The 144179-nt window shown below is 41.8% G+C and overlaps 1 protein-coding gene across 1 annotated transcript; it reads left to right on the top strand.

Annotated features, from left to right (window-relative positions):
• Positions 1–372: 372 nt before the first annotated feature.
• On the top strand, positions 373–103305 carry LOC124798510 (tRNA (adenine(37)-N6)-methyltransferase). Its single transcript, XM_047261949.1, has 6 exons — positions 373–529; positions 12385–12681; positions 47569–47726; positions 52472–52603; positions 99376–99571; positions 102539–103305. Exons 1-6 carry the CDS (start codon positions 444–446, stop codon positions 102909–102911), a joined length of 1242 nt encoding a protein of 413 aa, XP_047117905.1. The 5' UTR covers positions 373–443; the 3' UTR covers positions 102912–103305.
• The last annotated feature ends 40874 nt before the right edge of the window (positions 103306–144179 follow it).

Here is a 144179-nt window from a genome sequence, read left to right on the forward strand (position 1 = left end):
ACTGACATACTGAATTGTAACAAATCATTGGTTAAAAGGTTCCGGCATATATAGTTTTCACATAATATATAGTAATGCGTTCCTAATGTAAATATCCTGAAATTTTATGTTCCTCGTGTCTCTTAGTGTTATATGTACATATTTACAAAATAAACATGTTCAAAGGTGAATAAACTCTAGTGTTTTCTATAAGGACTTTTTCTCGGCAAAATTTAACAGATTTCTAAATATCGACCTCGTTGGAATATTCTGTCAAACAGTGAGTCTAACGAACAGACTTTATAGGCATCAACACATTTTCACATGCGTGCTGATTGTCGCCGGTGGGCTGACGCCACTAGGAAGCATAAGTTAAAACCTGATTACTTCCGATCGAACAGATGTAACAGAAGGCTGCGCTATGAGGAAGGCTGTGCATAAATGTACAATAAATATTGTGAAACATGGCATCATGTGTTGAACGGGAGGATGATATTTCGTGTCTCCGTCAGCAGCTTACAGTTGCCAGAAATGAAATTAATAATTTAAGGTAACAAGTTTACTGTGCTGTATGCTATTATAGGTCCTTTTTATTTTGTTTATGCACGTAACAGGTCGTCATTTCAGCGAAAGAATGAATTGCGCCGGTAATCACTGTCAGTTCTTGTATTTGCAGCGCTATTATTTGTTGTCATGCTATTAATTTGCTGATTCCACGAAGCAGAGGCACTTTAGGTAAATGCAAGAAGCTCTTGACGTATTTCAATAATTAGATAACTCAACGCATTGTTGTATAGCGTAAGTTATATTTACGAAAGCGCAGTGTTTTTAGGACGGACAGCTTACGGCAGGCAAGGAAACTAACGTCATTGGCAACACACCGCTTTAATGAAATGTCAGCGGAAATTGCCCTCTCCACAGTTTAATATTATTTTCATCAATAGTAATAGTAATTTTGTGAACTGTTGTTAACATTGACATTGCATTCAATAATTGATATGAGACTCAATTATTGTTATGAGACTTTTGTTTCATGGTAGCATACGGTCCTGTTTTATTGTTTTGTTTGGGACGTTGATTGTAACTTGTCACGATGTTTTCATGTTACATTGTTCATATGATATTTTTGAATGAAGTGTAGAAATGTATAGGCTAAAAAAAGTGAGGTGGCAGAAGAAACGTTTTGCCACAAAATACCCATTGGCTACAAGATATGTCTTATGGTTTGCCGTTATTAATGCTGATTGATGTGAAATAATTATACATTGCGAGAAATCGTCTCTCTTATCATCATATAATGCACTTGCCATACTGACACCAGTAAAGATCCATGGTTATGCGCAGTCTGGCACTGCAGAAGCAAGTTGATACGGAATGGAAGAATTGTTCGACTCAAGACTAAGCATTAAATTACAGGTTTCCTGTTGAAACAAAAATTGTAACTTCAATGGACTTGTGTAGGCCTGTATGATTTGAAAAAGTAGTTCCTTAATTGTAAACTTAATATAGTCATTGACACGAGTAATAAAAGAACAAATTAGGATTGAAGATTGCTTGTTACTTATTGATTATAATTGCTTGTTACTTATTGATTATAGATGGGTAAACTGAAACACATAACTGTTTCGAAACAAATGAATCAGTACAATGTAATGTTTTGAAACACTGTTTCTAAACAGTGAAACAGTTCATGTTTCGTAATAGTATAGATATTCTTGAGTGTCTACTGTATAAATATTGTCATAAAAATACAAATGAGGTATGAGAGCACTAATCACATCTCAGAAAGTATGAAACTTCCACTTAGGCGTCTTTGAAGTTCTGTATTTCCTGTAGCAAATGCGCTGCTTTCGTGTTGTGTGACTTTCATACTGTCCAATTGGCCGAGGACATATTTCATATGTTTGACATAAGAGATTTTTCCAAGCTGCTTCCCTGTATTCTAGTGCCTAATTTTGATAGGTTTTATGAGTGATAATCTGTATGTGCTCTTGAAAAGGCATATCATGAGAGATAATTTATTGAGTTAACATTCTGGAAAGCGAGGCACTGAATTAACATTTATGAGTGTGCCTCTCACACTTTTCTTACTCACAATTAAATTTTCCATTGTTTGTCACACAGAGCAGGATGCAAAGTGACTGATGCACACAGATCAAAACATTACCATAACAGACTGGAGCATATAGTGCAATGGTCAAGTATGGCAGTTTTTCATCAAATATTCACAAGTTAGCTGGATACATCTCAGATATGTACATCATGTTAAAACATTTCAAGGTAACTGAAATGCAGAGATCAGTATGTTTCCTTGAAGTATAAAATCCGGACTCAAATTTGAAACAATTTATACAGTGTAATGCCTTTGTGATACCTATATCATGGCAGACATGGCTATGTGCCACTTGCAGTTCTTGCTAGAGAAGTTAGTTTGAGGTTAAGGTTTATGGAATTCCCTAAAGTACACACAGCAAGCAGTTTTGTTATCGTTTCATTATAAAATTCCCCAGGAAATCAGAGATGAAGTTAAGTTGCTGTTGAAATGCTATTTGTATCACAGTATCTGAACACCAACAACAAAAGTATCAAAGTACCAATTTTGATTTGCCTGAGAATTATTTATGATGTATCAAGATGCCTATCGTGTAATAACCAACATAGTACATTTACAAAAATAAACACACAAACATATACATACGTAAATAAGATACTTATTCTCAAACACATAAATAAATAACGTACTCAAAAAAGTTAAACTCACTGAATGGTGAGCAAAAATGTGTCCTCAGTGTGCAACAAATTTGGAAAAAAATGTTCGTGAAAGGTAGCTACATGTAGGATTTTGTGGGCTAAACAAAATACAGTCAAATACAAATTCAGTGCACATTGTCCAGAGAAGAACAAACAGAGAACTTTTATTATTTTGAGTGCAAATAGTTTATTTTTTTTTATTTTTTTTTTTAGTTTATTGTTTTTCTTTTTTATAAAACACTGATCATGCGAAAAAAGTGGGAGTAGGATTTCGCATGATCAGTGTTTTTGAAATCTATGCTGGTTGACATTGAGTAGGTCATTCTGTTAAAGATAACTGATTATGTTTGAGCTCAGAATATGGTCTAATATTCAACAACAAATCGATGTCAAGGATATTGGTCATTAGTTTTGTTGATCACTCCTGCTACCCTTGTTTTAGACAGGAGTGATGTGAGCCTGTTTTCAAGAACGGGGCACATTTTTTCTGTTTGAGGGATCTATGATAGATAAGAGGGGGAATATAATCTGACAGGGATTCTATTGGGTGCAGGACCTTTGTTTAATTTAAATGATTTCAGCTGTTTCTCAACGCCACTGACACGAATACTCATTTCATTCATTTTTTAGTGATATGAGCATCAATTGGGGCAATTCTCATGTGTTTTCCTTTGTAAAGGAGCATTTGAAAATGGTGCTAAGCATTTCAGCTTTTGCTGCCTATCTTGTGTTTCAGTCCCTATCTCATTCGCTAGGGGCTGGACACTAACTTTGATGCCACTAACAGCCTTTACATAAGACCAGAATTTCTTTGGGTTCTGTGAAAGATCACTTGACAGTATTCTGCTACAGTAGTCACTGAAGACGTCACACATTGCTTTCTTGGCAACCAAGCGTGTTTCATTCGGCACCTATCTATCTCTAGTCCTATGCTTTATACACCAGTCTCTGTTTCTTTAGAAATTTCTTTACAGTGGTCATTATGAACTCTTCCACTGGTATCTTTCTGCTTGTTTTAGTTGTCTTTGGTACTTTGGTAATCAATGTTGCCACAACTGTGTCAGGGTCACCGAAACCAGTTTCGATGTGGAGATCCTCAAAGAGGTCAGGCCTGTTTGTTACCATTAGATCCTCCAATATATTTCCATCATGAGTAAAGTTCCTAACTATCAGTTTTGGCAGTTTCCAGAGAAGACATCTAGTAAAGTTTCACAGGATGTCTTATCATGCCCACCGCTAGCAAAACTGTAATTTTATCAATTAATTGTTGGATGGTTAAAATCTCCACCGATGATTACAGTATGATTGGGGAACTGAGGTTTTCTCTGAAGTTTTTGGTTACATTAGGAGAGGAGTCTGGTGGGCAGTAGAAGGATCCAATTATCATTTTATGCCCCCCACCGATACTGACTCTTGCCCAAGGAATGTCACATGCAATCTTTACCTGAGTGGATTTGAGTTTCTTGTTACTGTGACAAATATGCCTCCTCCATTTTCCATTTGCCTGTCCTTTCGATATACCTGTAAATTTTCCCCAAAAATCTCACTGCTATGCATTTCCAGTTTCAACCAGTTTTCTGTACCTAGTATTTCATGAGCTTCACTGCTTTTTATGAGTGCTTCAAATTCTGACACTTCGTTGCGAATGCTTCAGCAATTTACTAATAGGATTTTGATGCTCTCACCTGCGGGAGGCATTTCTTTCCATCTTAACGCTGATACTTCTGGGTTTCCTACAGTATCGTTATCTGAATTGGACAGAGAGCTGCTTAATCTAATGAAACCTTGTGTGCACCCCCACGCAATCTACTTGAGTAGCAGCTCGTGATGTATGGTGCACACATGACTCATTTAAGGGGACCCTACAGTTCTCAACAGTATGTCACAAGTCCAGGAAGTCACTGCCAAGTTTTATCACTGAACCTTCAAAGGCTCTGGTTCAGTCCTTCCACTTGACTCAGAACAATCAGTTCTGGGAACAATGCCACAAATTGTGAGCTTCGTCGCAACTCCATGCACAGCACTAGTCTTCTCAACCTTCTCTGCCCACCTCTGAATGACCCAAGTATGAGCCCAGACAACAGGCATCATTCACTTCAATGTGTGCCACAATCTGCAGTTGGTTGCACGCTGTTCCCTCAATGGCTCTGGACTAGCCATTTCAACATGTTGAATGAAGCCCACAGGTATACACACTGAGTGTTTGCAGATATGATTTCATTGTACGTTGATGCTGAACAGAGAGATTAGGATAAAACATTGCCCATTGTGACATTAACATACAACATAATGAAACAAGCACTACAGGGTTCACACTGTTCTTTCTGCTGTTGTGAGGCTGTAAGGACAATGGATACACTGCACATTTCAGCCAGATGATACTCAGCCTGACTATGTGAAACACCTCACCACCAGGACTGAAGAAGTAAGGCAGCTGGCTCACGTATGGACTCTGGATGTCCACAAAAAAAGACTGAGAGCATTATAGCCCCAAGCTCTGGCCAGTGAGATACGGTCCAGGACACTGCATATGGATTTGTACACGTTTGTGAAAGGTGAGAGTATTGGAGAAGTTACTAAGGCGCTACATTGGTCTGTATCATAACCATTGTTGCTTGTCGGGTTGTCACCTATGATGTCGAGGATTCTGATCCACAAAGTTTTGATGAAAAGATCTGCCTTCAATGTTCCTCACAGTATTGAGGATATAACATGACCGTAATGCTAGGATCTGTCATGCCGCCATACAAACGACCATTGACAAGATCTAGAACCAGGGTTCTACAGTTGCCTCCAATGAGAATATCTGAAACAGTGGACCGCTGTTTCTCTGTGAACTGTGGTACATCCAGTGTGGCATAGTGGTTAGTGTTGCTAGTTGACGTGTTAGTTCAAACCTGACCACCAGAAATTATTTGTTATTTAGTATCTGCCATTTCTGGAAGGTTCTTGAAATATTTCATGTTTGTATATTCTGGATCGTTTGGTGTTTGTATAAATTGCTGACCTCTCCCTCCAGAAATCCAGTTCTTTTCTGGGTGACATTAGTATTCATAATAAATATGCTTCCACTGCTAAGTATGGTATTTCATTTATGACCCTGCTTTTAGTTTTGTGCTTGAGTGTGGTTACGATGTGACATTATGCTATAAGATGAGTCTGCGGTGAGTGGTTTCAGTCAAGTAGTTGAACATGTCAATGTGACTAAATTTCTTGAGCTGTGGAGAGAGTACACATTGCAGTGGAATTTTCACAGAGATAAACTGCTAAACAAATTAAGCAGCCTGTGGTTAATGTCTTTAGGGTGCTCAATGAAAGGTGTGACATGACTACCATGAAATGACTTAGCTTTGTTCAACTTTGTCAACTCCCATGATTTTTTCTGCATTCATAAAAGATTGATCATAGAGAAAACAATACAAGACCTCACGGATGTAATCCTGGCAGAGCTAGACAAGTACTATTATCCTGTTGGTATATTGTATGATCTTGTCACAAAGCCTTTGATTGTGTAGGTCACAAAATTATAGTTAGCAAATTAAAGTGTTGTGGCATTAATGGTACTCCTCTTGTACAGATGGCGGATGACAGAAACTAACCTCAGAAAGAGAAACATAATGTGTGGAGTACCTAAAGTATTGGTACACGGCCTGCTCTTGTCTCCTAACCTACATAAATCCATTTATTTTAATAAAGGTTGGTTCAAACCTATAATAGTTGAGAATTATTCAAGTGTAGTAATCAAGTGTCCAAACACAACCTTAGTAAACGCAGATCTGATTATAGCTGTAGCTGCCTACGGGTGGTTCACAGTTAAGTTTGTCGTAATCTCATAAAGACTCATATTACACTGAAGTGACAAATCATGTAATACCTCTGAATGTGTGTCAAGCCTCCATTTGCTCTGCATATTACAACAGCTCGATGTGGCATGGGCTCAACAAGTCATTGGAAGCCCCCTGCATAAATATCGGGCCATACTGCCTGTATAGCCGTCCATAATTGCAAAAGTGTTGTTGGTGCAGTATTTTCCCTCTTTCCTGATGAGGCAACAGTTTGTTGCGAAAGCTTGAATTTTGTGTGTGTGTTTGTGTTTGTTTGTGTGTCTATCGACCTGCCAGCGCTTTCGTTCGGCAAGTCGCATCACCTTTGTTTTTAGATATATTTTTCCCACGTGGAATGTTTCCCTATATATATGGGAAACATTCCACGTGGGAAAAATATATCTAAAAACAAAGGTGATGCGACAGAGAAAATATGACTGGATATCGACCACCCAACTTGTGCTTCAGAAGACCGGATGGAACCCTAGAAACCAATACCAAAAACAATTGTGACATTCTGGCAAAGTACTTTGAAAAACTGCTCAACACGGACACCCCCCCCCCCCCCCCCTCCCAGGGAAGAAATGATGACAGAAACGAGCACATACAATCCAGATAGTGAACCTCCAACTCTAGAAGAAGTTAAAGAAATAATAAAGTCACTCAAGAATCGTAGAGCACCAGGAGAAGATGGCATCATCGCGGAAATCTGGAAGTTACAAGACCCAGAACTCACCAAAGACATCCACAGGATCTTGGAAGACATCTGGAAGACCATGAAAATTCCTGACGACTGGAAAACTGCCCTGATACACCCACTACACAAAAAAGGTGACAAGACTAACCCGAACAACTACAGAGGAATATCCCTACTACCGGTCACATACAAGATCCTCTCTAAAGCTTTACTGAACAGACTAGAATGCCAAACCGACCACTTGATTGGGGAATACCAAGCAGGCTTCCGTAAAGGGCGGTCTTGTGCGGAACAAATTTGGAACCTGAAAATGATTTTACAACACAAACAGAACCTGATCCTTACCTTTGTTGACTTCAAAAAGGCGTACGACTCTATCGACCGGAAAACTCTCTTCAAAATTCTAGCAGAATACAAAGTAGACAACAAAACGCGGGCTATCGTAGAGCAAACTTTAACCAACACGACCTCCAAAGTAAAGTTCTGTGGGGGAACTATCAGAGCCCTTTGAAATTCGCACAGGTGTCCGACAAGGCGATGGCCTCTCACCTCTCCTTTTCAATCTGGTGTTAGATAAGGTCATAAAAGAATGGGAAACATCACAACAGGGGATAACCTTAGGAAACCTACAGATTAAATGCCTGGCATTTGCAGACGATTTGGCGATTGTCACGAAAGGTATAAAGGAAACAAAAGACGCTATTGAAAAACTGCACGAAATCGCTTCCGAAAGTGGACTACAGATCTCTTACGAAAAGACACAGTTTATGAGCACAAAGAAACTCTCATCTCTGAACACAAAGTATGGCACGATTTACAAAACAGCAAACTTCAAATACCTCGGTGAAACACTACAAATGAGTGGACATAACAGAGACTCAAACGAAGAAAGAAAGACTAAACTGGACAAGGCATACAAAGTAGTGTGGAATCGTTACAACAAGAAGTCTATCTCACAAAAAGCCAAATTACGCCATTACGACACGGTGGTGCTCCCCGAGGCACTATATGCAGCAGAGACCACACTAATCCTAGGGCATACACGTATCAGACAATTAGAAAAAGTAGAACGGAAAATACTTAGGAAAATATTTAGCGCAACTAACAACAATGGAATATGGATCAAGAAACCTACAGAGGAACTGTACAAACATACGGAGGCAATCACAGAAAAGATTAGAAAACGCAGACTACAATTCTATGGACACCTATACAGAATGCCATCACACAGGCTGACCAAACAGATCTTTGACTGGGTAACCACTAGAAACAACAAATGGGTGGCAGAGGTAGAAAACGACCTGAATCAGCTCAACATAACAGCAGACACAATAAATGACAGAATAAAGTTCAGAAACATCATTAAGAAAAGTAAACTACATGAGATACAATGCGACAAACGAACAGGCATAAAATGGACCGAAGAACGCAAGCAAGATCACAGCCAGAAGATGAAAGAAATATGGGCAACCAAAAAGGCAATCAAGATGGAGCCGAAGACACAAAGCTGACAAGAAGCATGGACAGAGGACCGGAAACAGAAACACAGCGAGCGAATGAGGGAAGTTTGGGCAGCAAGGAAGACAGCAAAAGGAACTGGCCATGTAGTTTAGTCCAAATGCGCTCTTTAAGGTCAAAACACCATTCCATGTGGGAAAAATATATCAAAAAACAAAGATGATGTTACTTACTAAACGAAAGCGTTGGCATGTTGATAGACGCACGAACACACACACACAAAATTCAAGCTTTCGCAACCAACGGTTGCTTCGTCAGGAAAGAGGGAAGGAGAGGGAAAGACGAAAGGATGTGGGTTTTAAGGGAGAGGGTAAGGAGTCATTCCAATCCCGGGAGTGGAAAGACTTACCTTAGGGGGGAAAAAAGGACAGGTGTGTGTGTGTGTGTGTGTGTGTGTGTGTGTGTGTGTGTGTGTGTGTGTGTGTGTCTATATATATATATAGAGAGAGAGAGAGAGACACACACACACACACACACACACACACACACACACACACACACACACACACACACACACACACACACACACCTGCGCATATACAGACACAAGCAGACATTTGTAAAGGCCACCTTTACAAATGTCTGTTTTTTTCCCCCTAAGGTAAGTCCTTCCGCTCCCGGGATTGGAATGACTCCTTACCCTCTCCCTTAAAACCCACATCCTTTCGTTTTTCCCTCTCCTTCCCTCTTTCCTGACGAAGCAACCGTTGGTTGCGAAAGCTATTAACATGCCAACGCTTTTGTTTGGTAAGTTACATCATCTTTGTTTTTAGATATATTTTTCCCCCAACACATTTTTTTACTGGCTACCACTTTGTAATTGCAATTCATCAATGGATTAGGAGGAGTTGTCCAGGAGAAATTATTTTAAATCAGATTTAAAACTTGGTTTGCTACCTGTCAGACATTTTATGTTATTGGGCAAATGATCGAAAATTTTTGTTGCTGTATATCGAATTCCTTTCTGAGCCACGGGCAGCTATAACAACAGGTAATAAAGGTCATTTGCTCCTCTAGTGTTTTAGGTATGTGCATCACCGGTCTTCTCAAATTGTGATGGATTATTTATAATGAATTTTATTAGCAAATATATGTGACAACACAATTAAAGTGCATAACGCCTTGAAGAGGTACCTGACTATTTGTTGTACAGAACTGAATGTAGCGTGTTTTTTAAAAATGTAGGGAGAGACCATTTTCAGAGAACTGCATAATAATTCTTTGGAAAATATCATTTACCAACTCTTCTGTTGCTTTCTCTCAAAGGGAATTTCTTATAAGACTTGTACTGTCAATGAAAAACACCAATGTTACTTGTTGAATGTTAAGTAGAAGTTCATTCACATATATAAAGATAGAAGTGGGCCCAAAATCGAACCCTGTGGGACACCATTTGTGATCCCCCCACTCCCAGGTCACTATAATTGTCTAATTATCCAAATTATTCAGCACAGCTCTTTGCATTCTGTTTGTTAAGTATGATTCAAACAAGGTGTGTGTGAAGCCATCAGTTTCATTAAACTTGAGTTTTTTAAAGAGAGTATTGTGATCAACACAATCAAACACCTTGGGAAAATCACAAAAAATACAAAATCGTGATATATTGTTAATTAAGACTTGTACTATTTGGTGATGAATGTATAAATAGCAGTCTCAGTCAAGCAACCCTTCTGGGAATCCAAACTGTGATGTGCTAAGTAAATTGTTTCCACTTAAGTGTGTGACTACTCTTGAGTACAATACTTTTTTGATTTTTTTGGAAAAAGATGTCAGTAAGGAAACTGAACAGTAATTGTTTAAGTCGGTCTTGTTATATTTCTTATGGATGTGGTTTAATAATTGCATATATTAACTTGTCTCAGAATTTTGTTTGAAATACCAGTCTTCCCATCATGCTTCTCGCAGGGAATCTACTTTTCTCTTCAGCTTTGCACTGGCCACACTTGGCTGACCCATGGCCGGATCCTACAGTGTGGGGATCCACCTCACTGTCAGTGTGATGCCTGTCTGACAGTGGTCCACATCTACTAGACTGCACTAAGTTGACCACCTTATGCTGAAACCTTAAACCTGCAGGCATGCTGCCTCTGGTGCTGTTGGATGACGACAAGAGTGGCTGATCTAGTTTTACATTTACCCATGAATGTGTTTTTTACTTCTTTTTGTGAGGTAGGGCAACTGGCCTTGTCAGCCACTTGAGGGATTGGAGAGGTGCCCCGTCACCTGCTCCGACCCAGGGAGCCCATGGCTACCCTCGCTCGATGGTCCAGTCTGGCCCCTATCATTCTCACCTTTATAATTCTTCTTATTGTTTTACGCCTGTCATTGGTTACTGTCTCATCAGTGATGTTCTCTTTCCTGAGATTTTATCAACTTTTCTGTGTTGCTAGATTTTCTTGTGGTAATGGAGGGTGAGGGAACACCAGTTGGATGCAGAAGTGCAGAAGGTGTGTCTCCTACCGCATAACATGTCCTGGGGGCCTCCCCCTGCTTTCTGTATGCAGCAACTCACCAACCTTCACCCTCTTACCCCCCTCTCACTTTTACTTGCTTCTGTCTCTTGTTACAGCGGGGCGCTTCAGGATTAGTGTTCTGTATTCTTGTTTGTGAGGACTCTTCCCAACGTAACGCAAATAGGATGGAAGGTCTTAATGACCTCATAGTTTGGTCCCTTTAACCCCGCCAATCCAGGCCAACCCAGTGTATCCCATATCATGAATGTGACTTAGTGGTAAATAAATAAAATACAAATAAACAAAAATCAATTATTATTGGCTTCTCTGTCTGCAAATCAGTGTCTTTTCCTTATTTGTTAGCAGAGGTTGTACATATACCCTTGACAGTTTTCTGCCGTTTTGCACTTTGCACTTTCCCTTTCACTGCATTGGCATTATTTGCACTTCACCTCATTAAGCACAGTATTACAGTGTGAGCACATGCCAAAAAAAAAAAAAAAAAAAAAAAAAAAAAAAAAAAAAAAAAAAGTTTGTTTTGACCATAACATCCACTAACAAATAAGGAAAAAATGTTAGTCGGCAGAATATGTGAACAAGAGGCAGAAACACTGTAAGTAAATTGCACAACAAGAAACACTGTTTTAATCTATAACAACCAAAATGTACAAACATACATATCCATATTTACAGAATGGCCACAGAAGATGTGTTGTAATAAAGGCAAAATATGTGTGGTATAAAATCATTTTTTAATTAATTGTTTTTAACAGCTGCTTTGGAAGATGGCCATACAAACATGTAAACAAAAATAATTGCGGGAGAGATAGTTATGCAGGTATCTATTTCTTCTTGTTATCTAGGGACAGAGGAAAAAGTTTATAAAGAACGGAGAGAGATGTTGAGACAAAAGGAGAGGTAATATAAAATGTCATCTCTATCTGTATTTTTAGTCCTGTTGTATAATTCTTGACTCGTATGTACCAACCCCCCCCCCCCCCCCCCCTTCCCCCACATGATGACACAAAACCTCGGCATCCAAATTAACGACTTGACTGATACTATTTGAGTGCAAAATTTGAACATTTTGAAGATTTGTAATTGTATGTTTCCATTTAATTTTATAACTTTACTTATTTTTATGTTTAATTTTCGTTTTCAGGCAGCAGATACGCTCACTGAGTATTTTACAAAGGAAGGAAGTTGACAATATTCATAATGTATTGGAAACATGGCAGTGCAGTGGTTGTAGGGAGGCGACATCACAAAGCAATGTGCCAGATGATAGCTTAACATTACACCCAATTGGTACCATCTCTACTTGGTTTCCAGCCAAAAGAGGAACACCCCGACAGCCTGGTATTTGTGCAAGCAGCCGAGGGAAACTAACACTTTCTAATACAGTCTTCACAAATCCTGAACATGCCCTAGAAGGATTGGAAGAATTCTCACATATGTGGTATGTATGTCATCGAAATGCTAGAACCACTTGTGTGTGTGTGTGTGTGTGTGTGTGTGTGTGTGAGTGTGAGACATTCTGCAACATTACATTATGCATATAATTTGCATTAAGGGGCAGCAAATCTGGAATTTTTATGTTAAGTCATTTATTTTAGTGCACATAGACTTAATCTTTTATCAAGGAAACTAATAATATACTTACCTACAAGAGCATGTGATCCAATTTCTCCAGAAATTTTGCTCTTCACTGCCATCAACAAATCTCTTTTGTACACCATTTGGCTGATGCTGTGCATTTCCTCCCCAGTGCTCACTGCCTCAGAAGTCCAAGGCCATTCTTAAGGACTGACACAAATGATTTTCATGTGACATTTATTTCACCTTTGAGTGCCATACTTATAAAGGTACAGCAATGGGAACCAGGACGATGCTTTGCTTGCAAATTGTTTAATGAGTCATCTAGAGGTGGCCTTCTTGGAGTACTAGATTTACCAGCCTTGGTTCTGGACTAGGTGTATGTATTATTTAGTTACTGCTTGGTCTTGTATTTTGCTTGTACATTTTAAATTTCTGTAGCATCTTAACTTTTCGTTCATAATTTTATAGGTCTCCCAAAAAGTGCCAGAAATTGTGGTTGGAGGAAAACAGCTCATATAGGCAATTGCTCTATTTCTATCTGTTCCCTGGATGAGTGTTTGTAAATGTTTGTCGTCACTGTGCAGTAATTTTCTCTTTATTGCTGTGATGTTATTAAGGACAGGAAAAAATACTTTTAATTCCATAGTCAGTTTTGGTGTAATTTTTTGCATATTTCAGTGTCATTTTCTGCCAGTTTTGATGAAACTTTCTGCTGATTTGGTATTAGTTTCTTATAACTTGTTTGTGAAGAACCACGTGTTCTTATTTTGACGTTTCAGATCACATTTCTTTACATTATCCAATTCTTCCATAATACAAGTGGTAATAATTCAATAATACACACATAACCAAATAAACTGACTATGAAAACCCTCCTTAACAACGGAAAGTTGACAAGGAACTTTAAGGTACTAAAAAACAAATATAAAATATGACATCAGCAAATGAAGGTTGGTAGACCAAAGAACATTATCCAAGGTCAACACTTTCCACACAGCTGCCCTGCGGTAGTGTGTAGCCCCCAGAATGTGTGAGTGTTTTTAACACTCTTGTGTAAACTGGTGATGTATCTGGTGCCTTCTGGGGGGTTGTTTGCTGAGGTGAGGGCAACGCTGGGGTCGAGTGACTTGTCCGACTATAGGGTTGGTTTGAGTTCGTCAATGTGGAATCTCAGGTTTCTTGTCGTTGCGTGGGGGCAACTGATGTAAGCAAATATGACGGTTTGACCCGATCCAGTGATACCATCAGTGGCTTGCTATTGCACATTATTTGCAGTGTATATTCCCCACATTTGAGTATTTGGCAAGCTCCAGAGTATGGTTGTTGTAATGGTGGGTGCATTGTTAGCTGCAACAGGCAGAAGATGTGCTTTGTTAGTGCTGCACATTTTAGCAATTTTGATGGAGATAAACTCGCGCTGCAGTGTTCACCTTCAGCATACCAGCATGCCAGTCTAGAAGTGTGCAAAGAATAAGCAAAGTGAAAAATTTGTGCAATATGCACATTTGTTGATATGTAAAACCTGAACCTGGGAATTTTCCTTTGTGTGAGACCGCACCCCACGTTCAAGATCGTGTGCCGATTTGAAGTTGGAGATTCGCATATTTTACTTTTTGCATTGTTTCTGTGAAATCTTTCATTGATTGTATCAATACCTGTTTGTATTGTGGTATATTTTGAATTTTCGAACATTCACGAGTGCTGCGATAAACGTGTACTATTATCGTCAGTTGCAGGCTTAAACTTATTGTGCTATTTTAAAATTTTTGAGAACAGGTGGCCTATCCTTGTTCAAATAATTATTCTCTAATTTAATTGCACAATTCAGCTATATTTTCGTAAATTATCAGTACATGTGTTTTGGATACGTAATTTATTTTGTTGCAAATCAGTTTTTTGTGGCTCACAGTTTTGACAGAGAATATATCACCCATGAACTTCATTGTATATTTTCAGAAGCTACCATTGTCCTTTACATAATCTAAGAGCAATTTGTACCAAGTCGGCGTCCGAGATTTAGTTACTGCAACAGATTTTCTAACTGAATTTGCTAACAACTATAATTAACCTCAAAATGTTTTAGGAAACTAGTAATCTCGTTGCGATGTAGCTGCTTAAGTTCTTGTAGAGGATTAGCAGCTTTTTAGCTCAGCATATAAGAAGCTGGCTTAATTTAAAGTTATTTGTTCACTGCCTTAAAATAAATTGCACCAGCCAAAATGCAGCACCACTGTCAATGCTTTTCTCAAACACAGGACGAGTTGGTTGACTGTGGGCGTGTCAGTGGGAGATCTATGCGTCCTGTACAGGGTGATTGGAGACAAGGGTGGACTCTGGGTGTTGTGATGATCCCCTTAACCAACAAGTTTAAGGTGCTGTCTTGCACCGAAAACAAAACTGAGCCAGTGGGACTCATGTCACCTATCTGGGGAAACCTGTTTTGTCCGGTGGCAGAAGGAGGCAAAGGCTAAAGGGTAGCGGTCTATTAATTGTCGGCAGTTTGAATGTACGACAAATGATGATACTCCTTAGGAAAATGGCAGCAAGGGGTAGAAAAGGCACTCTGTGTGTATGCCTAGGGGCCTAATTCAACATTTTGAAGAAGCTATTCCAGCAGCCATTGAGGTAACAAGGTGCAACCAGCTGCAGACTGTGGCGCATGTTGGAACAAATGATGGCTGTCGTATGGGCTCTGATGTTATTCTTGGGTCATTCCAGTGTCTGGCAGAGAAGGTTGAGAAGAATAGCCTTACACATGGAGTTTCAACTTAGCTCACAATTTGTGGCATTGTCCCTAGAACTTATCATTCAGAGACTTTGAAGGTTCAGTGACGAGCTGGGCAGTGACTTCCTGTACTTTGCCAAAGGGTAGAGAACTGTGGGATTCCCTAAATGAGTCAGGTGTGCACTACACATCAGAGGCTGCTACTCGGGTAGCTGACTGTGTGTGGGGTACACACAATGGGTTTTTAGATTAGGCAACTCTCCATCCAATCCAGATAACGGTAGCTGTAGGAAACCCAGAAATATCAGTGTAAGGTGGAAAGAAATTCCTCCCACACGTGAGAGTTTTAAAATCCTAATGGTAAACTGCTGAAGTATTCACAACAAAGTGCCCAAGTTTGAAGCACTCATGAAAAGCAGTGAAGCCTAACAATGTAAAGTGCTCTGGTCTCTATTCTCCCCACTCACCGGAGTGCCCAGTGTACATGAAAGAAAAAAGAATTCAGGAAATAGTGAGCCTTGACTGTCTCAGCTACTCTGAGGCTCAGAAGGAATTTCATAGACTTTATGCAGTAGCCACCAGAAAGACCGCGGGAGGCGCACATCAGCACGGCACGTCACGGACAGTAGTAGGCGCAAGTAGAGTCCCGTCCACCAGAGGGCACGCGAGAATTCGGCCGCGACCTCTGCCAGCGGAACAACAACAACTCAGGCAGCACGGGCCGTGCCCAGCCAGTTTACATCGGGCATGCCTATGAGAGAGTTCTCGGTCTACTCTGAAGGCGACAGAAAACGTGAACCGTGTTACTACACAATTGGCGACGAGTAGGGTCGTTCTTTCGCGTGTTGCGTTGTTGTTCCGGTTTCGCGGCTTATCCGCGGCATGGAGGATTTAGTGCGGATTTTGGTTGAGCAGCAGACGGAGCTCATGGCCACCATGAAGCAAGTGCTTCCGGCGTTGCTCTCCACGCCGTCTGCTCCGGCGCCGTTTCCTCCTCCCTTTCCCCCGTATGACGAGACGGCGGAGGATTGGGACGCGTATGAACATCGCCTTCGGCAGCATTTCCAGGCGTTTCATGTTGCCGATGCGAAGGTATGTCGTTCTCTTTTCTTGTCTTGGATATCTCCCTTGCTGTATCAAGTTTTGCGGCAGCTAGCGCCGTTGCAGGAACCCTCGTCCCTGTCTTTTGACGCATTGTGTTCCTTACTCTTCTTCCTATTATCGCCGCCACACGCATGTTGTGGCGGCTAGGGTCGAGTTCTATCAATGCAAGAAACAGCCCCATCAGTCTTACTGGGCGTGGGCCGCTACCCTGCACGGTCTTAGTCGCAAATGTCGTTTTGTCACGGAGCAGTCGCGAGAGTCGTATGCCCACGTTATGGTGCGCGACGTCATTGTTCGTTTGGCCCCTGATAGGGAGGTCCGGCAACGGGCCCTGCAGTTAGAAAACCCTTCCCTCGAGGAAGTCCTGTCCATTGCTTAATCGTATGAAGTCTCTCCCGGCGCCGGTCAACAGCTGGAAGCTTGGTGCGACGTCGCGGCGGTTCAGGGCGGCGTGGCCGCGTCCACTGCGTCCGGGGTGGACGACGTGCGAGCGGTACAATCTGGCCGTTACGGCCACTCCCGCACGGCGCGTAAACAGAGTTCCGGCCGCCAGCTCCTGTTACCGTCCTGTGTGTCGTGCTATATACATCACGATCGGTCGGAGTGCCCCCAGCGTTGGGCCGTTTGTCGCAAATGTAATAAAAAAGGACACATTGCTAAAATTTGCCGCTCAGCCTCGAAAGACTTGAAGGAAGCAGTTACAGAGGACATGGACGTTGACATTCAGGAAGTTTCATCGGTCCACGCTCCCGACGCATCGGCCCACAATCTCTTTATCGAGGTGTTGGTCCGGTCGCGCCGATTACAACTGCAAGTAGATACGGGCGCGGCGGTTTCTTTGTTGAATGCACAAACTTACTCCGACCTTGGGTCGCCCCCGTTGGCGCCAGTTTACCGGCGTCTATGCGGTTATGGTAAACAGTTCATTCCCCTACTGGGTCAATTCACTACAACTGCAAGTAGATACGGGTGCGGCGGTTTCTTTGTTGAATGCACAAACTTAACTCCGACCTTGGGTCGCCCCCGTTGGCGCCAGTTTACCGGCGTCTATGCGGTTATGGTAAACAGTTCATTCCCCTACTGGGTCAATTCACTACCGACGTGACTTACAAATCAGTCACTCGGCCTATTACTTTTATTGTTGTCAGTGATGCGAGCTCCGCTAACCTTTTTGGCTTGGATGTCTTTCAAGCTTTCGGGTTTTCTATCACTGACACCGTACAGTTGGTCTCCGAAGACGTCCCCTATCAATCATTAGAATCTTTGATCTCTGACTTTCCGGATATCTTTGAGGAGGGCCTGGGGCGTGTTTCCGATTTTGAAGCTCACTTAACGTTGAAGGCATCGGCTCGCCCTCGTTTTCTACGCGCGAGGCAGATCCCCCTTGGCTCTCCGCCCTCAGGTTAAAGAAGAGCTAGACCGGCTGACAGCCCTCGGGGTCGTTCTTCCCATTTCTTCTAGTGAGTGGGCTTCGCCCCTCGTTATTGTCCGGAAACCCTCGGGAAAATTGTGTCTTTGTGGTGATTTCAAGGCTACCATTAATTCCCAATTGGTGATGGACACCTATCCTTTGCCTCGTGCTGATGAATTGTTCTCCGCCGTAGCGGGAGGCCAATATTTTTCAAAAATCGATCTTTCGGAGGCTTATCATCAGATACCTCTTGATGAGGACTCCAAATGGCTGGCGGTTGTCAACACCCCGTTTGGCCTTTATCAATACCAGCGGTTGGCCTTCGGAATATCCAGTGCCCCGGCGATATTCCAGCGTTATCTTGAGCACGTCACGTCCACAATCCCTCATTGTATTAATTACCTGGACAACATAATTGTCACGGGCCGCAGCACGAAGGAACACTTGCACAACCTTCGCACCCTCTTTCTCAAATTCAGGTCCGTGGGCTTGCGTTGCAACCTGCGTAAGTCAAACTTCTTCCAACCGTCCATTGAGTATGTGGGCTACACAATCTCTCGGCACGGCGTCCAGCCGCTAGGAAGCTTGGTCCAAGGTATCATCGACCTTCCGCGGCCCGCTTCGCTGAAGGAGTTACAAGCTTTTTTAGGCAAGATTGCCTATTACCACCGGTTCATTCCCCGGGCTTCCACTGTCGCCCGCCCCCTGTACTGCCTTCTGCGCAAGGGTGTTCCTTTTGATTGGTCGCCTGCATGCGAGCGTGCGTTCACCTCGTTGAAAGGCCTCCTCACGTCAGCGCTGTGTTTGGCTACTTTTGACCCACATAAGCCGTTGGTCCTGGCTACAGATGCTTCGCAGTATGGGGTAGGGGCGGTCCTGGCCCATCGCAACTCCGATGGTTCCGAGCAGCCACTGGCATTTGCGTCTAAAACTCTTAGTCCCGCACAGGCCCATTACTCCCAGGTGGAAAAAGAGGCTTTGGCCATCGTCTACGCTGTTACCAAGTTTCACCCTTTCTTGTATGGCACGAAGTTTCAGTTAATCACTGACCATAAGCCATTAATATCGTTATTTGGCCCCGCCTCTCAGATTCCGGATAGGGCGGCCCACAGACTACAGCGCTGGGCCTTGTTCCTCTCTAAGTACCATTATGACATTCATTTTCGCCCTACCGGACAGCATGCCAACGCAGACGCTCTTTCCCGTCTTCCGGTGGGCCCAGATCCTAAGTTCGATCGAGAGGAGATTGTGTGTTTTCATTTGGATGTGGCGTCCCGCGAAGCGGTTGATGGCTTCCTGATCACTAGTTCTAGAGTCGCCAGGGAAACGGCAGCTGACCCGGTTCTCCGGCAAGTGGTTCGCCTCATTAAGCAGGGGTGGTCATCCCGACCTCCAGGCCGGGCCTCAGACCCTCTTCGTAATTATTTTGTTCTACGAGACCGCCTCTCCATCTTGGAAGGAGTTCTCCTTCTGGCTACCGATGATACAGCTCCTCGCGTGGTTGTTCCTGCATGTTTGCGGAGGCAAGTCCTCACACTATTACATGAGGGGCACTGGGGTGTTTCTCGTACTAAAACCTTGGCTCACAGACATGTGTACTGGTCCGGTATTGACAGAGAAATTGAGCACTTGGTGGCCGCCTGTTCCCAGTGTGCGAGCCGACAGGCATCTCCCAGGGCAGCGTTCTCTTCATGGCCGCCTGCAACCCAGGCATGGGAACGGGTTCACATCGATTTTGCGGGCCCGTTTCTCAATGGCTTTTGGCTCAATGTCATTGATGCATATTCCCGATTTCCATATGTGGTTCGCTGTTCCTCAACCATTTCAGAGGTTGTAATCCAGGCACTAGCCAAAATCTTTTCTGTGGAAGGTCTGCCAGTCACCCTGGTCTCGGACAATGGACCTCAGTTTGTCGCAGACCTTCCAGGATTTTTGTAGGCGCTTTGGTATTCGGCATATTTCCTCTCCCCCCTTTCATCCACAATCGAATGGGGAAGCCGAGTGCATGGTGCGCACATTTAAGACACAGATGAAAAAGTATGTGCACGAATTTCCTGCGGAGGAGGCGTTGACGTTTTTCCTGACGGCATACCGGACCACACCTATGGGAGGACGCAGCCACGCAGAGCTCCTCCACGGGTGCCAACCTAGGACTCTGCTGCACCTCCTTCGGCCCGGTCCTCGCCAGTCTTCGCAAACCGGAGTACCCGGCTTTCCACCGGGTATGTCGGTCTGGGCACGTGGGTTTGGTCGCAATCCACGTTGGATACCGGCGGTGGTTCTGCGCCGAAATGGCCGCCGGCTCTATACCTTGCAGACGGGGGACCGGGAGGTACGTCGTCACCAAAATCAGCTTCGTCCACGTTTGGGCCCCCACCCTCCGACCCCTCGGGCACCGGCTTCCCCATTGCCGGCATCTGTGTTGGTTTCTCAGGGGATGCTACCACCCCTCCTCCCTGTGATTCCGCCGCCCTGCAATGGCTCTCAGCCTTGGCAGCCTCCAGTCGCTCCAGCACTGGCATTGCTATCATTAGCACTGCCCCAGCACGAGCCAGCCCCCCTCGCAGGCCCGGTTTCTCAGCAGGCTGGTTCACCTGTGGTCGTCCCTTCCCCATCGTCCCCGCCCCTGGGTCTTGCCCTTCCCGGGGTGGACCAGGATACAGAGTGCGACGGCCTGTCTCCCGTTCTGTCCCGGGCTCCGGTGGTGGGACGACGGGGGCCTCTTCATGTGGGTCACTTCCAGCCGTATTCGAAGGTTCCAGCTCGAGGGTTGGCGGATCCCCTCGACTCCAGCCTTCCGATGGACGTGGAGGTCGTCACTTCTGCACGACACTCCACCTTCCGACGCAGTGGATCACAGTGGCTTCACCCCCCGAAGGAGGAGGAGTGCAGTAGCCACCAGAAAGATCGCGGGAGGCGCACATCAGCACGGCGCGTCACGGACGGTAGTAGGCGCAAGTAGAGTCCCGTCCACCAGAGGGCACGCGAGAATTCGGCCGCGACCTCTGCCAGTGGAACAACAACAACAACTCAGGCAGCATGGGCCGTGCCCAGCCTGTTTACATCGGGCATGCCTTTGAGAGAGTTCTCGGTCTACTCTGAAGGCGACGGAAAACGTGAACCGTGTTACTACACTTTACCCTGTAAATCTTCTCTCTACCTTTGCTTTAGTTATGTCTTCCCCTCGTCACCCCTATCCTGCCCCACATCCCTTTCCTCATCCTTGGTGGCTCCTGTTCCTTTCTCTCCAGGAACCACTCCTCGTCCTCCTCCTCCTCCTCAGCCAGGGGAGAAGTCCTCTTCTCGCACTCCAAGGACCCCAAAGCACTCGCTCTCTGTCTGATCCCAAGTTCACTGCAACCTGTTCCCTTACTGATAATGCCTCCTCTCTCTCCAAGGGAGAAGAAGAAGCAGTGCAAGTCAAAGGATGAGGCTTCCCCAGCTTCCCAGGGAGCTTCGCCCCCTCTACCCCATCCTGAATCAGACCCAGCTTTTATGGAGGTCACCCCACCCTCTTTGGCGACGACCACCGACCAAGTGATGTGGCCTCCCCTCAGCTTCTTTATGTCTCATCTGGACTCTCACCACACGATAATCCAGTGGAATTGAAATGGATATTATTGTCACCTCCTGGAAATACGATACCTTGTTTCCTCCTACTCTTCATTGTGTCTTGCTCTTCAAGAAACACACTTTTGTGATGACCTCTCTCCAATGTTTTATAGTATCGGGCATTGTGTCGGAACTGTGCCGGCCCCGGGATAGTGTTTGGAGGGGTCTGCACTTTATTTTGCACTGATGTCATTTGTGACTGGATCCGCCTTCATACCAATCTGGAAACAATAGCGGGTAGAGTGCAGAGGACTCTGGCAATCACCGTTTGTAATGTCTACCGCCCTCCAGGTAGGTCTCTTCCTTATGTTGAACTGTCTACCTTAATACAGCAACTCCTGCCCCCTTGTTCTTGTCCTTGGGGACTTCAGTGGACACCACCCACTGTGGAAGAGTGTCACTTCATTGGGTAGGGGTCTTCCAGTTGACCAACTTACTACAGACATTGGTCACCCCATGATGGTCTTTGAGACAGTGATCACTTTCCTGTGATTCTGTCATTCCCCTGCAGCCGCCAGGCAGACAGGCCTCCATGTTGAGCATTCCGCAGTGCCAGTTGGCCTTTATATATGCGCTTCAACACCTCTCTCTCGAATTGCATTGATGCAGTCGTGCAGGGAATCTCTGCCACTATTCTTCACGCTGCTGGACTGTTGTCCACTTATCCACAGGTTGACCAAAACCGTGGTGGACCAAGAATGTAGCAGTCGCTATCCAGGACTCCCAATGGGCGCTGCAGCAATTTAAACAACACCCTTCACAGACCAACCTCCTCGCTTTTAAGTGTCTTTGTGCTAAGGCTTGTTACCTTATTATGCAGAGTAAAAAGGAATGCTGGGTGTGCTATGTTCCTCCCTGGGGACATATGGCTCTTTGTCGCAGGTTTGATCCATGCTCTGTAGCCTTCTGGGCCACCAGCGACAGTCAACCGTCCAGGGGCTTATCCTCCAAGGTATTCTGTCTATTGATTTATTGTTTCTTGCAGAACACTTCACGGCACACTTTGCAACAGCACCTGTGTCCTCTTCCTATCCTGCTACCTTTCTCTGGCAGAAACACAGAGTTGAACCAACCACCCTCTGTTTCAACCCTCACCAAGTTGAACCCTATAATGAACCCTTCACTGAATGGGAATTCTTGCAGGCCCTTACCTCTTCAGGTGACAGCCTTAGGCCTGGATTCCATCCACAACCAGATGATGCAACAGTTCCAACACTTGGACATTACGGAGAGGCAATACCTACACAGGGTCTTCAACTGCATTTGGCTCATGGGTGCCTTCCCCTCACAGTGATGAGATAGTACAGTTATCCCCATCCTTAAGCCTGGGAAGAACCCAATGTCTCTCGACAGCTACCACCCAGTTAGTCTGACGAATGTACTTCGTAAACTGCTTGAGAGGATGGTTAGCTTCTGATTATGTTGGGTACTCGAACTTCAGGACCTTTTGCCCTGATCAGTGTGTCTTCCGGAAGGATGATCTCCAACTGAGCATTTACTCAGATTGGAAACTGCAATCCAACAGGGTTTCACTTTAGTCAGCACCTTGTCGTGTTCTTCTTTGATCTACCTAAGGCACACAACATGGCATGGTGCCATCACATTTTACTTATCCTCCACGACTGGGGCTTTCGTGGCCCCCTCTTTATTTGTGGTTTTTTATCCCACCAGCTCTTCTGGGTTTTTGAGTTGGCACTTCACTGAGCACCCCTCAGTTTCAGGAGAATGGTATCCCACAGGGGTGTGTATTGAGTGTCACATTCTTCCTTGTAGTCATCAATAGGCTTGTTACCTCTGTCGGCCCTCAGGTTACCCCGGCATTGTATTCGACGATTTTTGCATCTGATGCAGCTCCCACTCTGTAGCGTCTGTTGAACGCCAGCTCTAAGGTGCCATCTGACGGACCTCTACATGGGCTGTCTCCTATGGCTTCCAGTTTTCTCCCTCCAAAATGCGGCTTATGCATTTTTGTCGTCAACCCGTAGTACACCCCGATCCAGAACTTTATTTAGGTGACCAGCTCCTAGATGTTGCAGCACAGTCCCGTTTCTTGGGCATTATTTTTGATAAGAAGCTGATGTGGCTGCCCCATATTTGCCTCCTGAAGACTACTTGCATGCGAAGCTTAATGCTTTCTGACGCCTGGCCCGCACATCTTGGGGTGCAGACCTTGCTACTCGAAAACCTTTTCTGTGCTCTCTGGTCTTGTTCAGACTAGATTATGGAAGCCAGGTTTATGACTCAGCAGGTCATTCCACTCTGAAAATACTTGATCCTGTTCACCATTGTGGGGTGCATCTGGCTATTGGTGCATTTCGCACTAGTTCTGTTGACAGTCTCCTCACAGAAGGTGGGATTCTCCCTCTACAAATACGAGAAGCCAACTCCTGGTTTCTTAAGCTATCACCATTCGCAGATTCTCTGACCATCCTGTTTACCCTGTCCTCTTAGCAAGCGAGGGACTTCTCCCTCATGATCACCGTCTACATGTGGGAGTGCCGGTTGGAATGCGTCTGACTTCCCCCTGTCTAGATCTCCATCACCACTCACTGAAATGCTCCCTGTGTATTTCCTCTCACAGCCCCTGTTGGATGGTGCCTAGACCACAGATTAGGACCGACCTATTCAGGGTGGTCTGCTTTGCCCCTATGGTCTTCTGGTGTTTTATACATTTCATCCTTGCAGAGTTCCAGGGTGCTACCATCTCGTATACTGATGGTTCTAAGACAATAGATATAGCGGGATACACTTTCACGTCTTGTACTGCCTTAGAACACCATTTATTGCCGGAATCATGTAGTGTGTTTACAACAGAGCTGTTAGCCTTTACGAGGGCCCTCCATTTTGTTACTCAGACCTCCCTCCACAGTGTTTTAATATGTACTGACTCAGTTAGCAGCCTGCTAGTCTTGTCTTCCTTTGATATCTGCTATCCATGACCACCTCTCCTCCCTTGGCCATGCTGCCTGCTCAGTTGTGTTTCTCTGGGTACCAAACCATGTGGGTATCCCAGGGAATGAACTGGCTGACCATGTAGCTAGAGAAGCTGATACTCACCCTCCATTCCCGTTCATGACTCCAGACGCTGATCTGTAGATCTATGTTAAATCTCTCTTTGCCCAAAAGTGGAATGACATCTGGTGTGCTACTGCTCTCAGTAATAAAATCCACATAGTCAAGGAGCTTTGGTGCTCTTCCTTCCACTCCTCTCAGGAGTAGTCCACTGCTTTATGCCCTCTATGTATTGGTCATACCAGGCTCACCCATTGTTTCCTCCTGCGTAATGAACCACCCCCACAATATGGTTGCAGAGCCAAACAGACATTATCCCACATATTGTTGGGATGTCCCCTTCTTTTGGCCCTTTGTGCTAAGTATAGTCTTTTTTAATTTTAATATTAGCAGACAATTCACTGATGGTTGAACTGGTCCTCAGTTTCCTCTGTGGTTATTTCTTGATATAGGGTTTTGCTTTACTCTTGGAGCAGGGGTAAGGTGGTTGTGGTTGAGGTCTCTCTTCATGTTTACTCAGTCTGGGACCCCATGACTGCTCCCCTGTGGAAAGACCACTCTTTTATTCCAGTTTTTAGATTTGGTTTAACCTTTTATACCTTTTACTGTCTGTGGTTTAACTTCCTTGTTTTATAGTTTGACTCCCCTGACTGGATCTTTCCACTTTCAGCAGACCCTCTTTCGACTGTGAGTAGCTTTTTAATCGCAGGACTGATGACCACACTATTTGGTCCCATAAACCCTTTCATTTAATGTCAATCAGTCAGTCTCAAAATTTTTCAAGGAATAATACAAAAACTTATCCGGTAAACAGGAAGATATCAGGAAATTTCTCTTGGGGAAACTTATGCCGCTGGTTAAATTTTTGTAAATGGATTCTGTGGTAAATTGACCCTTTCAGCAGAATGTGTTGCTTTTTGTAATTTACCAACTGTCGAACTGATAGGTGACTACGAGTGCCTGTAATTGTAAATATATTTGAAAATTGATGGGACTGGTGGTGGCCCTTGTATCGACTTGAAAGTTAACTGTCTTGCCAGCCACTGGCAGCAAAATGAGCAGTTTATCAGAGAAACTTTCCCATATGGATGGGAAACACACAACATTAACGGCCATTTGATCTTGCAGTCACATTACCCCATCCTGTGCATTTAGTGCAATCCACCCTCTGGATTGGACATTTGTCCGTAGCATGCTTCTGAAAACACTCCAGGCAGGACGGGTAAGTCTGTTGCAACCTGGGCTGTTGTGAGACCCACTGTTTCCAAAGAGAGGGACACTCTCGCTGTTGTTTGTGCACTGCCATGACATCACCACTGGATGCTGAATCCTCCACATGTCTGAATTCCCCCCCCCCTCCAGGGGGTCCACAACTCTTTTGTGGATACGTGCGTAGCGAGCACGGGACCCCAAGCTAATGTGGCCTTCCTTCCTTTCCGGGCTGCATACCTTCCCTTTCCGCATCCTTCCCCATCCCCCATCTTCGCCCCCCCCCCCCCCCACCCCCCCACCTCTGCCTCTTTCCTTCCCTTTCTCCCCCTCTGGGAGTATGTTTTGTGCCTACGTCCGGAGACGGACACTCGAAACTGTAACAAATTCCTTGCTTTCTCTGCTTGCAAGTCTTCGTCCTTCCTTTGTCCTTTTCTTTCCTTACCTCTTCTCTTTGCCCTTTTCTCCGCTGCGGCGTTTGAGACCTCTCTTCTTTCCTTTCCCTTTCTCTTTTTTCCTCCCTGTGCATGTCTGAAGGCCGACCCATGCATTTCCATGTGTAGCCGTTGACGGGGTAACGCGTAATTCCCCGCCCCGAGTAGACAGGTAGGACACGTACGTACCCCCTGGTAACGGCCAGGCCCAGGGAGGGGTGATTACCCGAGCTGATACTTTCCGAAAGTGCCGATTGGTCCCTCCGTCCGTTTGTCGGGAGGTGTGACCTGAGGTGTGAACAATCACCTAAGGCGGGAGTGCCCTCAGAGAGGGCCCCCACAAGGAAGGAGCGCGCCATCGGAGACGCCGGTAATCATGGGGGATACTTTCGCAATGGTTTCCTCATCTTCTACTATGTCAGCTCACAAGCGTAAGTTCAATGAGTCTCAGCCACAGACAGTCCTTCCATCGTTGCCACAGTTCCTTGTTGTTTCTCAGTCTGACGAAGGTCACAACTTCTCCACGGTCAACCCTTTCATTATTCAGAAAGGTGTCGACGCAATTGCAGGTCCTGTAAAGTCGTGTTCCAGATTACGAAATGGCACCTTGTTGTTAGAAACAGTCAGTGCTCTCCAGGCACAAAAATTGCTGCGTTCTTCACTGCTACACATCTTCCCTGTCCGGGTGGAACCACACCGTACTTTAAATTCATCACGTGGGGTCGTTCATACACGCTCCCTCGACGGATTGTCCAACGAGGAAATTCAACACTACCTGTCTGACCAGGGCGTAACGGCTGTTCATAGAGTCATGAAAAGGGTTGACACGAACGTCATTCCAACCCGTACTATCTTCTTGACATTTGACAAAGTTCAACTCCCATCGAAAATCAAAGCAGGCTATGAGATAATTTCCGTTCGCCCTTACATCCCAAACCCTACACGTTGCTATCGGTGTCAGCGGTTCAATCACACCAGCCAGCCCTGTTCCAATCCGGCCAAATGTGTTACGTGTGGCAAGGATGCCCATGAGGGTGCTTGTCCACCTCCATCCCCTCGTTGCATCAACTGTATGGGTGACCACGCTGCTTCCTCTCGAGATTGCCCCATTTTTAAAGACGAAAAGCTCATTCAGGAAATCAGAGTGAAGGAAAAGGTGTCGACCTTTGCTGCTCGAAAATTATTCGCCAGTCGACAGCCCACCGTGCCTCAGACAGGAAAATACAGCACTGTCCGTGACTCTCCTTGGCCCACAAAGGAGGCAGCCATGCAGACTTGTGACCTCACCTTTAGTGCCACGGTCGTCAGATCGGCCAGCGCAAAGATCGCCCGTTCAGCCTCCCCACTTTCGCCTGCCCACTCTATGGCTCACCCTTCATCGGGTTCTGCTAAATCTCGAGCCCAAAAGTCAGACACCAAGACTTCGAAAAAAGAGCATACTCGTGAAGATTTTTTACGTACCCCAACTTCACAACCATCGGTTCCTCCTTCACCTAAACATCATGTTTCCAAGAAGGCTAATAAGAAACCCAGTTCCTCTCCTTCTCCGCCAAGGCGTGTCTCATCTACAGCACCACCTGGCGGTAATCGCCCTCGGCCGTCTTCTGTGTCGCCGAGGCACACTGTTGGCAGCCGATCAACCGGCCGATCACTGGTGGCAGGAGCTGCTCCTGAACAACCTATGGATCAGGATCTTCTGCCTTCGGCTGAATGCCATTCCATGCTGTCGGTCACAAGCTCTGAGCAGTCGCTGAGTTGACAGCAACCTTGGTCACATTCCTCCATTTTCTGTTCACCCTATGTCCATTATCCACTGGAATATCCGCGGCCTTCGATCCAATCGGGATGAATTGTCGATCCTCTTATGATCCTACTCGCCGGTCATCTTCTGTCTTCAGGAAACAAAGCTGCGTCCCCATGACCGCTTTGTTCTCCCCCATTTTCAGTCCGTCCGATTTGATCTCGCCTCTGTTGAAGGCACTCCAGCACATGGAGGACTCATGATTCTTCTCCATGATACTCTCCATTATCATCCAATCCCCTTAAACACTTCCTTCCAAGCTGTCGCTGTCCATCTTTCCCTTTCTGGATATACCTTTTCTCTTTGTACTGTATACATTCCATCGTCCACACCAATGGCACGAGCTGATGTCCTTCATCTTCTTGGTCAGCTTCCACCCCCGTATTTGCTGGTTGGGGACTTCAATGCCCACCACCCGCTTTGGGGATCTCCACATCCTTGTCTGCGTGGCTTACTACTGCTAGACGTCTTCCACCAAGTGGATCTAGTTTGCCCCAACACTGGGGACCCTACATTTTTGTCTGCCTCCACGACAAATTTCTCTCATTTGGACCTTTCGGTCGGTACTGTTACGCTAGCTCGGCACTTCGAAGGGTTCGCCCTTGATGATACACACTCGAGTGACCACTTTCCATGTGTCCTTGGACTGCAGCCTCAACTGCCATATATGTGCCCGCGATGCTGGAAGTTTGCCCAAGCCGATTGGACACTTTTTTCATCTCTAGCAACATTCGATGACCGTCACTTTCCTAGCGTTGACAATGAGGTCACTCATATTACAGGAGTTATTCTTACAGCTGCGGAACGTTAAATACCTCGCACCTCCAATTTGCCCCGGTGCCCCCCAGTTCCTTGGTGGAACGAGGCATTCCGTGACGCAATACGTGAGCGGCGACGTGCTCTTCGCGTTTTGCGCCACCATCCTACTTTGGCCAACTGTATCCGCTATAAGCAGTTCCGTGCGCGATGCCGTCGCGTCATCCGTGATAGCAAGAAGGCGAGCTGGAAATTCTTTACTAGCTCATTTAACACCTTCACTCCCTCCTCTGAAGTTTGGAGTTGGATTCGATGGTTATCAGGTGCGCCTAGTTGCTCCCCGGTCTCTGGGCTCACTGTCACGCATTATACATTAGTGGACCCCGTCGCAATTTCTAACTCATTGGGTCAACACTTTGCTGAGATTTCGAGCTCTTCAAATTACCCGCCAGCGTTTCTCCCGAAGAAACGTGCAGCGGAAGTGCAACCTCTTGCTTTCTCCTCTCAAAATCGCGAAAACTATAACACTGTTTTCTCCATGCGGGAACTCCAACATGCACTCTCTTCTTCTCGCTCCTCCGCCCCAGGACCGGATGGTATCCACATCCAAATGTTGCTGCAGTTATCAACCCATAGTCTGCGTTACCTCCTTCGCCTTTATAATCGAATTTGGACTGACAGTACTTTTCCCAGACGATCGCGGGAAGCTATGGTCGTTCCTGTTCCGAAACCTGGAAAGGACAAACATCCCCCCTCTAGCTATCGCCCCATTTCTCTCACGAGTAGTGTATGTAAGGTTTTGGAGCGTATGGTGAATTGCCGTTTAGCTTGGTGGCTGGAGTCCCGCAGTCTTTTAACACCTGCCCAATGCGGTTTCCGAAAGCATCGTTCTGCAGTTGACCAACTTGTTGCTCTCTCCACTTATATCGTGAACAATTTTCTCCGGAAACGCCAAACAGAAGCAATATTTTTTGATCTGGAGAGAGCATACGATACTTGTTGGAGGACAGGCATCCTCCGCACACTGTTCTCTTTGGGCTTTCAAGGTCAGCTGCCCCTTTTTCTTCACGAATTTATGGCAGAGCGCACATTTAGAGTGCGGGTGAACACCACTCTCTCCCGTACTTTCTCCCAAGAAAACGGGGCACCCCAGGGCTCCGTGCTGAGTGTTGTACTGTTTGCCATCGCCATAAATCCGATTATGGATTGTCTCCTTCCTGAAGTCTCGGGCTCCCTCTTTGTGGACGATTTTGCGATCTACTACAGCTCTCAACGGACCAGCCTTCTTCAACGACGTCTTCAAGGATGTCTCGATCGCCTCCACTCTTGGAGCATCGAAACCGGCTTCCGTTTTTCTCCCAGTAAGACCGTTTGTGTTAATTTTCGGCGACATAAGGAGTTTCTTCCACCCTCCTTACATCTAGGACCCGTCAACCTTCCGTTTTCGGACGTCGCTAAATTCTTGGGTCTTATGTTTGACAGAAAACTGTGATGGTCCTCCCACGTTTCCTATCTTTCGGCTCGCTGTCTGCGATCCCTCAACACCCTCCGTGTCCTGAATGGTACCTTCTGGGGAGCGGACCGAGTGGTCCTTCTCCGCCTCTATCGCGCCTTAGTGTGCTCGAAATTGGACTATGGAAGCATAGTTTACTCCTCTGCTCAGCTGTCTATTCTTCGGTGTCTCGACTCTGTCGACCACCGTGGATTACGTTTAGTGTCTGGAGCTTTTTACACCCGCCCTGTGGAAAGCCTTTATGCTGAGACTGCTGAACCTCCGCTGTCCAGTCGGCGAGCTGTCCTTTTGAGTAGTTATGCTAGCCATCTGTCTTCCATGCCTGCTAATCCGGCCCATGACATTTTTTTCAACGCCTCCTTGGATGTAGGGTATGCAGGCCGCCCTTCCTCCCTACTACCACCAGGAGTCTGCTTCCGTCAACTGCTCCATTCTCTTTCCTTCCGCTTTCCTAAAACTTTCTTGACAGCTTGGGGTACAGCACTGCCTTGGCTCCGTCCCCGGATCTGCCTTCTCCGTGACCTTTGTCAATTTCCCAAGGATGGTACCCCTTCACTTGTTTATCGTCGGGCATTTGCTGCTCTATGTGCACAAATGAAGGAAGCCACATTTTCTTTAAATGCGAACATTTTTAGGTTAGGCTTTACCGTGACTGTTACTGACATTAAATGAAACAACAAGTTTAATGTTACCAGTCACCGTTTCATTTTTTTCCACGACGCGTTTCGAAGGTTTAAACCTCCATCATCGGGTGGATTTACATTAGTTAGTATTACATATGTGTGTATGTTGTGTTACGACATTTGGAGGAACTTGTGGCACTGCCTAGTGGAGAAACAAGACACTATTTCAGAATATGGTTTTGGATAACTTTTGACAAAAAATTAAACTGATATTTAATGGTAAACTTTAATAAGTAAACTAGAGTACCTCCAGTGGTCACAGGTTCCTTTTTCTTGTCGTAACACTTCACGTGTGTACTGCCACATTTGTAAACAAATATGGCGTCTGGAAATTTATCGGCAGCCTACCACAACACATACTACAATCCACAACTCCTCTTGCCACCCCGCAACACACAAAATGGCAGCATACCGGTTCATGATTAATAGAGCTATCCAACTACCACTCTCAGAAGATAAACGTGATCAAGAAATTGAAATAATAAAACAAACAGCTATTGAAAATGGCTATAACAACTCCATAATAGACACTCTAAAACACTCAATAATGGCAAAGCAATCACAACACAAAAAACAAAAAGAAAATAATGTCTTGCATACAATCCCCTTTCTGGGTAACATTTCATACCAGATTGCTAATGTCTTCAAACGGAAAGGCATAAGCATATCCTTTACAACAGACAACAAGATTGGGCAGAAGTTACCCCACAACATCGGCACACGAAACCCACTTCATCACACAGGTGTGTACAAAATTGAATGTTTGGACTGTGACTGCTTCTACATAGGCCAGACAGGCAGATCATTTGAGATTAGGTTCAAGGAACACATGGCAGCACTAAAAAACAAAAAATACCACACATCAGCAGTAGCTACCCACCTACATGAAACAAAACACCATGTTAACAACAAAAGTATTAGAATCCTACACATCCAACCTAAAGGCAGAAAACTAGACATCCTTGAAACACTCCAAATATACAAACATCAAATGAAACAACCAGAATCCATCTTAAATGACAAAAATGACAATTTTTACAATAGTATCATCTCTGTTTTCAGCAACTGCCTACACTCTTAAAGTACACACACACACACACACGTGCACATATCCTAATATTTACCATAAATATTGACAGCCGCCAAGAGTACAAGAGATTGACCTCATTCACAGATAATTCATCACACCAACAGCTTGTACCCCCTGTCAGCTTAAAACTGTATGTACATCAACTACTGGCACAAATGTATATCTATCTGCATATTTTATAACATTAACCAGTGTATTACCCCAACCTTTAGGCAGCTAATATATGCAACATGTAATCTTAAGACTCCTTGCCATGTAAATGTTTGCTCTCATATAATCACTCCTCTCTCTCTCTCTCTCTCTCTCTCTCTCTCTCTCTCTCTCTCTCTTCAAAGAGTGTCATCTATGTATGATTTTACTGCTGTAGCCAATATGATCATTGTAATTCAAGCCTGTAACATTTTACCTAATTGTTATTAGCAAGTATGAAGTTTAAGCCATTTTAACATTTCACCTGATTGCATAAACGAGTACAAATGTTTAGCTGTTTCAACCTTTCAAAATTGGATTTATATACCACCTGAAGTACACACACATATATTTGACACCTCAAAACAAACACTTCCAAATGGTTTAAACGATTATTCTGTAATAATGTTGTTACAATGTATATTCTTTGCACTTTGCGATTATGTCTTCTCTTCTGCTGTACGAACCTTGCACCCAGCTGATTCCAGACGCCATATTTGTTTACAAATGTGGCAGTACACACGTGAAGTGTTACGACAAGAAAAAGGAACCTGTGACCACTGGAGGTACTCTAGTTTACTTATTAAAGTTTACCATTAAATATCAGTTTAATTTTTTGTCAAAAGTTATCCAAAACCATATTCTGAAATAGTGTCTTGTTTCTCCACTAGGCAGTGCCATAAGTTCCTCCAAATGTCGTAACACAACATACACACATATGTAATACTAACTAATGTAAATCCACCCGATGATGGAGGTTTAAACCTTCGAAACGCGTCGTGGAAAAAATAAAACGGTGACTGGTAACAGTAAACTTGTTGTTTCATTTAATTGAAGCCACATTTATTTACACTGATGGCTCGAAAACATCGTTAGGTGTAGGAAGTGCCTATATTGTTGGCGACACCCCAAATCGATTTCGGCTTCCCGACCAGTGTTCGGTTTATACTGCGGAGCTTTACGCTGTTCTCCAGGCTGTCCAATACATCCGCCGCCATCAGCGGATACAGTATGTTATCTGTTCAGATTCTCTCAGCTCTCTCCTCAGTCTCCAAGCTCTCTACCCTGTCCACCCTCTGGTCCACCGGATTCAGGACTGCCTGCGCTTGCTCCATTTGGGGGCGTCTCGGTGGCGTTCCTCTGACTCCCAGGACACGTTGGTATCTGTGGCAATGAGGCGGCCGATATAACGGCCAAGGCTGCAGTCTCTGTTCTTCGGCCAGCTATTCGATCGATTCCCTTCGCCGATCTACGGAGCGTTTTATGTCGTCGTGTTGTTCTTTTATGGCACATACATTGGTCGACACTTCCTCATAATAAATTGCGGGATGTGAAAGCTCTTCCCTGTGCTTGGACCTCTTCCTCCCGAACGCGTCGTCGGGAGGAGGTAATTTTAACTAGACTTCGGATAGGGCACTGTCTTTTTAGCCATCGGCATCTTTTAAGCGGCGATCCTCCCCCACTCTGTCCCCACTGCTCTCAGCTGTGTACGGTAAGACACCTTTTAATTGAGTGCCCCTATTTTACTCCGTTACGCGCCCGTCTACAGCTGTCGCCTGATATATCGTCCATTTTAGCAGGTGACACGCGCTCGGCCGATCGCATTCTCGAGTTTATTAGTGCCAGTGAGATGACGTCAGTCATTTGAAGCTGTTTTTGGGGACAACCAACCCCTTTCTGTAGTGGATTTTTAAACTTTCCTTCTGCTTTTAGTTTCTCCAATTTTTTGAGTTTCGTTCCCATTGCTGCTGCTTTCCATTTTCGTTTTTTACCATTTCCTAAGTCACAGACCGGGCGCTAATGACCGTAGCAGTTTTGCGCCCCAAAACCAAAACAAAAAAAAGTCTGAATTCACTGTTTACTGCAGCAGTTTGTCTGTCTAGGAATCCAAGTGATGGCCTGCCACTTGGATGACTTCTTAGGCCTGTGCTAAATGCAACACTTTGCCTAACAAAGGGTCATCAATCTATAAAACCTTTAACTGAAACTTTTTATGGGGTGCTGTGTAGACGATCACATCTCTGATTGTGCTTTCTGCATAAGATTCTTTAGTGGTAGGCATAATAAACTTGCATCGGTGACATAGGCCCTAGAGTTCAGCTGCCCAAGCTCCATTATTTTGACTCAGTTGCTTGTGACGTTGATAAAACTTGAGGTGAGCAGAAATCACATGACAATTTCTTTACTAAAGAACAAATTTAATTGAAAATCAGTTTATCAGATACTGTCAGATTGGCCAGCTTGCACAACAACTTCTATGTTTGCAGCAGAATCCATGATTAGAAAAGGGATTTAGCAGTATCACCTTCATTTACCTTATGCCTTAAAATGCTCTCACTGCCTTTGTTCACATGCAGTCCCAGTCTTCTGACTTTTCCTTGTAAACCTATTAACTAGCCACTGAGTAGCACTTTTGTGATCAACCAGTATCACCCAGTCCATGGAAGGCTCAACCACATTCACTACCTGGGCTTCGACAATCTCTTGCCATGCCCTGAGATGAGGAATAACTTACCCAAAATCCTATCCCCATCCCCCAAAGTAGTATTCTGCCGACCACCCAACTTACAGAATATCCTTATCTATCTTTATTCCAAACTTACTCCCAATACTGTACCCCACGGGTCATTCCATTTTGGTCAGCCCAGACGCACGACCTTTCCCATACACCCACCTACCACCTACTGCAGTCAAGTCACAGGCATTTCCTACCCTTAAAAGGCAGGGCCAAATGTGGAAACAGCCATGTTTATATCAGCTATGCTGCAATAACTGCACAGAATTCTATGTGGGCATGACAAGTAACTAACTGCCTATTCACTTGAATGGCGACCACAATACTTTGACATACTACAAACTTGGCCATCCAGCTGCACGCCACAACACAAATGACTTAAGCAGCTGCTTTACTACCCAGTCGCGTATGGTTCGCAGGAAGAACGACTGCCGGAAAGCCTCCATGCGCGCTCGAATCTCTCTAATTTTACATTCGTGATCTCCTTGGGAGGTATAAGTAGGGGGAAGCAATATATTTGATACCTCATCCAGAAATGCAATCATGCTTACCAAATAACCCAGAGACAAAACGTGCCCCTCTTCTTTGGATCTTCTCTATGTCCTCTGTCAACCCTACCTGGTACGGATCCCACACTGATGAGCAATACTCAATTATAGCTCGAATGAGTGTTTTGTAAGCCACCTCCTTTGTTGATGGACTACATTTTGTAAGGACTCTCCCAGTGAATCTCAACCTGGCACCCACCTTACCAACAATTAATTTTATATGATCATTCCACTTCAAATCGTTCTGTACGCATACTCCCAGATATTTTACAGAAGTAACTGCTACCAGTGTTTGTTCTGCTATCATATAATCATACAACAAAGGATCCTTCTTTCTATTTATTCGCAGTACATTACATTTGTCTATGTTAAGGGTCAGTTGCCACTCCCTGCACCAAGCGCCTATCCGCTGCAGATCTTCCTGCATTTCGCTACAATTTTCTAATGCTGCAACTTCTCTGTATACTACAGCATCATGCATGAAAAGCCGCATGGAACTTCCGACACTATCTACTAGGTCATTTATATGTATTGTGAAAAGCAGTGGTCCCATAACACTCCCCTGTGGCACGCCAGAGGTTACTTTAACGTCTGTAGACGTCTTTCCATTGAGAACAACATGCTGTGTTCTGTTTGCTAAAAGCTCTTCAATCCAGCCACACAGCTGGTCTGATATTCCGTAGGCTCTTACTTTGTTTATCAGGCGACAGTGCGGAACTGTATTGAATGCCTTCTGAAAGTCAAGGAAAATGGCAGCTACCTGGGAGCCTGTATCTAATATTTTCTGGGTCTCATGAACAAATAAAGCGTGTTGGGTCTCACTCGCTCGCTGTTTCCGGAATCCATGTTGATTCCTACAGAGTAGATTCTGGGTTTCCAGAAATGACGTGATACGCAAGCAAAAATCATGTTCTAAAATTCTACAACAAATAGATGTCAGAGATATAGGCCTATAGCTTTGCGCATCTGCTCGACGACCCTACTTGAAAGCTGGAACTACCTGTGCTCTTTTCCAATCATTTGGAACTTCTGTTCCTCTAGAGACTTGCGGTACACGGCTGTTAGAAGGTGGGCAAGTTCTTTCGCGTACTGTGTGTGGAATCGAATTGGTATCCCCATAGGTCCAGTGGACTTTCCACTGTTGAGTGATTTCAGTTGCTTTTCTATTCCTTGGACACTTATTTCGATGTCAGCCATTTTTTCGTTAGTTCAAGGATTTAGAGAAGGAACTGCAGTGCGGTCTTCCTCTGTGAAACAGCTTTGGAAAAAGGGGTTTTAATATTTCAGCTTTACGCGTGTCATCCTCTGTTTCAATGCCATTATCGTCCCAGAGTGTCTGGATATGCTGTTTCAATCCACGTACTGATTTAACGTAAGATCAGAACTTCCTAGGATTTTCTGCCAAGTCGGTAAATAGAATTTTACTTTTAAATTCACTGAACGCTTCACGCATAGCCCTCCTTACACTACCTTTGACATCATTTAGCTTCTGTTTGTCTGAGAGGTTTTGGCTGCGTTTAAATTTGCAGTGAAGATCTCTTAGCTTTCACAGTAGTTTCCTAACTTTGTTGTTGAATCACTGTGGGTTTTTCCCATCCCTCACAGTTTTACTCGGCATGTACCTGTCTAAAACACATTTTATGATTGCCTTGAACTTTTTCCATAAACACTCAACATTGTTAGTGTCGGAACAGAAATTTTCGTTTTGATCTGTTAGGTAGTCTGAAATCTGCCTCCTATTACTCTTGCTAAACAGATAAACCTTCCTCCCTTTTTTTATATTCCTATTTACTTCCATATTCAGGGATGCTACAACAGCCTTATGATCACTGATTCCCTGTTCTGCGCTTACAGAGTCAAAAAGTTCGGGTCTGTTTGTTATCAGTAGGTCCAAGATGTTATCGCCACGAGTTGGTTCTCTGTTTAATTGCTCAAGGTAATTTTCGGTTAGCGCACTCAGTATAATGTCACTTGATGCTCTGTCTCTACCACCCATCCTAAACATCTGTGTGCCCCAGTCTATATCTGGTAAATTGAAATCTCCACCTAAGACTATAACATGCTGAGGAAATTTATGTGAAATGTATTCCAGAGTTTCTCTCAGTTGTTCTGCCACTAATGCTGCTGAGTCGGGAGGTCGGTAAAAGGAGCCCATTATTAACCTAGCTCGGTTGTAGAGAATAACCTCCACCCATAATAATTCACAGGAACTATCCATTTCTATTTCACTACAGGATAAACTACTACTAACAGCGACAAACACACCACCACTGGTTGCATGCAATCTATCCTTTCTAAACACCGTCTGTGCCTTTGTAAAAATTTCAGAAGAATTTATCTCTGGCTTCAGCCAGCTTTCTGTACCTATAACGATTTCAGCTTTGGTGCTTTCTATCAGCGTTTGAAGTTCTGGTACTTTACCAACGCAGCTTCGACGGTTTACAATTACAATACAGATCGCTGCTTGGTTCCTGCATGTCCTGACTTTGCCCTGCACCATTTGAGGCTGTTGCCCTTTCTGTACTTGCCCGAGGCCATCTGACCTAAAAAAACTGCCCAGTCCACGCGACACAACCCCTGCTACCCATGTAGCCACCTGCTTTGTATAGTGGACTCCTGACCTATCCAGCGGAACCCGAAACCCCACCACCCTATGCCGCAAGTTGAGGAATCTACAGCCTTAACTTGTCCTTCTCTCTTCTGTCTACACCACTCTTCCTCTGCCTGCCCCATTCTCTCTCTCTCTCTCTCTCTCTCTCTCTCTCTCTCTCTCTGCCCCTCCCCCCCCCCCCCCATTCTCAACCCCTTTCCTTCTCTCTCCTCTCCCTTTCTCCCTCTTCATCTTTGTCCTCTCTTTTCTTCCCTTATCTTGTTCCCCCACAACCCCCACCCCAGTCTTCCTTCCTGCATCTCATTGTGCTGTTACCTCCGTACGCTTTTCATGTTGTTGTGCTGCTGGGCAGCCATCTGTCCAAAGACCTGCCTCTTTTCTGCTAACCTTGTGTCCTTCCCTATTCCCTCCCCAGTTCCATCAGCTCAGGCAACTGCTTTCAATAATTTGGCCTCGGGCGTGCGTGCGTGTGCGTGCGCGCCTTTGTGTGTGTGTGTGTGTGTGTGTGTGTGTGTGTGTGTGTGTGTGTGTGTGTGTACACTTTTGCTAGAAAAAGAGGTAGCACTTGAAAGCTAATGCACATGTTGCTTCTGTTACGTGTTTCTGTGCTCCATGCATGGATCTGTTGTAGGTGGTGGTTGCCTTTCCTTTATTTTACTTTATGTTTAAATTAATATTTAAAAATTGAACAGATTTGGGAGAAAGAAATTGAAGTATCAAGCTTTACCAATAGCAACTTTCCATGAATAAGAAACATGTTTAATTTTGTGGTATGTACTTACATTGTAACATTACATTAGCAACAGCAACTAGAGGATGTCGAAAAAGAAAGTGGTTGTAATCACTTTCATAAAATTCCATTTATGTCAAGTGTTGGAAATCCTGACATTGTGCTGTGACACATTTTTGGATTTGAGGAATTCTAGGGAGGCATGCAAGAGATGATTTTAAGGTTGTGGTAGTGCTGATGGATCAAGTTGGGATCATGGTCGGAACTGTGGGTTTTGGGATTGGGTTGCAAAGAGATATTTCCAGTTGATGTTACATGTAAAGGGAAGTAGGCCGTTCACTGAAGGGCTGAAAGTGAGACCCTTGAACATTTATTTATTTATTTACGTGTCAAGTTCCTTAGGACCTAACTGAGGGACCAAATTGAGGAGCAAATCTCCAAGGTCATGGAACATGCCAGTACATGAAATTACAACAGAAAAGTAATAACAGAAAAAAATATGTTTATGTACCCGAAAAAAAGTCAATCCATAAGTTTAAGTAAACACAATCAACAATACAACAAGAATCACCTTAATTTTTCAAGGAACTCCTCGACAGAATAGAAGGAGTGACCCATGAGGAAACTCTTCAGTTTTGACGTGAAAGTGCGTGGATTACTGCAAAGATTTTTGAACTCGAGCGGTAGCTTATTGAAAATGGTTGCGGCCAATGTCAAAATACCCAGGCTCATGAACAGGGGTCGACAAGGACAAGAGGTTCGTGAACTTACACCACTTATTGCCTGAATCGCCCGTTTCTGAGCCAAAAATATGCTTTTCTGAATGGGAAGAGTTACACCAAGATATAATACCATACGACATAAGTGAATGAAAGTAAGCAAAGTAGACTAATTTTCATGTCGAATGATCACTCACTTCAAATACCATTCAAATAGTAAAAATGGCAACATTAAGTCTTTGAACAAGTTCCTGAAGGTGGGCTTTCCATGACCGTTTACTGTCTATCTGAACACCTAGAAATTTGAACAGTTCAGTTTCACTAATCACATGCCCATTCTGTGAAATTAGAATGTCTAGTTTTGTTGAATTGTGTGTTAGAAACTGTGAAAACTGAGTCTTGCTGTGATTTAGCACTAGTTTGTTTTCTACCAGCCATGAACTTAGGTCATGAACTGCACTATTTGAAACCGGGCCAATGTTGCACACAACATCCTTTACTACCAAGCTAGGGTCATCAGCAAACAGAAATATTTTAGTTTTTCCCATAATACTAGAGGGCATATCATTTATATAAATAAGGAGCAGGATCCCTAGGGCGCACCCCCCCCCCCCCCCCCCCCCCCCCCCCACTTGACTGTACCCCACTCAGACACCACATCACAGTCATTCTCACCATTGTGAATAATGAACTTTTGCTGTCTGTTGCTAAAGTAAGAGGTGAACCAATTGTTAGCTACTCCCCGTATTCTGTAATGGTCCAACTACTGGAGCAATAATTTGTGATCAACACAATGAAACACCTTTGTTAAATCAAAAAATATGTCTAGCGTTCGAACCCTTTTGTTTAGCCCGTCCAGTACCTCACAGAGGAAAGAGGATATAGCATTTTCTGTTGTTAAAGGACTTGTAAAGCGAAACTGTACATTTGATAGCAAATCATGTGATATAAAATGATCAATTATCCTTACATGCACAGCCTTTTCAATAACTTTAACAAACATTGGTGGCATAGAAATAGGTCTAAAATTGTCTACATTATCCTTTTCTTGCTTTTTATAAAGCAGCTTTACTGCTGAGTATTTTAATCTTCCAGGAAACTGACCATTTCTAAAGGAAAAATTAAAAGTATGGCTAAATACAGGGTTAACATGTGCAGCACAGTACTTTAATATTCTGCTAGGCACTCCGTCATATCCATAAGAGTCCTTAGTCTTCAGTGATTTAATTGTTGACTCTGCCCGCCCCCCCCCCCCCCCCCCCCCCCCTTCTCACCCGTATGTATCACAGAGGAGTATTTCAGACATCAATCTTGGAAAGGCATTTGCCAAGAAAGTTATATGATTCCCTGTAGAAACTATTTTTTTTTTTTTGTAATTCACCACAATGCTCAGAAAATGATCGTTAAATACTGTACATATATCTGATTTATCAGCAACAGAAATATTTTTACTACAAACTGACTTAATATCATCGATCTTGTGCTGCTGACCAGACACTTCCTTCACAACAGACCATATGGCTTTAATTTTATCCTGTGAATTAGGTATTCTATTTGCATACCACGTACTCTTTGGCTTCGTAATAACATTTTTAAGCACCTTACAGTACTGTTTGTAATGGGCCACTGCAGCTTGATTGTGACTGCTACTAACATTTTGATATAATTCCCGCTTGGACCCACATGATATCCTTATACGATTAGTCAGCCAGATGGGCTGCCTATTACTACCAGTACACCGTTAAGAATGCTCTAATTGAAAGCAACTCTCAAAGAGCATGAGAAATGTGTTAAGGAAAGCATTACATTTGTTATCTATGTTATCGGCACTATTAACATCCTGCCACTCTTGTTCCATGACAAATGCAGATAATTCAGGAGGGGTGAGTGCTTTAGATGAGAGGTTGTGTGCACTGTATTGTTGTGACTTTTTTGTGATTGTGAGTTATTTTTGGTCGGAGGCAGTGATGAAGGCTGTGGGATGTTAAGGAGCTTGGCTAAGTTTGGTTTGTAGAAGAAGAATAGTGGTTGATGGTATGGCTGTTTGGGGAGCTGAACTGTTGAGGAATTTTAGGAGAAGGTGGTATAGCTTTTTGAAGTGAAGTCTGGCATGTTGTCGCAGTCTGAAGTTGGCTTGGTGGATGATGCCATCCAAGGAAACATGAGGGGCAGATAACTGCAGTATTTTGTGAAAAGAGAGAAGTCTGGTGAAGTGAAAATCGGCAATGAGGCATATAGGTCACAGATTAGTCAGGTAAGTGCAAGAGATTGCTGTATTTGAAACTGTAAAAGAGCCTGATGTAGCGGAGGATTACATTACAGTAGGATTACATCCAGAAATGAGAACTTCAAATGTTAGACCTTTGGGAGTAACTCCAAGGGACAAGCAGGTTTCAAGAAACAGTATGTGGGATCTAAGTTTTGATAGTGCAAAAGCATGATTTTGAAAAGAGGACCTCTGCCTTCGCTGGAAGTAATTATCTCGCCAGCCTAATTCAAAGTCAGATTTCCCAGGCCATCACATCCAATCCTAAGACTGCTGATATCTCCAAAAAACAACTTCGGAGCCCACCACTTGTCACTCAGTATTATCCCGAACTTGAATGTATTAATCAGCTACTTCGATAAGACCATGGCTTTCTAAAATCATGCCCTGAAATGAGATCCTTTCTGTCTGAGATTTTGCCCACCACACCCATAATAGCTTTTCATCACCCTCCCATTCTCCATAACATCCTTGTCAGACCCTATGCTCCTTCTGCACCCGTCTCCCAACCCTATGGCTCCTACCACTGTGACCATCCCCACTGCACAACTTACTCTATGCACCCTCCTGCCACCATCTATACCAGCCCTGTAACGGGCAAAACATATACTATCAAAGGCAGAGCCACCTGTGAAACGACACGTCGTACACCAGTAAACCGTGTTCAGGCTTTTACACTGCCGTGGCTACTACTCATTTATCAGTTACGATGAATGGGCATAGGCATAAGGTTTGTACCAGCAACACACAATATCTTGTTGCAGAGCATGCTCTACAATGTGACAGCCATGACCTCGGTGCCTGTTTCACTACGCACACCATCTAGATTCTTCCCGTACACCAGTTTAGCAGAACTCGACATATATCCTTGGTTCTCACCACCCACCTTGCCTTAATTTGTGTTAATTCCTTCTGTTTCAGCATTTCTTCACAGTAACTACTTCTTTCTTCACTCCATTGTAGTTTTGTACATCTTTTGTTTTCTGATCAGTCATTTTACACCATCCCCCCCCCCCTCCCACCTCTGTTACATGCAATGCATTTAGATTTTCACTTTGATTAATTCATGCATGATGTTTATCAGTAATCTTTGTCTTGCATATTACCCTGACTTCCACCTTTAAGCTCTCTCTCTGGTGCAGTTCCCAATAATCAGTCTTCCCTTCTCATCCCATCTGATAAGTCTCTCATGACCCGGGGTTATGGTGACCTTTCCGAATTATATCCCTTTTCCTAAACCTCTCCAGTCCTTTTCCTTCACTGCTCTTCCTTCCCATTCAACTCTGCTGCTGGAAGGAGCCCCTGGCTCTGAAAGCTTACATAAGTTAAACCTATTTGTGTGTGTGTGTGTGTTCTCCTGTTGCAGCTTGGTGATTAGATTTTTTTTATCTATCCAATTACAGTTAATAGAATATGTTTTTAAAATTTGAGAACAGTTATATATTAGATAAAATGCAAGTATTAGTAATTGATGTGTGAATGCAGTTATTTTTCTTTGATCTACCGTATACAGGAACAAGGCCTTTGCCTTTCTTAGAAATTTAAAGGAACATTCCAACCTCCTTCAGAGTTGCATTTAAAAATGGCGAATAGCCTCCTTGGCCAATGCGAATAACTTTTAATTAACTTAGTACATATACCAGCCATTATTTATGAAGTTGGTGTTGTCACCTTACTTGTCTTTGGTACCAGAAAAATGTTTTCTGTGAGTCAACATGGGGGAAGTGTAATAGGACTGCTCTTGATCTGATGGATAGAGCGAGCAGAATCTGCAAGTGTTCGCTGACGATGCTGTAGTGTGCAGCAGAGTGTCATCAGTGTGTGACTGTTGGAAGATACAGGATGACAGAATTTCTATGTGGTATGGTGAATGACAGCTACCTCTATATTTAGACAAATCTAAATTAATACAGATGAGTAAGAATATGGTATTGGTGATGGCTGCTTGACAGAATCATGATGATTAAACCTCTATGTGTAATGTTGCAAAGCAGTATGATATGAAATGGAATGAGCACATGTGATCAGCAGTGGAGAAGGAAAATGGTAGACTTCAGTTTACTAGTCAATGGAGATCACATGTAGAGCACTAGTAAGAGTACTGCTTTATGTTTGGGTTCCAAGCCATGTCAGATCAAAGGAAAACATTGAAGTAATTTAGAGCCGTACTATTAGATTTGTTATCAGCAGGTTCGATCAAAATGCAAATTCTTCCCTTGTCTCTGATACTTATTGTGATCTGCACTTGTAATTTAATTTCCATTTCTCATACATTGAGGAATGCTGTATATCTGTATATACGAGGGTGGTACCAAAAGTAAGGTTCCAAATGAGCTACAGTCTTGAAGGAAGGTGCTAGGCTAAATGTGACAATAGTACCGTGTGCAGTGGTTTCCCCACTCCCAAGCCCACCCCTTCACGATTCGCTACGTCATTCAGTGTTGATCACTGCTTCCGCCAAGTGTGAAGTTCGAGCGGTAATCTGGTTTTTCCATGCAAGGAAGTTACTGCATATGGAGATTCATTGGCAACTGACTGAGGTTTATGATGAAGAGTGCATGTCCGTTCATCATGTCCACAAATGGTCAGGGCTTTTGCCGAGGGTTGCACGGAAGTTCACGATGAAGAACAAAGTGGAAGACCACCAGTTTTGGACGCAATTGTCCAGATGATCAACAGTGAGCTGCTCAAAGAAGCTTCCCATGGCACAATTGAAAGAGCTTTAACAGCAACGTGGGGTATCACAGGATGTGTGCTTGCTGGGTCCCCTGGATGCTGACTGATGGACGGAAGGGAGCACTCCTCATTGATATCATTCAACCTGGGGTGACAATAAACTCAAACGGATATTGTGAAACATTGACCCAACTCCGGCGAGCAATCCAGAATTGCCGGAGAAGATGACTATTGGAGGGGGTAGTGCTTCTTCACAGCAACACGCGACCCCACGTCACTTGTCAAACACAGAAGCCTCTGAAGAAATTTGGGTGGACTGTTATGCCGTATCCCCCATACAGCCTGGACATAGCCCCCAGCGATTATCACCTCTTCCCCAAGCTAAAGGAACACTTAGGTGGCAAACGCTTCAAGAGTGATGATGAAGTCTGAGCAGAGGTCACAAGCTTCCTCAGCTGTTTGGCAGGAGACTTCTTCAACTTAGGAATACAAAAGCTGGAGACCGTCTTCAAAAGTGTGTCGAAAAAAATTGAGACTATGTGATTAAGAATAGCTTGGTAGGCAGTTCAGTTGAAGAGGCATGCCTAAAAAGAACAATCACAGAAATTGGAAACAAAAACATAGGTATGAAGAAGCCAACTGCGAAGACATTATGGGTAACAGAAAAATTCAGTTGATCAGCAAAAGACGGAAGTACAAAAATGATAAGGAAAATCCAGGCAAACAGAAATAAGTCTCTTAGGAATGAAATAAATAGGAAGTGCAGGGAAGCTAAGACGAAATGGCTGCTTAAAAAAAAAAAAAAAATAAAAAAAAAAAAGATTGGAAGGACCGACTCAGCAAAAGTTTAAAATAACCTTCTATCAAATTAAAAACAAGGACAATAACATTAAAGAGTGCAGTGGGAGTTCCACTATTAAATGCAGAAGAGAGAGCAGATGGGTGGAAAGAGTACATGGAAGTTCTCTGTGAGAGGAAAGACTTGTCTGATGAAGTGCTACAAGAAGAAACAGGAGTCAACAGGGAAGAGATAGGGGATCCGGTATTAGAATCATAATTTAAATGAGCTGAGCTGTGGAAGACTTAATGTCAAATAAGGCAGAAGGGATAGATAATGTTCCATCACAATTTCTAAAATCATTGGGGGAAGTGGTAATGGAATGACTATTCACATTGGTATATAGAACATATAAGACAGGTGATATACCCTGTCTTTCGGAAAAACATCATCCACACAATTATGAAGATAGCAAGAGCCAACAAGTGCAAGAATTATCATACAATCAGCTGAACAACTCGAGCATCCAAGTTGCTGACAAGAATAATATACAGAAGAACAGAAAAAAGTAGAGAAACTGTTAGATGATGATCAATTTGGCTTTAGGAAAGGTAAAAGCACCACTGAGGCAGTTTGAATATTGCATTTTGTAATGGAAGCAAGACTGAAGGAAAGTGGAAAATCAAGACACATTCATAGGATTTGTTGATCTGCAAAAAACATTCAGCAATGTAAAACGGTGCAAGTTGTTCGATTTTCTGAGAAAAGTAGGGGTAAGCTGTAGGGAAAGGTGGGTAATATACAATATGTACAAGTACCAAGAAGGAAGAATAAGACTGGAAGGCCAAGAAAAAGTGCTTGGATTAAAGATGATATAAAACAGGGACTACTGTTCAATGTATACATAGATGAAATAATGACTGAAATAAAAGAAAGGTTCAATGGGATTAAAATTCAGGGTGAAAGTATATTGGTGATAAGATTCCTTTGGTGACATTGCTATTCTTAGTGTAAGTGATGAAGAGTTACATGATGTGTTGAATGGAATGAACATTCTAATGAGTACAGAATATTGATTGTGAGTAAACCAGAAAAAGACAAAATTGTTGAGAAATAGCAGAAATGAGAACAGGAGAAACTTAACAGAATTGGGGATCCTGAAGTAGATGAAATGAAGGAATTCTGCTACTTAGGCAGCAAAATAAGCCATGATGGACGGAGGAAAGTGGACATAAAAATCAGACTAGCACTGGCAAAAGGGGCATTCCTGGCTGAAAGAGGTCTACTAGTATCAGACAAAGGCCTTAATTTGAGGAAGAAATTTCTGAAAGTGTACATTTGGAGCAGAGCATTGTATGGTAGTGAAACAACTACTGTGGGAAAACTGGAACAGAAGAGAATCAAAGCATTTGAGGTTTGGTGCTGCAGAAGAATGTTGAAATTAAATGTACTGATGAGGTTAGGAAGGGGGTGTTCCTTGCAGAATCAGACAGGGAAGGAATATAAAGGAAACACTGACAAGAGGAAGGGACAGGATGATATGACATCTGTTAAGACATTAGGGTATAACTTTCATGGTACTAGAGGGAGCTGCAGGGGCTAAAAGCTGTAGAGGAAAACAGAGAGTGGAACATATCCAGCAAATAATTGAAGACGTGGTGGGTTGCAAGTGTTACTCTAAGATGAAGAGGTTGGCGTAGGAGACGAATTTATGGCTGGCCTCATCAACCCAATCAAAAGACTGATGAGGACTGAAAATTCAACTATTCAACCACAATACTTGACTCCTGTATTTATCACTTACACTCTGTATTATAGTAATAATAAAGTGATCTTTTAATACTTGTGGTGTCAGATTAGATTTTTTTGGTTTGTGTTTTCCTAAAATAAAATTTTAATACTGTCACAGCCCAAAAACTTTATATGTGACCACTTTCTTTTTTTAAATAATTTTTTGATAAACAGGGCAAAAATGTTTTTTGGATTTCCCTAAGCACCTTAAAAGTGAATTAGTGCACTTTTCCATGGAAGACTTTATAGTAAACAGACTTTGCATGAGATCAAAGAATGTTGAAGAGTGTAGCACTCCTTCCAGAATGCATAAATGCAAAATTTCTGTTCATGTTAAGCTATGAGACTTTTTATAAAAATAATACAGCAAAACAGATAACATGAAAGGAGAATTTTAGAAGTCTAAGCCTTTAAAACCAGATGAGTTTTATTCTAGATTCAAGGAGATCAAAGAAAGATGAAAAGATTGTTCACTCTCCTGTTCAAGGAGTTAACTGCTAAACATCTTTATAGTAAAGATGGTTGTTGAATTTATTGAATATAAATGGGTGACATACTGAATTTTCTGTTTCAGGATTCTCTTCCATTTCCACAAAAATGACTCTACTCACATCAGAGCAAAAGTATCACCTCCCAGATTGAACGGAGCACGTTTAGGAGTGTTTGGGACTCGTTCACCACATCGACCTTGTCCAGTTGGGCTTTCTCTTGTCTGCATTGACCGTGTTGAAGGTTTGTTTTCATCCACAAATTTTATGAATGGTAATCACAAAGTTATAACTACTGCTTGGAAAAAAAATTGTATAATTAATTTTTATTTATTTGTTGGTGCATGTCTGCAGTCTTGGTAAACATTGAAATCACCACACCACGGTACATTGACATATTGCTTGAGGAGCCAAAACAAAATGGCATGGAGATTTTGATATGTACTAGGGTTGCAAACACACCTCCAAACAAACAAAAAAGTAATGAGAACTTTTTTCCTTAGATGATTATTAAAACCTTTGAGTACCCCCTCATAACAGAGTAGTTGGCTCAGAAGAAAAGTTTCCTCTCCAGTACTCTTGTATGCACTTGCTAGTTTAGCCCACAGGAGATGTAGAAATATTTAATTTCATTCCTGCCCACTTACTCCTCCCACTCCTTGTATTTGGTGCTTTGTAACTTGAAATAACATAGTTGAAAAGATTTGAAAAAGTACTTTCAGCAATTTTACCACTGACTGGTTTCACACGTAGTCTTGCCTTTGATGGGATAGGTGATGTTTGTGGCCGGAATGGAGTAGGTGGTGGTGGGAGGATGTATGGGACAGGTCTTGCATCTACATCTATTACAGGAGTATGAGCCATGAGGTAAGGGATTTGGAGCAGGGGTTGTGCAAGGATGGGTGAGTATATTGTGCATATTTCTCGTTTCGGGGCACAGCGAGAGGTAATTGAAACCCTGGCAGAGAATGTAATTCAGTTGCTCCAGTCCGTGGGGGGCTATTGAGCTATGAGGGAAACGCTCCTCTGTGGCTGGATGGTGGGACTTTGGTAGGTGGTGGGAGACTGGTAAGATAAATCATGGGAGATTTGTTTTCGTATAAGGTTGGGAGGATAATTACGGTCGGTGAAGGCTTCAGTGAGACCCTCAGTATATTTTGAGAGGGACTGCTCGTCACTGCAGATGCGACGACCAAGGGTGGCTAGGCTGTACGGAAGGGACTTCTTGGTATGTAACAGGTGGCAGCTGTCGAAGTGGAGGTATTGCCGGTGGGTAGTAGTTTTGATATGGACGGAGGTACTGATGTAGCCATCTTTGAGATGGAGGTCTACATTTAGGAAGGTGGCCTCGGGTTGAGTGGGACCAGGTGAAGCAAATGAGGGAGAAGTTGTTGAGGTTGTGGAGGAATGTGGATAGGATGTCTTCACTCTCAATCCAGATAGCAAAGATCTCATTAATGAATCTGAACCAGGATAGGGGTTTGCAATTCTGGGTTTATAGGAAGGACTCCTCTAGATGGCCCAAGAATAGGTTGGCATAGGATGGAGCCATGCCGGTGCCCATAGCCCTACCCCGGATTAGTTTGTAGGTAATGCCTTCAAAGGAGAAGTAATTGTGCGTGAGGATATAGTTGGTCATGACGACTAGGAAGGAGGTAGTTGGTTTGGAATCCATCAGGCTTCGGGAGAGGTGGTGCTTGCAGTGTGGTTTCAGTTGCCTGAGGCTGCAGCTCTGTGTGTGTGTGTGTGTGTGTGTGTGTGTGTGTGTGTGTGTGTGTGAGGGGGGGGGGTCTTCTGTTGTTGACAAAGGCCTTAATGGCCGAAAGCTTTAATTGTGAGAGTTTTTTTGTTGTGCCTATCTGCGACTCAGCATGTCCTTAGGGAACTTGGAACCTCTCTCTTCATTCATTAGTACTTCCATATCCCACTTTTCTGCAGAATCATTTTTCGTGATTGATCTTTTAAACTTCAGCTGCTCTTCATCACTACTACATTGTGATCTGAGTCTGTATCTGGGTGGATAAGGATGGGCAAATAGCTGATGTGCAGGCAGCTGGGCTGTATTGTATGCAACCGTACTGCCCTGGCCTTACACCTGCAGACAAGGGTGGCCAAGAGGTTGGTATGTACACAGAACACGTACAGTTGGCTGTCTGGCATGTAGCCTGTAGTAGCTACACCTGCCTGCAAATGAGCTGATGGGTGCTCCCCAGTCCTGTGACCCATGGGGCAGTGTTGGAACAGCCTACTCTGGTGGATCTGCAAGAAGAATGTGTACAACAAATTAATAGCATTGTATTTGTACCACAGATCAATATTGCATTTCATATTTCTTCAATGTTGACTGCCTCTTACATAATCTTTAACTTAGGTTCCTGGTGAGTTGTCTTCTATAATTTTGATTAATTACTGTTTGCTTTAGAGCAAAGTTGCTATTTCTGCATAATTTTCTCGTAGAACAGGCATAGCAATACGTTGTTGATTTGTTGCTGTGTATACATTTTCGTTACTACAGCTGTGAACTTCTCAGTATACAGTTTAAAGTGTAGTAGTGGTATTCTTTCCTTTTCTTCCATTTGTTGACTCTTTCACATTTTGTATGACCTGTGATTTTATTATTTACCAGCTCATACATCTTTGGTTCTATTTATATAATCTTTCTTAAGTAATTTCTTTATTTTCTTTTGGTTTTCCTCAGACCTCAGACTATGGGCATAAGTACACTTTCTTCACAGTCAAAAATTGTGCATTTTATTCTTCAAATACTTGTTGGGATTTGAGAAAGTTTTTTTAATTTTTTTTTAAAGCTCCAATACAAACAAGCTACCAAGGATGCATCTGAGAGAGAACTACTACATACGAGGTTCATTCAAATGAAACCTGGTGAGTGCATCTATCTTTGCCTTACAGGTAAGGTGGCGCCACTTAACTGCAGGTATGGTGACGCCATCTATTGTTAGAGAGACTGACAACATGCACACCATTTGATGTTGCATAGCGCCAGTGTGATTACACACCGAAGGGAAAGTGGTCACACAAGTTATCGTCCACTACTGAACATGCAGTGGAGTAAGCAGGAACAATGAGGAGTGATTCGATTTTTGGCGGCAGAGGGAGTTGGAGGCCGTGAAATGTGTCGACGAATGAAGGCAGTGTACGGAGAGCACAGTCCGAGTTGTTGTCCAATGGTGTTATTCTCCTGCATGATAATGCCCGCCAACCCATGGCCAATGTGGTGAAGATGACATTGCAGCAGTTTCGGTGGAAGCACTGGAACATCCATCGTACGGCCCCTACCTTTCACCATGTGACTTCAAGTGTTAGGACCTCTAAAACAAGCTATTTGCGGACATCTATTCACAACAGATGACGAAGTGTGTGACTGGGTCCAGGCCTGGACCCAACAGCAGCCTACTAGCTTCTTCAAGGATGGAATCGAAGAGCTAGTGTTGCAACGGGATAAATGTGCCGACGGTTTTGGTGACTATATTTGAGTATGTGTACTCTTTTGAGTTAATAAAATCGTTACTGTTACTTTACACTAGTGACTGGATTTCATTTGAATGCCCCTTATAGAATGTTAAAGTGCACAAAGAAAATTTATTCATTTAAGTCACGCCAAGAAATTATGTTCTTGTATTGTATGTTCTTAATTAAATTACTATTTTCCTAAATTTTCTTGGTTCTGTCTTTATCAGTTTAAAATTGTTGCTCTTCCTTTCTCGCGTATAAACTTTGTCATGGATATCATTTTAGACTAAAGTGAGCTTGAGGAAAATGTACAGAAAAGGGGTTCTTTAACTATGGTTTTCAAAAATCCTTAACAACCTAGAAAACAAGATTTTACCTTTAACTTACAAGTATACAAATGCACATGAATGTCAAATAGTGAAATCAATCTTCTATTTGCTATGTTAGTTGCAATGTGTGGGCCATGACTCCCCCCCCCCCCCCCCCCCCACCCCCCCCCACCCCCCGAACTGAATCCAAAATGAAAGAAACATGAAACAGAAAAGTTTCAGCTCAATTAGCGATGATCAGTACGTCTGAGTTGTCCAATCTGAATGTTTCATGGCCCCGTAAATAAATAAATCCTTGTGAAAATTTGTTTTCGTACATCAATATGTGTAACAGAAATTAAACCAGGGCAACCTTCATGAACTGTTTCTGTACCACAGTGGTGAATTGTTCAGCTTCGAGGAAGCTATCTTTTTTTACTCTTGTGTTAGGTAAACAGAGAAACCTCACAGTAAACTGATCTTGCTCTTGGTATTCATTGGAATTGGAATTGGTTCCGCTTTCACAACATGCACAGGTTAAGAAGCACCTTTTTCCCCTTAATTATAGTATTTTGGCATTTTGAATTTTCTTTGTTGTGTGACTCATCACCTGTGCACAAGAATTACATTCAATTTATCTTTAAGACAACAGACAAAAATAATTATGTATTGTCTTGTAGTGATCAGGTAATTTACTATGAGTAGTGTTGTGATACATTTCCTATTTTAAAATCAAATTTTTATACCAAGTGCTAGATGGTTAAGAAATGAGACCCATGTTTGGGACTACAGATTTTCTGTGATTTCGCTGCTTGATGCAAGAGTTTGTTTCTTCTGGACTGCCATGGCCAGTTTCCTCATTACCCTTCCCGATTCATCTAATGCTCCATATCTAAAGACTTCATTGTTGGTGGATTGTTAAACAGTAATTTGTGGTTTTGAGACACACCTATGACTGGACAAATCATTGTTACATTGCACTGTTGTACTAAATCTTTCATTATGGTATTTTCAACATTATCTATAACTAGTTATAAGTAAATTCAGACACCGTAAGTGAACTGAAATTTGTGATGTTATAAGAGGTGTTTTATGCAGTATCAGAGGATGTAAACTTCATTATTAAGATTCAAGTATTTGCCTTGCATAAAATAATATCTATCAGAATTTAAATTTAGTGTTATATAATTTGTAACCTTCTCAATTTCAGGCTCGTCTGTTTATTTCTCAGGAGTAGATATGGTGGATGGGACACCAGTATTGGACATAAAACCATACATTCCACAGTATGACTGCCCTCTAGAGTCTATGCCTGGCAGCACTGAACTGCGGTTGATGGATGGTATGTATGTTTTTTGATCAATGAGGGAATGATACGTTGGATTTTAGAACTTGTGTGTAATCTCTTTTCTTAAGGAACTGGTGCTTGCTTAGGAACTAGTGATTGTGTTTAGCTGTTGGATGATACTATTTTAGTAATAACTATTTGTAATAACTGTAACTAATGTTGTGGTGAAGTATAGAAAGTAGAATTGATAGGAATTTTTAATGTAAGGATGGAAGAGGAAAAGATGGTGAGGGGTAAAGATCATATCTCTGGTGGGTTTTAAGTACAGCTTACAATTAGAAATGTTGTTCTCAGGGATGAATGTTATCTTCTGATATTTAACTGACTGGAGCGTGTAAATTAGTGTCTTAGGCAACAATATTGAATGTTGGATATTGTGATTTCTTTTATTACATGGAGTTCTTAAGATTCCATTGATAGGTCAAACGTGCACTACACAGTGAACGTGATTTTTCGGGTAGAAGAATACAACCTGATGTGATTTAGTTTTCTATGCTAGAAATTTACTTGAAAAGCAAAGAAAGCATCATGACAGATTTAAATTGAGCCAAAGCCTTGTTGAGAAACAGAAGTAGATTGAAGTAAAAATGAACCTAAGAAGAGTAATGTCAGAAACATGCAGTTAGGTAAAAAAGTATAGCACTAACTGCTGAACTTAGGAAAACTCACCTTATGAAGTGGCTCCAAAAAATTCGTGAAGTATATTAATTAAAATTATGTGTTAAATTAAAATTATGTGTTACCTAGATTTATTTTGCTCTCTTTCTGTAAATGTTGCCTTGGGAATGAATTCACTGATACCAATGTTTGTCCTACCTACAGAATGCCCCCTGAAAATCTTTCTTTGGTTTAATGTTTTTAGTAACATTTGTGATTCCACTTGCATCTCCTATACACAAGACGCCTCAGAACACCTCTGCAAGGAAGGCCTGGGCAAATAGGGATTGAACATCATTCGTTAATGCACATTTGAATTATGTTTTATTAACATTACATAACATAAATCAGCAAACTTAAAAAGGATACCCCCCAAAACCAAAAGATACGCTTACTGATTTCTAAATTAAGAGTACTGCAAGGCAAAGATTTAGGTATGATGAAATTTACCAGATATTCTTTATATAAGTGAGCATTTGAGAGTAAAATTACATAATCTTGACAGTATAGGCTTTAAGTACAATCGAACACCTCTTAAGAGCTTCTAGCAGTGCGTGAAATAATGTACACAAACTAACCAACTAAACCTTAATGGGGTGCATCCAGTCACATTTAAATCAACTTAAAGAATTTTTTAAGAAAAGACATATACAACAACTATAATAAGTAATTTGAAGGTGAAACTTTGTTATACAATAACCGTAATAAGAAATTTGAAGGTGAAAGTTTTATGAATATTTGGAGCAACCTTCTGGGGGAGAACCTATGACACTCCACAAGAATGCGGCCTAGTAGCCCAAATTAACTGGCTCCAAAACATACAAAAGAGTAGCTCCAAAACATACAACAAAAGACTGTTGTTACAAACACAATGAAATTAACACACACACAATATACGAGCTGGAATCCAAAATTTTTGGGACTGGTCCTGCCATCTGGAAAGTAGGTGTAGTAGATCTTTGCACGACTAGGTGACGAGAGCTGCATATCTGATGACTCAGTGTGTGGAGTGGCATTCAGCTGGGAGGACATGTTGCATGTCCACAGTGATTTCTGTAATTCTGTGTGTTTGGTCTGTGGCGTTTTCACAATGGGTCTGCAAACAGAACAGTACTTGTGTATCAAATTCAGTGTGAATCTTGGGAAAAGTTCTACAGAGACCCTTGCAATGATTCAACAAGTTTTTGGGGGACAGAGCATGAGCTGTAAGTGTGTGTTTGAGTGGAAGAGCCTGGGCTCTCCAAGACCCAAAAAAGTGAAACAGGTGAAGAGCGACATCCTTGCTCACCAGAACCTTTTAGGCAAAAAACATGGCGGTTGTACTCCACCTACCGTACTCACCAGATTTGGCACCTTGCGACTTCGCGCTATTCCCAAAACTGAAACTCAAGTTGAAAGGCTGTCGGTCCAACACTCTAGAGAGGATTCAAGAAGCATCGCTGGCAGTGATAAACGTCCTCAAAGAACAGGACTTCCAGAAAACATTTGACCAGTGGCAGAAGCACGTGAGGATGGGAACTTCTTCGAGGGTGATGGTGACTATTAGTCCAAAGGTAAGGTTTTCAATCGATGGCAGTACCAGTCCCGAAAATTTTGGATAACACCTCATAGTGTGGCAACAAGTAGTTGGATCTCACACTCGGAATTAGATTTAGGGATTAGCTGCAGTCCTGCCTTCAATACCACTCTGTTGTACCTTACAAGAAAGGACAAGTAAAACAAAGGACAAGTAAAAGGAAATTCGTGTTACCAGGTGATGTAACAGAGAGCTATAGACAGCATCATGTAGGAAGGCACTTCCGTGCGTAAGAGGCTGAGCGATAGAGAAACGTGGAGGGGGTGAGGTCTGCACTTGCGTGGCGACAGAGAGTGGCCAAACAGTCTGTGTTGTTGAACTGTGTTGCTGAGGACAACAGTCAGGTTCATTTGTCTATGGTACACTGTATTATGTATACGTTCAAATCTGTGATGAAAATAATACATTTTAAAACTGATTTTGATCAATTGTCCGTGTGAGACAAATCTTACTTCACGTCTTGATGTTTTGTCCACTGCTCCACAGCAGATGTCTGTGTGATATCAGAAGCTACGAAGTTCTCAAATACTATATATACAATTGATACATTAACAGATATTTAAAAATTGTAACCATTTAAAAACAAGAAATATCATTACCTTACTTTGTTCCTACGCCTACATCGTAATACCACTGTCACTGCTATCTGAGTCAATCACCAAACAATCTGATTCTAAATTTAGGATGACAGTTATCACCTCTCTGTTAAAGTTTTCTTTCTGAAACTTTTTCAGTATGCTGCAAACATTGTGCCCATGCTGAAGAGGGATGTCGTCTATTGCTTCGTACACAGTGCCTGTTATCGCGAATGTTTTGTTTTTTACCCGACAAAGCTTTAAACCTGTGTCCAAATTAATTCTTTCAGATTATACTGGCAGTTATATGTGTGTAAATGCAAAACTATGTGACCACATTCACATGCAACAAGGTTCAGTTTCTATGTTCTGTTATCTGAGTTGAAAAATTACGAGCCACTGGAGTTCGGCACTAGCCAAGTTTATAATGTGCGAAATATTTTTATTTTTCAGACAATGAACAATATTTGCTTTCCTGGTGCTTGTAAGTGATGTTTTCTCTGTAACAGCAGACTGATTATTGACATGGTAATTACAATGACCAACATCCATGCAAGGTATGACAAGAATTGTTTAGTGAACTATTTCTTGAAAGTGACAGCGTATATTTTCGAATGATAGATGCTGCTGTTTTTCTTACAACTAAATACAAGTTTACTCTTGACAACAAAACGAGAAGAAGGGCCAGCATGCGAAATAATTATCCCAGAACCTCTTTCTGTGGCAATTTTAAACCACCTGTACCATCCCTCATTTTCCAGCAGTATTCATGGACTGATTCTGATTCACGTATGTTTTATCAGGAACTAGCTTCTTTTCTTATATCATTATCTTTAAAAGTGATGTGGTTCGTGCTGCAACTCTGTCACTTCTTTCAATTAAAAACCCTCTCTTTAATATATTTGAAATCAATGTCATTTGCATGACAAAGTGTTACCTTTGAAAACAGATTGCTCATGCATAATTGCAACAAGTTTTTGTGATAGCAGGCAAGAGTGCTGTGGGGGGAGGAGGGAAACCAGGAAGGGGGGGGAGGGGTTATGAAGTACTTATAACATTCTAGAAGACAAATGGTGACTTTTAAGTAGTCATAAAAAAGTTTAAGTTGTGATACTGGTAAAAAACCTTGTACCAACATTTAAATCATTTTCCTGAAAGAAAAGGACCTGACTACACTACATTTTTTGCTTTCCCTGAGAGCCAAGGGAGGGCCATCACCCCCCCCCCCCCCCCCCTTTTCCTCTTGCCCCCAGGAATGGGCAACCTTGTTAGCGGACATTCCATACTTATATACAATTTAAACATGGAGCTCTTTAAAATAATGCTGTCAAAACCATTCTTTCGTGTTACAGCTTTTTTGCGACTGATACTTTCCAGATTATATGAAAATAAATTTTCCTGGGGTTTCCACAGCTCTGACACGTTTACCATCTTCTGCACAGTTCTCTTGCTTCTGCAGTTTGTTCTGTAGTCTTCAAAATGTCAAAAATAAGAGCTTCGCATTCTGTTTCACATTTTAAAAAGTTGTAAAGGCAGTACATAAACCTCCTCGCCTGCTTGTGAAGCATCTACATCTAAATCTACATGATTACTCTGCTGTAGATAGGACTCATCGAACCACCTTCAAGTTAATTCTCTACTATTGCATTCTGAGCAGTGTGAGGGGAAAGATGATCACTTAAATCTTTCTGGGCAAGTGTGATGGATTGGTATATTATTATTTGACATTTGATTTTGTGCCTGCCAGTTTGACGGCCGTGGGTGTTGCCAGTGGTCGTTGGCAGTGCACATGTTTTTCTGTGAGAAGTTGGGGGTTACCCCCTCCTTCACATCTCCTTTTACAGTTGTCTTGCTCATTGCCGTTTTTACTCGGTGAGTAAGTAGATCATGAATAAGGGTTTCCTTCTGCATGTTTAGGATGCCAGTTATTGTTACTCGGTTGCTGGTTATACCCCGCCTGTCTTTTATTGTACACTTCACCATTTGAAAAGTCATTATTCTTCGCGAACCCGTTCTCTCTGGGGCTGTTACTGTTCGACTGTTGAGATTTGTTGTTGTTGTTTTGATTGCTCCTCACTTTGCCATATTCCTTTTGACATGCATCTTCTTGGATTAAATCCAAAGAATCTAATGTTGGCATAAATTCTTTTAAGTCTGTGTCTGGGACATGTACGAGTTTTTCTCAGTTGCCAATGGGTAGTTTTCCTTTAAGAATTCCCCCCAGGGGGTCCACAACTCTTTCGTGGATACGTGCGTGGCGAGCACGGGGCCCCGAGCCATTGCAGCCTTCTTTCTCTCCCGGGCTGCATTTCCTTTCCCTTCCCCTCCTTTCCCCTCCATACCCCTTTCCCCTCGCCCTCTCCTCTCCCTCTATTGGTGTCCTTGCTTATGTTGGCCCCCGCTATCCTCCTGGTTCTGTTGGTTTTACACTCTGGCTTTGTTGTGTAATCATCTCCTCCTTTTGGCATTCCTTGGTCCCCCTCTGGGGTTTGACCTCCATTCCAAAATTTCTCTTCCGTAGTGTGAGCCATTTGGGGAAGAGCACCTTACCTAGTGTCTCCGACGTGTGCCCTCCTAGTATATTCCACCTTTTCTTCTACGTCGTTGTCTGATGCTAGGGTGCATAGCCAGCACGGTAGCCAGCCCGTGTGGTGGGGTCGCTATGTACCCTTTTGGTTGAGCCCCCTGAACACACAGGGATCACACTTCTGATACCTGAGCTGTGACCTCCTCATGCATGCCTTGGAGTGGTTGCTCGTCATCCTGGAGCATCGGAACTCCCGGCAATGGCCGCCGTGCCAGACGGCCCTTGCTGTGGCTGGGTGGCGCCCGTGAGGAGAGCCCCTGATCGGAGTGGGTGGTATCAGGGCGGACGCTATGCAGATGAAACGCATAAGGGTCCAAACCTCTGGCCGCTCTTCTGCGGCCGTCTCTCTGCGTGGTACTGATTCCTCAAGTGCTGCTTCTCTTGCCCCTTCGGCCTTCCCTTCCGTGGCTACCCCCTGGGAGGAGGGTCAGGCCCGTCGTCTAGGGGCAAAACCTTTCCCCCGTTATCTAGTTTGCACCAGGACTGATGGAGATACTTTCACCAGTGTCAAACCTTTATTCTTTGTGGAACACATTGAAGACAAGTTCGGCGAAGTGGACTCCCTGAGCAAGATGCGGTCGGGTTCGTTACTGATAAAAACTGCTTCGCTGCCCAATCTGCGGCCCTTCGTGCCTGTACCCATCTTGGCACAATTCCCGTGTCCATTACCCCTCACCAGTCTCTAAATATGGTACAAGGTGTGATTTTTCACAGAGACCTCATCCTTCAAACTGATGAGGAACTTCGGGACAATCTCGGACGGCGGGGTGTTCACTTTGTTCGGCGTGTTCAGAAGGGTCCTAAAGATAATCGTATTGATACTGGTGCCTTTATCCTGGCCTTTGAAGGGGATACCCTTCCTGAGAAAGTTAAGATTATGGTCTATCGCTGTGATGTGAAGCCGTACATCCCACCTCCTATGCGGTGTTTTTAAGTACTTGCGTTTTGGCCACATGTCTTCTCGCTGTACCCAGGACCCTCTCTGTGGTGACTGTGGACGTCCACTCCATGAGGGGAGTCCCTGTGTTCCCCCTCCTGTATGTGTAAATTGTCATGGTAGTCATTCTCCACGTTCAGCAGATTGCCCAGTCTATAAGAAAGAAAAAAAGATACAGGAGTATAAGTCTCTTGATCGTTTAAGCTACACAGAGGCCCGTAAGAAATATGCACGATTGCACCCTGTGTCCATGACATCTAGTTACGCCTTGGTTACATCTTCATCCCTTCCTCCCCCTTCCTTACCCCCGTCCCGGACCCCTCTCCTTCCCCCCTCCCCTGCGGCTCCCACACCTTCTCCTCTGGGTGCCGCTCCCCCTCCCCAGCCGGAGAAGTGTCCCACTCCTCCGGCGTCTGCCGGTCAAGGGCGCCTCTCCCGGGATGCCCCTTCCCGGCACCTTCCAGGTCAAAGGTCTGCTGCAGCGCGGCGACCGCGAGAGCCGCGGTCTATCGGCCCCCAGGTCGCCCGGTCTCTTTCTGTTCCTGATCTTGCTGCAGCTGGCTCCATTATGCCACACAGCCCTCCTCGATCTCAGCCTGAAAAGAAGAAGAAACATAAGTCCCGGGACAAAGAGCCTCTGGTGTCACCGGAGGTCCCTTCCCCGGCTTCACAACCGGATTCTGACCTGTCGTTTATGGATGTCGCCCCCTCCTTGTCGGTGACGGGTGGGGACCCGGCGGTATGACTGGATTTAGCGTGTTCAGCCCTCATTTAAACCATTGTTCTGTGGTTCTCCAATGGAATTGTAATGGCTACTATCGTCACCTTCCGGAATTGAAATCCCTTCTTTCGTCCTACTCAGCAGCTTGTGTGGTTCTCCAGGAATCTCATTTTACTGATGCTCACTCACCGACCCTCCGTGGGTTCCGTGTTTTCTGTCGAAATCGGGTCGGACCCTTGCGGGCTTCTGGTGGCGTTTGTACGTTGGTCCGTACAGACATTGCTAGCACGTGGATTCCTCTCCAAACTACATTGGAAGCAGTTGCTGTTAGGGTCCACTTAGACTCTGCAGTCACAGTATGCAATCTTTATCTCCCTCCTGACAGGACTCTTACACCTGCTGCCTTAACCACCCTTCTTCAGCAACTTCCTCCTCCCTTCCTCCTCCTTGGGGATTTTAATGCTCATCATCCTTTGTGGGGCAGTGCCTTTCCATCTAGACGAGGTCTTCTTATCGACCAATTTATTGCAGACCACGACCTGTGCCTTCTTAATGATGGCTCCCCTACTCATTTCAGTGCTGGTCATGGTACCTTTTCTGCCATTGATCTTTCTCTTTCTTCTCCCTCTCTCCTCCCTTCATTACACTGGTCGCCACACGACGACCTTTGTGATAGTGACCATTTCCCGTTGATTATCACGCTCCCTTCCCGCTCCCCGATGGAGAGGTTACCTCGTTGGTCTTTCCACCGCGCCGATTGGCCTCTATATACTGCACAGGTCGAGTTTTCTCCCTCTTTGTCGGGTTGTATTGATGACGTCCTACGTGACATGTCTGACGCGATTGTTCGCGCTGCTAACCTTGCTGTCCCGCGCTCATCTGGACAATTTCGTCGTCGGCAAGTCCCGTGGTGGAGTACGGCCATTGCCATTGCCATCCGTGATCGCCGTCGAGCTTTGCAACACTTTAAGAGGCACCCATCTGTAGCCAGCCTTTCTACCTTTAAGCGCCTTCGCGCTAAAGCCCGTTATTTAATCAAACAGAGCAAGCGGATATGTTGGGAACGATTCGTTTCTTCCCTTGGTTCCACTGTCCCTCTGTCACGGGTATGGGCTACACTTCGCTCTCTCCAAGGTTGCCATCGGCAGTCCACCCTCCCAGGCCTTCACCTCCCAGATGGCATTTGTACGGACCCATTAGTTCTTGCAGAACATCTTGCGACCCATTTTGCAGTGGCATCAGCGTCGGCCTCCTATCCAGCTGCTTTCCTTCATCAAAAACAGCAGGCTGAAGCTGTCACCTTATGTTTCACCACTTGTGAGTCAGAATCTTACAACGAACCTTTCACTGAATGGGAATTTCTTTCTGCTCTATCTGCTTCTCATGATACGGCTCCTGGCCCAGATTCCATTCATAACCAGCTGCTTCAACATCTCAGTGCTCCACAACGGCACCATCTTCTTCGGGTGTTTAACCGTATCTGGCTCCAGGGTGACTTCCCTTCTCAGTGGAGGGATAGCATTGTGGTTCCTGTCCTTAAGCCTGGTCAGAACCCCCTATCTGTTGACAGCTATCGGCCAATTAGTTTGACCAATGTTGGTTGTAAGTTACTTGAACGGCTGGTAGCCCGTTGGCTCACTTGGGTCCTCGAATCTCGGGATCTATTGTCCCCTTACCAGTGTGGCTTTCGAGAGGGACGATCTCCAATCGATCATTTGCTTCGCTTGGAATCCGCAGTTCGGCAGGCTTTTTCCCAGCGCCGCCATTTGGTTGCAGTGTTTTTTGACCTTCGCAAGGCCTATGACACGGCCTGGCGCCATCACATCTTACTAACCCTTCATCAGTGGGGTCTTCGGGGCCCACTCCCGATTTTTATCCGCCAGTTCCTGATCCATCGGTCATTCAGAGTTCGAGTTGGTACTGCTTTTAGTTCTCCACGGACCCAGGAGACGGGCATCCCACAGGGTTCTGTCTTGAGTGTCCTTCTTTTCCTCATTGCTATCGATGGACTTGTGGCCTCTGTCGGTCCCTTGGTCGCCCCTGCCCTGTATGTGGATGATTTCTGCATTTGGGTTAGTTCCTCCTCGATGCCATCTGCAGAACGGCAGCTCCAGGTGGCCACCGGTGCCTCTGCATGGACCCTCTCCCACGGGTTTCAATTCTCTCCTTTAAAATCGCGGGTGGTCCACTTCTGTCGCCGTACTACGGTCCACCCTGATCCAGAGCTCTATCTCGCTGCACAAAGATTGCCTTTGGTTCCACAGTTTCGTTTCCTAGGTCTTCTTTTCGACAACAAGCTCACTTGGCTGCCCCATATCAGACTCCTGAAGGTAGGATGTTTCCGTAAACTCAATGTCCTTCGCTTCCTTGCCCACTCCTCCTGGGGTGCGGACCGTTCCCTCCTCCTCCGTCTTTATCGTGCTCTAGTTCTGTCACGTTTGGACTATGGTTGTCAAGTTTATGGTTCAGCTGCTCCTTCCACGCTGCACGTGCTGGATCCAGTCCACCATCGTGGTATCCGTTTGGCCACCGGTGCCTTCCCTACTAGCCCTGTTGATAGTCTCCTGGTTGAAGCTGGGATCCCCCCCCTTTCTGTTCAGCGGTCCCAGCTTCTGGTGTCTTATGCCCTTACTATCCGTTCTTCTCCCGCTCATCCTTCCTATTCTATCCTATTCCCAGACCATGGACGTCGCCCGCCTGACTCCCGCCCTCGGGCGGGTTTACCGGTTGGGCTGCGCCTTGCGTCTCTTACCCGTGATTTTCGGCTTCCTTCTTTGTCCTGTCTTCCTCGCTCCCTCCCCTCCACCCCTCCTTGGTTAGTTCCTCGGCCTCGAATTCGGATGGATCTCCGCCGCGGTCCGAAAGATTCCATCCCCCCGGTGGTGTTCCGTTCCTTTTTCCGCCAAATTTTATGGGAGTTTCGGGATGCTGTTGTTTTTTACACTGATGGCTCTAAATCTGCTGATCATGTTGGGTATGCCTTCACGTCCTTTGTTGGAACGGAAAATCATCTACTGCCACCCTCATGTGGGGTGTTTACTGCGGAATTGATGGCAATTTCCCGGGCCCTTACCTTTATTAAACAATCCCAACACAACCGCGTTTTGTTATGTACGGACTCGATGAGTGGCCTTCTTGCTATTGACCGGTGTTTTTCGCGCCATCCCTTGGTCTCTGCCATCCATGACCATCTCGCTGATCTTCACCGTGCTGCTTGTTCCATTGACTTCCTATGGGTCCCGGGCCATGTGGGTATCCCGGGTAATGAGCTCGCTGATCGTTTGGCTGGGGGAGCAGTTGCTTACCCCCCGTTTTCTGTAACCCCTCCTGCAGCGGATTTACGGCTTCACATCAAATCCCACTTTGCACAGTCATGGGCCAATTCTTGGGAGGCTACTCCACTGTCTAATAAACTTCGTGCCATTAAGGTGAATACAGGCCCATGGCGTTCTTCCTTTAGCCTCTCCCGCAAGGACTCGACCACACTGTGTCGTCTCCGCATTGGCCATACCAGGCTGACCCATGGTTTCCTTTTGCGTGATGAGCCACCCCCGCTATGTGGTTGTGGAGCCTTCCAGTCAGTGGCCCACATTTTGCTTGAATGCCCCCTTCTTTTGGCTCTGCGTGCTAAGTACAGACTCCCCCACACTTTACCTTTGATGTTGGCTGACGATTCCCGGATGGTCTCTCTGGTTCTAGGTTTCCTCCGGGAGAGTGGTTTTTATTCTCAGTTTTAAAGTTTTTAATCTCCCTCTGGTGTTGGGGCAGGGCGGTGAGTGTTTGGGTGTCTCCCACTGTAGGCAGTGTTCAGAGATTCCCGATTCACCTCCCTGACCGGAATCCTCTTTTCTTTCCCTTTTACTCTGTTTTTAACCCTTCTTTTTAAGGCTTGGTTAGTTTTTCTATTCCCATACGTACTTTCTGCATTATAGCAGTTGTACCTTTTAAGTCACAGGTGGTCTTGCCTATGCTGTTTCAGCATAGTGTTGGGTTCGTTCTCTTGCCAACTTCCCTCATTTGTTTTTACTAATGACAACGTGACTGCCCTTTTACGTTTCCCCTTTATCCGTTTTATTTTTCTGACTATACTGCGATGTCCCGTTAGCAGAATGGAGTCTATTTGAAACAAGGGACTGATGACCTTGCTGTTTGGTCCCTTTAACCTCAAACAACCAACCAACCAACCAACCTTTAAGAATTCTCAGTACGTCTCTTGCCAACATCAGTTCATCCCAGTAGTGTTTCTTAATGAGATATATCTCAAATTTCTTTTGTAAATTCCCTTACGGGGGTTGAACAGTTTGGGATTGTAGACCGGTTTTCTTAAACATTATTATACAGATTGGGACCAGAACCTTGTAAGAAATTTGTTTTCAAAATCAGAAAAGGATGCACACTGTTGGGCTGTTTCTAGTGTCCACAGAGCTGCATCTCCTGTTATAAAGGATGTGAAAACTGAATCTTTTGCCTCTCTCCATGAGAGAGGCAAAATGTTTTTAAAACTTTTTATAAAGATGACAGGGTGCACAACCTTTTTCTCATCATTGTATATCTGAAACTGTCTATGTTTTATCAACGATTCCTCATGTTTTACTAGGGCAATGGTTGGTAATATGTCTGAATCCGTGACACCAACAGTGCCAGTAAAAGTCGGTGGAGTCTAACTTGGCTGACTCTTGCAGACAAATTTATCGTCACGGCATATATTAACTAGAAAGTTGCTGTATTGCTCTTTTTTTCTCCCCGACGTACCTCGATTCTCGTGTTGCTCTCCGGCAACACGTGATGTGATGGGCAGGTCAATTTGGAACTGGCCCACTGCCTCAGAGATATGCTTGTCAGTGTGTTGGTCTAAGTTTTGTGTGAGATCATCAACTGTCCGGCTGAAAACCTTTACTTGACCCTTGAGCACAGCATGGGCATTGTCTAGCTTATTTACTCTGTTGTCAAGTTCATTGATTTTTTCTGGAACATGTTTTGTTCTACAAGTTCTGAAACTTGTTGTTTTATCACATCCATCTCTTGCGATAGATGTGAGATGATAGCCTTACCTCGTTCTTCTAAAAGGTCGTTTAATTTCTGAACAAGAAGGGCATCACGCTCTTTCTCTCTTTTCCCCCTAGCCAGGGCTAGGGAGAAAAGAGCTTTGGCTTGTACCTTTTCCCTTTCCTCATATTCATTATGTTCTGATTGTAACACATTTCTTACCTGACGTAAAAGTGCTTGTTCACATTGTATTCGTTCTTGCCTTTTTTTTCCTTGCATTGTCTGTCCTGGATATCTCATTGTGCTAACAAAATTGCAAGAAAATCAGGACTAGGAACTGCTGTTACTGATGCACCATCAGCTGATGCTGTGACGTCAGTCTTCGATTCTGGCCTAATCTCATGAACATGTGTGCTCCGTTGGGCTTGTTAGGTATTTTCAGTAAAATTGTGAAATATTGGTCTCAGTTCTGGTTCCATTTGAGGAATTTGTGAATGGGTATTGGAACTTGTGGACATTATCATCCATTTCTGTCTCAAATGTAGTCTCACTCTCAGTACGTTTCTCCCTACAATGGCCTACCCATGCGCATTCTATGACAATATATACAAGACACACACAAAAACACAAGAAATATAACAAACCTTAAGTGACATTGTTATATAAGCCTAACATTAACTAAAATTCTTTCAAATTTACTCAAAACTTGACTCTGTACATGAATTGTGCTAGTTCACCTATGTAGAACTTTCTGCTACTGCAGTGCAAGTTTTACCTATACTGAATTGTTAATTATCAAAAACACTGCAAAATTATCTTATGATCAATGCTCTAAAGTTACCTTTGTGCACACTTCACTTTACATTACTCTATGCTAAACCTGGCAAGCAAATTCGTATGAAATAACCGCTGCACTAAACTACTTCAGATTCAACACTATCATTCACTGCTTTTTGTAAATGAATCGTTTTGACTTTACTGCAAAAATATCCATATATAAATTCACTAAAATATGTAGAAAATTTAAAATTTTTCACTGTGGGGTGTGCCCGGCCCCCTGCTCATTTATGTCTTCATTGTCCACCAGCCAGCAGCACTTGTATCTGCACTCTTATCTTCTGTAGTTTTTGGTTTATTGTTCTGGTTATTTGTATTTTTCTCAAAGCTGGAGCCCAAGGATCAGTTACTGCAGCCACTTCTCACACATAGATAGGTTGCTTGCAGGATTGTGATGGGAATGGTACATGAAACAGTTTATTTTGACTCTAGTAAAATAAGTACCACCTGGAATTTCTACATACACAAAATATACATTTACACATAAGTTTTAGTTTGAGATTCTGAGTTAAACCAAAAACTTAATACAGCTATATATCTGTTTGCACATCTATTCGGGTAGATTTATGTAATTGGTTCGAGCTGCACGCTTCGGGCTCCAGTTGTGATGGCGCTTTATGTACCTCCACAACGAGTATATTTACAAGGTGTACATAAAGTCCAGGAACACTTTCAATTATTTATTGCAAAAGAACTAGACATTGTACTGGTGTTGTACACACTGCATTTTGAAGAGAAACCCGGAAAGTTTTTTTACAAACATTCGATATACAAACCGTGAGTGACCCCACAGATGTCAATACAGTAATCAAATTCTTGCTGTATCTGTCCCAATGTGGCATCGTCGACTGTGGCAGTGCTTCCCCCGTTCTCTCCCGGAGCTCTGCTACATCACATGGTAGAGACGGTACATACACCAGATTTTTAATGTGACCCCACAGATAAGTCACATGGAGTGAGGTCTGGTAATCGGGGAGACCATTTCATCAAACAGCTGTTCACTTCTGTACCATGGCTGTCATGTTTGTGACTATTGGCAAATTACCAAACTAAGCTGTCGAGATATACATGAAAACAAAACTTTCAGGGTTTCTCTTCAAAATGACATATGTATGATATCAGTACAATGTTTGGCTCTTGTGCAACAAACAATTGAAAGTGTTTCTGGACTTAATGTACACCCTGTAGGTAAATCGGTGGTTTGTGCCCCACATTTTGGTCGCCATTATGGTGGTGCTTTATGTATTGATTTTTATATCTTATGAAAAGTTGAAGTTAATGTTATTGTGCCTGCTTCACAACTGGAAAATTATTTACGCCAGTGACTCAGTTTTGGTGCCTCATGCAGTTAATTTGCCCTACATGGTGTTCTTATATTAAAAGGTGCCACCACAAACATATTACAATGTACTACTCAAAATAATGAGTACATTGCAACACAAAATAAGAAATCAAAAGAAAAAGTGAAAAGCCGACAGCTCACGACTTTCTATTATTTTAGTTTTACGAGCCACTCCCCAACTCTGTATCAGAAATGAAAACTTTATAATGCGTACGGCTTAAGCATATGATTTTTTTCCTATCTCAGGGTTTTAAACTTGCATCCAACATGCAAACAAAATTCCAGATACATGACTGTATTTGTTGTTAAAAATGATTTTTGTTAATTATTTTTACTTTTGTGAAAATGCAAGGCTAAGGAGATACCGATTTCATTATGCGAGGGTCAAAAAAATTTACTGAACTCAGTTTACTCAAATATGATTCAATATTGAAAATATTGATTACTTTTATTGTTGCAGTGGAAGAACCGCTAATCAAGAAAAATATCCTACATTTGCATTTATTTTTCCTTGTCAAACTTAGAGAATATTAAAAAGAAAGATGATGAAACTTACCAAACAAAAGCGCTGGCAGGTCGATAGACACACAAACAAACACAAACATACACACAAAATTCTAGCTTTCGCAACCAATGGTTGCCTCGTCAGGAAAGAGGGAAGGAGAAGGAAAGACAAAAGGATATGGGTTTTAAGGGAGAGGGTAAGGAGTCATTCCAATCCCGGGAGCGGAAAGACTTACCTTAGGGGGAAAAAAGGACAGGTATACACTCGCACACACACACATATCCATCCACACATACACAGACACAAGCAGACATTTGTAAAGGCAAAGAGTAGAATATTAAGATATTTATTATGACTCTGGGCCGTTATCACTTAGAACAATGACGCTGACCTCTGCTCCCCTATAAAATTTGCATAAAGAAATTAATTTTGCGACTTCATGAATGTAGGAGCTGGTGCATATAAAAATGGACAACACTTTTAAGTAATGTTTGATTATATTTAGGCTAAATATTACATGAAACTTACATGTTTTTATGCCTCGTCACAAAAAAGGGGGGGGGGGGAGGGGGAAGAGAAGGAATCTTTTTGTAAAAAACAAAAAAAAACATAGATTGCAATTACATTCACAGATCGTATTAATTGATTTCTGAGTCTTTGTTATTTTTCTGAGAAGAGATAATATTTATATCTTTGAAAGTTCACACAATAACATATTTCGTTACCATGTCAGTTTTGGTATATTTGCGAAGTTATTTGACATCATTTTTATCACGTTATGTGGCTTACTGCCACACAAGCTCTTGATTTCTCTTATTTTATTATGATGGTCATTCCTCCCTAGGTGCCAACGAAATTGTTCGCACTCAGAGGAGAAAGTAGGTGACTGAAATTTCAGGAGAAGCTCCTGCCACAACAAAAAAAGCCTTTGTTTTGATAACCGCCACTCCTAATTGTTTATCATATCCATGGAACTCTCTCTCCTATTTTGCGATAATCTAAAATGAGCTGCTTTTCTTTGAACTTTTTCGATATTCTCCATCAGTTCTATCGTATGCGGATCCCACACCGGATAGCAATACTCCAGAGGAGGGTGGACAAGCATATTTTAAGTAGTCTCTTTAATAGAACTGTTGCATTTTCTGAGAGTTTTGCCAATTAATCACAGTTTATGGTTTTCTCTCCCTACAGCAGTATCTGTGTGATGGTTGCCGTTTAAGTTATTCATAATAGTAATCCCTAAGTATTTAGTTGAATTTACAGCCTTTAGATCTGTGTGTTTTATCATGTAACTGAAATTTAGTAGATTCTTTTTAGTATTTGTGTGGTTACTTCCCACTTCTCATTATTTAGAGTCAACTGCCACTTTTTCCACTATACAGATATCTTGTTTAAATCGTTTTGCAATGTTTTGATCATACATGACTTTGTAAGAGGGTAAATCACAGCATCATTTGCAAACAGTCTGAGGGCTCTCCTATTATCTCCTAAATGGTGTATGCAGATCAGGAACAGCAATTTTCCTGTAGAACTTCCTTGGGGAACGCCAGATATCACTTCTGTTTAAGTTGATTGTTCATCGATTCCTACGTATTGTGACCTTTCTGACAGGAAATTGCAAATCCAGTCACACAACTTAGACAATATTCCTTAGGCATGCAATTTGATTAGAAGTCACTAGTGTGGAACTTCACGTTTATTGCTGTCACTTGACAGTTTTATTGGAAATCACACTAAAACGTTTATAGATATACATTCACAGCTACACTGCTACAAGAAAGCAACATCAACAGCTGAATGACTAATTCTGTTTCTCTGTGAATGAAACTGATTTGGCAACAGTGCAGCTTGCAGGAGAGAGATTCTCACAGTCTTATTTGAAACTCACAACCAGCTGCTCGGAGAGAGAGTGAATCTGGTTGGCTGCAGAACTGCTGCAAATTGGGCCGCCTTCCTATATGACGTGAACTGTACAGTAAGTTAATGTAAGCTTTCTTCAGTTACAAGAAGTAGAAATTTGTTTGATAGCAAGACCCATGCTACCAGTCTTAAATAGACAGTGGCATTGATACTAAGAGGACCCAGACTCGACCTACCCATAAGGCTGGCCACAAAAACACAGATAGAGCATTACATATCACACCAAACTTTCAGCAAAATTTACTGAATGTTGGATTGTATGCTCTTATCCACTTGTCTCACCTAAGCACAAACCCAGTAAACAGCAAATATGTAATTAGAAGGAAGTTTTACCATTGGAAGCTGATCCTTGTCAAACAAATCAAATGATTTAAATAGCAAGATGATAATTATCATGTACCCGCTTCTCTCAGAAGTCCACCCAGTTAACTAGTATTTGCCAGACACTTGGCTTGTATAATGTGTCGTAACGGCAGTTACAACAGTGCTGCTGCACTGCTAACAGTAAGCACCAACTTCAAGCTCCTCATTGTGTTTGGCAGAGAGATATAAACGTGCAGCTTGTGGTCCCATGGCATCGTGGAAAGTAGAACTTGGCACAGACAGTAGTTTGCTGTACCAGTGCAAAAGGCTCCTCTTCCACACACAAAGGCTAAAGAGCTACTAATAATTCCCCTAACTTTATTGCAGGCCTGTAGCAATCCGCAAGGCAGAAACTGTCTGCGGTTCCCTAGGCGTCTGTTGTTTGACTGTTTCTTCTGCCTAACATGACAATCGTCAGCAAGGTGGCTTGACTTTTAACAGTGATACCAGACAGAGAAGAGGTGCAGCACACAAGGGCACTACTCACCAAACAAATCAGTTCCCCAGTTATTTTAAATGGAAGGGTGGCTGCCCCACAGAGACATGCACTAGGTTCTGCTACATCACCTTCCTCCACCTGACCCTGAATGCACAGTTCATAATGTAGCTGTCCCTTCTTCAAACATACAACTCCCCTCACCAGTCGAGATGCCATCTTGCCTCCAAGTGCACTTGAAAACCGCAGTACGAGTAGAGTCTGACAAAACAATTATTTTACTACAATTGACTAACAGTGCCAAATAGGTAACGAAAAATTGTCGATCAAAAATCCATGCTCTGCTGTCAATTATGAGATGCCGCAATATGTCTCTACAGTGAAGAATAAGGAAGGCCTGAGCAAATAGGGACTGACCGTCATTCATTAATGCACATTTGAGTTGCAATTTACTATGATTACAAAATTCCACACAATTCACCAAACTTAAAAGGATGGCCCCAAAACCCCAAAACCCCAAAGGGTATAGTTACCAATTTCTAAATTACGATCAGTACAGGGCAAAGATTTAAGTATTATGAAACTTAGCAAGTATTCTTTACATAAGTGAGCATTTGAGAGTAAAATTTCACAATCTTAACAGTATAGGCTTTAAGTATAAGAAAGACTTTAAGAATAAGGAAAAACAAGTAAAAGGAAATTCCTGGTCCCAGGTGGTATAACAAAAGAGCCATAATAAGGTAATGTTTTCTTTCTTCATTTACAAGAAGCAGAAATTTTTGTGGTTGCAAAACAAGTAAAAGGAAATTCCTGGTCCCAGGTGGTATAACAAAGAGCCATAATAAGGTAATGTTTTCTTTCTTCATTTACAAGAAGCAGAAATTTTTGTGGTTGCAAAACCTGCACTGCCAGTCTTAAGTAGGGAATTCCATTAATGCTAAGAAAGCCCAGGATTAGCCACTCCATAAGACAGGCTGCAAGAACCCAGATGGAGCTTTAAAAGTCACAGCAAACTTTATGCTGTTCACAACAGCAAATTTACTGAATGTCAGTTTGTACACCATTATCCACTTGTCACACCAAAAGACCAACATAATAAACAGCAAGCATGTAATTAGAAGGAAGATTTGCCACAGGAGGCTGAAACTGGTCAAACAAACCAAATGATTTATATAGCGAGACGATAATTATCGTGTATTGGGTTCTTTCAGAGATTGACCCAGTAAATGAGCATTATTGAAGATAGCACACCTTGTAAGACACTTGGCTGGTATAACATGTCGTAACTGCAGTTACAACAGTGCTGCTGCTCTGTTAAATGCAAGCAACACTGGATATTGATGGAGAGATGTTAATATGAAGCTTGATGCAGCCCACATGCCCACAGTTGAAAGCACAGCCAATAATCCTTGACTGCCAGGTGTTCTGCATTCCCAACGAATTTTCCAGCTAATAACCACCTGCCTTCTCGACGGACTGTCAGAGAGAGAGAGAGAGAGAGAGAGAGAGAGAGAGAGAGAGAGAGAGAGAGAGAACGAGTGCCAAAAATTTCTTAGAAGCCACCCTTGGATGCCCTCTAGGCAAAGATACACACACAAAAGCCTGTCAGAGTAGTTCGATTCCCACGCAGCTACATATATCAAATTTCTGCACCTTCAACTTAATTTTTGTTGTGATGGAAATAGAAGTCAGATGGAAGTTAGTCTGTTGAGTATGACGGGCAGGGAACAACTATCTAGATGAATATTGTACATCATATAAACGTTCATGAATATTGTACACCATATGTAGTTGTGCATTGTCATGGTGGACTATCAAGTTGTTCATATGCCTCTTCTGTGGGCCTTTTCTCCTCAAGTCCTATCTCAAACATCTTAGAACATTGAAGTGGAATTCTTTGTTGACTCTCTGACAGTGAGGGACAATTCTGTTGTGAACGATCCTGCCATATGGAGGGTGGGGCTATTAAATCTGTTTTGGAAAATAGTTGGAAAACTACACATCGGGGCACAAAAAGGTTCGTAATAACTGTAGTTTGTCTTGAAGGGGGACATACAGTACCACTACACTTGACCCCCCCCCTCCCTCCCCTGCCCCACCCCCAAGGGGTTGGAGAGAGGTCATCTTTCAAATATTCAATAGAAACCCCCAGTTTTTGTTGGGGAGTTTGATTCTCCAGGAAAAAATACATAACTTCTGTATGAAACAAATTTATGATTGCTTGATAGATGGTGCTGTAATCAACATACGTTACAATCTGATGAAATATGATAGTATCTCAGGAAATTACCCAACAGATTAGGATCCCAGCAGGGTAGAAGGACAGTATTCTTACATTTTTTAATGCAACACTGTGTTTTATAACAAGCCACATTGATTATCCAAACCATACTACATTATGGTGTCCACATTAACTGTGTAATTATCCTCACAGATGGCGCCAAAGTGGAAAGCTTTTGGAACAGGTCATTGATTTGTATATCAGTGAAATAACAACTACATTCAGCGTTACCCAGGTAAAATGACGTGGACGTAGTAGTGTTTTGTTCCCTTTGGAGTCCTTATTATGAATCCCCTTGCCTCTCTTTATTGGGGAGCTTGTTTTAGGTGTGATGTCTTGCCTCTCACTGTTGAGGTACTTGTTTTAGGTGAGTCCTCTCACCTCTCACCATTGCGGTGCTTGTTTTAGGTGGATGCCTGTGTCTCTCACCATCAGGGTGCTTGACTTAGCTGTGTTCCTTTGGCTATATTTGCAGGTATTGTTGGTACTTCATGTAACATTTCTCTTTCAGCATTCCCCAAAGGAAAAAATGAAGAGGCGTCAAATCGGGTGAATGCGCAGGCCACTGTAGAGTACTTCATCTTCCAGTCATTGACCAGGATAGTTATAACTGTACCACTACTATTGTAATTTGGTAAACTTTTACCTAATTAACAGAAACCTTGTCTCTCTGTTGCCACGTATAACCCTCATACTAAAATTTAGTTTAGTTTCCAAATAAAGTACATTATGGGAGGATAGTATGGTTAATAGGAAAAGCTAATTAGTAGAGTTACTCTTATTACAGGATTTAACTTGTGCTGTGTCTACTGTATAGGTAAATCAGACTATTCACTTCTTTTCCTAAGATCTTACCCAGTGGTTAGATAGAAACGTCATATGAATAATATTATATTGAAGCTAGAACAACTCAGTTTCAAGTTCATTTGGTGGTTTAAAACATGTACTAATGGTCGGCAGCCAGTTCAAGCAATGAAGCAGTGAATTAGTGGAAAAGCAGAAGTATGAATTTTGCCTACTTTCTTGCTACTGTTTAATTTGGTTCTTCAAATAAATATTATTCTACGTAAACAATGTTGGACTACGTCCTTATACATTATGCTTTTAAAAGAGAAAAGCCCAGTAGATAACTTCAAGGGTGCTAAAAAAATTTGTCCGGGGGTGGAGTGGGGGGGGGGGGGGAGACGACGACAACCACCTTTAGAAAAGCACTTTCCATAATCAACTTAAATACTAAAACACTTAGATACTAAAGCACACACCTTTTATACTGAACATTTCACTTCAAGAAAACCTCTTTCTTCTTGGAATTCACTTACAACTTACAAAGGCTATTGCTCTTTGAACTAACTCTGTATATTCATTTAACTTCTAACTTGGCTTCACTCTGATTGAATTTTATGTAAGCAACTTTTACTCTAACACTTTGCACTAGTTAAGAAAACTTTCTCATTATTTACACAAAATCAATTTAAATGGTGCCTCTTTATATTAACTTGTGACTTCATAAGTCTGTAAAACAGGATACTCAGTTAATTAAACACCAGGAAGGAACCCTGTATAGGTGTATGATTAGGATGAAATAACAGGGTGGGCCAGTTTCTTTAAAGTTCAAGAATGATCATTAAAACACAGTTTAAATTAATGGTTCACGCTGTATGAAAGTAAAACACAAAAAAATCTTATCTGGTGGCTATAGACTTGGATCAGCAAACAGTTATGATGGTTACACTACCCACAGTACGACCTGCAAGTAGCTTGCTGTATGGGCTCAATTTCTCTTCTTGGCATCATTCAGTTTTACATACAGTAGTCCAACAACTCGCAGGTAGGCTGTAAGCCATTTGCAGTCTTCATCTGAGACAATTTTGTGAAAATATGCAGGCAAAGCTTCTCCTACTCCACAATGGTATTGCCTCAATCACTGCTGTCTACAAACTGTGTGACTTACTTCCCACACTTGTTCTAGGTAGCATGCCAATCACCCTTGCCACATTTTCCATTTCTCAGAGCCACTTTAGTTTCAAACAATAACACACTGGCTTTTACATAACACCTATTTCTTACATTGTTCCTAAGCATGACCATTTCTTAGGTTTGTCAAATTTACATCAACATGAACAGTTAATACTCTCAAATATTTTTAAATACAAAATGTCATCAGAAAATTATTTAACATAATAAACAATAAACATTCTACTTACATCACTCACATACAATGCAAAGAGCTTTAACCTCCAGTATAGCACAATTTACTTTACATATACAGAAAATATTGTACCAAAATGCGAAAATTAATATATATATATATGAACCATAAACTAATAGTGTTATATAGTGTCAGTTCAGATCTTCATTATATTCATGAATAATGTGCTGAATGCCCATAGTGTTGAAACCACATATCCATTCTTGTTTGAAGCAGAACATCTTCCAGTAATGTTGGCAAAATGTTATCTAAAAAGTTGCCATACATTTGACCATTCACATTTCTGTTTATGAAGTATGGGATAATTATCCAGGTACTTAATACACCACACCAAACACTGAAACTCCAGGGACGTTGAAGCTCAACTTGCCTTACCTATTGGGGATTCTCCACTGCCCAATAGCGCATATTATACCGATTCACATGCAAACATTACTTAATTAGAAAAAAAGTGCTTGTGAATGAAAATCGTCATTGGCTGCTTGTTGTTGTATCCAATTGCAAAAGTTCAAGCAACTTTAAAATTCGCCCCCACATAGGGCTTGATGCAATGACAGGTAATATGGGTGGTATTTGTGTTCATGCAGTATGTGCAAAACCCTTTGTCGTGAAACTTGTGCACCCCATGTGATTTGCTGTGAACTACTTCTGTGAGGATATGCAGCAGTTACAACTAAGACAACCAGTGCAGCCTATGTGTTTGTTGCAGGGCATGGTTGGATTCTTCATGTGGGGGTGAACACTTCCAGTTGCAGTAAACAGTTGGATAATACTGTGAAATGTCGTTGTAGGAGAACATGGAACAATTTCACAAATGGTAACGAGCTTCTCCAACATGCCTATTTGAAGCAAAATATGAAGCAGTGATATGTACCCAGTCTGCAATCATCAACATTGTTGCACATGTAGGGAGAGATGTTTGTGGTTCAAATATTTGCAGTAAAGTGAACCATGACTGCTTCATGCCACTATTTCCTTGCCAATCGTTTGCGATAGGCCACAGTTGCGCACAACACAATGGAACTACATCCTTGCAATTACAGGTGTTGCACCTACAGCGAGAATTTGACCATGAACTGCGATGCATGCTTGTAACATATTAAACATTCCCCTATCACTTTCAACAGTTTGTAACACATTTTGATTTGTGTCAAGTACAGCACCATCCATCACAAAATGATAAAATGCCACAAAAGCTACATTTTTTCCTGGAGAATCAGACTCTGCAATAAAAATGGGGGGTTTCTATTCAATATTTAAAGTTGATCCCCTCTCCCAACCTCAAGGTGTGGGGCAGGAAGGTGTGAAGGTTAGTGTCATTGGCTGTCCCCTTTTGAGAGGAACAGTTTTTGTTACAACCCTTTTTTCATTGGGGTTATAGTATCCCAGATATTTTCACAGTGTAACCGCCCCACCTTACTGGCAAGGACTTAATGATACTCTTGATTTGTCATGCTTTCTTGGTGAAGTGGAAGGAAGACTGTTTCATCGTGATAGTTGCTGCTTAGTTTCAGAACTTACATCACCAGTGACAGCCTTTGAAAGAAAAATTTGGATCTTCTTCAAGCAGTTGTTTAAGTTCCATGTAGACTTGCATACTATGTTGCTTCTGATTGTCATGATGCAGTTGTGACACGCACTGCACTACAATCCTCCTCATATTCCAGTCTTCAGGCAGAATATGTTCACATGTACCATAATGTATTCCTAAGATTTTGCAGAGGTCTTACTAGTCTCTCTCTGATTGTGAAGAATGAGATGCCTCACTTTCTGAACATTTATTTGGTGTGATACCAGTTGATGGTCAACTAGAACAGTTGTCATCACTCAATTTTAAATATTGTTGAAATTCTTATGTCAGTTAGAACTACAGGGGATAGGCAAAATAATGTGAACAGTGGTAGTAATGGGATGGTTGTGTTGACAATGCAGGTAAGGCACGTGTCACACTGGACTGTGCATGTTCAGTACAGACTAGGCATCATTGCAGGTTGTTTACGAGTAGTGCACACTTTGTATTTACATTCAGAGGCCGAGGTTGACGTCCGATGAAAGACCTAACAGAGTTCCAAAGAGGGCAGATTGTGGGGGTCCGATAAGGCGGAGCTTCAGTAACCAAGACAGCCAACTTATTGACTGTTTCAAGAGTGACTGCTTCAACAGTCATGACAGGCTATGCAAAACAGGGAAAGACTTCATCATGTAAACATAATAGTGGGTGCAAATCAAAACTAAATGGCAGAGACTGTTGTACGCAAACACAAATTGTGACAAAACAACAGCGGCTAAAGTGCCTGCAGAACTCAGTAGTCATTATTGAGACCCCATATCTATCCACACTGTCCATAGAGAACTCCATAAAGCAAACATTCATGGACGAGCTGCTACACTGCAAACATTAGTGATGATAACCAATGCAAAGAAGTGTGAAACATGGTGTCAGGAGCATAAACCCTGGAAGGCTGATCAGTGGAAACATAGTCATATGGTCCGATGAGTCAATGTTTTCGTTATTTCCAAAATCGGGCCAGGTTTACTTCTGGAGAATGTCAAAAGGAGCCTACAGTCCTGATTGATTGATCCCAGTGGTTAAGCACGGAGGTGGGCAGCCATAGCATGGTATTCTGCTGGTCCCATCATTACTCTCAATGGCCATGTCACTGTCAAATATTATGTGAACATTTTAGGTGATCAGGTGCACCTCATGATTCAGATGTTGTTCCCCAACAATGATGCCATATTTCAGAATGATAATGCACCCATTCACACAGACAAGACAGTACAGTCGTGGTATGAGGAGCGTGCAATGGAACTGTAGTGTTTTCCCTGGCCAGCACTTAAACACTGGACTCGCATTCGGGAGGACGACGGTTCAATCCCGCGTCCGGCCATCCTGATTTAGGTTTTCCGTGATTTCCCTAAATCGCTCCAGGCAAATGCCGGGATGGTTCCTTTGAAAGGGCACGGCCGACTTCCTTCCCAGTCCTTCCCTTATCCGATGAGACCGATGACCTCGCTGTCTGGTCTCCTTCCCAAAACAACCCAACCCAACCCCAACCTGGCCAGCACAATTCCCGGACTTGAACATTATCGAGCCCTTGTGGGTGGTATTGGAGTGCAGATTCAGGAGCAGATTTTCGCTTCCCTTGTCACTATAGGAGTTAGAAGATGTTCTGATTGAAGAGTGGCATAACATTCCACTGGAGACTATACAATCATTATACGCCATTATTCCTGTAGAATTGCTGCTGTATTATGGGCTAAAGGGTGTCCAACTCCTTATTAATAAACTAAGTACAGGTGTTCACATTATTTTACCTATCCCCTGTGTATGTTATAATGTTTATTACCTTGATATTTCAAAGTTTATATTAGCTCCAGGTGTTGACTATAAAAAAAGTTATATTATTCATCAATCTCTTGATAGACTGTGAATACTGAAAGCTTGGACTTCATCTTCTGATTCTGCACTAGACGCTGAAAGCCTAGAATTTAGCACAATATGGAATTACATAAATAAATTTGAGACTTCTTAAATCTATTTGCCATTTATTCTTCAAGTATTGCACAAGTAACTTATCATGATGAACAGTTCTTTCTCCAGAAACATTACAGTAGCTTTGTAATTTAGTGTATTAAAGTAAATGTGAACTCGGCAGTTTGGAATATAACACAGCGATTACATTTTACAGTCTTCTCTAGTTTACTCCACTTGATTTCAGCAGTGTTACACTGTAGCTTTTGTTCCATGACCGATGCGTTACTGCTGTAACCTCAGCTTGACAATACATGGAGTGGGCCCAACTGCCCCTGCAGGTACTTCCTCTTGCGAAATTAATGCTATTGCCATCCCACCTTGAAAACGTGCGTCCCCCCTTTAGATAATTCACCATGCAAGATACATAACAAAATCTCACAATATTTGTATCTCCTATGTATTAAATCATTGTCATTTTACTATCTGTGAGACTCATTTGTTGGAAAGTTAGATGTAGGGTTACACAGTCTTCTTCTGGAGTAATATGTAACACCACATATTCCCCATTTAGACAAATGATCTTGTGACAGGTTTATATAATGTTGTTACCAATTAAGTTCTCCACAAAAGTACAATTTTTATGCTTTCCCTTTCTAGCCATCTTGCTACTGTCTCAAGACATTAATGTATCAGTTATGAGGTTTTTTTTTCCCTCCCCCCTTAAGGATAGTGGGGCGATATATGATGCAGTTAATATGTTCTTAACAAAAGTTTTATTCACATTCAACATTTGTAGCCATGTATTTATTTTATTTTGTTTGTATATGATGTTTACTCTCTTTTCATCTCCATAGCATCTTCCTCTCCATGAAGTTGCAGCGTAGTTTACTTAATGCACTTTTGCAAATCTAAGTACAAGATATAATTCTTGGGATGGTCGCTTTGTAATATAACACAACTGATTCTGGCTGCTATAGCGTTCTATGTTAATTTTATCTTTTGCTCTTAGAGGAGTTCCATTTTGAGTACTTGATAACTATATACTGCCTTGCAGTAAGTATGTTGTGATGTTCCTGCATCTTCCATATTGAAGTCAAACTTTCACCTTCTCTCATTTTCAGTAATTTCCTATTCGGTCATACTAAGTAAACTACTACAATTCAGTTAGCTCTCCCCATACAGCATTGGAATAAGTTAAAAAAAAAGAATAAAATTAAAAATTAGTGTTCCGCCTTGTAGAAACTGTCAATAACACCTTTTTCCTCGACATCTCATCAACAATTGTTATATTTTCTTTCCTGCTTTAACAATTTACACCTTACAAGTACTCAGAATATTATTTCAGTTAAAAATTACTAGTGAGCTACACATCATAAGAAATTATATTAGGTAATTAAAAAAAATAACTTTTGCTGCTATGAATGTCCACAGTCCGTTTATATTATAAGACTAATGTTTGCACATCATAAAGAATGTTCTGAGTGAAATACCATGCCTGATCTTCTCTTGTAGTTATTCAAGAATTTCGGTGTAAATTCTAGAACCTCTCGGCCTTTTACTGTCTCGAACACACGATATTTTATATGTGAGTGTGGGATGGTAGAATCCTACCTACTGCGTGTCACATGTTTGTGTATGCAGGTTTGAAATTCAGTCGCGAGAAGAATGTAGATGCGGCAGTCGAACGGCAACGACAAGTACTTGTCAGGCGATCCATGGAAGTTTTAGTGAAAGTGTATGGAAGAACCATGGAGCTTCTATGTTATTCTGTGCTAATTGCGTCAGGGACGATTGTTATAACAACAAGAAGAGGTGAGAAGATACTCTTGAGGAAAACCCTTGTCTTAGCCTTGTTGAAGGGAAGACGTGTATTATGGTTCATGTTGAGACTGGACATGGTGCTGAAGCCAACTTTCACTTATGTGTATAATAGGTTGTTTCTGACATTTGGAGGCACAAGAGACTTACGAAACAGTATATATTTATGCGAAGAGTGAGATTTGTAATATGTCTGAAGTTTAATATATGTCATTAGTTAACGCAAATGAAACTTTGTACTTCTACTTATTTTTATAAGTAAAAAGAGTCTTAAGGAATTCCTAGCAGCATATTTTGGAGATGAAGTGAAAGAGTGTTTGCAGCAGCAGGCTAACCAGCAAGGAAGGTCGGCCGAGCATCTCAAGTAAGTCATCTCTGAAAAGAAATGGAAGCTTGGATATCTACTTCACACTTAAATCATCATCCAAAGCTGTTAGCCTCTCATCAACATGATGTTGCTAATATCATCAAACTGACAATACAATTCTGAACACAGTAAACTGTACATACATACATACATACATACATTAATCCTTGTTCCATAGATCATGAATACGACATTTCGGAATGGTGTGGAACGTGTCACTTTAACATAAGTTTTCTTTACACTAATTAATTAATTAATTAATTTTTTGCAGTTACTTCTTTGTATCTAAGAATTCATCCATTGAGTAGAATGAGTTGTCATTCAGAAATTCTTTTAATTTGCTTTTAAATGTTGCTTGGCTATCTGTCAGACTTTCAATACTATTTGGCAAATGACTAAAGATTTTTGTAGCTTCATAATTCACCCCTTTCTGTGACAAAGTGAGATTTAATCCAGAATAGTGAATATCACCCTTTCTTCTAGTGTTGTAGCTATGCACTTCACTGTTATTTTTGAATTGGGATGGGTTATTAATGACAAATTCCACAAGTGAATATATGTATTGTGAATATCCAGACTTCCTTAAAAAAATGTGTAAGGTGATATTGGGTGGGCTCCAGCTATTATTTTGATTACACGCTTTTGTGCAATGAACACTTTCTCTCTTAATGACGAATTGCACCAAAATATGATGCCATATGAAAGCAGTGAATGAAAATAGGCGTTGTAGGCTAATTTACTGATGTGTTGCAATAACCCTAATTGCATAAGTAGCTGAACCTAACCGTTTCAGCAGATCATTGATGTGTTTCTTCCAATTCAGTTTCTCATCAATGCACACACCTAGAAATTTTGAGTATTCTGCCATAGCAACAGACTTCCGTTCATAGTTTATATTTATCAATGGTGTTATGCCATTTACTGTACAGAATTTTGTTAGTACTTCATTTTTACAAATAAGTGATGCTACTCTTGAATACATTACTTTTTCAAGAATTTTGGATAAAGCTGTCAGAAGTGAGATTGGGCAGTAATTGTTGGCATCAGATCTATCCCCTTTTTTTATGCAATGGTTTAACAATATAGCGTATTTCAATCTATCTGGAAAAATGCCCTGTTTGAGTGAGCTACTACATATGTGGCTGAGAATCCTACTTATTTGTTGGGAACAAGTTTTTTGTACTCTGTTGCAAATGCCATCAAATCCATGTGAACTTTTACTTTTGAGTGAATGCTTATTCTCCTAATTTCAGTAGGAGAGGTGGGTTGAATTTCAGTTTTATCAAATTGCATAGGTACTGCCTCTTCCATAAACTGCCTTGCATTTTCTGATGAATAGCTGGATCCTATTTTCTCCACAACACTTAAAAATGATTATTAAAAATGTTTTCTACTTCTGACTTCTTGTTAACAACTTTTCATTGTGTTTGATAGAAATACAGTCTTCCTGTGCTCTCAGTTGCCATGTATCCCTTTTCACGATATTCCAAATTGTTTTAATTTTATTATCATATGTGCTTAATTTTAGACATAATACACATACTTATGGAATTTTTAATAATTTTTCTTAATACAGTGCAGTAATTTTCATAATGTTTCACTGTTTCGGCATCATCACTTCTCCTAGCTATAACATACGTTTCCCTTTTCTGTTTACAAGATACTTTTATCCCTTTTGTAAGCCATGGCTTTTTACATGGTTTCTTACAATTATATTTCACTGTTTTCCTAAGGAAACAGTTTTGAAATATACTCACAAAGGTATCATGAAATAGGATAAATTTTAAACTAGCATTGTGTTCCTTGTACACCTCATCCCAGTCTAACTGTTGCAAGCTTTCCCTAAAATTTTGAATTGTTAAATCATTAATTGAATGCACTATTTTGGAGGACTGTTTTACATTACTGTATGGAGCTATACCATATACTATAACTAGCTGTGCATCACGATCAGATAGACCATTCTTAACAGGAATAGTTTTTATTTGATTAAATTTATCTTGGTCTATGAAAGATTATCTATCAGTGTGCTGCTTTCCTGTACCACCCGAGTAGGAAAATCAATAACTGATGTCAAATTGAAAGGACCAAGTAATACTTCAAGGTCAGATTTCTATTGGAGTTTTTTCTGAAAATCTACGTTGACATCCCCACAAACAATAATTTGCTTTCCTCTGTCTGACAGATAGCACAACCAAGAAGCCAAGTTTTTCAAGAATAGTTGAAAATTTCCCAATGGGGACCTATACATGGCTACAATTATAAAAGTGCCATTATTTAGTTTAAGCTCACATGCACATGCTTCTATATGTTGCTCTACGCAAAATTTTTTGGTTTCCAATTTTTTTTCACATTATGACTGATTTTAACATACATGGTAACTACTCCTCTCTCCATAGTGTCTATACTTACATGTGTTGAAAGCTTATATCCACCTACATTTACCATTTCCATACCTGTGACTGTATGATGTTCAGACAGGCATAGTACATCTATTCCATCCTCATTTTCTAAATCTTCTAAACAAACAAGAAGCTCATCTGCTTTGTTTTTTAATCCCCTGATATTCTGATGTAACATATTAACATTATTTTTCACTGTGCTTTTATGTGAATCATCTGACATACTAACATTTTTTTTCACTGTACTGTTATGAGAATCTTGTGATATTTTCACATCTCTTGTACCTGCCTGTCTGAACTTCTCATTAAGCTTAATTTCAATCAATGTAGGATGATTGGATACTGATCTTAGCCTAAAAAAGTACCCCCTTGAATTTTAGTGCCCCCTCCCTCCTGAAGATTTTGCTATCATCCCAGCTAGTTTACCCTTCCCTTTCCTATTGAGATGCAGGCCATGTATTGTAATACTAATTAACCTTTAAATATTGATGAAATGGAAAATAAATTCTAAGCATTGTACAATGCTGTTATCGTATTTTACTTTGTAAACATTTCTCTAATGGATATAGTTAAAATAATGTGAGTCTTTAAGTAGCATACAGTTAACAACATGCAATTCTCCTGAAAGTGTATAAATAATGACCTGTAAAATTTGAAAATTAAAAACAGAAGCAAATGTTCCAAATAACTATTTTGTAGCTCACGGAACATTATAATGCCTGCAAGAGAAATGTGATCTTGCTGCTATTCGCTTCTAAGCGATGTAACATTATTCCACTGACGAGTATGATGTTTATCTTAATCTGTCGAGTGCTAGCAGTAGAATAGTTGACTAAAGAAAAGCATAACTGCCATGATCTTTCATAACTCGAAAGTGCTACACCATAGTTAATTCTGCAGAAAACATCATCTGAATACAATGAATACCATCTTTTTTTCTTTACACTAAATGAGGTGTGTTTCCAAATCTAGTCCTTACATATTTACCTTAGTCAGTAGTTAGGGATAGTAGAAGAAAATGTAATGAAAGTATACAGGATAGTAGAAGAGGAGGACCGTTGTATAGAACTTGAAACATGAAGAAACACATTGATCAACTCAGGACCTAGTAGTCATCACATGAAATTCACAAAGAATGTGAATCCTGTGAGGACTTAGCACGTAACTGTAACCACTTTATGCCAGTGATGTTGAAAATTGTTCCCTGTAACCATTACTAGGTACCTGTCAATCAATCTACCTCAATTAATATAGTTCCAAGACAACTTACCACCTACCTCAAATCTTTCTTTTTGTTTCTTCTTGATTCTCCACTAAAATTTAAGTTCATCATTATTCGTAACCTATAGCTTAAACTTAAATGTACAACTGAATCTCATTTTTTTTCTTTTTGCTAGTAATTTCCTATTTTGATGTTGATATTAAGTTATTAGTACGTGGTCTTTCACAAACCCCAGACAGTTCAGATAAAATGAAATCAAATACTACTGAATAACCAAAGTTCATGACACCATTGTAAATTGTCGGCAAAAATCATTTAGTTTCAGTTTCAAAAGGCTGTAGAAAGCGAACTGCTGCTCAGCTGATGTCAAATTTGGACAGCATATGCAAGGGGAAACATCGTGGAAAAAAAGAAAAAAAAATTACCAATAGATGGCATTGTAAGTGTCAGAAAGTGCACACCAACAAATGCATGGCAAATGACTGCTCCTCAGTTTACATCCGAGACACCCAATGTGACTGTCTCCATGAAGGATCCCATATCGCGTGGAATAACATTGCTGTGGGCCCGTGGGCAGAGCCTGTGTAGTACGCATTTTTGCCGCTAGGCATGGGTAGCACAATTCATTGCCACCTGTATTATCAATCCGGCTTGTTCTTTTTTTCTGCAGTGTTTGTTTTTTCTAGCACTGTTTTGTTCTTGTTTCATTTTTATAATGGCAAGTTTAAGTGAATAACATGCAGCTGTGAAATTTTGTTTTCTGCTCAGCAAAAATGCTGATGAAACTGTTTCAATGTTGAAAATAGCTTACCAAGATGGCGCTATGGGAAAAACTCAAGTGCGCAAGCAATTTGCTCAATTTAAAAATGGCAACATGTCGATTGATGACAAACCTTGTTCTGGATGTTCGTCAACTGTCCGAATCGATGAAAATATTGAAAAAATTTGAAAGCTGTTGCTCACAGACCAATCGACAGACAATTGATCAAGAAATTAGTGGGTTATCTAGGAACTTGGTTAAGGGAATTTTAACAGAAGGCAGGAGACTAGCTCTTTCACTACGACAATACACCTGCACACGAAGCCATCTCTGTTAGACAGTTTTTGGCTAAAACTGGCATGGTTCCACGACCCTACACACCTTATTCATGTGACCTGGCTTTGTGCGAATTTTTCTTATTTCCACGTATGAAAAGGGGCATGAAAAACACCGATTTGACAGCATCGAAGAAGTCAAGGATAAAGTGAGGGAGTAGCTGTCAGCCATTTCTAAAATGAGTACAAAAAATGTTTCGAAAAGTGGAAATACTGGTGGGACAAATGTATTAGTTGTAATGGCAGTATTTTGAAGGGGATAAGATCGTTAAAGTAAATGAAACTTTAAGATATTCTAATGTATGACAGCTATCGACGTTTGTCTGGATCATATTTCAGAGATGTAGTTTTTATTTAAAAAATCATGTACAGTCACAGTCTCTGTACTGTTGTGCTCCGATTGTCGTGCTGTTAATATGTAGTGTGAAAATGTCTGACGCTGATTTGTGTTCTTTAGTGAAAGATGTTTGTGGAACACAGTCAAAAAGTGGCAAGAAACAGGTCATTCTTAGTGTTTTTTTACAAGTTTCCAGAGAGAATATCTTAAGAACTTATCAGAAGAACTATTTTTGAGTACAGGATGCATAGCTGAATCAGTAGCAGTATAAAACGTTATTCCAAAATTAATCTGTTTATCGAGGGTACCTGCATGTTTTAAATTTAAAATTCATCGAACATATGCTAACTAACACATAACTAATCATTATTTTAATTAAAAATCTACTTTTTCTTGTTTGAAATTACGTATTGCACACAAAGTTCTAGTTTTCATTGTGGATATAAATTCTTAATTACCGTATTAATAAAGGTTGTTTAAGTTTAGAAAACATTACAGATTAAATTTTTAGGGCAAAAATGAAAATTAAGTATTCTTTATTTGGGCATGTCCATCATTTTATAACACAGATGTGGACTCATATGAGCCAGAGTGATAAGCATCATTTTCACAGCACTGAGCACACCATTCAAATGCTGCCTTTTTACAGTTGCCACTGTACCACTGTGACGTGAACCCAACAGAACTGGTCTTGAGCCAAGTTAAGGGATTTGTTGTGAGAAATAAGAGAATTTAAGCTGCCAGACTTTCTGGAACTAGTGCATAAAGCTGTGGCAGGTGTCACTGTTGAATGCTGGCAGGATACATAACAGCACATCATGAAAGAGGAGGAGAAAATGGTGTGTTTGTTTGGCTTCATGGATTTTGTTGTTGATCAACTTGTTATCGATGTAGCAGATGACTGCTCTAGTACTAAAATGTTTTTCTTGAATTCATGTATGAAGGAATTGAGAGATTACCGGATGACTCTTTGTAAGTTAAAACATTCAGTAGCTTCAATATTTAGCTATACAGTGAAATCCCTGCAGTACACTTTTGTGTCATACATATCTTGCTCAGAAATACTACCCTGTTTTTAAGTTAGGGTTTTTCATCCCTGCTGTTGTTAATTACAATGCTAAGATAACTAAGAATGAGAGCATGCCTTGCTTTCCCTCTGGCCCTCTAAGAAGCGTGCGCTATTGTCAGAGTTTTGCCAAATATTATTTCATTCTTTTTAAAAATTAAATGACATTGAAGCTGTATTGTTTCTGTGCTTGTGTCTTTTTATGTCGTAACTGCAACTGTTCACATCACTGCATGTTAATTTGACTAGCTGGCCTAGCCAGTGTTGTCCAAGTTAAGGGACACTTCATGGTATACAGTTGCTGTAAAGAAACTTCTAAAGAAACAGAGATTACTTCATAATAGGTGTAAAACAAAGCATAGGGCTATAGATCCAAGGTATTGAATTAAATGCATTTGGCTGTCGGGAGATCAATGTGTAAAGCCTTCAATGACTACCATAGCAGAATATTATCAAATGATCTTTCACAAAACCCAAAAAAATTCTGGTCATATGTAAAGGCTGTTAGTGGCACCAGTCCCTAGCGAATGAGATAGGAACCGAAATTGAGGGTAGCAAACCAAAAGCTGGAATGGTTAACTCTGTTTTTAACTGTTCCTTTACAAAGGCAAACCAAAGAAAATGCCCCAATTTAATCGTCGTACTATCGAAAAGATGAGTGAAATAAGTATTAGCGTTGTGAGTGGTGTTGAGAAGCAGTTGATTCATTAAAATTGTACAAAGCTCCAGTGCCCGGTGGAATCCTTGTCAGATTCTGCACTGAATTTGCAGCTGAATTAGCCCTCTTCTGACTATAATCGATCATGGATCCCTTGAACAAAAAACCATGCCCAATTCTTGAGAAAAGGACAGGTCACACCCATCTACAAGGGTAGTAGAAGTGATACACAAAACTACTGTCCAGTATCCTTGACATCAGTTTGTTGTAGAATCTTAGAACATATTCTGAGCTCAAGCGTATTGAGGTGTTGAACAGAATGACCTCCTCCTTGACAACCAGTATGGATTCTGAAAACATCAATCATGTGAAACCCAACTCACTTTTCTCACATGACATACTGGAAGCCTTGGATCAAGGCAGTCAGTTAGATGCAGTATTTCTTGATTTCTGAAAAGAATTTGACTCAGTACCGCACCTACCCTTATTATCAGAAGTACGATCATAGAGGGTGTCAAGTGAAATTTGTGACTGAATTGAGGACTTTTTGGTAGGGAGGATGCAGCATATTATCTGGGATGGAGAGTGTAGTGTGTAATAAGACTAGTTAAATGGTATTTAATGAATGCTTCAATATCAGTAAAAGTTTAGCAGGTTGTGTATTACCTGATCCACGATATGTAATGGACAAGTTAGAAAGTATGGTTTTTCTTAATTTCTTAACAGCAAAACTGTGTGGTTCACTTGTATACCAAATCAACATCATTAACATTATTTCAGATCATTTAACTGTAATTAACAGAAAGTTATACTTAGTTAGAAAACCTGATGTTTTGAATTAACATACTGTCATAAATTTCAGCAAAATTTATAATTTCATTCTCATGATTGCATTATAACATTCCCGTAGAAAAGTTAGGAGAAATATCCAAGTTGTAATTAAATCAGTAATTAATTAGCAAAGTTCATCAATTTCAACTTACCTAAAAAACAGACTGTTGGAACATTTATCAGTCATGTGATGTATTTAACATGACTTGTGCACTTTATATATCATATCAGTAAGGAGAAACCAATTAGATCAGTTGTAATTAACCTTTTCATTAATGATTCTCAAACATTCTGACATAAACACTATTGATTTTCAGTGACTTTGATACTACGAAATTATCATTCAGAACTTTAACTTGAAATTCTCTTTGGCATTTTGTACTGGTACCTCAATTAATGTTAAGAATAAAATCCAACCTGAAATCAAGCTGTAACTAACGATTATGTGATAGATATTGTTACTGTAAATTCATAGCCAAATTGCAGCACAAAAGTCAAAAGAATGATATTTAGAAATGTATTCAGAATGAATCATCATTTATGGTCTTTAAAACCATACTAACAGTCTGTTGTAACTCATTAACTTTTCACTGTAAATCAGTAAATGTAATTGTTTTTGATAATAGGCCAAAGAACGTACATTGTTAAGGTAGTTTATACATTGAGTGGTACAAAGCACTTGAAGTCAGGTGCAGTTTGGCCTATGTAATGATGCAAAATCTGTAGCAATTGCTGTTTTTTCAGTAGAATACACCTTTGTGAATTTCTTACGGAAAATGCACCTGCTGTTAAAAGGATGTATCACTGTGTTGGAAAATATTATTTCAACATCCAAGTTTTCAATACGTCTGAAATCCAGGCAAATCTGCAGTATACATCCCCTAATGGACTCATTGGCGGAGGCGATTCGATGGTTCAAAGCTAAGTATTCCACTCCAAAAACTACATTACTCTCATACTACAATGAATATCTTGTGATGAGAAGTATTTTAGCCAGAATCACAGTTGGAGTAATGTTAGAATTGGTACAGGTTGCTATTAAGTATAACAACAGGTCTCACTTTCCTTTTACTAGACCAACAAATATGCGCATGTAAAAAACGTGACTGTAATTAGTAGTAGAGTAAAGAGCATCTACTGTGCCTGGGTTTGCTGGAATTTATGTGCAGATATGAGAAAGAAAAATGCAGGCACAGTGAAGAAGGCAACAATGGATGTGTAATTTGGATTTGCCAGTGAGGGGTTGCTTGCATTTTGCAGTCATGCTTTGAGGTGCTGCGATCGAGCACAAAAGAAAATGAATGTTGTTATATAGACTCTATGCCACGCTATCGCGATTTAAGTATTAACGTATGGTTTTGGTGAAGCATTGAAGCTTCATATATGAAATGTTGTCTGAAAAGCTTTGTTGATTATCAGTTGTTGTGAGTTGTTTTTGATAATAGGCCAAAGAACGTACATTGTTAAGGTAGTTTATACGTTGAGTGGTACAAAGCACTTGAAGTCAGTTGCAGTTTGGCCTATGTAATGATGCAAAATCTGTAGCAATTGCTGTTTTTTTCAGTAGAAAACACCTTTGTGAATTTCTTACGGAAAATGCACTTGCTGTTAAAAGGATGTATCACTGTGTTGGAAATATAAATTTGAATATAAAAGAATTATGAAAACAGTGTTTTGTGATTGGTGGGCTAGTAAAGAAGAACTGAAGGAAATGAGTAGGTAGAGGTGTAGGTAGGTAGAGAACTGAATGCAAAATGGCCAAACTTAGAAGATGATGTATTGAAATGGATTCAAGGACACTGTCAAAATGGCAGTGGAATTAATAAAAAAAAAAAGATGCTTGTATGTTAGTGCTGCAGTGGAACTTATCAGATTTTCAGGCTGGTGTTGATTAGTACTACAGGTTTATGAAACATCATGGACTGAGCCTGTGAACCAGAACCAAAATATCTCAGAAAAGTCTCAAAAGTATGAAGAGAAAATATTATGTTTCCATTGCTTCATTATTCAACATTGTAGGAAAACCAATGTGAAACTAAGTCAAATAGTGAATATGGATGAAACTCCTCTCACATTTGATGTGCCGAGTAACAGAACTGTTGCCATGAAAGGTGCTAAAACTGTAACTAAACAAAAACAAGTGGACAAGAACAAATGCTCTACACTGTTGTCTTTTCATGTAGTGCTGATGGTACTAAACTTAATCCAACACTCATTTTCAGGAGCTAAATAATATCAAAAACTTCTGAAATACCACCAGGTGATGGTGTTCGTGTACATGGCAAGAGTTGGATGGATGAAGCTGGTTTGAAATTAAGGATTAACAGAGTATGGGAGAGAAGGAAAGGTGCTTTATTGAAGAAAAGTTCTTTTCTTGACCTAGATCAGTTTAGTATTGTATGAAAAATTCTTTGAAAGAGAAATTGAGACAGGGAAATACAGAGCTTGCTGTTATTCCAGGTGGATTTACTTCACAATTGCAATCTCTTGATGTCTTGATAAATAAACCATTTAAAGTGTGTATGAGAGAGGAATGGAACAAATGGATGAGAGATTAAACGCAACATGAATTTAAGCCAAAGGGAGCTTTAAAATGACCTACAATCAAACAAGTGTGTCAGTGGATAAAACAGTCATGGCCTAGAGTGAGAGAAGACATTATTGTTAAATCTTTCAAGAAGTGCAGCATGATAGTCTAGCTTTGCAGTTCAGTAATAAAAATGGTAAAAATGATATTTTGTAAAAAAAATTGCTTAAAATAGTCGGTAAAATACTGTATCACCACTCTGGGCTTACTCTATATTGTTCATATGTCCAGCAATTTCATTGCTGTTGGCATGAAATATAACCCCATTGTGACACTTAAAATTTGAATTGTAATCATGAAACCATCAGCGACAAACTGATAAAAGATAAAAGTGGCTGAAAGAAATGATCAGCAATGGTTATCTCTCTCTCTCTCTCTCTCTCTCTCTCTCTCTCTCTCACACACACACATACACACACACATGCTACGGTCACAGCAACTACTGCTGTATGAGAAGGAGCTGGGAGGCAGAAACAGTTCAGCAATTCTTCTGGAAAACCTGGTATTTTGGGAATTACATTATACCTGGAAAAATTAGGAAAATCTCAGGGAATTTCATATAATCTCAGGGAATACTATGTTTTTAACCTTGCATTGGAATTTAGTTTTATTGAGTTCTGTAAATCACAAATTTTAAAATACTTGGTGTTTCAAAGTGTGGTAATTATATGAATGTTGTTGTTGTTGTTGTTGTTGGTGTGGTCTTCAGTCCTGAGACTGGTTTGATGCAGCTCTCCATGCTACTCTATCCTGTGCAAGCTTTTTCATCTCCCAGTACCTACTGCAACCTACATCCTTCTGAATCTGCTTAGTGTATTCATCTCTTGGGCTCATGAATATTATTTCACATAAATTATTAATGTTTAAATACTGTGGTTAAACTACTGCCTCATGGTAGTATATCTCAACTCAGAGGAAAGAAAAGTCATTTTATTTTGGTGGTATGCTCCATCCCTCCTGCACACTCACCATTAATTTATCGGAGCTTCTTACGACACCATCTTCCTCCCCATACCTGGAATTCTCAGGGTTTTATTTTTTCCGAATTTGAATAGCCACCGTGAGAAAACTATCTCAGTTCCTCCACATGTTGGTGGTGTTCTGAAGTGCCGCATGAATTCCTGCATTCCATATGGATGTCATGCTTACCAGAAATGCACTGACAACCCAGTGACACATGAACTGGAGTTAAACAAGATTAGAGAAACTATCGGCAGCCTTTCAGAGGTTGCATCTACATAGGTGTTTAACATGAGCATCGCATCATATAAGAGAGACATAGAGACGTGTTGTGGCTGCAACAGCTTGCCAGCAACAGTGACCCAGTCAACTGTGATGCCTGTAGGTGGTCACGCTGTAGTGTCTAGTTGACACAAGGTCCAACATAAGTATGTTCCCAAAAGCACTCCCAAGACAATGGAGACCACACAGCAACTTTAATCTTGTTACAAGAAACAATTCTGCTGTAGCAACCTACAGTGGGGTGATATTAAATCTGAAATTAGGCTTACTGAGAGCTTTCAAGTGTTAATTTATTGTAGCTAATATAACCCAACCAATCTAATCCAATAGGGTTTTCTGTTGACCTCATATTTGACGTTTAAAATAGGTGCATCCTGGATGTAAGAACTTCATTAAGAATGATCAACCAGCAAATTCCAACTGTGCATTTCATTACAGATCTGTCTCCACTCTTGCAACTGGTGATGGAAGTACTGCCAATTATGTGGCCAATGGGTGTGGCATACACCCTATGTCATTCAACAGTACACCCTATAATGATTACAGCTAGCCCTTCTCTCTTCTCTAGATCTCAGAACCACGGGCCAAACAAACGTCAGATTTGCATGCCAGTGTTCAACACAATGGATCATGTAAGCCCAGCACATTTGTTGGAAAACGTATGGACATCACCACTGCATTTGGTGGCAAAGAAGCCAGTTGGAGAGTCCGAGTGTCCTCTTACTTTTTGTACAGATTTTTTCATATTGGAGCTTGACAAGGCTTATAAACAAATCCCAGTTCCCAGAGGATATACAAAAAGTGTGAATTCTCACGTTTTCAAAAAGCTTTCTGCCACTTCGTTGACTATGAAATACTAATGAATCTCACCAAATTATTTATCCTCACTATTGAAGTGACGTTCAACAGACTCACGATATCTGCCACTGCCATATACCCACCTCCAGATCAGTTTGCCATTCTGAGGATGTATTTGGTCCTGATGACAGTGCAAGAGCTTTGCCAATACATAGGCATGATAAATGTCTTTCCCTGCTTTATATCTCATGATAATGAAATCCAAGCAATCCTAGCTGGCCTGACAGTGCATCGTCCATTTCCGCTGATGTGGAATAATGATCTACAGAAGGCATTTGAAGCATGACAAGCAAGCCTGGCGTGGATTACAGCACTTGAATGTCGTGCTACTGAAGCCCGTATGGAAGTCTTCTCAAATGCTTTGGCATGTTCTGTGAGTGTAGTTCTGCAGCAGTGTTCTCTAAGAAGCTAAAAGAAAAACTGTATTCTTGGCCAATTTCTTGTACAGAACTCGCGGCTGCCTTTGAGGCTGTAAAATATTTCAGGTTTATGATTGAAGGCCTCACCCTCACCATATATACCAGCTTTTGCCCCCTGACATTCATATTTTCATAGCTCCCAGAAATTTCATTGCCCATTTCACAACATTTAGTACAATGTTGGAGCCGAAAATGTCGTTGCTAACACCATCCAAAGTCAACCAGTTGATTTCAGTTAGCAGCCAACAGTGCAGAACAACACAGAATTGAAGGACAAGGCCACTCATTTGCATGCATGCCACTGCCAGGTGCTGATATAATTGTGTATAGTGACAAAGCAACATGCCAGCTACAGCTGTACATACCTGCATCACTACACTGCTGCAGATTCAAGTCTTTGCGTGGACTAAGCTGTCCAGGTATCCATGCTGTATGAGGGCACCAGCAGCACTGTCCTTCTATGGCCTGCTGTGGAGAAAGTCTGTTGCTCATGGATGCAGGAATATCCCTTGCCAGAAATGAAAAGTGACACATCGTATAAAGGAACCACTCTTGAACTTGGTTACTCCCAGAGACAATTTTGCACACCTACAAGAGCATCTCATCGGCCTGCTACCTATTTCTCGCAATTTCTGCTACTGTCTGATGGTGACTGACAAAAGTTTTACCCGTACAAGATCAGACAGCAGAGAGTATGTATGACTTGACTTGCAATTGGGTAGTGCGTTTCAGCTAACAAAACAGATTACATCCGCTGCAGCTTTGTGTATGGCAAGCCTCTGCAGTTGCCAGGTAAGTTCGTTTTTTCGTCTGTCACATGTGTCTGCACAACAGCTCTATTTGTTGTGCACCTCTGGAAGAATATGGTACCTTGTGCCACAACAAACAATCCACATTTGTTTTCACTGCCCTGGGCACTACAGAACTCATCTTTCTGTGCGGAAGCCAATTGTGTAAAGCTTTGGAGCCATCTTACCAAGACCACTACCTGTTTGTATGTAAACTGCCACCAATGATGATGCAATATGAATGACAAGTGTGATTCTGCCTGGAACTGCAGGCGATGTATAAACTAACAGTTGTCATTTGTTTCTACTTGTAAAGGGATTTAGTAATGGTATCAGCATTGCACTCTTGTATGACGAGGGATTGGAACATTGGGTCAGAGATTTACTAGGTACTCTGGCAGACTTTGTGTGGTGAGAACGTTAGGTTGCACCTTGCTGTTGATCCGACCAGCTGGTAATTGTAAGCACTACATGTATCCCACTTCCTCATCATCTCTGGACTGAAGCTGGCACACTACTTACCAGTGTACAATATGGGACCTTCTCTCTGTGACACCTCCGCTCCATCTTTCTCTCTTCTTGTCCTCACAATTGGTGGGTCTCTTTCCTTGGGTCTGAGTGACCTGCCCTTACTTTTTAACCAACCTTCCCCAGCTGAACCCTTTTTTCTCCCTGAGGAAGAAACTAATAGTTCTGAAAGCTAGTATAATTCCTTCTACCTTTATAGGTGTACGTTAGCAGTACTAAGGATTTTGCTTCTGACGGTAAAAACTGACCAGCTCTTCTGTCTCATAATTTCACTACTTCAAATGAAATTGTTGTGTGCCAAAATTGATCGTCGCTGAGAAACCTTACTCTAGCATGTTGACATTATTTTAAGACATACATTTTCAAGAAACTTAAAAGATTACATGTAAGAAGTTTGAAATATTATTTATCAATTGCAAATATGCTCTAAAACCTGAAATTTGATTCGATTTCTGAATATGATAAAACATGTACAGCAAAAAGGTTTCTCTCATTTGCAACAGAAACTTATGGAGGATGTATACACTTAGACGCTTGAAAGGTTACTTTTGGACCGGCTTTTTGAAGAGGAAGATTACAAATGTGTGTAGGAAACTGTCTTAAGCCCTGTTGCAGTAAGCTGCATTGATAATCGCATGTTGTGCATGTCTTTTATAACCCAAGCCCCTGAACTGAACAACAGAAGGAGAAAGCTACATTTCTACAAGAAATGTAGCTACCAATTTGTTGTACAATGATAAGCATAAAAAAAGAGACTGCCACACCATTGTTAAAGACTATCTCTGACTTAGTTAATCAATTAAGTGCTCTCTCATCTTATGCAGAATAGGCACTAGTTTTACTCTTTTTTACAATCACAGTGAAGAATACCTAGTGAAGGAAGTTAAATAAACAAACTGAAGAAAGTGGAGATAAAGCAAGAACTTAAAGTAGTTGACACAGGATGGTGTGCTTACATCAGTAGAAGACATTCCCTTGCGTGAAGCATCTCAGTATATTGTGTAAAATGTAGCCCTTTATGTATCTGAGCTTTTTAGTGAATTTACATTCGATAGCCTTTTTTTTACTGCTGAGTAAACAGTTAGTACCATAAGCTACAATAATGAAGTTTCATAAGTAAATGCAGATTGTAAAATGTAAATTAAAAAAATTATGCTTAATCTACATGTATTGTTTCTTTAATAATGCAATATATCGTAGAGCTAGAATGAAACTGCATTTTAATGTTAGAATCAGATTTTTACTCTGTAATAGTGTGTACATTTCAATAAAACTTTCAGATGGAGTAATGTCTGTGTGTTTATCTTTCTAGGGCAGTATTTTACCCTACTCTTCTCATGTGTCAGATAGTTGCTTACAAATTCACACCTATTTCTTATTTATTTATTTGGAGTTAATGTCAAACAGTACTGCAGAACATGGGAAAGGGATGCAGTAATAGAGAACTGATTATGACAGAGTTGTAGCCTGTCATCTGTGTTACTCAATCTATACATAGAGCAAGCAGTAATATCGTACAACTCTGCTAAAATAAGGGGTTGACTGACCAGGCACATTATGACCATCAAGGAATATATAACTATGTTACTTCTTCAAAGATAAGACCCAAGAAAAAACATCTACTGGGGACTCTGAATATCAACACACTTATGAAAGTTGGAAAACTAAAACACCTAACGGACGCTCTCAATCAACGCAACATACTTATATTAGCTCTTCAAGAAACACGGTATCTGGATGAAAATGCATTTGAATCAGGTGGATACAGGATCTACAAAGGAAAACCAGCCATTAAAAATTCCAATAATACGACTATATTAGGGACCGCATTTATGGTCAAACAGCAACTTACGGAATCAATAACTAATTTTAGCTCCCCATCAGAACGAATTTCTTTTCTGACGTTCAAGTCAGGCAATAAACGCTACACTATTATAAATGCACATGCACCTATTAACCAACATAACAGAACAAATGTTGACAAAGTGGAAGATTTCTGGGAAATGCTTGAACACGAAACATCCATATTACCAAAAGAACATATAAAAATTTTAGTGGGAGACTTTAATGCACAAGTTGGCAAAGAAATAAAATTTAAATCAGTAGTTGGAGATTATCCAGCACATGCAAGAACCAACAGAAATGGGGAAAGACTTATAGATTTTTGTAGACAGTTTAATCTAAAATTAATGTCGACATGTTTCAGGAAACTTGCAAGAAAGAAAAAAACGTGGGTATCACCTAATCCAAATCAAGGTGAATATCAGTTGGACCATGTGGCAATAACGACTTGCAACTACAAGGAAATCTTGGATGTCAGAGTGAGGAAGGGCCTAAACATAGACTCAGATCATTATCTGACGGAAATAAAGACCATGTTCCAACCAAACAAACCTAAACCAAAACCAAGAAGATTTCCAAGAGTAAACACTAAATTTCTCCTGCAAAAGCAGGACAAATTCTGTCATATACTAAACACAAGAAAAATGGATAATTGGGAAGAAATTAAAGAAACAATGATAGAGTCAGTTAAAGAAATGGGACAGCCACGAAGAATACCAAAACACAGATGGTGGAATGAGCTGTGTGATGAAGCAATTGACAATCGACTAAAGGCATGGAAAAAATGGAACAGCAATAAGAAACACGAATACTGGGAAGAGTTTAAGGAAGAAAGGAAAAAGACAGCAAAAATCATCAGATCAGTGAGAAGAAAATATGACAAAGACAGATTAGAAGAAATGGATTCTGATTTCAAAAGGAACAACACTAGAAACTTCTATAAGACTTTCAGAGAAGTTTTAACAGGATTCCAGTCACCAAGTTTACATTTTAAAGATAAAAATGGAAAAATAGTTTTAAGCAATAAAGAGAACTGCCAAATCTTAGCTGAATACTTTGAAAATCTATTAAATTGTGAGGAGCCTAATGACAGGTTACAATTTCAAAAACCACAACATGAAAATCCACCGTCGGAACCACCTACAGTAGAAGAAATAGAAAAGATTATCGAAGCATTGAAGAATAACAAAGCACCAGGTGAGGATGGGATAGTGGCAGAAATGTGGAAACTAGGGGGCTTATCCGCATGTCAGAAAATTCACAAAGTAATTAAAGACATTTGGACAGAAGGAATCATACCCAGTGACTGGAAACAAGCATTGATCCGCCCTCTCCATAAAAAAGGAGATAAAACAGACACCAACAACTACAGGGGCATATCCTTGTTACCAGTGACATACAAAATACTTTCTAAAGCACTTTTAAATAGAATAGAGGAACAAGCAGGACCTAATATAGGAGATTATCAAGCAGGATTTAGAAAAGGTAGATCATGTGCAGAACAGATTCTTAATTTAAAAACAGTTTTGAGAGTGAGAGCTATACAAAATAAAAATACAGTAGGTACTTTCATAGACTTCAAGAAGGCCTACGACTCAGTTGACAGACAAACACTATTCCAGATACTTTATGAATCAGGGATAGATGAAAACACCAGAAGACTTGTTGAACAAACGCTCACAGATACAACATCAAGAATTAAGTTTCAAGGCGAAATTTCTGAACCATTCAAAATCAAAACAGGAGTTCGGCAAGGTGACGGACTGTCCCCAATTCTCTTTAACTTGGTTTTAGATAAAGTAGTAAAAACATGGGAAAACACATTAAAAAACAGAGGCACAAAGGGTATAAGCATGGGCCAAGGAAAGAACGAATTTGAAGTAAAATGTTTAGCCTTTGCGGATGATATGGCATTGATAAATGAAAACCGAACAGACGCAACAGTTATGCTTGATATGTTACACGAGATTGCTGAAAAGACTGGGCTAAAAATATCCTATGAAAAAACCAAGTATATAGAACACAAACATAATACAGAAAAGTTTATGAAAACAAAGTATGGAAAAATTAAAAGAGTTGATAGATTCAAATACCTGGGGGAGTGGATCCAAGCCAATGGACTGGATAACACAACAAATAAAGAAAGAATAAAAAAGTTGGAATTTGCATATAAATTAACACAAAACTACTACAATAAGAAATCAATATCCATACAAGCAAAGATTAAACATTATAATTCAGTTATTAGGACACAAGCAACATATGGATCAGAGTGCCTAACATTAAATAAGAAAGGCGAATTAAGAGAACTAGAAAAAAGAGAGAGAAAAATATTAAGAAAAATTCTAGGTCCTGAGAAAAACAAGGAAAACAGGTGGATTAAAAGGAGAAATGAAGACCTATACAAAAATACAGAAAAGATCACAGAGACAATGAGGAAGAGACGGCTAAAATTTTATGGACATTTAAAAAGAATGGAAGAAACACGAATTACAAAGAAAATTTCTAATTACGTTAGTAAGCTGAAAAACACCGTAGGATGGATAGAAGCAGTAAAGAAAGACGCCAACAAAATAGGTGCTACAGAAGAAATAATACGTGACAGGAATAACTTTAGGCTACTTATAGAAAACGCAAACTATGAAGAAGATGCACCAAAACCTCGACCCAAGAGAGTGTGGACAGATGAGCAGAGACGAGCAGTTGGCGAGAAAATGAAGTAGTACTGGGAAGAACGGAAGAAAAAGAAACACCATAAGTCTTAAGTTGTATGCGGTCCATAGCTGGCCAAATTCATAATTAAAAAAAAAAAAAAAAAAAAAAACTATGTTACTGAGTGTGGGGATAAAAATTGTAGAGAGGAAGCAAGATTAGACAACTGTAAGCAGTCTGAATATGTGCAGATTGCTGTGATGAAGAAACATGTATAGGATAGCCTGACATGGAGCGCAATCTCTAACTGAAGACTACTGCAACATTACTGTAGTTATGTAATTTTCCACAGAATTACATTTCATAGTTAATACTTTCAACATTTAATTAACAAATATGAAACATTATGAAGTCTGTATGATAATAAAAGTCTTTTTTTACGAGTAAATTGATTTACCATCGAAATTGTCATTATAGTCAGAGTTTGTTGTACAAGTATTTAACAAGTCTTACGTATGTCGTTAGCGTGAGTCATTGAAACTTCTTTTCCCCCTTTTTTTTTTACGTTGGTAAACCCCTTTCATTCAGAATATATATGTAGTCTCTGTTAACCATTTTTATTAAGCACCTTTTGCTTGTTTTAGGCTGTGAAAGTGAAGCAGATACATCGTTAGTGGCACCAGAAGGAGCTGCAGACAGTATTTCAGTTGTGTTCCCATCACACACTGAACGTATGGTGGCCGAGGGGGTAACTGCTCCAGCTCCCACAGCACGAATGGGAGAGAGAGAGGCTCCAGATGGAGAAGAAGAAACAGCAGATACTTCTCAATCAGCTGGCAGGTAAACAAACACACAGTTCAAAGCACTGTGATTATTTTGGTTGGGGTATTACTGATCTCATATAGTTTCTATGCCAAAAACACAACTGACCTTTTTCATGGGCTTTGTGGTTTGCTGCCAGTAATCTGTCAGTTTCATGCAAGTCACTAAACATTCCACACTGGTAGTTTTCCTATGTCTGTAACTCACAATTGCAAAAGCCATCAGAACCATTTTCAAAATCCAGTGTACAATGATTTGATGCGTATCATGGAATAGCTTGAGAGTGTGTATTCCTAATTTCATAGTATGGTCAGCTCATCATCTCCACAGTTTTCCCCTGAACGCCATGGAAGCAGATTTGGTTCCTCTTCACCATCAGCAGAACGAAATGCTGCACTGCTTAAACAGTGGTAGAGTTTTCCCTTCAAAACTGGCACAGTGCCATATTAATGCAGGTGTTTCCAGTATTTTCATTAGTGCAAGTATTTTTCTGATTTTGAATCTATTAGAAAAGATTCTAAATGCTACACCATTGTCTTACAGTCTGCAATTGAGCTATCAAATTTGACGATTTCCATCTTGATATAAACAATAATTTATCACTGTCATTAGTGAGGCAGTCACTGTTCACAACACACAACTGTTGTGTTAGCCACTATATTTTTGAAAAATCAGCAATGACAGTTGGCTGAACTTTCCATCAGTGGGTGTAATTATCTTGGATGTAATTATTTTGCAAGTTCTGGGCTGTTTTAAATGATTTTCAGAATTGCAAAGAAATCATAAAAAGAGTGCAGTTGATGTTGTATATTAATTTTATTTTATTGTGCATTGTAATTCGTGAAGCTTTTTATATAGGTTTAGAAAGGCTGTTTTTCCACAAATGTTCAGTATGTACCATTCATTGTCATTTGACATTTATGCAATAGTCAATATCTTCCCTCACATGCACCATGTCAACAGCGATGTTTAGGAAGGCAGCTTGGATGTGCTGCTTCAGTTCCAGGACAGATGGACTTGATATTTAACGTATCATCACATGAAGATATAGCAATACTGGGTCTGGCAAACATGGCGACCAGGTTAAAAACATTTGACCACCAGCTGTCCTGTGTTCAGTACATTGCTGTGGCAGATGTTTTAAAAACACTTTGGCATCTCTATGGTGCTGCACAATTCTGTTGTGATGTAAAATCATTACAGCCATTCCTTAAGCTTGTCCAGCTCTGACAGCTCCTGGCACTATCTGTTCGGTGAAGAAGAGTTTCATCTTCACTATAGCACATAACATTCACTTTGCAGGAATCACACATGTTCCACATAACAGTGCAGATTTTATGCTCCTCTGTTGTGAATGTTTCATTCAGCTTTGCACCTGCATGAAAGGTTGCTTCATCACTAAAAACTAGTGTCACTGAATCAATCTTCTTACAGATGATCTTGCAGTGTGGTGCTACGTTTTAACCATAGACTTTTGTAATCACCTGCTAAAGCTGTGTCAAGTTATAAACAACATGATTTCACCTTCTGCTGTCTACATAACACATGTCATAACGTAGTTTTAGGTACGTTCAGTGCTCTGCTGCCTCTTATACTCATTGTTTTAGGGCTGTGGAGATAAGTTTCCTTTATCCTATTAACTACTACTTCTTATGCAGTGCGACATCCAGATCCAAAATCCTGACAGTCAATGTACTTACCATATTCATATGCACCAGTCGTGATGTGAACCACCAGAGTGATGCCTTGTTCCCTACAACATATGATTATATTAAAAGGTGTGCTTTGTAAATGCACTTAGGGCATATTAAATTCATTCAAAAATATATGAAATTCTTATTTTTCCCCCTAAAATATTTGTTTATTCATTGCTATTCATGTAATTGGTCATCTCATGTTTGAAGTATGCAAGTGTGTATGAAAAGAATACAAATATTCTGGCAAATATTTATCTTCAAGAGGTGAATTTCTAAGGGCTGACATTAGACACTTACAAATTAGGATCAGCTATAAATAACTTTTGTAACTTAAAATTTACTTCGTTGGAGAAGAAAGAAGATATTAATTGAGAATGATTAGAAAGGAAGACAGGTTGTGAAGGACTTGGGTGTTGGCATTAAGATTTTTTAAAAATGCATCATAACCAATCATAGTTGGTTAGTCTGCAACCGAGCCTTCAGCATGCCTTACCGATTGTTGTTTACATGATTTTGCCTGCATTACACACTCACTCTCCCTCTCTCCCCCTCTCTCTTTCTCACCCCACTTCTTCTCTCCCTCGCTCCCTCCTTCCTACCCTCTCCCACTCTTCCTCATTCTCTCTGCCATCTCCCTCTCATCTCCATCTGCCTCCTCCTTCACGCTTTCCCTTACTGCCTCCTCTCCCCCCCTCTTTTCCCCTTCTCCACTCCCACCCTTCCTCTATCCCTATCTCCCTTCTCCTCTCCCACCCTTCCTCTATCCCTATCTCCCTTCTCCTCTCCCCCTCCAATTCTCATCCCTTCCCTCCCACCCCTCCCCCTCTTGCCTGCTCGCTCCCCCTCCCCTTCCCCTCTTGCCTGCTCACTCCCCCTCCCCTTCCCCTCTTGCCTGCTCACTCCCCCTCCCCTTCCCCTCTTGCCTGCTCACTCCCCCTCCCCTTCCCCTCTTGCCTGCTTGTTCCCCCTCCCCTTCCCCTCTTGCCTTCTCGCCTTCTCGCTCCCCCTCTTGCCTTCTCGCTCCCTCTCCCTCTTGCCTTCTCGCTCCCTCTCCCTCTTGCCTTCTCGCTCCCTCTCCCTCTTGCCTTCTCGCTCCCCCTCTTGCCTTCTCGCTCTCCCTCCCCTCCTCCTCTTGCCCCATCTCCTTCCTCCTCTCGCCGCCTCCTCCTTCTCCCCCTCCCCCTATCGCCCCATCCTCCTATCGCCACCTCCCCCCTCCTGCCGCCATGTATCACTGATTAATGGAAATATTCAAGTATCTGTTTTTCCCCTGTGTATCTGTTTCAAGGATGGCTGCAAGGGATGTAGTGCGTGTTCCACAGTGGGTCACCCATTCACCAACTCCAGAACTGAACGTAGCTTTCAGTGAAAGAGCCCGTGCTCAGTTGGAGAGCTTAGCAGCAGAAACTGGTTCTGATGGGACAGGAGCCACAGCAGAAACGATTGCAGCAGTGCTGCGGGAGGATCCTCGTTCTGTGTATCTACGTCGGCGTTGGGGAAGCCAATTCTACACTTTCCTTATAGCAGATCTCCATGTGAGTTGTAAATTTGATGATTCAGCGCATACAGTGAATGTTTTTCAGGTGCGTCCAGCAGGGAAAATGTGCGAATGTGGCCATCTCGAATGGCAATGCAGTTTACATGGCACAACCTCAGAATAGACACTATCTTCTTCTGATTGGACAAGATGTGAAAAGGCTGTACAGGTGCAATGTAACTCATTAGTTTAAACTGAATTGTGCTTCCTATTGACTACAGAGCTCTTTCTTATGTTGTTTTCTGGTAAGCAACCTGGGCAATTGTGTTTTAAGAGTATTGTTGCACATGTGTGCCGATTTGACCTTCACTGTGGAATGCTATGTATTTGCCAAACACAACAACATTGCTGTTGTGCTTCTGTGGTACAGACACAAATTTAATGAAGTAGTTGGACTTTTAATTTATTATTGAAGATTATCTTCAAAGGCGTAAGAACTTTGCACTTCTGTAAAAATACGGCACTGTTGTAAACTATGTAAAAATATTATGGAATCAGATAAATATTAAATATGTTGATTATGCAGTTTTCTTTTCGTTTTAAATATAGATGTGCATTTGCTCATCATGAATTAAGTATATGACATATCTTTTAAAGGCTAACTACTGCCTTTAGTATAGTGTAAGTGTAATATATAGAGTGTGTGTATTTTGTCCTTGCATTCTCCTTATCAACTCCACAGCTGAGCTGATAAATCTGAGCTGACCAGATACCTAACAAATTACTGTACGAATGTGTTGTAAGTATATAAATTTATTACATTTTCACTTGCTTGCAGCTGTATTACTATCGGGATGAAATTTTTAGCACCAAAGTATTACATATATGTTAATTAAGTTTTGGGAAGATCATACAGCCACCTACACTGAATGGATAAAAAATTACAAGTGTGCCCTCACATGCATGTACATATGCAAAAATTCAAGATTAATTTCATACAAAACAAATGAGAATAGCTAATTACACCCATGAACATGGGATAATCCTACTTGGGCTGTCACAAAAAATACACACACACACACACACACACACACACACACACACACACACACACACACACACACAATGGAAGATACAGGTTGGAGTAACTGGATTGAGCATCCTCATCTTCATTCTTCTAGAACCTCAACAATTTAGCTCCCAGTCACGTCATCTGGTCCTCCTCAGCCCAGCAAGCCACCTACATTGATATCGACCTCCACTTCATGGATGGCTCCATCAGAGTCTTTCTCCACATCAAATGTACCAACCACTAACAATACTTATATTTTGACAGCTGATACTCAATCCACACTGAGGAGTCCCTTCCACACAGCACAGCTGCTCCTGTTCGCCACATCTGCAGTGATGAATGACCCCTCTCCAGATACGTTGAGGACCTTGCTGTTGCCTTCACAGACGGAAATTATCCTTCCCACTTTGTCCAGAAACAGACTCCCACACCTTGTCCCCCAGTCACAAACCACCTGCTATACCCACAGACCAGCGAAAAGGGGTCCCCCCTTTGTGACTTGGTACTAACCAGGATTGGAGCAACTGAATCACACATCTCCCTAGGGATTTGACTATCTCTTGTCATATACAGAAATGAGAAGTATCCTCTGTACTATCCTTTCCACCACCTCACATCATGGTATTCTACCACCCACCCAATTATGAAATATCCTTGTCCATACCTATTCCACTCATCTGTAAAACATTTGGATGAAGACCTGTTCTATACTTGCTTCCACAACCCCCTTCACAAGCATTTCTTACTCCACTAAAGACAGGGCCACCTGTGAAAGTAGCCATGTAGTATACCAACTTAGATGCGACCACTGTGCAACATACTGCATGAGCATGACCACTAACATGCTGTCCTTAATGGTCACTGCAAAAATGTGGACAAGAGGCAGCCTGACCAACCAATTGCTGAGCGTGAAGTGCAACACAGTGGTTTACTTCAACTGCTTCACAGCCTGTGCCATCTGAATTTATCCCCATACCAGCTTTTCTGAATTGCATAGGTGGAAACTCTTGTGCTACATATCTTTCATTCCCATACACTCCTCTTGCAGCCTCTACCTTTGCTATTCCCTGTCCACTTACCTTTGTACCCTACTTTGCTCCCATTCCAGCCTCACACACACACACACACACACACACACACACACACACACACAAACACACCTTCTATCCCCTCAGTGGACTTTTCCTCTTCTTTGCTTCTTCACCTGTCCCCTTTCTCAGCACAGCCTCTCAATGCTGCACCTAGGATCCTACTATCTTGTTTCTGCTGAGTTCTTGTCCACTCCCACAGGCAGCACTAAAACATCTTTCTGCTTCCATACCCTGCTAGCCCTACCCCTTATCCATCCCACACCTCCCGCTTCAGCCAAGGCTACTATTCACCTCAGTTGGGTGTCAGTGCACTGATACACATTGTATGTATGCAGGTGTGTGTGTGTGTGTGTGTGTGTGTGTTATATATATATGTGTGTGTGTGTGTGTGTGTGTGTTATATATATATATATATATATATATATATATACAAAGATGAGGTGACTTACCGAACAAAAACGCTGGCAGGTCGATAGACACACAAACAAACACAAACATACACACAAAATTCAAGCTTTCGCAACAAATTGTTGCCTCATCAGGAAAGAGGGAAGGAGAGGGGAAGACGAAAGGAAGTGGGTTTTAAAGGAGAGGGTAAGGAGTCATTCCAATCCCGGGAGCGGAAAGACTTACCTTAGGGGGAAAAAAGGACAGGTATACACTCGCACACACGCACATATCCATCCACACATACAGACACAAGCAGACATATTTAAAGAATATAAATATGTCTGCTTGTGTCTGTATGTGTGGATGGATATGTGCGTGTGTGCGAGTGTATACCTGTCCTTTTTTCCCCCTAAGGTAAGTCTTTCCGCTCCCGGGATTGGAATGACTCCTTACTCTCTCCTTTAAAACCCACTTCCTTTCGTCTTCCCCTCTCCTTCCCTCTTTCCTGATGAGGCAACAATTTGTTGCGAAAGCTTGAATTTTGTGTGTATGTTTGTGTTTGTTTGTGTGTCTATCGACCTGCCAGCGTTTTTGTTCGGTAAGTCACCTCATCTTTGTATTTATATATAATTTTTCCCACGTGGAATGTTTCCTTCCATTATATTATATATATATATATATATATATATATATATATATATATATATATATATATATATATATATGTATGTGTGTGTGTGTGTGTGCGTGTGCGCGCGTGCGCGTGCGCATGTGCGTGTGCACGCACTGCTCACTGCTCAATACATCCTCTATCTGTCTGTCAGAAATAATTGAATTGTGTTATTGAAATAGACAAGATATTTCTCAAGAGTAAAAGACAGGGGACAGGAGAGTAGATATGACATTGAATGGGAGAAAATATACAGATGAAAGGATAACTGTGGTTTCAGAGGAGCATATTTAGCTCCGAGGAGAAGTAGTAGTAAATTGGTATCACAATATGTCCTTCCAGCCATATCTAGAGAGATTGTGTGGGCATGTGCAGGCAACTTTTGCTCGATAACCTGCCTGATGATAGGAGTCTCATATGATAGATGTAGAGAAAAGCTAGGGAAAATACTAGGTCGCGTCTTTTGCGTACAATATGCAGTACTAACTGACTCTATGCAAACCTCAAGCCTTTTGTGGGTGCCTTTTTTTCCGCATTTCAGCAAGGGCATTTTTTCCCTCTATTCATATTAAAATTGTGATCAGTTAACTGTATTTATTTTTTGATTAACTTTATTATTGTCATTTACAATCGAAAACTGTGAGGGTTTAGCTGTCTCCCATAGGCCTTTTGTGAGCTGTTGTGTTGTCAATTACATGTGAAGAAATAAAATAAAAAAACATTGTTTGTGTTTTTATTTTACTTACCAAGATGTGAAAACAATCCTAGAAACTTCATTTGTCACATAATAAGAAATGAGCTGATTGTAGATTGTAGATTGTATTTTATTGGTCCTGTTGTCTACATAGCAGCTTATGCATAAGACATTGGACAAGTCAAGTTATAAATATACAGGCTGAAAGTAATTTCAAGGCATACATATTTAAGCTTACAATAATACATATTTAAGCTTACAATAATACACTTTACGCACAAGTATTTATATAACACATTTCATAAATTTAAATATTCTTCAATGGAATAAAAGCAGTGATGCTGTAAATATGACTTTAGAGATTTTTCCAAAAGTATTGACCTCAGTGATAGCTTTTATGTTTTCAGGAAGTTTGTTATAAAGCTTAACTCCCATGTGAAAAGTACCTTTTTGGCACAGTGCTGTGCTGATTTGAGTCATATGTAAGTTCCTGTTTTGTCTGGTAAAGTGCTCATGTATATCACAGTTTTTTTGTAGCCTCTGGTCCTTGCCTATTACATTTAATTTAAAGAACAAAAGGGTTTCCATAATGTATACACACGGTAATGGGGGAATACCAGATTTCTTAAACAGGGGTTTACAAGAGTCTCTAGGCTTGCACCCAAACAAGATTCTAATGGCCCTTTTTTGTAGTTTAAAAGTGCTATTAGCTATTTTAGAGTTTCCCCAGAAGGTGACCCCATATCTAAGACGAGAATGAAAGTACGCATGATATGCATTCATTACTGTTTTCTCACTACAGCATGATTTTAATGAACAAAGAAGATAACATGTTTTGCTCAGTTCTGTATTGAGACATTCAATATGCTTATTCCATCTGATGTTACTCTGCAGCCAAAGTCCTAAGAATTTGGTTTCAGTACTGTTACCAACTGGTTCGTCATTGATAGAGACTGATGGGATAAACATGTCCTTGTTAGGAACATTGTGGAATTTTAGAGCAACGGTTTTCTTACTGTTTATTACAAGCTGGTTACTCTGTGCCCAGCTGCTAAGTTGTTTCGTGACCGTGTTTACTGTCTGCTGTAACTGTTCATTGTCGTCTCCTTTTAATAGAATCGTGGTGTCATCTGCAAATATGATTGATTTGTGTGCATCAATATTTAAGCTTAGATCATTTATGTACAGAAGAAACAGAAGGGGTCCCAATACGGATCCTTGGGGTACACCACATTTTATTTGTTTATAGTCAGATAAGTGATTAGATACAGTTTTTAGTTCAATATCTGTGTGCTTGACGCACACTGCCTGCATACGATTTGTCAGGAAGGAACTGATCCACTTGTTGGACAGACCTCGAATACCATATCTTTCTAGCTTTGATAGCAGAATTTTATGGTCCACCATGTCAAATGCTTTTGACAAGTCAATAAAGACTCCTATTGTTTCCTGTTTTTTGTCCATCAGGTTTAGGATGGAATTGATGCACTCATAGACAGCCGTTGTCGTTGACCTCTTATTTCTGAATCCATGTTGTTCATTACATAGGATGCTGTTTTTATTTATAAATTTAATAAGTTTCTCATACATAACTTTTTCCAATACTTTCGAGATGCAGGAGGAAATTGTGATGGGTCTGTAGTTATTTACATTGTCTTTATCCCCTTTCTTATATACAGGAATAACTTTTGATGTTTTTAACACATCAGGGAAAGTGCCTGCCTGAAGTGAGCAGTCGCATAAATGTGTGAGTACTTCAATTAGGTTTGATGCGCTCTTCTTTAACATTGTTGCAGGTATACCATCAATACCTGCCGATTTGGAATTTTTTATTCCTTTTATTGCTTTAGCTACTTCATCTTGTGAAACAGAACTGATGTACATTGATCCTCTACATGTACTTATTTTATATTCATTTGCCTGGATGCTCTTAAAGTTTGATTGTAACATATTTTCAGCAACACCTGTGAAAAAGTTGTTAAATGTATTAGCTACTTCTAAGGGGTTTGTTACTTTTTTATTTTTATGTGATAGTGTTATATTTTTCCAAGGTTGTCTGTATTCTCCACATTCTTTTTTTATAACACTCCACATAGCCTTTGATTTATTAGCTGAATTATAAATGATTTCATCATTACGCATTATTTTTGCTGCTTTTATTACTTTTCTTAATATTTTGGAGTATTTTTTATAGTATGCGCGTACTACAGGTGAGGAATTTTTTGAGTTACATATTTCATGAAGTAGTCTTTTCTTCTGGCATGAAACCCTTATTCCCTTTGTGATCCAGCTGTTTGTTCTAGAGTTTCCCCGTATGGTCAATGTTTTCAGTGGGAATGCAAGTTCAAAGAAATGGGTTAATGTATCAATGAAAGAGTCGAATTTTTCATTTATATCATTCATTTTGTACACTCCTAGCCATTTTTCTTTCTGTAATAAGTTGTTGAAGTAGTTCACATTATGCTGATTATAGCTTCGATATGTTGTTCTAAGAGACATGTTGTTAATAATACTGCCTTGTACTTTTATGCTTAATATTTGAGCAAGATGATACAAGCCACTATAGAAATGAAGCAATAAGTCCAGGGTTTCAGAAGTGACAACAGTATTCAACTCTTGAAAAAAACAGAAACTGATCATTGTAACAGTTTTTATGTACCTGCTATAGTGTCAAGCACATCCAGAGGTGGTAAGACATGTTTCCAAAAACTGTGTAAAAGCACTAAGTTTGGAGTAAGTATGCTTCCACAAAAGACATAGTAATTTTGTGGTACATTTACTTTACATGTCTCATAGAGAAACTATTTTAGGGGTAAGCAGACTATCCGAAGGGTCTTCACAACAACATGATTTGATGGTATGTATACTTCCTAAGGCCCTAAAAGCTATATTTCACAACAAACACAAACTACAGCTGGCACAGTAGTCTACCATTGATGCTACCCTTGGTTCCTCCATTGTGCATCATAATGACTGTGTGGTGTGGTGTGGTGTGGTGTGGTGTGGTGTGGTGTGGAGATACACATTTGAAATGGTCACCATCCCATAGCGGTGGTCATCAGGACATCTTTTGTCTCAGAAAATTCGAGGTTATGCTGTAATGGGCTTGAGATTTTACAAATATTCTTGAATGCTACTGAATGATTTTGAATATTGTAAAATAGTTACAATTTTTTCAGAATAAAAGTTGGAATTGCCACATATCACATTAATGCACATTTCATCAAAACCAATGAGTTGGCAATGTTATAACGACGTAGAAACAACTTAAGAATAACAGTATAGAGAGAAGTTGTACGAACAAAGAGTGGTTGTGTGAATGAACAATTTTGGCAACAAAAATGATCTAGTTCGAGAAAGAAACCAGTGAATACAAAATGGGAAGAAAGAAGATTTAAATCCATTTATATGATGATGAACCAAAACAAAAGTCTAAACTTCCCAGCAGAACTCCTAAATTTACTCAGTGTATTGTAAACCTATTCAAAAAAGCTCCTAAACATCGCCATAGATGTGGAAATATTAACCGGAAAAGAAAAAGGCAAGTCAGTATTCAGACTATGAGGCCCACTCATTTTGACCCGCATACCATTCTACTTTAAAAAGCTCCAATTTCTGGTAGGACTAACATTCTGTATAAGTATCAACAAAGCACAAGGACAAACATTCGATTGCTGTGGAGTGAATGTAAAGAATTTTGTTTCTTGTGCAGACAGCTACTTGTAGTGCATTCATGTGTTGGACACCACAAAACTTATTTGTCTTTGCATCAAAAAGGAAAATGCCAAATGTAGTTCATAGCAATATACTTTGAATATGTTACATGCTATATGAAAGAGATGATTAATTAAACATTTTTTTTGATCAATATGGAAAACAATTGGAACAAAGGACCAAGCAAAGTGGGTCCTTTTTAGTCAGTTATTATATAATTTCTACACATTTAACTTAGTCATGAAGAAAGTGCCCTGGAAACTTAACATTAAAAAAAGTGATCAGGATTAGTGTACAAAGCCTTATGTCCTCTCCTTTTCAATTTAAGATTAAAACTTTTGCTGGAAAGCTGAGCAGTCAAATCCTGTATATTGAATCAATAGAAAACTTTCGTCTATTATTACCACTGTCCCACTCCTCCAGTAGTATCAGTGCGTCACTAACTTTTACATTATCCCTGCAAGAGAGAGATGCCAATGAAAGCTTTAGCCACAGATTAAGGTTGACTGGGGAAGTAAGTATTTTACATGACAGCTGATATGAACCTAATACCGGCCGAAGTGGCCGTGCGGTTAAAGGCGCTGCAGTCTGGAACCGCAAGACCGCTACGGTCGCAGGTTCGAATCCTGCCTCGGGCATGGATGTTTGTGATGTCCTTAGGTTAGTTAGGTTTAACTAGTTCTAAGTTCTAGGGGACTAATGACCTCAGCAGTTGAGTCCCATAGTGCTCAGAGCCATGAACCTAATGACATACTGAAACTACGTACTAGGCCCATACTTAAATGCAGAGCGGTGTAACTTTTTTTTAGAAGCAGTGTTCCACCATTTACATATGTCACATCTTTGGTATGGGTATACAGTGAAACTGCATTTATACATTTATCAGCTCTATGTTTTTGCACTTGTGCGTTGTATACTGTACACGTTTTTGATTTTGCATGCAAAGTTACCCCACTTTCATGTTTTCGATTTATACATTTTCAGACTTTTGCGCTATTTTTTTTACTCCTTCACAGTTATTTTTGTTGCCCTTATACATTCGAGACACCAAGAAATCATCCTGAAGTGTTTCATATATGGTGTGGCCAGTGATTGTTAGTTTTCAGTCTGCATGCAAAGTAAAAGTTATTATTGTGGGCCTTAGCTACAGTACACTTGGTGACACTGTCATTGTTGACCTTGTTGCAACTGGTTTCAGGTTGTATAATTTTGGGCAACATTGCTCTCAGTAGTGGCCTTCACATGATGCCACTTGGGGGTGCTGTTGACCAGCCAAGCAGCGGGTAGCCGCTTATGAGCAGTTGCCACAAGACGTCAGGGAGAACAGCAGCAGTAGTGACAGCGTCAAAGTTGCTCGCACCAACAGCTACACATGTTCTCAGTGGGGGCATGATGTGCTTCGCAATGTGAATGAATGAGCACTGCAGAGTAGCGGTTCTCAATGGCATTGTGCAGCGGGGCTCTAAGGAAGGGGAATGCAGCCCGCAGTCCAATAGTCACACAATACATACCAATGGCTCTTGATGGTAGTGTTAGCAGGCGAAGAGCGCACTGAATGAAACTAGGAGTGTTTTTGCAAAGGGTGAACTCAATTTTTTTTTAGTGTGGTTTAGAGTTTTCGTACATGCTAAAATGAGTTCATCACCGAAGATGATGTCTTTTCGTGCAGGAGAAAGTAAACATAATTGAAGAAGTGCAAAGAAGTCCTAGTGAACAGAAAATGAGTATTGCAAAGCATCTCAAAATCCCATGTTCTATATTAATTACCATACTGACCAATGAAATGCAGATAAGATCTTGTGCTTTGAAAGCCAGGCCAAGCAGTAAGAAACACATGCTTATCCAGGGTGGAAAGTGTGCAGACTTGGAAAAATGCCTTCAGACTTGGTTTCAGCTACAGTGTACAGCTAATGTATCTATTTCAGGCACAATAATGAAAGAAAAGGCTTCAGAATTCACAAAGAAGTTAAATACTGAAAACTTTCGTGCTTGTTCTGGTTGGTTACAACGCTTAAAAGCAAGATGTTGCATTACTGTCCACAGAGTTTCTGGGGAGGTTAACGGTGTGGATAATGTCACTGTAGAATGTTGGAAAAAGCATGATCTCCCAACTATAATTGCAAATTAGTGTGTGAAAGATATTTGCAACACAGACGAAACGAGTCCCTTATTTTAACTTGTTGCTTGACAAAACATTGACATTTATGGGGGATGCGTGCTTTGGGGGGAATGAGAAGCAAGCAAAGAGTGATGGTACTCCTTACCATAAATGCAGATTGCTCTGATAAACTCCGCCCACTAGTGATTAGGAAGCCAGCGAAGCCTAGATGTTTCAAAGGCGTAAAGTCGTATTCCACCAAGTATGAGACAAACGAGAAGGCATGTATGGCTGCAAACCTCTTCAAGAGTCAACTCAATAAGATTAATGCACACTGCATTGTGAGAAGAGAAAAATGCTTTTGCTTCTCAGCAGTTGTTTTGCTTATTCTATGGCACTACAGTTCAGCAACATAGAACTGGCATTTTTTCCAGCAAATTGCACAAGCCATGTTCAACCCCTGGACTTCAGCATCATTGCTGCCACAAAAGCAAAGTACAGGAAAATGCTGGTTCAGTGTCATCGCATACCTCGACAGTTTGAAGGAAGATCCTAAACTGGATGTATTGCAGTTGCATTGCGGTTGGGACACTCTTTACACATACACTACGTATGTATAACATTTCCTGTCAGTTTCTTCTGAACTTCACTAAATTTTTTTGAATAGATCTACAAATTAAATTAAATGTAGCATGTATGTAATTTTTAATTTATTTTTCTATCTAGGCAATGCAGTATGTAAGGACTGCATGCGATCAATTAAAGCCAAACACAATATGCAAGTGCTTTCAAAAAGATGGCAACACAAAAGATGAAACTCAATCTGACCCTGAAAATGCTGAACATTTTGATGTAAATTTTGATATCAGAAGACACTGACTGGGCTCACATTTGAAATGGAATTGATTTTATTGATTTCATTCAGTTTGAAGCTGATACTGCTGTTTGTTGTGTACAAAATGAGGATGAAGTAATACAAGAAGTAGTGCCAGTATCTGCTGAAATAAATAGTACTGAGGAACCGTAAAGATCGGGTTGTGAATCTGTGGAATCTCCCAGTCTGTCAGAAGCACTTACTGCATTGGAAGTAACACATCATTACAGAAGATGAAGAAACATCAGTGATGACAAGATATGCATGCTGACTGCATATGAAAATTGATTCATTCTTTAGGCCTAAATAACTTTAATTGTCCATAACTTAGGCATAAGCACATTCGAACTACTGCACCTATTACTGTACAACATACGAATCTTCTGTCTGCATGCACTTGAGTTTAATAGAAAAATATTAAAAAGTTTCATTTTAATGTTAATATCATTTTTATATTTATTTTATCATCTCCCTTCAAAAACTTGTAAACTGGGTTTTACTGTATAATTAACCTAAACATGTAACTGCAAGGAAACTAGGTAACAAAAGAAATACTTCAGTTGCATGATAAAAGAAAGAAATATGAAAATGCTCAACAAAAAAGCAATATAAATCACTAAAGAATAAAGTCAGTAGAAGTTACAGGGAAGCTAAAACAAGATGATTGCAGAAAATTTTGAAGAAATCAAAAAGTTGTTCTAAGTACCATCAGCATATAGGAAATCCGAAACAACCTTCAGTGAAATTAAAAGCACTGGGATCAACATTAAGAATCAAAAGGAATCTGTGTGGCAAAGGCACAGGAGAGAGAGTGTGGGTGGGAAATGCAGACTGAGAACATTTGGTGGAGGAACTGCCTGTTAAAGTCATAGAAGAAGGAATGAGTGTTGATTTTGAAGATATAGGGAATCCAGTAATAATGTCAGTTTGTCAGAGCTGTGGAAAACTTGTGGTTAAGGCAGAAAGTTCTTAATGGAATCCTTCTGGGTGTACTGCTACATCATCTCCAATGCCATCTTCTAAAATAATCGGTTTTGGCTGTGTTGCAGTGAATTTCTTCAGAGCATGGGTCTGTCCTCTGAGGGAGGTCACTGTGGTGCAGACAAAAAATCAGTTGTTTTACTATTTTAGAATTTTGAATATTTTGTAAGATGATGTGGCGGTTTTTGGAGGATTTTAATGATTTTGACACTGACTGAGGAAGCATATATATTTGTTAGTTAGAAGGGACATACGACATTCCTTTGGTATTTCTAAAATCATTGGGGCAAGTGTCAATTAAATGATTACTCTAGTTAGTGTGTAGAATCAGTGATATTGGAGACAAGACATACCACTGGACTTCTGCTAATGTCATATACAATTCCATAGATAGCAAATGCAGATATATGCAAAAAGTGCTGTACTATACAGAAGAATGCAGGAAAATAATTGAGAATCTATTAGATGACAGTCAGTCAGGGTGTGGGAAAAGTAAAGGCACCAGAGAGAGAGAGAGAGAGAGAGAGAGAGAGAGAGAGAGATCTGATGACATGCCCGATAATGGAGGCAAGACTTGAAGAAAATAAAGACACTTCATTGGATTTATTGACCTAGAAAAATTGTTTGGCAATTTAAAATGGTGCAACAAGGTTTTGAAATTCTTAGGGAAAGACAGAATACAATACATACAAGAGCCAAAAGGAGCAACAAAATGGAAGAAATATGAAATGTTTGGATTAAAAGAATTGAAATGAGGATACAATATGTGTATTGAAGAAGTAATGACAGAAATAGAAGAAAAGTTCAGGACTGGGACTAAAATTTGGGGTGGAAGGATATCAGTGGTAAGATACGCTGATGACATTGGTATTGTCAGAGATATTGAGGAAGAATTACAGGATCTGGTAAATAAAATGAACAGTCTAAAGAGCATAGAATACAGAATGAGAGTATACCAAGAAAGATGAAAATAATAAGGAATAACACAAAGCAGATTACCAATAAACTTGATATCATAACTGGGGGCCTTGTAGCAGATGAAGTGGAAGTACTCTGCTGCTTTGGAGGCCAATTAACATATGACGGATATAGCAAAGAGGATATAAGAAGTAGACTGGCATGAACAAAGTGGGAATCCTCTCTGAAAGAAGTATATTATATCAAATATAGGCTTTAATTTAGAGGAAGAAATTTCTGAGAACATATGTGTGGGGAATAGCATTGTATGGAATTAAGGATGTTTGGTATACATGCCACTCTCGAGATGAAGATTATGATCCAGGAGAGAGACCTTTTTCGGTGGGGGTGGGGGGGGGGGGGGTTGGGGTTGGGAGGATAGGATGGTTCAGTTTGTTATAGGTCACCTCAGAAATAAAATACGTGAAATTCATGTCATGGAAACTGAAAAAGCCTTTTATCAGTCACTAAAGAACCAAATGTAGATTACAAAATTATGACTTCAATCTTTTTATCCCTGTGTGGGTGAGTTGCCTTTCAGTACACTACACCTGTCATGTTTTTCTTGAACTGCATGTATTGTTTTATTGTTATTTTCATTGGTGAGGAAGACTGCCCAGCATTTACTCTACTTTCATGTTTGGTTTGCTCATAAGGTAATCACATGAAGGACAGAGTACTGTTGTACTAGAGGCAAATCTGTGTGAATATAGTGAGTTGTGTAAACTTCTTCACCCAGAAAGGAAATTGCGCTATTCTTTTCTGTGAAAGTATCAGTGTTTTCAGTAATATACAATACTTTTTTTCTAAAAAAAAGTTTGAGGGTACTCCGACATTGGATATAATCCAGCGAAAATTACTTATAACTGAAGCATGGGATACCACCCATCTGCTTTTAGCCATGACGTCATCAACATGTCGAACTACAAAAAAATGGTATCGGACTCTTCAGTTGACTTTACAGTTGAAATGAAGCAGGCGATACTAAGAAACACCTAAACATACAAGAGAATGTGGTATCGAATACATCAGTTTACATCACCTCAAACGAAGCATGCAATTCCCATCAACCCCTGAACAATAAAAGAAAATGGTATCATACATGCCAGCACTTCAAATGAAACAGCAGACAGAATGGCAAACGCAAACGAATAAAGAACAACAAAACAAAGATGGCAAAGAATCACGAAAGATTATGGTAGCGGGACCATAGTGTGGTGTCACCGCCAGACACCACACTTGCTAGGTGGTAGCCTTTAAATCGGCCGCGGTCCGGTAGTATACGCGGACCCGCGTGTCGCCACTATCAGTGATTGCAGACCGAGCGCCGCTACACGGCAGGTCTAGAGAGACGTCCTAGCACTCGCCCCAGTTGTACAGCCGACTTTGCTAGCGATGGTTCACTGACAAATTACGCTCTCATTTGCCGAGACGATAGTTTGCATAGCCTCCAGCTACGTCATTTGCTACGACCTAGCAAGGTGCCATTATCAATTGCTATTTATCTTGTGATGCATGTATCGTCAGACCGATGTTCACCAATTATGGATTAAAGTTAAGTATTCCAACAGCTACGTACTTTATTTGCTAGACTCAAATCCTTTAACTGTTCCAGACCTCACGCCAGCCTGCGTGAGCTTAAACGTGTGCCTTTCAGCTTCACCTCCTAGTGGCTTGGCTGTCTTGCCAAGTCACAACATATAGAGACATCTATCAGTAGCTCGGCTTTGAGCGTATGCTTATCCGTTTAGCACTACCATCGCCTGCTATTAGCGGGCGAGGGCACTACATGCTAGTCGACCTGGCTACCAGCGATTCAGTTGTCGCGATCGGTTGCCGCAGCTTCGAAATGCTGGAAACAGTCAACGACATCGCTTTTCCCACCAAAAACTGCACTGGTATCATTCGTATTGCAATTACCGACACGAAAAAATGAAATAAAAAATTTACTTCCGTGAAATAAATCTTTGGCACTCTTCCAAGTTCTGAACATCGTAAAAAAAATTACTTTGCCGACAAAAAAGTTTAGGGGTACACATCCACCCGCGTTCCCCCAAAAAACAGCACTGGTTGTATATGTTAAGCCAGATCATTATGACCACCTGCCTGGTGGGTTCACCTTTGGCACAGATAACAGTGGCGACACTTTGCGACATGGAAGCAATGAGGCCTTAGTAGGTTGCTAGAGGGAGTTGGCACCACATCTGCACACACTAGTTGCCAAATACCGCAATGGGAGTGATGAGCTCTGACGCCAAGTTCAGTCGCATCCCAGATGTGTTACACCAGGTTCAGATCTGGTGAGTTGGGGGGCCAGCACATTAATTGGAACTTGACACTGTGTTCCTTGAATCACTCCATTACATGCCTGGTCTTGTTACATTGTGAATTATCTTGTTGAAAAATGCCAGTGCCGCCAGGAAACACGATTGTCATGAAGGGGTGTAACTGGTCTGCAATCAGCGAATGATGCTCCTTGGCCGTCGAGGTGCCTTGCATGAGCTCCACTGGATCCATGGATGCCCACGTGAATGTTCCCCAGACCATAATGGAGCTGCCACCAGCTTGTTTCCATCCCACAGTACAGGCATCAAGGAGCTGTTCCTCTGGAAGACAACGGATTTGTGCCCTCCCACGGGCATGACAGAGAAGGTATTCATCAGACCATGCAACACAGTACCAATGGCCAGAGCTAATGCTGTTAACATTGACACATGCATGGGTTGTTGTCTGTGGAGGTCCATCATTTGGAGTGTTCGGCGCACTGTGTGTTCACTCTTTTATTCTGCCCAGCATTGAAGTTTGATGTTAATTCCACCACAGTTCGCTGCCTGTCCAGGTCTACATGTCCACCCAGTGTACAACGTCTGACATATTGAAGACATTTACCACAACAGTTGTTGAACACCTGACAAGTTGTGCAGTTTCCGAAATGCTCAGATGACGCTGCTGTCATGTGGTCGGTTTATATTGATAGTAGGTCGCTGGTCATAATGTTCTGGCAGATCAGTGTAGATGTGTATTAATAATCTTTGGAAGTTGTCTATCACATGTCATAACAGTTTCTTTGGAGTTCAGTTGGAGTGATAAGCAGTGTTGATTATTCACTGATTGTATTGTTACGGTTTTGTGGTTTTTAAATAATTTTTTGTTTCAGAAACAACTTTTGATGTTTTGTCACATTGATAGTTGATAAAGTTTTCATGAAGTGTGACTATTGTAGCCATTTTGATGATAATTGTGTGTTATAGAAGTGTAAAAGATGAGAAAATGGCCAACTTAAGATAGCAAAATGAAAAACTCACTGGCAAAGAAAATTGGGGGACATGGAGGATCATAAAGAGAACTATTTTAGAGCGTGACCGTATCATTGATATTGTAAATGGTGATAAGCAAGAAAGCAGACAAAATTAGGAAACTGATCTTGCTAAATGGACCAAGGCTAAAGCAGCAGCAAGGTAACAGCTAATTCTGTTGTTTGATACTAAGCTTTTACTTCATGTTGGGGAATGCAAGACTGCTAAGGAGATTCGGGATAAGGTACATAAAATTTTTGATGATCATTCAGCTGAAAACACTTATTGCTTAGATACAAATTTCATAATATTGTCTGGAAAACATTTAGCCAAATTTGACGAAGTACAAACACAAGTTTCATTGAAACTTCCTGGCAGATTAAATCTGTGTGCCTTAGCGAGACTTGAACTTGGGACCTTTGACTTTCACGGGCAAATGCTCTACCGACTGAGCTACGTGAGCACAACTCGCATCCCGTCCTCGCAACTTTAATTCCGCCAGTACCTCGTCTCCTACCTTCCAAACTACACACAGAAGCTCTCCTGCAAACCTTGCAGAACTAGCACTCCTGGAAGAAAGGATATTGCAGAGACATGGCTGCTTTCTTCCAGGAGTGCTGGTTCTGCAAGGTTTGCAGGAGAGCTTGTGTGAAATTTGGAAGGTAGGAGACGAGGTACTGGCGGAATTAAAGCTGTGAGGATGGGACGTGAGTCGTGCTTGGGTAGCTCCGTTGGTAGAGCACTTGCCTGCGAAAGCCAAAGGTCCTGAGTTCAAGTCTCGGTCTGGCTCACAGTTTTAATCTGCCAGGAAGTTTCATATCAGCGCACACCCCAATGAAGAGTGAAAATTTCATTCTGGAAACAAACTTCATTTTTAGACAAGCTGATTGACAATGGTGACCTCTGTGCATGATTTAGCAAACCTTGCCCAAAAAATTTGATTACATTTATATTACATGTCATCATTTACCTGCTGAAGGGACGACATGGAATAAGTCACGAAAACAGATCATTAAGACGAAAGTGTCGCTACAGCAATGATGTTGAAAATGAAGATGAGCAAACAACAACAAAGATGCAAATGAACTTCATCTGAAGCAGATGCATTAAAAATGTCTCATTATAAAAGGAACAAAGACAGAAAACGCTGTTCATGTGGTAAAGTAGGTCACTTGTCAAAACAGTGTTAAGTTTGTATCAAATGTAAGGAAAAGGGCCATCGATCAGATGAGTGTATTAGCATAGACAAAAGAGAATACTGTGCTGTGTTGTCAAATAGTGTAACTTCAGTGGAAAATTCATGAGGCTGTAGTTTCACAGATCTTCAAAAATTGAGAAAAAAATTATAATGGTGGGATGTAAAAATTTTTCTGTTTATGTAAATTGACTGGGCTGTGATGAGTGATATTTTGACAGTGGTGTGACACATCATGTAGCAAATCAACTTGATTGGTACACTAAGTATGGACCATTTGAAACTCTGAGGAAGATGGATAGTGCCAAGAATGCTGCGTGAATTGCAACATTTGGCACAGGTCTAATTGATGTAGTCAGAAAGAGATTTTGATGGGATCGGTTTTTCCCTGATGAGTTCTGTAACTTTTTGTCTGTTAAAAGAGCACAAAAATGAATAAATTGAATAATCGAAAATGATGGCAGACAGTGGATGTTTATCAAAAACAATATTCCAGTCGCTATCTTTACATCCAGTGGCAAAAATAAGCTTTATTATGTAGTCGAGAAGGTTGTTCATCAAGAAAAGTCTTGTTTTGTTGCTGAAACTCCTGACAAGGGGTCATCGAAATAAACGCAATGTGGAGCAGTTTTTTGAAGTATCATGATATAGAGAAAAAGGTTGATAGTAGCTTTTGTAAGGGATGTGTCTTTGATAAGCATCATTGGGTGGCATTTGGTGAAAGAGTGCAAAAATCTACTTAACTTGGAGAATTGGTACCTGCAGATGTTTGATAACCAATGGAAAAAAAGATTTGCAGTGTCATTGATACTGTCCTGTTTTTAAGGGTGATTTTTCCAATTTTAGACACGAAGATGAAATTAAAGATAAATTACCACAGCTCATCAAAACGAGGAAGACTCAGGCTGATGATACTGTGAAAGAATTATGTACAGATGGTGGCAATATCCAGATGGTGGCAAAGGGTAAGATGATGAAAATGTTCATAAGTTCGCTGACTCAACTGGATTGAAACATTCAATTACTACACAAAATACACCTCAGCAGCGTGGAGTTGGTGAGCAGCAAAATATAATACCTTGTGTGATGGTATGCTCTCGAATTGACTCGACTCTACTCTGCTTTACTGAATACTTAACAAAAGCATTGTGGGGTGAGGCCATTCTGGCTGCAATATAAGCTTTGAATTGAACTGGTACCACGAGAACTAAAGATAAAACTCCCGTTGAAATATTTTTGTGGAAAGAAGGTCGTTTTGATATTTTGGAATAGAATTTTGTCATATGGTGACTTGGTTGGAGACTGTGGCTGTTATTTGAAGACAAATGTTGATGGTGTTGAGACAGCAACCAGCCACAAATTTATTTTCAGTTCCTTTATTCGCAAGGTACCATTACCAGTTTCGAATTATTACAATTCATCTTCAGACAGTTTTCATGCTCTCATTAGAACATGTGGTGCATTTTTTTACTGATTAACTGTCCTAAAATATAAATAATACATAATTATAAGCATGCCACACGGATGGTTGCGTTACAGATTTTCATTGTATGTGACTTACGTGAAATGTCGGTTTGGAGTCACATCCAATGCAAATCTTTAACGCAACCATTTTTGTGGCATGCTTATAATTATGTATTAATATTTTAGGACAGTTAATCGGTAAAAAAATGCACCACATATTCTAATGAAAGCAAGAAAACCGTCTGAAGATGAATCATAATGATTCGAAACCGGCAACAGTACCTTTTGAGTAAAGGAACTGAAAATAAATTTGAGGGTGGTTGCTGTCTCAACACCATCCAAATTTGGAATGGAATGCTATGCCTGGACTCCTACACAAAAATGGAAAAAGTTTGATGCTAAATCTTTGAAAGGATGTGTGGTTGATTGTGATGATTGTGAATACTGTGTTTTTTTCCAGAAAACAAGGTGTGTACATGTATGCAGAGACGTAAAATTCAACTGGAAACAAGTACAAAAACCACTTACTCAAGAGAATAAAAGCTTTTTGACGTATTGGATGTAGATGAAAATGAATGTGAAAGAGTTGATTTTGAAGAGGATAAACAGTGGAACTGTATGAACCAGGAAGTAGCTATAAGTGACTAAATGATTAGCAACCATTTGTATGACACTGAAGGACAAGTTGTGAGCAACTTGGAACGAAGAAGTGATGGCAAAGGAAGCCACAGGTTATGTGAATGGAGAAATCTGAAGAAACTGTCATGTTACTGTGAAGAGTCAGCCCAGCCACCATGAATGGTGCTTCCTTGTGAGACATCAGGGTACTATAAAGAAGCAGTATAGTCAGGAAATTCGGGAGAATGAAAGAAAGCAATGGAGGAAGAAATGGATGCTCTGGGAAAAATAAAACATGGGGACAATTGTACAAAACTGAAACAAACAAAGTAAATGAAAACTGGTGGGTCTTTGCTACAAAATTAAATGCAAGTAATAAAGTGGTTCACTATGCAGCTCGATTTGTGGCAAAAGAATATACTCAACATTTTGGAACAGATTATGTTGACACATTTAGGCCTGTTGCAAGATTTGAGACAACGAAAGCCCTGTTGAGGGTGTTACAGTTCAATTTTATGGCTGTATAAGGACAGCATTTCTCAGTTGTATCTGGAAGGAGAAAATACACACATGTGTCAACCAAAAAGTTCTGACAGTGATACAGGATGTGTATGTAAATTTCTGAAAGCCTATATAATTTAAAGCAAGCCTCAAAATGCTGGTATGAATGTTGTTGTTATTATAGTCTTAGTCCAAAGACTGGTTTGATGCAACTCTCCATGCTACTTTATCCTGTGCAAGCCTCTTCATTGTCAAATAACTTCTGCAACCTACATCTTTCTGAATCTGCTTACTGTATTCATCTCTTGGTTTCACCCTACAATCCCTCGCCCAACACTTCCCTCCAGTACCAAATTTGTAATTCCTTGATGCCTCAGAATGTGTCTTATCAACTGGTCTCTTATTTGGTCAAGGTGTATCACAAATTTCTTATCTCTCCAGTTCTGTTCAGTGCTTCCTCATTGGTTATGTGATCAACCCATCTACTCATCAGCATTCTTCTGTAGCACCACATTTTGAAACCTTCTATTATTTTTTTATGTAAACTATTTATCGTCCATGTTTCACTTCCATACATGGTTAAACTCCAGAAAAGACTTCCTAACACTTAAATCTATATTTGATGTTAATAAATGTCTCTACTTCTTCGCATTGCCAGTCTACATTTTATATTCTCTCTACTTCAGTCACTATCCTTTGCTGCCCAAATAGCAAAACTCATCTACTACTTTAAGTGTCTCATCTCCTAATCTGATTCCCTTAGCACCACCTGATTTAATTAGACAACATTCCATTATTATTGTTTTGCTTTTTTGCTGTTCATCTCATATCTTCCTTTCAAGACGTTGTCCATTCCATTCAACACCACTTCCAAGTCCTTTGGTGTCTCTGACAGAATTGCAATGTCATCAACAAACCTCAAAGTTTTTATTCCTTCTCTCACAACTTTAATTCCTTCTCCAAATTTTTGTTTGGTTTCCTTTACGGCTTGTTCAACATTTTTCTATGGTTTCCTTTACTGCTTGTTGAATGTACATATTGAATAGCATCAGGGATAGGTTGACAGATGTGAAAATTACCGAACTATCAGCTTAATAAGTCACAGCTGCAAAATACTAACGCGAATTCTTTACAGACGAATGGAAAAACTAGTAGAAGCTGACCTCGGGGAAGATCAGTTTGGATTCCGTAGAAATATTGGAACACGTGAGGCAATACTGACCTTACGACTTATCTTAGAAGAAAGATTAAGGGAAGGCAAACCTACGTTTCTAGCATTTGTAGACCTAGAGAAAGCTTTTGACAATGTTGAGTGAAATACTCTCTTTCAAATTCTAAAGGTGGCAGGGGTAAAATACAGGGAGTGAAAGGCTATTTACAATTTGTACAGAAACCAGATGGCAGTTATAAGAATCGAGGGGCATGAAAGGGAAACAGTGGTTGGGAAGGGAGTGAGACAGGGTTGTAGCCTATCCCCGATGTTATTCAATCTGTATATTGAGCAAGCAGTAAAGGAAACAAAAGATAAATTCGGAGTAGGTATTAAAATCCATGGAGAAGAAATAAAAACTTTGAGGTTCGCCGATGACATTGTAATTCTATCAGAGACAGCAAAGGACTTGGAAGAGCAGTTGAATGGAATGGACGGTGTCTTGAAAGGAGGATATAAGATGAACATCAAAATAAGTAAAACGAGGATAATGGAATGTAGTCGAATTAAGTTGGGTGATGTTGAGGGAATTAGATTAGGAAATGAGACACTTAAAGTAGTAAAGGAGTTTTGCCATTTGGGGAGCAAAATAACTGATGATGGTTGAAGTAGAGAAGATGTAAAATGTAGACTGGCAATGGCAAGAAAAGCGTTTCTGAATAGGGGAAATTTGTTAACATTGAGTATAGATTTAAGTGTCAGGAAGTCGTTTCTGAAAGTATTTGTATGGAGTGTAGCCATATATGGAAGTGAAACATGGACGATAAATAGTTTGGACAAGAAGAGAATAGAAGCTTTCGAAATGTGGTGCTACAGAAGAATGCTGAAGATTAGATGGGTAGATCACATAACTAATGATGAAGTATTGAATAGAATTGGGGAGAAGAGGAGTATGTGGCACAACTTGACAAAAAGAAGGGACCGGTTAGTAGGACATGTTCTGAGGCATCGAGGGATCACAAATTCAGCATTGGAGGGCAGCGTGGAGGGTAAAAATCATAGAGGGAGACCAAGAGATGAATGCACTAAGCAGGTTCAAAAGGATGTGGGTTGCGGTAAGTACTGGGAGATGAAGAAGCTTGCGCAGGATAGGGTAGCATGGAGAGCTGCATCAAACCAGTCTCCGGACTGAAGACCACAACAACAACAACAGGGATAGGCTGCAGCACTATCTCACCTCCTGTTCAACCATTACCTCCATTTTATGCCCCACTACTATTAACTGCTGTCTTATTTCTGTACAAATTGTAAACAGCCTTTTGCTCCTTGTGTTTTAGCCTTGCTACCTTCAGAATTTCAAAGAGAGTAATCCAGTCAACATAAGCAAAAGATTTATCTGAGTCTACAAAAGCTACAAATGTAGGTTTATTTTCCTTAACCTCTCTTCTAAGATAAGTAGCAGGGTTAGTATTGCCATGCATGTTCCTAAATTTTTGCAAAATCCAAACTGATTTTCCCCGAGGTCTGCTTCTACCAGTTTTTCATTCTTCTGTAGTATTTTGCGACCATGACTTATTAAACTGATAGTTCAGCAGTTTTCACACCTGTCAGCAACTGCTTTCTTTGAATTATTACATTCTTATTGAAGTCTGAGTGTATTTCGCCTGTCTCATACATCTGGTACATCAGATGGGAGAGTTTTGTCATAGCTGGCTCTCCCAGGGCTATCAGTAGTTCTGACAGAATATCACCTACTCCCAGGACTTTATTTCAGTTTAGATCTTTCAGAGCTTCATCAAATTCTGCTCTCAGTATCCAGTCTCCCATCTCATCTTCATCTATGTCCACATGCCTTTCTATAACATTGCTTTCACGTTCATGTCCAATGTGTAAACCCTTTACACACGCCTTCCACCTCTCAGCTTTCCCTTCTTTGTTTAGGACTGGCTTTCCATCTGAGCTCTAGATATTCATGCAGTTGTTTCTCTTTTCCCCAAAGGCCTCTTTAATTTTCCTGTGAAACGTGCATCTGAGTTCTTATACTTGCCATCTAGCCATTCCTGCTTAGCAGTTTTGCACATCCTGTCCGTCTCCTTTTTTAAATGTTTGTATTCTATTTCACGTGCTTCATTTGCTCAATTTTTAAATTTTTAAGTTTTCTCCTTTCATCAGTTAAATTCAATGTCTCTTGTGTTATCCAAGGATTTCTACTAGGCCTTGTCTCTTTACCTATTTTATCCTTTGCTGCCTCCGCTATTTCACCTCCTGCAACTACCCATTCTTCTTCTACAATGGAAAATCCAGGATGGAATGTAACAATATTAGAGAAGGAAAGCTGCTACTCACCATATAGCGGAGATGCTGAGTCGCGATAGGCACAACAAAAAGATTAACACAATTATAGCTTTTGGCCATTAAGGCCTTTGTCAGCAATAGACACACACACACACACACACACACACACACACACACATACACACGCACTCACACAAACGCAACTTGCACACACGTCTGCAGTCTCAGACAACTGAAACCACACTGCGAGCAGCAGCACCAGTGCATGATGGGAGTGTTGACTGGGTGGGGGTAAGGAGGAGGCTGGGGTGGGGAGGGGGAGGGATAGTATGGTGGGGGTGGTGGACAATGAAGTGCTGCAGTTTAGATGAAGGGCAGGAGAGAAGGTGGGAAGGGGGGTCACTGCAGATGCGACGACCACAGGTGGCTAGGCTAGCCTAGCTAGGCTAGGCTAGCCTAGCCAACCGTGGTCGTCGCATCTGGAGTGACAAGCAGTCCCTGTCAAAATATACCGAGTGTCTCACTGAAGCCATTACTGACTGTAATTATCCTCCCAACCTTGTACAAAAACAAATCTCCCGTGCCTTATCTTCCAGTCTCCCGCCACCTCCCAAAGTCTCACAGTCTGTCCACAGAGGAGCATTCCCCTCGTAACTCGGTACCATCTGGGACTGGAGCACTTGAATTACATTCTCTGCCATGGTTTTGATTACCTCTCGTCATGCCCTGAAATGAGAAATATGCTGCCCACTATTCTTCCCACCCCTCCTACAATGGTATTCCGCACCGAACCTACACAATATACTCGTCCATCCTTACACAAACCCCTGCTCCCAATACCTTACCTCATTGCTCATACCCCTGTAACAGACCTAGATGCGAGACCTGTCCCACACATCCTCCTACCACCACCTACTCCAGTTCGGTCACTAACATCACCTATCCCATCAAAGGCAGGGCTACCTGCGAAACCAGTCATGTGATTTACAAGCTAAGCTGCAACCACTGTGCTGCATTCTATGTAGGCATGACAACAAACAAGTTCTCTGTGTGCATGAATGGCCACCGACAAAATGTGGCCAAGAAACGAGTGGACCAACCTGTTGCTGAACATGCTGCCAAACATGACATCCCTCAACTTGTTGTTGTTGTTGTTGTTGTTGTTGTTGTGGTCTTCAGTCCTGAGACACTTTTGATGCAGCTCTCCATGCTACTCTATCCTGTGCAAGCTTCTTCATCTCCCAGTACCTACTGCAGCCTACATCCTTCTGAATCTGTTTAGTGTATTCATCTCTTGGTCTCCTTCTATGATTTTTACCCTCCACGCTGCTTTCCAATTCTAAATTGGTGATCCCTCGATGTCTCAGAACATGTCCTACCAACCGATCCCTTCTTCTAGTCAAGCTGTGCCACAAGCTCCTCTTCTCCCCAATTCTATTCAATACCTCCCCATTAGTTATGTGATCTACCCATCTAATCTTCAGCATTCTTCTGTAGCACCACATTTTGAAAGCTTCTATTCTCTTCTTGTCGAAACTATTTATTGTCCACATTTCACTTCCATACATGGCTAAACTCCATACAAATACTTTCAGAAACAACTTCCTGATACTAAAATCTATACTCGATTCTAACAAATTTCTCTTCTTCAGAAACGCTTTCCTTGCCATTGCCAGTCTACATTTTACATCTTCTCTACTTCGACCATCATCAGTTATTTTGCTGCCCAAATAGCTAAATTCCTTTACTGCTTTAAGTGTCTCATTTCCTAATCTAATTCCCTCTGCATCACCCGACTTAATTCAACTACATTCCATTATCCTCGTTTTGCTTTTGTTGATGTTCATCTTATATCCTCCTTTCAAGACACTATCCATTCCATTCAACTTGTCTTCCAAGTCCTTTGCTGTCTCTGACAGAATTACAATGTCATCAGCAAACCTCAAAGATTTTATTTCTTCTCCATGGATTTTAATACCTACTCCGAACTTTTCTTTTGTTTCCTCTATTGCTTGCTCAATATACAGATTGAATAGCATTGGGGAGAGGCTACAACCCTGTCTCACTCCCTTCCCAACCACTGCTTCCCTTTCATGTTCCTCGATTCTTATAACTGCCATCTGGTCTCTGTACAAATTGTAAATAGCCTTTTACTCTCTGTATTTTACCCCTGCCGCCTTTAGAATTTGAAAGAGGGTATGCCAATCAAAATTGCCCAAAAGCTTTCTCTAAGTCTACAAATGCTAGAAACGTAGGTTTGCCTTTCCTTAATCTTTCTTCTAAGATAAGTCGTAAGGTCAGTATTGCCTCACGTGTTCCAACATTTCTACGGAATCCAAACTGATCTTCCCCGAGGTCGGCTTCTATCAGTTTTTCCATTCATCTGTAAAGAATTCACATTAGTATTTTGCAGCTGTTACTTATTAAACTGATAGTTCGGTAATTTTCACATCTGTCAACACCTGCTTTCTTTGGGATTGGAATTATTATATTCTTCTTGAAATTTGAGGGTATTTCGCCTGTCTCATACGTCTTGCTCGCCAGATGGTAGAGTTTTGTCAGGACTGACTCTCCCAAGGCTGTCAGTAGTTCTAATGGAATGTTGTCTACTCCGGGGGCCTTGTTTCGACTCACGTCCTTCAGTGCTTTGTCAGACTCTTCACGCAGTATCATATCTCCCATTTCATCTTCATCTACATCCTCTTCCATTTCCATAATATTGTCGTCAAGTACATCGCCCTTGTATAGACCCTGTGTATACTCCTTTCACCTTTCTGCTTTCCCTTCTTTGTTTAGAATTGGGTTTCCATCAAAGCTCTTGATATTCATGCAAATGGTTCTCTTTTTTTCTCCAAAGGTTTCATTAATTTTCCTGTAGGCAGTATCTATCTTACCCCTAGTGAGATAAGCCTCTACATCCTTACATTTGTCCCCTAGCCATCCCTTCTTAGCATTTTTGCACTTCCTGTCGATATCATTTTTGAGACGTTTGTATTCCTTTTTGCCTGCTACATTTACTGCACTTTTATATTTTCTCCTTTCATCAATTAAGTTCAATATTTCTTCTGTTACCCAAGGGTTTCTACTAGCCCTCGTCTTTTCACCTATTTGATCCTCTGCTGCCTTCACTACTTCATCCCTCAAAGCTACCCATTCTTCTTCTACTGTATTTCTTTCCCCCATTCCTGTCAATCGTTCCCTTATGCTCTCCTTGAAACTCTCTACAACCTCTGGTTCTTTCAGTTTATCCAGGTCCCATCTCCTTAAATTCCCACCTTTTTGCAGTTTCTTCAGTTTTAATCTACAGTTCATAACCAAAAGATTGTGGTCAGAGTCCACATCTGCCCCTGGAAATGTCTTACAATTTAAAACCTGGTTCCTAAATCTCTTTCTTGCCATTATATATCTGACACCTTTTAGTATCTCCAGGGTTCTTCCATGTATACAACCTTCTTTCATGATTCTTGAACCAAGTGTTAGCTATGATTAAGTTATGCTCTGCCCAAAATTCTCCCACGTGGCTTCCTCTTTCATTTCTTGCCCCCAATCCATATTCACCTACTACGTTTCCTTCTCTCCCTTTTCCTACTCTCGAATTTCAGTCACCCATGACTATTAAATTTTCGCCTCCCTTCACTATCCGAATAATTTCTTTTATTTCATCATACATTTCTTCAATTTCTTCGTCATCTGCAGAGCTAGTTGGCATATAAACTTGTACTACTGTAGTAGACGTGGGCTTTGTGTCTATCTTGGCCACAATAATGCATTCACTATGCTGTTTGTAGTAGCTTACCCGTGGTCGCGTGGACGCCGAGCGGAGAGGACCTCGCAGCGCAGCCGCCGACTGCCAAGAGCCGCAGCTCGCCCGCTACCCCCTCCAGCCGGCCGCACGCCAGCCGGTCGCTACCAGCGCTCTGCAGCCAGTCGCCCGGCAGCGCCTGTGGAGTGCGCATCAGCAGCTCCCGGCGCAGCCGCCCAGCGGCAACCGGCCGAGTGCCGAAGGGTTGAGTTCGCACCCCTTCGTCACAAAGCCGCGCAACCAGTCGCAGACTGCCGCGAAAGAGCTTCGGCTCGCAGCTCCCGGTAGCCTCCGGTTACCCAACGCCCCCAACGTCATTCTCACGTACTTTTAGGGACTCTGAGGCAGTACCAGGGCTCCTTCACGGGACCAAGCCCGCCTGCTGCAGGTCATTCTTCTTCTGCACCTCCTTTAGGTGCCGCGCTTGCATGAACAGCGCATGTTAGCGTAAAGTAGGGACCACCCACTTCAATAGGGAACAAGAGACACTTCTCTCGCCTATCGAGAAAAGCAAAATTGTCGTTTCCCCCTTCCCACCCAATAAATAATCCTAAGTGCGAGATGATGGACGCTACTAGCACTTCCCCTGCTGTCACCCGCAGCCAGACTGCAACACATGAGGCGCGAGGATCGACTGCACCTGCCGAAACTCGCACCCCGCCCGCTACCAAAGGCAAGGGAGTGGCTGGCGACGCTCGACAGCTTGGCGCGAAACGCAAAAGCAGCTCGAGTCGCGCCTGCTAATCACCGAACTTTTCGGGGCGGACGTCTCTCCCACCAAAACAACTACACTCAACATCACTTTACACTCACCTGTCACTGGACAGTCATGTACCATTCTCCCACCGACGCCGCAGCCTCAAGAGATCGAGGCAGTGCAGGTGGAGGGCCCAAAACGCAGACCCAAAAAAACACCAGCACAAACAAGTGAGCAACCAAACTCGCTAGGCAACCAAAAGGCGCTGTTGCCTACACCCACTAGCTCATCTCAGGCTAGCAACATTAACACAAAACAAAACGCAGACACAGTTGTGGTGAACAACAACAAAGCACACAAAGCCACAGCGGTGCCCACACAACACAAGACTGGTTTCCCCCCAGTTGTTATACAAAACTATGGGAACCTTAGTGCCCTTAACACTGCATTCGCAGCAAGGCACATAAACAGCACATTACATGCAAAATACTCGGGGGATAGGGCCTCACTGTACGTTGCCACAGACAACGAATATAAAGATCTTCTGACCTTCCTCAAAGATCGGAAGATCGAACATTACATGTACAGAACGCTGGACGAGAGAACCCAGCAGTACGTGATCAAGGGAGTGGATCCTAGTACCCCCAACGAGACAGTACATGCGGCCCTTTGTTATCTGGGATTCGACTGTAAAAGTGCCTCCCGGATGACAGGGTTCCGTACACATGCACCGTTACCACACTACATGGTTGAGTTAGCTGACACGGCTGATTCCCGCGCCATCCTGCAGATAAAGAACTTTCTGCGGATGGACGTACGTGTAGAACTTTACAAACCACCCAACATCCCCCAACAATGCAACAACTACCAGCGGTTCGGCCACTCGGCCCTCCGCTGCGGCCTGGCAACTCGCTGCCGCGGATGCGCTGGCAATCACAGAACCAACACTTGCACACAAACACAGCCAAACCAGCGACGCTGTGCCAACTGCGGTGAGCCCCATGCGGCAAACTTCAGACAGTGCAACTCATACAAACAGGCGCTGAAGCGAAAACAAGACAAAAGCAGGGTACTGTACGACATACCACGGCACAGGCTGCGGAACCTCAGCGCCCTACACACACACGTGAAACAACTGCTGCAACAGCCACACAACAGCCACAGGCAACACCTGAAACCCAACAAGCATCGGTACCAACACCTATGCCCCCAAACAACACGACCCCACTCCCGGAAACCACGTGTTGCGAAGAAACGCACCGTATACAGGAAAACACACCCACACAAGAACCCCCCGAACCCCAAGCCCAGAGGAGGAATAGACGTACACACAAACACAGGGCGGGGAACACAAAATCACCACAACAGGCCACACAGCAACAACAGAACAGCAACACACAGGAAAACAGCCAACAAGACACCGAGACCGTAACTCACACTACCATCCCCCTCACCACAGAAGTAACACAGGCGCCACAACCTCTGTCACAAAGCACAAATGCCGCTCCTAACAACACACCAATACCCGCACAAGCTGCCGCCAACTCCACAACAGCACCTCAGGCTGCTACACCCAACACCAACACATCACCTGGGGGAATACTGGAAACACTATTCCCCCGACACACGACCGCTCAAATCCTTACCAAGGTGCTGACGGCCATCACTACACTCATCACCCAGGTCATGAGTGCTGAACCCGGGCAATACTGGGCTGTCATACACACTGCCATCACAACACTCTTTCACACTCTTACATGAATAATATGCCACACCCGGCCCATAACGCAGACTCGCATACACTATCACAGATCCTGTTCTGGAATGCAGACTCGATCCACAACAAAAGGGCAGAATTTGCCGCGTTCATGGAGCGCAAGGGAATCCTTGTCGCGCTACTGAGCGAGACTAAACTTAAACCGCACAAACAATTAAACTTTCCTGGCTATTGTGTCTATTGTACTGACCGACCGGGCGACGCCGTGGCAGGTGGAACTGCAGTCGTCATACACAAAGACATTGAGCACACAAACATAGAGCTCCCTGAACTGGAAAAAATCGAGGCTACGTCCGTCAGAGTCAAGTTCAACGGAGCCTACACCACACTGATATCGGTATACAACAGCCCTGTAGGCATCTCAACACGCGATATCAGCACATTACTCAACATTTCACCGCGAGTAATAGTCGCTGGAGATCTGAACGCAAAACACCCAGAATGGAATTTACGCATACGAAATCCCAACGGCAAAAAACTGTACGAACATTCGCTAGGCAGAAACTACATTATACTAGCGCTGACTGAACCGACGCACATTCCCTATCAGAGGGGACACAGGCCAGACATGATAGACATGACCCTCATCAAGGGCATTACAGCAACACTCAACGTTGCCATTGAAAATGATCTGCCCTCAAACCACCAACCTGTAATACTATACATTGATGAAACACTGCAGCACACGGAACAACGCAAGATGTTGGACTACGGGCGTGCGAATTGGACATTGTTCAAGCAAACGCTTGATACCCACATCCCACCTATACACGAAATTAACGAAACAGCACAAATTGACGAGGCAGTAGAAACCCTTACTAATGCCATCCAGGACGCAATGGCAGGCACCATACCTGATCGCACCTCACAACAACGCAGTGCGGCCCCGCCCCAGGAAATCCTGGGCCTAATCTCAATGAGGAATCGCCTCAGGAGACAATGGCAGCACACCAGGCATCCGTACTTCAAACGCCACATTAACAGACTACAGGGCATCATACACGATAAAATACAAACACATAGAACACAACAGTGGAATCAAAAACTTGAAGGGCTGGACACCACACGAACTGGCGTGTGGCAACTAGCCCGACACTTCACCAGGGAGAAAATATACACCCCAACGCTTCGAGGGCCTGACGGACCTGCATACTCAGCGGAAGAGAAAGCAGAACTAATGGCCCGAACACTCGCAGCGTCATTCACACTGAACCTGGTACCATCAGATCCAGTGTTCACACTTGCTACTGACCAAGAGGTTACACGCATTGTAGCCCAACCATCGCGCGACGACATTCGACATGCTAGCACAGCCGAAGTCTCCTGGGCTATAATGCATTCCGCTGCTAGGAAAGCCTCTGGTCATGATGGCATTCAAAACCGTGTCCTCCAGGAGTTCACAGAAAAAGCAACTGAGTACCTAACACACATAACGAATGCCATACTAAAACACCAACACTTTCCTGCCTTTTGGAAGACGGCCAAGGTCCTGATGTTCAGGAAGCCGGGGAAAGACCACAGCCTCCCACAAAATTACCGACCCATCAGCCTTCTGAGCTCGCTCAGTAAGATTGTTGAGAAGGTGATTCTCAAACTGCATAACAAATGACATCCTGAGACCAGAGCAATTCGGCTTCAGGAATCACCACTCCACAACACAACAACTCCTACGGGTCGTTGAACATATAACACATGGCTTCAACATAAACAAAGCTACAGGGGCAGTGTTCCTGGACATCGAAAAGGCTTTCGACTGTCTATGGCACAACGGCCTCATCTGCAAACTCAGCGATGCGGGATTCCCCGACGGGCTGCTGCGTCTAATACACTCATACCTCACAGACAGGAGTTTCAACACTGACGTGCAGGGAAAACAATCAACACGACACGGTATACACGCGGGAGTACCCCAGGGAAGCATCCTAGGGCCCCTACTGTTTAACCTCTACATAAATGATCTCCCAACCACACACAACACAATGATGGCAATCTACGCGGATGACACAGCCATCCTTGCACAAGATTAGAAACCATCAAACATTACGTCACACCTACAGACTGCACTCAGAGTGGCTGAGCCTTGGTTGGAGACATGGCGTGTTAGAGTAAACGTCGACAAGTGCGAAGCCGTTCTGTTCACTAGAAGACCGAAGCAACTGCACAAACACCGATACTGCAGACCAATAACTCTACATGCACGTCCAATACGTTTCCGCGAGAAAGTCAAATACCTCGGTGTCTGGCTGGACCGGAAGTTACTTTGGGGGACCACATACAACACATGACCAACCAAGCTAGCGCGAGGCTCAAACAGCTCTATCCTACGCTCAGTAGGCGTAGCACACTGAACAGAAGGGTGTCGAGGTCCATGTAAATGACACTTATCCGACCCCTGATGACGTATGCAGCTCCTGTCTGGGGATGCGCTGCACCTACACGCCTGTGCCATCTGCAGCTCATACAAAACAAAGTACTCAAAATCATAAGCAATTCTCCACGATACACACGCATCGCGGACCTTCACCGGGAATACTGACTGGAGACTCTCACGGAGGTAATCCACAAACTTACCACAAGACTATATAGAAACTCCAGACATTCGCAGAACCCGTTTATTCTGAATCTGGGGAACTACGACCACAACCATAGATGGAAACATAAAAGACCAAAAGACATACTTGTAAGGACATAACATCTATGGCCAAGCATACGCAAACATAACGGCACAGGCGAGCCCCTGTTAATCAGACGCCATTACTGGATATCCAGCTGAAATACACTGTCGAATAACTGGCACCACACAGGGAAGCCGTACCGTACACTGCATGCAAACAAGCTCCACACATCCCCCACACAGTGAGATGATCTATGGCCGATCTCCCACTACTGTATAACCATCTTGATTGTTCCAGGAATGTAGCAGTTGCAGCAAATGGGACACATCGCCATCGCTTGTCACGGTAATGATGCATGATACCTATACTAAAAAATCCAACCTTGCATGAGCTATCGCAGCTAGTAAGCCACTACTGCTCTTACTACCCATCCCACTGTCACAGAGGTTTTTTTCCCACGGCACGAGCCATGGCACTTTTTTCCCCCTGCTCTTCAAATCGCTACCCTCACTCCCGTTTCGTCCACTATCTATCACCTGATGGACCATGCTCCCTGCCGCCGTTGGATAAGCAGCTGAGCAGCAAGTTGTATACTCCTAGCTCACTCATTTGTTACATAGTTTAATTCTTAATTTCTTTGCGTGTTTTTGGTACTTACATTGTTTAATTCATAAATTTCTGGCGTATTATAGTATTTGAGAGTGTAGCATCGCGTTTTAGTACCTGAATAGTGTAATTTCGCTTAGTCTCCTTCCGCCGCCGAGCAGTGTCAGCAGTGCGCAAGTAGCAGCATTACTGCATTTACTAGGCAATCTTGTATTTTAATAACCATTAAAATTTTGTCGATTTGTTTGCGCTCTCTGTAGATTAGTTCAGACGTTCTTTGCAAAACAGTTTTTAGCATGGATAGGGACTGCAACTGCTGTGTTCGGATGCAGGCTGAGTTGGCATCCCTTCGCTCCCAGCTTCAGGCAGTGTTGGCTTCGGTCACACAGCTTGAGGCTGTTGCCAATGGGCATCACTGTGGGGGTCCGGATGGGGGTTTGTCGGGGACGGCCAGCTCGTCCCATGCATCCCCTGATCGGACTACGACTGTGGTTGCCCGGGATACTGCCCGCATTGAGGCTGATCCCTCACCTGTGGTAGAGTGGGAGGTCGTTTCAAGGTGTGGCAGGGGGCGAAAGACATTCCGGAGGGCTGAACGGAAAGCCTCTCCAGTTTGTCTGACGAACCGGTTTCAGGCTCTGTCTCAGGCTGATACTGATCTTCGGCCTGACATGGCTGCTTGTCCTGTTCCAGCGGTTGCCCCTCAGTCTGCAAGATCCGGGCAGTTGCAGAGGGTGGGCTTACTGGTAGTTGGGAGCTCCAACGTCAGGCGCGTAATGGGGCCCCTTAGGGAAATGGCAGCAAGAGAGGGGAAGAAAACCAATGTGCACTCCGTGTGCATACCGGGGGGAGTCATTCCAGATGTGGAAAGGGTCCTTCCGGATGCCATGAAGGGTACAGGGTGCACCCATCTGCAGGTGGTTGCTCATGTCGGCACCAATGATGTGTGTCGCTATGGATCGGAGGAAATCCTCTCTGGCTTCCGGCGGCTATCTGATTTGGTGAAGACTGCCAGTCTCGCTAGCGGGATGAAAGCAGAGCTCACCATCTGCAGCATCGTCGACAGGACTGACTGCGGACCTTTGGTACAGAGCCGAGTGGAGGGTCTGAATCAGAGGCTGAGACGGTTCTGCGACCGTGTGGGCTGCAGATTCCTCGACTTGCGCCATAGGGTGGTGGGGTTTCGGGTTCTGCTGGATAGGTCAGGAGTCCACTACACACAACATGCGGCTACACAGGTAGCAGGGGTTGTGTGGCGTGGGCTGGGCGGTTTTTTAGGTTAGATGGCCTTGGGCAAGTACAGAAAGGGCAACAGCCTCAACGGGTGCGGGGCAAAGTCAGGACATGCGGGGACCAAGCAGCAATCGGTATTGTAATTGTCAACTGTCGAAGCTGCGTTGGTAAAGTACCGGAACTTCAAGCGCTGATAGAAAGCACCGAAGCTGAAATCGTTATAGGTACAGAAAGCTGGCTTAAGCCAGAGATAAATTCTGCCGAAATTTTTACAAAGGTACAGACGGTGTTTAGAAAGGATAGACTGCATGCAACCGGTGTGGAGTGTTCGTCGCTGTTAGTAGTAGTTTATCCTGTAGTGAAGTAGAAGTGGATAGTTTCTGTGAATTATTATGGGTGGAGGTTACACTAAACAACCGAACTAGGTTAATAATTGGCTCCTTTTACCGACCTCCCGACTCAGCAGCATTAGTGGCAGAACAACTGAGAGAAAATTTGGAATACATTTCACATAAATTTTCTCAGCATGTTATAGTCTTAGGTGAAGATTTCAATTTACCAGATATAGACTGGGACACTCAGATGTTTAGGACGGGTGGTAGGGACAGAGCATCGAGTGACATTATACTGAGTGCACTATCCGAAAATTACCTCGAGCAATTAAACAGAGAACCGACTCGTGGAGATAACATCTTGGACCTACTGATAACAAACAGACCCGAACTTTTCGACTCTGTATGTACAGAACAGGGAATCAGTAATCATAAGGCCGTTGCAGCATCCCTGAATATGGAAGTTAATAGGAATATAAAAAAAGGGAGGAAGGTTTATCTGTTTAGCAAGAGTAATAGAAGGCAGATTTCAGACTACCTAACAGATCAAAACGAAAATTTCTGTTCCGACACTGACAATGTTGAGTGTTTATGGAAAAAGTTCAAGGCAATCGTAAAATGCGTTTTAGACAGGTACGTGCCGAGTAAAACTGTGAGGGAAGGGAAAAACCCACCGTGGTACATCAAACAAAGTTAGGAAACTACTGCAAAAGCAAAGAGAGCTCCACTCCAAGTTTAAACGCAGCCAAAACCTCTCAGACAAACAGAAGCTAAACGATGTCAAAGTTAGCGTAAGGAAGGCTATGCGTGAAGCGTTCATTGAATTCGAAAGTGAAATTCTATGTACCGACTTGACAGAAAATCCTAGGAAGTTCTGGTCTTACGTTAAATCAGTAAGTGGCTCGAAACAGCATATCCAGACACTACGGGATGATGATGGCATTGAAACAGAGGATGACACGCGTAAAGCTGAAATACTAAACACCTTTTTCCAAAGCTGTTTCACAGAGGAAGACCGCACTGCAGTTCCTTCTCTAAATCCTCGCACAAACGAAAAAATGGCTGACATCGAAATAAGTGTCCAAGGAATAGAAAAGCAACTGGAATCACTCAATAGAGGAAAGTCCACTGGACCTGACGGGATACCAATTCGATTCTACACAGAGTACGCGAAAGAACTTGCCCCCCTTCTAACAGCCGTGTACCGCGAGTCTCTAGAGGAATGGAGGGTTCCAAATGATTGGAAAAGAGCACAGATAGTCCCAGTCTTCAAGAAGGGTCGTCGAGCAGATGCGCAAAACTATAGACCTATATCTCTTACGTCGATCTCTTGTAGAATTTTAGAACATGTTTTTTGCTCGCGTATCATGTCATTTCTGGAAACCCAGAATCTACTATGTAGGAATCAACATGGATTCCGGAAACAGCAATCGTGTGAGACCCAACTCGCCTTATTTGTTCATGAGACCCAGAAAATATTAGATACAGGCTCCCAGGTAGATGCTATTTTTCTTGACTTCCGGAAGGCGTTCGATACAGTTCCGCACTGTCGCCTGATAAACAAAGTAAGAGCCTACGGAATATCAGACCAGCTGTGTGGCTGGATTGAAGAGTTTCTAGCAAACAGAACACAGCATGTTGTTATCAATGGAGAGACGTCTACAGACGTTAAAGTAACCTCTGGCGTGCCACAGGGGAGTGTTATGGGACCATTGCTTTTCACAATATATATAAAAGACTTAGTGTCGGAAGTTCCATGCGGCTTTTCGCGGATGATGCTGTAGTATACAGAGAAGTTGCAGCATTAGAAAATTGTAGCGAAATGCAGGAAGATCTGCAGTGGATAGGCACTTGGTGCAGGGAGTGGCAACTGACCCTTAACATAGACAAATGTAATGTATTGCGAATACATAGAAAGAAGGATCCTTTATTGTATGATTATATGATACCGGAACAAACACTGGTAGCAGTTACTTCTGTAAAATATCTGGGAGTATGCGTGCGGAACGATTTGAAGTGGAATGATCATATAAAATTAATTGTTGGTAAGGCGGGTACCAGGTTGAGATTCATTGGGAGAGTGCTTAGAAAATGTAGTCCATCAACAAAGGAGGTGGCTTACAAAACACTCGTTCGACCTATACTTGAGTATTGCTCATCAGTGTGGGATCCGTACCAGATCGGTCTGACGGAGGAGATAGAGAAGATCCAAAGAAGAGCGGCGCGTTTCGTCACAGGGTTATTTGGTAACCGTGATAGCGTTACGGAGATGTTTAATAAACTCAAGTGGCAGACTCTGCAAGAGAGGCGCTCTGCATCGTGGTGTAGCTTGCTCGCCAGGTTTCGAGAGGGTGCGTTTCTGGATGAGGTATCGAATATATTGCTTCCCCCTACTTATACCTCCCGAGGAGATCACGAATGTAAAATTAGAGAGATTAGAGCGCGCACGGAGGCTTTCAGACAGTCGTTCTTCCCGCAAACCATACGCGACTGGAACAGGAAAGGGAGGTAATGACAGTGGTACGTAAAGTGCCCTCCGCCACACACCGTTGGGTGGCTTGCGGAGTATCAATGTAGATGTAGATGTAGATGTTAATGCGTAGCCTTATCCAGATGCACGGACAACATCACAGCCCAGCATCCTGTGATCCACTTACTAGATAACTAACATGTTTACAGAGGTGACAGTAGAACTTTTGGTTTGGTCACCACGTTGGTGCGGGTGGAGGGGCCCCATCTCAGCTTACCCGTACTCCGATTGTTTTATTCATTATTAAACCTACTCCTGCATTACCCCTATTTGATTTTGTATTTATAACCCTGTATTCACCTGGCCAAAAGTCTTGTTCCTCCTGCCACCGAACTTCACTAATTCCCACTATATCTAACTTTAACCTATCCATTTCCCTTTATAAATTTTCTAACCTACCTGCTCGATTAAGGGATCTGGCATTCCACCTTTCAGTATCAGCCTACTTTATTGGATTTCATCATGTTTCCCCACACTTCATCTGTTTAATGCTTTTTGTGATTTTTAACCACATGTTTGGGTGTATTTTTGTGAATTGTTTTGGATGTATTTCTATGTTAATTACATATTTTACGCATTTTTTCCCACCACCATTGATCATTGCTCCTTCCAGAGAAGTTTCCTTATCCCTAGCCAGAACCCAGCTCTGCATACTGTTTCTGCTTTGTTGCTTGGCTCATAGAATCTGCCCAAATGGCCTTTCCATCAAATTACCCGTCTCTGGCTGCCACCCTTCCTTCCACAATAACCTCCATCTGTTCAGGTCCCAGCAATTCTTAACCCTCACCAAAGTAGTCTTGCAAAACCATATCAATCAGGTGCAAACCTCCTTGCAATACCTCCTTACCAACAACAAAATTTTTGTGCTATGCAATTCCAAATTCCTGGATCCCATATAACACATTGAAAATCTTGCCCTTCAGGAACTAGAGCAACATGCACAAGGCCACCTGAAAAAACTGCCACCGTGTGCACTTCCTACTCCCATCTTTGACTACCACTATCTGCCACCTCTATAACAACCCCCAAACCTCCCTCACATCCCCTCATAGCTGACAAAACTTGTCTCACAGACCTTCTACATTTACTCCACCCTCAAAAACTCCCTCTCACCGTCATACAGAATCCAGAACTTAAGCAGACCCGAAACACAGTCATGAACCTTTCCTCCAAAAGTCTTAGTCCTGCACAAATGTCAGTCCTTTCCAAAGGTCTCACTTTTTGCCCAACTGCCAAATTCAGTCATGCAGAACTTGTTAAAGATCTTCTCTCCTCCTCCCTACAGTGGAAACCCTTTTTCACCACGAACTGTGCCAGTCAGACTCAATGAAAGACCAGTGATGAAGCCTGCCTGACTCAGTTCACTCCACCATCCAACTATGATCCACACCCACTGCCCACCATATCACCCCCTGTTGAATTACCAGAATTTATTAACCTTGAACCTTGCCTCACCATCATTCACCAAATCTCTCAACAGGCAAACTCATCTTACATGCGCAGAGAGAACTACAACCCACCACCTAAAAACTGATCCACCGTTTAATCCTACCAGCTGACAAAGGCTCCACCACTGTTGTTTTGAACCACCGGGATTACCAGGCTGAAGAACACCACCAGCTGTCACATTGATCCACTAAAAAACACTCCCATATTGACCCCATTCCAGAAATCCAGCAGGATCTCCAGTCTCTTCTCAAATCCTTAGGCCCATCTCTCTCCTCACCCCTATCACTCCCCGCACTCCTATTTTCTACAAGCTTCCTAAAGTCCATAAACCCAACCACCCAGGATGCCCCATTGTGGCCTGTTTCTGTGCCCCCACTGAGAGAATCTCTGCTCTCGTAGGCCAACACCTTCAGCCTATTACCTGGAACGTACTATATAAAATATACCAACCATTTCCGCCAAAGACTCTCCGCAGTTCCTGTTCCTTTACCACATGGTACTCTGCTCATCACTGTTGATGCCACCTCCCTTTACACTAGCATCCTCAATGCCTGTGGCCTTACTGCTATTGAACACTACCTTTCTTAATGCTGATGGATTCCAAACCTACACCCTCCTTCCTAGCCACCATGACCAACTGTCTCTTCACCCACAATTACTTCTCCTTTGAAGTACAAACAGATCCGGGGAACTGCTATGGGCACCTGAATGGCACCATCCTATGCCAACTCATTAGTGGGCCATGTAGAGGAATCTTCCTAAACAACTGGAATCACAAACCCTCATCTGTTCAGATTCATTGACGATATCTTCGTGGTCTGGATCAAGGGTGAGGACATCATATCCACATTCCTCCAGAAACTCAACACCTTTTCCCCCTTTCGCTTCACCTGGTCCTACTCAACCCAACAAGCCACCTTCCTAGATGTTGACCTCCACCTCAAAGATGGCTACATTAGTACTTCTGTCCATATCAAACCTACTAACCACCAGCAATAGCTCTATTTTGACAGCTGCCACCAATTCCATACCTAGAAGTCCCTTCCATACAGCCTAGCCACAGGTGGCCGTAACATCTTTAGTGACAAACAGTCCCTCTTGAAATATACTGAGGGTTACACTGAGGCCTTCACAGACCATAATTACCTTCCCAAGTTTGTACAAAAACAGATCTCCCATGCCTTATCTCTCCAGTCACTCACCATCTCCCAGTCCCACCATCCAGCCACAGAAGAGCATTCCCCTCATAACATGGCACCATGCAGGACTAGAGCAATTGAATCACATTGTCTGCCAGGGTTCTGACTACCTTTTGTCATGCCCTGAAATGAGGGATGTCCTACCCATTGTCTTTCCCCCTCTCCCTCCCCAACACACACACACACACACACACACACACACACACACTCTCTCTCTGTGGTATTCCGCCTCCACCAAACCTCACACCTACACAATATACTCATCCATCCCCACACAACCCCTCATCCCAACCCCTTACCTCATGGCTCATATCCCTGTACTAGACTTGGATGCAAGACCTGTCCCTACACCCTCCCAGAACTACCTACACCAGTCTGATCACAAGCATTACCTATCCCATCAATGGCTGGACTGCCTGTGAAACCACTCGTGATCTGCAAGCCAAGCTGCAACCACTGCACTTGATTCTATGTGGGCAAACAACCAACAAGCTGTCTGTCCGCATGAATGGCCACTGATGAACTGTGGCCAAGGAACAGCTGGACCACCCTGCTGCTGAGCACACCATCTGACACGACCGTCATCATTTAAATGACTGCTTCATAGTCTGCACCATGTGAATTCTTCCCTCTGACACCCATTTTTCTGAATTGGGCAGGTGGGAATGATCCCTACAATATATCCTATGTTCCTGTAACCCTCCTGGCCTCATTCTTTGTTAATCATTGTCCTTACCCATCAGCCCCTTCCCTGTATCCATTCAAGCACAACACACCCCACTGTCCTACCAACACACCCACAACTTTTTAATTCTCTCCTTTTCTGCTCCCCCCTCCACCGCCTCTCCCCCATCATGCTGCCTTCCATCTAACCTCCTGACTGCACCTAACTGCCGTACCCTCTCTCCACCTCATCCCTGTATGCTCCCACAAGCAGCAGTTTACCGTCCCCCACCCTATCGTGCTGTCCCTCCCCCTTTCTGCTCCAGCCTCCTCCTTACCCTCACCACTCAGTTGCTTCTCCCATCACACGCTGCTGCTTACAATCTGCCCTCAGTAGCCAGAGACTGTGGTCATGTGTATGCGAGCTGCATTTGTGTGTGTGTGTGTGTGTGTGTGTGTGTGTGTGTGTGTGTGTGTGTGTGTGTGTGTTTTCTGTTTCTGATGAAGGCCCAGTTGGCCGATAGTTCACTTTCTGACAGTCATTTTGTTGTGCCAAACTGTGACTCAGTGTCTCCACTATACAGTGAGTAGAAACTATCCTTTTCATAATAGTGTTACATTCCATCCTGGTTTGTTTAATGTTATATTGTCCTGCATTAATCTAGGCCAAGTTTATCTTTTCTATTAAGATATGTTGCAATGATAAATTCTGGTTAGTTCATTACTGTACAATAGAAAGAACCAAGATGCTTTCACCACCATATAAACATTACCAATTTTGTTCAATACTTTCAACAAAATATAGCACTCTTGAATCGCAGGCTGGTGATTTTGGGGTAGGGGTGACTATTTAAAGACAGTTACAAGAATATGTTGTGATTTCCAAAATTATGTAATGTTTTGAAATTTTGCTAATTTAGGTTGTACTATTTTGCATAACCTCTTAAAACTTTTGCTATTATCTGGCTTATGAAAAACATTTCAGGTTAGTAACTCTTAAAAGTATGTGGAACATTATTTACCATCCATTGTCTGAAATCATCTATTTTCAAGTCTGGCACCCATCTTGAAATAGATCTTTTATGACCCTCAGTTATTCAGAATATTTATTAGTGACTGAATTAACTAGCGAGAGGTCTTATTTGATTCACAAAAAATATAACAATAAAAATATATCATCAAAGTTCAGAATCTTGTTGGCATTAAAGCAAAATAGGTAATTGAAATTATGAGGATACAAACTTTTTTATGTCAGTTATCTTGTAAGTTAAACAGTTTTATAAGTTAAAACTTGTTTTCAGGAAGTTGGGAATGTCTGCTTTCAAATAATTAGTAACAATACCTCTTAAGCTATCCATTAGCTCAAAATGATTTCTTATTATATGATTTGTTATAACTTGAAATAACCATAATGTGTAATTACTCAGGCTTCTAGTGAAACCAATTGCATTATTGTAATTGGAAGATAATTACAAATAAGTAAACTATA

This window comes from Schistocerca piceifrons, chromosome 5 (assembly GCF_021461385.2).
Source record: "Schistocerca piceifrons isolate TAMUIC-IGC-003096 chromosome 5, iqSchPice1.1, whole genome shotgun sequence".
NCBI lineage: Eukaryota > Metazoa > Arthropoda > Insecta > Orthoptera > Acrididae > Schistocerca > Schistocerca piceifrons.

Coding starts and splice junctions, on each gene's coding strand:
- LOC124798510 (XM_047261949.1), top strand. CDS start 444: ATGGCATCATGTGTTGAACGGGAGGATGATATTTCGTGTCTCCGTCAG. Junction 530..12,384: donor AATGAAATTAATAATTTAAG/GTAACAAGTTTA, acceptor TTTCGTTTTCAG/GCAGCAGATACGCTCACTGA. Junction 47,727..52,471: donor CTGCATTGACCGTGTTGAAG/GTTTGTTTTCAT, acceptor TCTCAATTTCAG/GCTCGTCTGTTTATTTCTCA.